The sequence below is a fragment of the Zeus faber genome (assembly GCF_960531495.2).
Source record: "Zeus faber genome assembly, chromosome: 15".
Lineage (NCBI taxonomy): Eukaryota > Metazoa > Chordata > Actinopteri > Zeiformes > Zeidae > Zeus > Zeus faber.
The window spans coordinates 29,616,853-29,761,031 of record NC_137194.1 but is presented as its reverse complement, the minus strand read 5'-3'; the positions used below and the strand labels follow the sequence as shown (position 1 = coordinate 29,761,031).

Genomic DNA, 144,179 nt, shown 5'->3' with positions numbered 1-144,179 from the left:
CTGTCTTCTTAGTCGCCATAAAGCACAGAAAAGCCTCTACGATTAGAAGGGAGGGGAACGAACAAAAACGCCTTTGCGGGCTAATTACACCATTCTCTCTAGTCTATTCGATTTTTGCAAACTTTTCAACCTCTATTGAGATTAATTCCCTCTTTTCCCTCCTATGAATCCAAGTAAGATGTTTAAAAGAGAGCATGACAAACCTATCATTTGTGTAGCAGAAAGAAAATAAAAAAGATGGGTTAGGATGGGATGCCGACAACATCTTGCATTTGACAAAAGTCATTAGACATGCTGTTTTGCATGTTCCTGATCATAGATGCAGATGAAAGGGCCTGAGTTTCGCATCATAAAATATGCCAGAGAATATGAGAGAGATTGTTTTTTTTCCAGTACAGCAGCGAGTAGTTTGCTCACTTGGACATTTGCAATTTTCCACATGTGAGACTTTAACAGTCCCTTCATAAAGTATTTGCAAAATGCGAGAATAGATAAAAAATATGCACAGTTCTCTTATATAAAACCAAATTTGCTAAAGAATATAGTGACATCCAAGGTTAACATTAACATCATTATTATCTCTTACATATGTGAATTATTTGCTTAGTTTTTAAGCCCAGCTCAAATAAAAAAAATCTTGACTGACGCCACATTGGTAGTACTGTTGGACCAAAACTATTTGAATGCGTCCTGGATCCTCAAACTCTGCTTTTCGCGTGTGGAATCCGACTCTCCGTAGCAAGGAATGGACTTCCAGTTTGTTTGTATTGTTTGTCCTATTCTGTGTGAAGCAGGCTTTACACAAAAAATTCACTCTGTTTATCTACCTCTTGGACAGAAGTATGTGACCCATGGCTCAGGAGCCGCACGCGACTCTTTAACATCTCCCAGACTATGATTTTTTTGATTATCTTTATTTTATTTTGTTTTAATATTTTATAATTATGAAAAGGTGTATGCCAAATACAGAAAATGTTGATATATAAATTATTTTCATCAGTCAAAAAGTGCATTTGCCTACTCAGTCATGTCAAGTTCTGTTTGCGCCTGGAGCTGACAATTATTGTTGGCTCAGTCAGTATGACAGAACAGCGCCCTCTAGTGACCAACGGCTGTGTGTGTGTTTTTTTTTTCTTCATTAGCTAGTAGGCTAGCTCACTAGCTAGCTAGAAGTAGCAACAAACAGCAAGAAGTAGGCCTTAACTAAGCTAGATTACACAAATTACTTAAAAAAAGAAAAAAGAAAAAGAAGAATTCAACGATACTGTACTTGGACAGAATCATTACATTCATAGCCAACATTGCCGGCTTGCCACTATGTTTGATCTGCAGAGAAGTTTTTGACATTGTGCCTAATAATGCAATGTATGCCTATTAAGTTTTGTTCATAATGAATAAAAAAAAACCCAAACACAAATATATAATTTACAAACTGTTGCAATTATTATTTTTGGAAATATCCTGGCAGAGGTAACCTCTATATTGTCAGTTTTCCTTTGCACTTTATATTGATTAAATAGCCTTTCAATTCATAAACATTGACCTGCAGCCAGATACCTTTCTGTAAAATTGGAAGTGAAAACAACCATAGCTTGCTTATCCGTAAGTGGTAGATATAGATAGCCGGCTAATTACCCACGTGAAAAAACTTGAATATTTTTTGCAGCTCCGGGCAATCCTGAAAAAAAAAAAAAGGAATTCTCAAAAATGTCTCTTCCGGTACTAAAGATTTCCGACACCTGTCAAAGATGAAGAAGGGTGTTATACAAGCCTCTGATAGAGCCCCTGGAATGCAATATTTTTCCATGAATGATAAACCCTGCAAACTGAAATGAGAAATTTTGAGGTGGACTCTGACAGCTGTGTATGTCTTGCCTTTGACTGAAGCATATCTTGACAGTCCAGCTGCACCCCTGCTGCTGCCCATACTCAAGTATATAAGACTGTGCAAATAAAATAGAATCTTTGGTGTGGCACGGTCGTCAATTACACACAAGAAATAAGAAATATTGATTCTACGATAATGTTCTGTAACACTATTTTCTGATTTCTGATACACTTTGTAGAAATTCACGGGAGTCGGGATACACTGTTCAGTGTTTTTAAGACTAAGCAGAGATCCCCAAGATCAAAGAAGAATTTATTCTATTTATTGACCAAGAAAATATAATCAATTTAGGATGGTTGCAAAACAAGTGCAGCGTAACTTAAACGGGGGTTATCATAAAGACAACTGGACACACCAAATGGACCTGACCAAATCAAACAGGAGGGAACATATATAGGTACATGGCCAAACCAAGACACAAGTATATCATAGAAATATCAGAAACAAAAATTATTTTACTATAAATATTATTAGACAAGGGACTAAAGAACACACATGCACACGTTTGAATAAGTGCAAAATAAATACAAAACTTTGATCTACAGAATTCGATTATTGTTCAAATAAGTACAAAATAAACTATGTCCCTACGAGGTTGAACTAAATTGACTCCTTCACAGCTCTTAAGCCCTGCAGCTGTGGAGTCCTCTAGAAGGCATAACAAAGTTAAATCCCAGCAATAAAATAATGATGTTATATTAAACAAAACCTTTGTGTCATTATTATGTGTTTTAACTTTGTATGTGCATTATGAATGTAGTGTGTAAAAAGATCAATTTTAATAAACAGGGAAAATATAAGGTCGGTTAAAACCAACTGCGTAGGCGCTGGAGCTTCCATCTCACACACACATATATAAATATATATATATATATATATATATATATATATATATATATATATATATATATATTTATTTATTTATATATATATTTATTTATATTTCATAAGTATGCCTTCTTTCTTTGTGTGTGCTCAGGTGCAGTCAATTATGCATGGAACATTCATACATTAAGACCTAACTTAGGAGTGCATAGCCTAGATCTCTCTAGTGAATTAATCCATTCAAAATACAGAGCACTCAAGGATTTTAGACCGTGTTATGAGTAAGGCTTCTTCTTTGTCATACATAACTTTCAGCTTGACTTTGTGCTATACTCTGCAGTACTTCTGCTAATCTGAGGATCTCCCTGTTTTTCCTGAATATATTATCCAATTCAAACCTAACACACAGTGGGCTAAAAAGGTAATTAATAGAATTGAAGGCACTTATCTTGTGTCAATCCAAAATTTTTTGTATTGATTAATATTTTTACATTTTTCAGAAGAGAGAATGCCGGTACTCCTCGCTTAACAACCGAGGTTTGTTCCTACGACCAGGTTGTTTTTGCAAATTGGTCGATAAGCGAGGACCTGTGTTATCTCACGGTAGGCGGGCGTGGCGATTGCGAACGCTAGTGTAGTGAATACTGACAGACTGCTTGAATGAGACTGTGACTGAGAACGGTGAAGCACGATGAGATGCTTGATGCTGAGACGCTGCGGTATTGTACGCAGTGTACAATACAGACTGGTCAGAGAGCTGGTCGTAAGTCCGGTCCGAGCCACCTGTTTAACGGTCATTAAACAGGTGGGTCATTAAGTGAGGAGTACCCGTAGTGTTTCACAAAAAGCACTAGGAGGGTGAGAACGGGGCGGGGAGCATGCATTTTCAAATGTGTCCCACCACAGCAAAAGCCGCCATCTCGCGCATTTCTAAAGTCGCCAGGAGCAGCCAAATAAGTTGAAAAAATTTGAAAAGATTTTTCCAGATCTGTGTTCCTTTGTGGTTGTTTTTTTTATATCTCTCAACGTATTTTCAAGACCGAGTTTGATTTATAAATAGTAGAAAAATGTTAAACTGGAGAACGACAGCGCTGCTGAATCTGATATTACTCCGGACTTGGAGAACATTTCAAACAGTGGATTTGAAACTTAATGTGACGATGAAACTGAATATTTTAAGGATCCACCTTTTGAGACCGACGATACGTCCGTTGTTGTTACAACAGAAGAAGTCGATGATGTGATGAAGTCCGTTGAGGTTGGTGACAGATTTTCAGATTTCAGATTTTCTGAGACTCATAATATTGATAGACTTTACATTTTGTTGTGTTGTCCGTACTTTTAAACAAAAAAATATAAAACACTTTTATAAAACATGTATATTCTTACTGTTAAATAAAAGCTTTTTAAAAAAAAAAATAGTTGTGTGTTGTTGATGCTGTTGAACACTGTTCATGATTGGCCCATTCAGCAGTATGTTAATAAGCCATGAGGCTTTGCTTGTCCGCCAACCCCATTGCATTCTTGGAGCTGGCTGAATGAACCTGGTGTGGGTAAAACTTTGGAGGTGATTATCTCAGAAACACGGTTTGCCACACCCTTGTTATTAACAAGTCATAGCTTTAAAAATATTTGCTTTAATAGCGCAAGTGACACCTTGTTTGGAAGCTCTAATTCTCCTCTTTCAAATGATGCGAAAAAAACCATCTCCAAAGCCGCCAAATGACCCCAAAGTATGCAGTGGGTCACAAATATCTATTGTTGTCACATCAGAAAGGTGACATTTCGCCAGGAGATCCAGCGGTGGTGCCACTTTGCCAATACAATGACAAATGCGCTTTATTGAGTATAAACAACATTTAATGGGGTTTGCATCACAGCCCCTGTCTTTTCTATTGGAAAAGGGACTGGTGTTGCTACCCAAAATGAAGCCGAACGGACAAAAACTGAAGAGATTTGCAAAACAGCAGAAGGTAAAGAGAAAATTTGACTGGAATGAACAAGGGAAGAAGAGGCTGAGAAAAGGCCCCAATCTCAAATTCTTTCTTTCACTGCCAATCTTTTACTCGTCTCTCTCGGGAAATATAGGGAACAGGCCTCAGAACTGTATGTTAACTCTTCGTCCTTTGTGGCCGCATCAGAGGCCCATTCTGAAGTGTTTGCCCTCTTGTCCATTCTCTTTCAGTTTCTAATTGGGTCTAATCGCCAAAGTGCTCTCAATGTTAAGAGTTAAAGTTTGCTTATTTGCGTTCACCTGATCAACAAAGCTTCATTCCCATCTCAAATATACTTAACCTTTAAATTCAATGTGTTTATTTGGATAAGACATGCAGCTACTGATGCAGCGCAGTGGTTTGTTTAGCTAAAAGCAGTGTGGGGTTTCATCTTCTGCATTGATATTCATTATTCATAGTAGTTAGTACTTAGTTCAATTATTTAAAAACGTTTTTTTTTAATGATCCACAATGGATTTTGAAAGATCGCATTTACGTTTGTGATCATTCCACTATAATTTTTAAAACTGGACTTCTTATATTTCATTCTGATCCAGCTATGTTGATTCGGCATGGGCCGGCATTCTGTGGTTTTTATTGTATTATTTGCGCTGTTGCCAGTTTCACCTTGGGTTTCCTTAGTTCCATAGTAGTCATATAAGAGTCGTCAATATTGGCACCCGGCAACATATTGCATAGAAAATCAGTTCTTTTGGTTTTTTTTTATTTAAAAAATGATAATAATAAACAAAAAAAAAATATATAGATCTATGATGTGAAATTGGCTGAAGGTGGCTTTTAATGATTACGTCAATCCATTTTTATGATAAAAGCAGATAAAAGCAAGCAGATAAGGTCATGTATTAAAGGTCACTGGCAGAGACATTGAGAAATTTGAAATGCATCTTAGATGATTAAAGACATCGTTATTGGACCCCATCTCTTTCATTGCCTTTATTAAAATGTTGGTTCCCATCATTTAGAATTGTTCATAGCACACCCTAGATGAACACTTAACTATGGAGAAACTCACTGCTCTGCTGCAGCTTCTCCTTTTTGAGAAAAGGAATTATTTAACTAGGTGTTAGGCTAGTTGCTTCCCACTGCTGCCTTACATACTTGCTGCCTGTCGCAAGCTCGACCACCATAAGGGAACTTATAGTGGTCAAGTGCATTGACTATGTTGCAAAGTACCTTTTACCTTTGGACAGATACAGTACAAGCATACCAGCACATGAAAAGCCATGGGTTAATTAGGTTTCCTTGACCGAGTCTGGCAGCCATTGGCTGTGGTAAACTGTGACATAGCAATTCCACTGACTTGTATACAACAACAACTGGGGTATTTCTTCATTGTAGGTTTGTCTTAAATCACTCAGTTTGTACATGATGTCTTGAAGTAGGCAAAGGGGAGCAAAGCAACAACTTGTATTTTGCATCTTTTTGTTAGTTTTACTTTGTATAATCTTTGGGGCGGTATGACCAAAAATCGGAATTCATCTTTGTAACTAAACTGGGTATATCTGCGTGTCTGTATGTATGAGGATGAGTCATCAATTAAGACCACAAAACTGAAGCTTTGTATGGTAAAGTCTTAATTCCATGTCAACACAATCCATAATGATATGATATTATTAATATTGATCAGTTGGATAGCCCTAGGATATACAAGTAAGTGAAGAGGTTGGAGTCAGAAACTTCGGACCTGTTTATCTGTTTATCTGCTTGTTTATTTGATTTTTGTTGCGTTGCAACATGTGTTGCTGGTAATCTAATATCCCTTAAGTCAGAGGTGACACTCCAAGAGCCCCAAGGCCCCTTCAACAACGAAAAACAAAAGAGAGTAAAAGAAACCTCATAAAAAAGTCATGGAGAATTGTTGACTGGAGTAGCAGCACGGTTGACTGTGGCACGGTGGCGCAGTGCATTGCACTGCTGCCTCACAGCAAGAAGGTCCTGGGTTTGATTCCCGCCTGGGGCGCTGTTGGCACCGTGCTCCGGCGGGTTATCTCCCAAATAGGAGCCTTTCTGTGTGGAGTTTGCATGTTCTCCCCGTGCTCACATGGGGTTTCCTCCACCTCACGTCAGTAAGGACCCCCACCAAAAACAGCAATGGACAATTATCACCTGGTCCACGTAAGCTGCCCACTGCTCCTGGCTGTGCCCCCGGAGGAAGGACAAGCCTGGATGGGTCAAAAGCAGAGAATCCATTTCACCGGCCACCATCAAAAGCGTGTGTGTGTTGTAGTGTGGTGTGTTGCGTGACTAATAAAGACTGTTTCTAGAGTAGGGCTCTGCACTGACTCTTATCAACCGTCAGAGAACACTCATGTGTTCATTGTTATTAGTTAAAGTTCACAAGGAAAGGAAATACTACCCTACCGCAAACTTTTTGCTGATAAGCAACTCAATCCATCCATCCTCTTTACATAAAAACATCAAGCAGATCAATGTTAATGCATTGTAATACACTTTATTTAAAGGAAATCACTTGCTCCCAAAAACCTTTTGCCCTAAAAGTGATCAAATAATGTAATTGTGGGAGCAGACCAACATCATTGAACGCACTTGGTGCTACAGCAATTGTAATGTGGTTAATAGGTCTGACATAGAATGAAACAGACACACACACACACACACACACACCTAGTTCTAATAGTGCAATTTAATTTCTGTGTATCAGAATGCATTGTATCTTGACACACTGCAGATGGATGAATTAGAATCACACTGTTTTCTCTTTTGGGAAGATATTTTATTAATCACTTACCCCACAGTCATATCCTGCATAAACTGCCAAGTAAAATGACCAAGATGATGTGGATTCACAAAGACATTCACTGTGGTCTTTGTTAGACCACAGCTGCCCGAGTATGACATCACCCTCTCCCAGCTGTAGGTGTGGCAACAAACAGCTGTTAACCCTCCGACTCCATCCAACTCTGCCTTTGCAAAGTTGGCTTGGGGGGGTGACGGGGAGGGGGGTATGGAACCCTTCAGGCACCTGTCCTTAGTCTTCCCCTGGTGTGGTGCAATGGAGGACATGAAAATTCTAAACACAGTTTATCATTAATCCAGAATCTATTCTAGCAAACAATGTTCAGCAGTTCAATATGCAGTGTCATAAGTGTCAGGAAGTGTATGTGTGTGTATATGTATGCATATATGTATATTTATATGTGTGTGCACATGTATATATATATAAATACAGTATTTGTGATTTTTGAAACTGTTCCCTGTAACGGGTGTGGTTAGGACCCTATTGCAGCACAAAGACAGGCAGGGATATTTGGTAATGTCTTATTTGTAGAGCAGACGGAAGACAGGCAGGGGGCAGGCAGGATACATCGTTGGGGACAGGCAGGTTCGACAACGAGGAGTGCAGACAGAAGACAGGCGGAGGGGCAGGCTGGATACGTGGTCAGAGCGAGGCAGAGTCGGTAGCGGGGAATCTGGTGCAAGCATCGAAGACAATCTGGCAATGGGTGACTGGTGAGAGAGGCATGTATAGTGGTTAGTTTACAGATCTGGAACAGCTGTGTGCGCAGGTGAATGGAGTTGGATTAATGAGACAGGTAAGGAGAGGGAGGGGAAGGCAGATGAAGGCGGAGATCATGACATTCCCTAGAAATTTGGTCAAAAACGTTTTGACCTCTTTGGCACTCTGTTAGTTGGCTCATGTTACTTTGAAATCCTTCATATCAAAATGCTAATTGTTTAAGAAGTGCCACTGCAGGTGTATTTGTAATTTGAGATTTGGTGACTTGTTTTTAACCTGTGCTGTCAGCAGGCTGGGCATACAACACAGGGTATTTGTATGCCATTGCATCCAAGACAGTTCAAATTCTCAACTGTCCTTTGGATGATCTGTGGGATGACAAGAGCACAAAATTTATGTCATACATAACCGCCAGCAATCCCCCTCTTTGGAGAATGATCTTACCGTGTTTTGATTAGCTAAACTAATCACTAATCAATCATTATTCTTCTTCAAGAGGGAGAGAATGAAGTGTAAGTGAGTGAAACAAATAAACACAGAAACAAACACAAACTTGAAAAAACATGAGCGTAGAAAAATAGTCACACGTCAACATGTATTTCACAAAACATAATTAAGTCAAACAAAATGAGAACAGCAATTATTATTGGCCTCTTCCTGTGATAGTTATATCAAAACAGAAGAAGAAAGGAGAAGGACCTACTGTAATCAGGTGGATGTTCATGGGAGCGTGTGAGCAGATGCTGACAGTGTGTGTGCGTGTGTGTGTGTTTGTGTGTGTGTGTGTGTGTGTGTGTGTGTGTGTGTGTGTGTGATGATGATTCCACAGGATTGGTCCCAAATAGTTCTTGTGTATGAGGTCAGAAATATACCATAGTGCCTCCAAGCAGGCACCCACAAGCCCTGAAGCCACACAGACACCCCACGGCTGCAAGGACACTCAGAAGAAACCCGAACCCGCAGCGAGGCTGGGAATCCGTAGAGTAACATGCGCGCATGTCCCCGAGGTGCGGGAAACAGTCCTAGGAAGCACAAAATGACCCTGTACCCCTGAACCACTCTTATACAACTCACAACCATACACAGGCACAAGACACACCCACAAGTGTGGAACCCGGGCCACAGGCCTCAAAATGTGGATGTTACAGGAACTAGGGGTGGGCGGATCCATACCAAAAGTATTGATACTACGTCTCATTTTGAAGATCAATTCTAACGTCAATAGAATCAATACTAAAAAAGGGATCAGTTTCTCTCTCCAAAATAAGTACAATTATAATGTTTGTTGTTTATTCTACATATATATTTCTTCACTTGTGTTTGCTTGGTGCCTGTCACTGCTTGCGTGGTAAATGGAAGATCCTTCTCGCACAGCATCTTAGTTGGAGTGTCGCGTAGTGATGTGTCGGTCGCGAACGAGTCGGCTCTATGAGCCGGCTGCCATGAACGATGGGAACTGCTTCCCGTCTGAGAGCCAATTTCTTTTTTCTGTCTTTGTTTTTGGTAAATTATTACATGTCAATTATAGGATTATCGTATAAGGTAAAATATGGCATAATTTGGCTGAAGTATAAAAGCCAGAAGTGCTCCTAAAAGAAGAGCCGTTTGGGAGCCGACAGAGACAGCTCTTACTGCTGAGCCGAGCCAAATGATCTGATTCACTATAAAGAGCCGGAATTCCCGTCACTTGTGCTGCGTCACACATGGCAACTTAAGTTTTTGGTTATAGAGAACCACCACCAACCCCCCTCTTTGGAGAACTATTTATTAAGTTTGGGTCTATAAAAAACCTCGGTGTGCTGGGGTGCACTCAAAGCAGGTGTGTGTGTGTGTGTGTGTGTGGGTGAGTGTGTGAGTGTGTGTGTGTGTGTGTGTGTGAGTGTGAGTGTGTGTGTGTGTGATGGGACCGCCTGAACGTATGTATGTGTGTGTGTGTGTGTGTGTGTGTGTGTGTGTGTGTGTGTGTGTGTGTGTGTGTGTGTGTGTGTGTGTGTGTGTGTGTGTGTGTGTGTGAGAGTGTGTGTGTGTGTAAGATGTCCACCAGTGAGTGTACATGAGCTTCTTGCCACCCTCATGGCCCTGACTCCCCCTGACACCTTGCCGGACGGCCTAGTTGCCCACTATAACACAGTAGTCAGAGAGCCAGAGAGTCCAGGTTACTGGACTCTCTGGCTGAGTCACCAGTCACCGGTTGGGGCAGCTCTACAAGCGAACTGACCTCACTGTCTTCCGTCTGGCCTGAAGCCCATGTGCTGTCCTACAAGGAGGAACTCTCCAGGACCAAGATCAATTACTACTCCATCCTTATTGGCCCCCTTGCTTTTCCTACTCACTGTAGACGCCCCTGACCTCTGCACCAAGTTCCTGGACTTTTTCCAGGCTAAAGTGGACACCATTCACCAACAACTCCTGGTGCCTGCCCCCTCTCCTCCCAACGTGTCCCAGACACTGGGCAGTGTGCCCTCAGCTGCCCCCCTCCACCCCCAATGCTCTCTCTCTTCCTTCTCCCTAGTGGATGCTTCACTAGTCTCAAGGTTGATGACCAAAGCCAAAGCCTCCACCTGCTCCAGGGACCCTATGCCAATGACGTTGATGAAAGCCTGCCTTCCTACCCTCTGCCCCTCCATCACCGACATAATCAACCCCTCCCTAGCATCTGGTACAGTTCCCCCGAGTCTCAAAATCGCCTCCATCACTCCCATCCTAAAGAAGCCTGGTCTGGACCCTGATGATATTAACAACTACCGGCCGATCTCCAACCTTCCATTCCTCAAGGTCCTGGAAAGAGCAGTGGCCGCCCAGCTCCATCAACTTCTGTCCAATCATGAGCTCTATGAACCCCTGCAGTCAGCCTACAGAGCACACCACAGTTCAGAGACCGCCCTAATCAAGATCCCCAACCACCTCCTCCTCGCTGCAGACTCTGGTAACATCAGTATCCTCATCCTCCTGGACCTCTCCACTGCTTTTGACACGGTTTCCCACACAATCCTCCTCAAACGCCTATCCGACCTCCTTGGCATCACCAGTACAGCTCTCTCATGGTTTCAATCATATCTATCAAACAGAACTCAATTTGTCAACATCAACGGCTCCTCCTCCCCCCATGCCCCAGTCAACCATGGCGTCCCTCAAGTCTCTGTGTTCGGTCCAACACTCTTCATCATCTACCTGCTTCCCCTCGGCTGGATCATTTGTCACCATGGTCTCAACTTCCACTGCTACGCTGATGATACACAGCTTTATCTCAGCACCTCACCATCCACTCTGCTCCCCCCACAGTCTCTGGTCAACTGCCTCCATGGCATAAAAACCTGGATGACAACAAACCTACTCCAACTCAACAGCAAAAAGTCAGAGCTCATGGTTTTGGCCCTAAAGCCACTGCTGCGGAAGGCCGGCGATCTCCTACTCCTCGTCGACAGCTGTTCAATCAAAACATCTCCCGAGGTCCGCAACCTGGCTGTTATCCTGGACTCGACCCTCTCCTTTCAGTCACACATCAGATCCATCACCAAGTCTGCCTTCTATCACCTCAAAAACATCTCCCGTCTCCGTCCCTTACTCTCAGACTCCGTGGCAGAAACCCTCATCCAAGCTTTCATCACCTCCTGGTTGGACTACTGCAATGGGTTCCTATCTGGGGTTTTCAACAAAGCCCTGGATGTGCAAGGAGTATGGAGTATGTGCAAAACTCAGCTGCCAGGGTTCTCACTCACACCAAACCCTGGCAGCACATCACCCCCCACCCTCATCCACCTCCACTGGCTCTCGGTCAAGTTCCACATCTCTAAAAAACTCCTCCTCCTCACATACAAATCCCTTCACGCACTCGGCCCCCAATACCTGTCCGACCTCCTCCACCAGCACACTCCATCCTGGAACTTGCGGTCCTCTGACATGGGTCTGCTGTCCATCCCCCATACCAGATTACGAACTTTCAGGGACAGAGCTTTCAGCGTGGTAGCCCCCACCCTCTGGAACTCTCTCCCTCCCGTAGTCCGTAACGCCCCAAGCCTGGTCACTGTCAAAAAAACCCTCAAGACCCACTTTTTCACCATGGCCTTTCCATGGTTCCATTAGTTAGTTAGTTTAGCTATTCCTTTGTTTTTGTTTTGTTCCTCTCTCCCTTAATCTGTCTCCATCCGACCCCTTTGCCCCTCTCCTGTAAAGCGACCTTGGGTTTTTTGAATGGCGCTATACAAATTTAAGTTATTATTATTATTACATTAATTATCCCCATTGGTACTGGTGTAGAAGGTTGGTATGATGTCGTGGTGCCTCCAAGTAACGGAAAGGGCCCCGAAGCCCCCTGAACTCCATAGCCTTATAGACACCCTATGGCTGCAGGAAAGTCTCGGGCACCCTGCCCTGCGGCCACAGCAGACCCCGCACCCCAGGGGTGCCGACATACAACCAACCCTTAGGCGCAGAAACAACACGCAGCCGCATGCACAGAACCCGGGTGCCAAGTGCGGACTGTGGGCCCGGATCACGGCCCCACGCCAACAGACCGACACCCCACCCGAACCGCCCGCCCCACTGCAGACGACCAGATGCCCCACAAGGCGTGAGAACTGAGTGCCCATAACTATAGCAGAGTGTGCTCAGTGTGTGGCACCAGGATGTGTGGCAGGCGGGCCCAACTGGCAGGGGGGCCCACCAGACCACCCCCCGGCCAGCCACACCCCCACACCAACCCGCCAGCGACCGGCCACCCCGGAAAACCTCAGTGCTCAATGTGTGCTGTTGGCAATTGCAGTTAAATTTGCGGGGTTGGGGGTGCGAGTCCTTCAGGCAAGTCGAACCGGAATCACTCGCACCCTCCTGCCCCGCAGACCCTGGTCTGGTGGAGTGTTGTTCGGAGTAGGATTGGTGTGCGAGTGTATCTGTTCAAAGCTAATATGAATGGGATTTAAATTTCGGGACCTGGTGGCAGCCAACCTACAGCGATCAACCACGGGCACAGAGCAGTCCGCCACGCGCCTCGGACAGCTCCGCGCCCCCATCAGGTCCCTGATCAGCCCCCAGCCGCCGAGCACCATAGAACAGAGGGTGGCAGACGGCACCTTTTGCAGGTATAACAGGCACGCATGCGCTTGATGGGGTTTTTCTGGAGACTGTGCTCTCCATTCAATGATTTGAAGCCTACCGTGTTGTTCTTTTCTCCTAAGGTAGTTCTGACATAGCCTGGATGTACAGAATGTTTTTACCTCATTATCTTGCTGTAGGATGCACCCCTGACCAACTAGGCATAGACCAGAGGATATTGCATGGCACTGCAAAATGCTGTGATAACCCTTTTGGTTAAGAGTGCCGGTCACTGCATGCAAGTCGCTGACACAGGATCTAGCAAAAGAGCCCCAGACCATCACGCTTCTTCCTGCTTGTTTGACAGTTGGTGTCAGACACTGAGGCACGATCCTTTTGCCTACTCAACGGCATACAAAAACCTGTGTGGTAAATCAGAGATTTCATTTTGATTCATCGGTCCATAAGACCTTCTTCCAGTCTTCAATTGTCAACTGCTGTTGCTTCATGGCCCAGGCAAGCCTCTTTTTCTTTTTCTTCTCTTTTGCAATCTTATCCATGGCTTTCTTACTGCTACTCAACCTGTCAAACCCGCAGCTCAAAGTCTTCTCTTCACAGTTGAAACTGTGACTTGCTTACTTTGACCAGTGTTAAGCTGTGCTTGAAGCTGTTGTCCAGTGAGCCACCTGCCATGCAAGCTGTTGACTCTCAGAAAGTTGTCTCCTAATTCTGTTGCGGCTTTGGGTCTGCCAGGCCTCTTCCTGTCAGAGTTTCCTCTATTTTCCAAGTGTCTTTTTGATGGTGTAGGAAACTGTATTCACTGACACCTTGGCTTTCTTTGCAATTTCTCTGAACGAAAACTTTTAAGGATCATAATGGTCTGTCTGTCTTATTTCGTTGTTAGTTGCCTTTTGCTTGCCATTATGATCACAATATGCTACTTCCTGAAGTGCAATATTGTCCAAATAATGCTTCACACAATCTGTTCCAACACTGCTTTTATACAGACAGAGGGTTTGTAAGTAATCAACAAAAGTTGGGACACATGTAGGGATTGTTTCCATCAACTTTCAAGGCTTCATTTACTTCAATTGCTGCAGAACAGCCTGAAGTTGTTAACTCTGTTACTTGTTCCCTGGAAAAAAACTTTGTAATGTGAAAGGCATTGTTCTAAAAATAACTAAATCCAAAAGCTGGTTCACTTGACTGTGGTCGCATTTCATGGCGGCCAATTGTTTGCCCATGGGAGGCAATCCAGTTGAGGTGTTTTTGTCAAAATAATTGTATGGTTTAATTTGAGGAAATACGGTATGTGTCTATCAATTTACATGGTCACTGCCATACGTTTTATATATTGCCAAAAACTATTGGCAATATCCTAAAACAATGTTGATTAATTTAATGAAATATGAGCTACTTTTATCACTGACATTACTCCATCATTTTAATTTATTATGTGTAAAAAGACTATGAACTATCAACTGAATTGTGGAGTTAGACCGCTAAACTGTTTTTGTGGTCCTGATTTTTTGGGCGGCCTAAATCAGGGACACGTGACATAACGGGTTCCTACCTGGCATTGCCCCTCCCCTAACACTATATATGAGTACAGCGCATTCGTCAGTTCTCTAGCGCAACAAGTTATTACAGCCTACACTAGTTTGCTTTCTAGCAATGGTGCCTACTTCCCTCAAACGCATCTTCCCTGGATGCCAGAATATACATAACAGCTTGTTCTCCATATTTCAATTTCTGTTCCATTCTGAGCATGTGGCTCCCTGACCTCTGTTCGCTCCTGGACAGCACTGGACACTGTTCCAGAACGGTGCTCTAGCCGGGCGCACAAGGTCCTGCTGTCCGGGAGCAAACAGAGCTGGGGGAGCGACTACGCTACCTGCAACAATTATCCTATTTTCTCATGTTCTATTTTTAACCTCAGAACAAAATAAAAACAAAGAAAAACAGCCCCAGTTTTCTGATTTTGGATTTGGATATGTATGTATGGGATTAGAGATATTTGAAACTTCAGAGAGGCTGCTCCCCTCTCATGATTGGGCGTAGATTCAGCGTCTTCAGGGGACACGCCCCCAGTGTCGTGACGAGGGTGTGGCAAACTGTGTTTCTGAGATAATCACCCTCAGAGTTTCTCCAACACTTGGATCCATTCAGCCAGCTCCCAGAATGCAAATGTGTGGAGGACCAACAAAGCCACATGGCTTCTTGCCACATGGCCACTTGACACCCTGCTGGATGTGGCAATCTCTGCATTGTTCTTTTGTTTATAGGGAATGTTGGACAGCGTCATCGACACACATCTTTAAAAAAAAAAAAAGCTTTTAATAAACAGTAAAAATATACATTTTTTATAAAAGAGGAATTTTTTTAGGAGTTTAAAAGTGCGGACAACACAACAAAATGTATAGGCTGTCAATAATATTATTCTCTGAAATCAACCCCGGTGTGTCATTTTATATATAAATGTGCGTATGCCAAATAGCCAAAATTGCCTAGGAATGTTAATAGTTGACCAACCCTTAAAGTCATTAAATTTCTGCTGTAGCCTTTCAACCCCTTTCATGTAACTCTCTCCATGATGAATAGCTAAAGTTTACATTACTTCTTTAGACCATGTACTAACCTGTTGAGTGAAGTCAAAACTTAATGCATCTTGATTTGGTAGCTCGCAGGTTAAACACAACCACCTAAAGAGGGGTTGAGGCACTCACAGGTGTTCTTTGAGTCCTTCATTATGGAGTTATAGACCCCCCTCTCGGAGTGCCCAAGCTGAAATGTTGCTCCTGCTTCTTCAACTTGGCACATTAATATTATTTATTGTTGCTTTACAGGGACTTATTCCTTGTTTAAATTTATCTGGGCTACTTCTCATCACTCCTGGCAAGGTTTGAGCTTACTTATTGAGCTTTCACATACAGTATAGGAGTGATGAGCTCAAATTCCCCAAAAGGCTGAAGGCACATGGCTTTTAACACCTATGGGTACAGTACATATAAATGGGTTTGTTCATGGATGTGTATGCAAAGAGCAGCAAACCAAGTATCATGATGAGCTCAACTAGGCCAATTCACCTGTGTGTGGTCAAACTAATGCTGGCTGCTTGCTGAGCTTTGCATGATAGCTATGTGCCATGTTGCTTTATCTGGTATGCAGTTGTGTGGCAGTGTGTGCTGAAGTAAGCAATTACTGAAGATATTACTGAAGATGACAATGTGTGCAGGTGATATTACTGACGCAACTACGTGAAGCATACACACACCCACACCTGGTGGCTTTATGTGTGTGGTCAGCTACAAAGCCTAGGCTTTACTGACACAATGATGTGTGACCTGGCCATAGCCATAGTATGTACACCGTGGTGCACTAGTATGTGCACCGTGTAGTGTATGCAGCTATGCTTATACTAAGTAGACGGGGTCTGTACCGGAACACCCTCCACCATCCACCTAAAACAATTATTAGCAAGTAGCATATGTGTGGGCAACCACTTTGACAGTTTGAAATCCTTAGCATTCAAAACTGTCTTTCAGATACATTAATTGAAGGCAGTAGAGATCAGAATCCAAACATTTGGTTAGTTAAACATGACAAATGTCTTTTAAATAAGATGTATACAACATTTGTAACCAGTTGAGACAAGTCCCAAATACTTCAGGTTAGCTGATCATGTCAAATGTCTGTTAGATCCAATGTATGCAAGATTCAGGCAGTCCGGACCAGCGCCAAAAGACTAAGTTAGATGAGCATGCCATTTATCTTATGGATAAGATGAATACAATTTTCTTTAATAGTAGAGACCTGCATGCAAAGACCCCTAGGTAATGTAAGCACTGACAGCGTGGTTGTAGTGGCAGCTATTGTACAGAGGGAAGAGTGATGTGCAGGTAGGGCACTTCATTAACTTTCCACTGTGGCACAGCTATGACAATAATGCCAGTTAATAGTGAATGTAACAAACCCTAATGTATTTTTTTTTTCTAACTCCTTGAATTTGCAAAGCCAGACTGCTTTGGCATCATGTTGGCTTTGCCTGAAATATGGAGTGTGTTTTGCACTGAAAGCAGATGGCAAGGTTGGATTTGTCCCCCATTAATGACCTCTCGATGGAGCCGTATGTCCAGTATGGAGAAAAGGCTGGACTTTTATATCAGTTGTAAGTGTTGGTTCTCAACATTTATAACTTTCCTTTAACTTAATTCTATATTTTTATAACCTTGTATAAAATGTAGGAACAAACCTTTGAGATTATTTTATTAATAATAAATGATAATAATGAGTACGCTCAGTAGTATTCATAGTGCATCTGTGCCACAGAGCCAAACTGTTAGGCTCACTGACTAAGGTTCACTAAGCAGGGGTTTATTAGAACAAACAGACCAGGGTCATGAAAGCCAGGATATCCGTCAGCGAAGGCAAACAAGTCAGGCAAGGAGCAGGCAGAGAATCAAAATCTGTAAGACAGGCTCAAGATCAAAAACCGGGGCATCAACAAGGTATTAGCAAGATCACTGGATGGCACACTGGAACGCTCAGCCTAAGCAAAGAGACAATCTGGCACAGAACCGATGAACTAGACCAGTATAAATACAGAGTGCCTGATGAGCAAATGAGCTGCAGGTGATGAGAAGAGTGTGGAACCTCGGTGGTGTAACAAAGGGGAGAGGCTGGATCTGAAACAACAGGAGAGTTACTGACAAGGCTAGACTAACTTAAATGAGTAGACCAAAGAAATGCTGATCTCAGTGAGGGTTCATGACACAAACTTACATAACATATTGCCTGGTTGTACGACTGATCAATTTCCTCTTAAAATTCATTCTTAAAGCCTCCTTTGCACCAAATGCGTAATCATGCATACAATAATCGGATTATACTATATAGTGTTTTCAAAAACAAACACAATTCACTTATATTAAGACAGATTTATTGATAGTGAATATGGTGATCCAAGGTTAACATAATTAAAGTCATGATTTTATATGTACGTTGTTATAAGAATTTTTTATGTCTATGTTTTGCTGTACTTTTTACATTAACTTTTGTACAAGGTATGTGTACTTTGTTTTTCTTATCAAGGCTCAATAGAGTTCATGTCCTAAAAAGACATGAACTAGTCACTTTCTGTGCCATAATGTGAAGAAGAGAAAGGCAACATGTCTCGACCATCAGATAAGGGAACTTCAACAGATGATCTGTCTCAACGAAATTGCCCCATCAGCGAAACTGTCTCACCAGCAGGACCCATGCGGAGCCGTCGCTACGTCTGCTGACCGACATCTCAACGACTAGTCAGCTTCGCCACTCCTAGAAAACTGTATAAAAATCTCAGATCTCCAGTGAGAATTGAGCACTTCCTCTGTTGCACTCTGTTGTGTTGTTACACTGAAACTGCTCCTCTTGTACAAGATTAAATACTTTATTAACTTAAAGTATTTGTCTCTGATTTCCTCTGTAACGATTAGTCCGCCCCCGAACAAAGTTTATAACAATTTAACTTAACATACGTGACTTATTTAGTTTGTTTTAAGCCCATTTCCAATATAATAAAAAGAAAAACCTCTGTGACTTCCGATACAGTAGTATTGTCAGACCCAAACTTTGCATGAGTTAAACAATTTGAACGCATCAGGCTTCGATTGGACGTGGAAATTCCACACCGCAACGCGTCAGGCATTAATAGACTTCTGGTTTAGTCTAGTCGTTTGTCGAATTCTGTGTGAGTCAGGCTTTACACCCTGGAGGACCACAGACCAGTTATTGTTTCACAGCCATGTGTTGGGGTATTCTTGACACTGCAGACAACCATTCTTGGCTTCTTGAATCACTGCAACAACAAAATGTATTTAAACATGTTCTATGGCCATACTTAGTTGGTGTTTGAACCTTTTATGAGAACAACGCAAATTAAACTAGTAGCTGTTCGTAACAAGTTACCTCAATCACCACTTCTTACACTTCATCATCAGCTGTTCATTGGATGGCAGGGGGGGGTTAAAGACATTTAAGGCCCCTGGAAAAAAAAAAATAGAAATGGGTGAGAAGAAAGTCACCAACAGGTTAAATGATTCCAACTTAATTTGGTAAGATATACTGTACGTATGAAGAGGGTTGAAAACAGATAACCTCAGAAATAAGTGAAAAATAAGGTAGAAAAACAGACACCCTCCTATTATTTTTTTTTTCATTTACTTTCATTGATTTAATCATTTATGTAATTTCATTGCATTTTAAGTCACTGCACTATTTCACATCCAGGCTGCTAGATGGCGCATTATGCTTGGGTGTGGTGTAGAATAGTATTCCCGGCACGCACAGAGGAAGAATAAATGCAGTTGCTGTGAAATTAACACCAGCTCAACATGTGTCTCTTCTATTCTTCATCACAACACAGCGCATGCAGAACTGAGGACCTACTGCCCCCTGACCAGCAAGTTAGAGAGGCAACAAATTAGGGGGCTCGTCCAGGATTAGCGCCTCCTGGTGGACTGGTGCTAATCATCCTCTCGCAGAACTGCGAGATTCTGATTTCTTGTTTCCTGAGCCGATAAACTAAGCAACAGACTTCAGGTATCCAGAGATGACAGAACTGCAGTGGGAACCAGCTCTGCCAACACAGACCTTCTCTACAAGCTTGCAGTATTATGGGAAGACGAGGTGGAAGAGGATTTGCCAGGCGTGGAATCGACGGATGTGGAACTCTTTGACTTCATTATAGACTTTTTGAGAAGTAAACAACTGAGGAGCCTTGAGGACCAAGTGATGGCTCGCCTGCTTGTCTTTCATGACCTCATTGATGAACTGCATTCGCCTCAGTCAGCTGATGGACACGGTCAAGCATCTGATGAAGAGGACACTGATTTGGTGTCAGACTGAACTAGCAGTAGTAGCACCAGTGATGAGTAAGACGGCACCAACACCAGTGGTTGCTGATCAGGTAACTGCTTTGTTAAAATTGACAGACGTTGCAGTATTGCTGATACATAGAGAATATAAGATTCATGGTGGTCAAATTTCTGATTGAGATTTGACTTTCAACAATTTGTGTAAACAAAGGCTGAGTTCATTAGAACAGTGCTCAAGAAGAAAAAAAAAAAAACAGTGCTCGAGATAATTAAGTCTGGTACCTTTAAAGACATGCTCATTAACAAAGATAGCCTGACTGTAGCTGAGCTGTAGCATTTTCTCAGGGCCCACCCAGAGATAAAAGCAGAACTGGAATGTGTACTGTTTGCTTCCTGTGCTAAACAAAGCAGAGGATTCCAGTACGCCAGAAAAGTAGTGAAGAGAGTGTTTCTCCATTCACTTTACCAGGGAGGGAACAAGAAATGGTCTTACATCAGACGAGATATCAAACCACACATCTCCAACATTAGTGTCACTGATGACTTAATTCTAGAGATGATAACATGGTCAGTTAGTGAGGACACAGAGAAACAAAACTGTTTGGATCAGATGCACAAACAGAAAGCAGTCAGTGTCAATGCAACACAATAGGACAGTAACAGACAGAATGCTGTTCAGATGCAGGCAGAGGTCCAAGCTAATCACACTGCTGCCAGCAGTGTGTAGCATCAGGAATAGACAGCTGCACCCACTGTCACTGGGGAGCGGCCACCTAGTGAGTGAAGAGTCCCCTGTCAGAGTAAACTCATGTCCTAAAGATGAAACACCAACCAGCTACCCAGTCACATAAACAACACAGTACAGCAAAAGGGAAAAACGTAGCCAATTTGATCAGTGGTAGATGTATGCTCAGCTATCACCTAAATGGGGTCAAAATTCAGATGTTACTGGATATCGGAGCGCAGGTTAGTATGGTGGGGAAGTCTTGGGTTGAACAAGCTTACCAATTGCCAAAATCCAACCCCTTGAAAGCCTACTGTTTGACCTCCCACTCTAAATCACGGCCGCTACTGGGACAGCTATACCATTTCATGGCTGGATTGAAGTTCTTTTGTCTGCCTCACGGCCGGGGAGCCGTATGGCCCATCCGGTTTGCCTCTTTCTTTGTCTTGGGCCACAGACTGTTCGCGACCGCCACAGTTTTCTCTATCTGGGGTTGAACCAGCGCTCCTCCCAAGTGGTACTCCAAGTGACACCGTACCTCCTCCACCCAACCGCACACTTCTTCGGATTGGCCTTGAGCCCTGCCTGCCTCAGGACTCGAGCACTGCCCCCACCTGCTGCATGTGCCGCCACCAGCTGTCACTGTGGACGATGACATTGTCCAAGTAGGCGGCAACGTATACCGCGTGCAGATGCAGGACCCAGTCTATGGCTCAGGCTCCGAACAACCCGAACAGAAGCGTAACAAACTGGTACAACCCCTGCAGAGTGGAGAGAAACGATTTTTCTTTGGACTCAGGTAACTAGGGAATCTGCCAGTAGCCCTTGGTTAAATCCAGTTTTTTGAGCCGTGCCTAACCGGTTAAGCAGCTTGTCAGGCAACAGGTACGTGTTGAATTTTGTTCTCCTTTAGGTAGTCTACACAGAACTGGACCGACCCATCGGGCTAACCCACCAGCACGATGACCAGTCACTTGTATACTCTTCTATCACCCCTATATCCAGCATGGCCTCTAATTCCTCCAGCACGACTTTTTGTTTATGCTCGGGAAGGCGATACGGCTGGGAGCATACTTTGCCACTGGGGTCATCCCCACGGTGTGATGTATGAGCGGCGTGTGGCCTGGCAGGGGGGAAAAGACATTAGAGAAGTGCTGCTGTACCAGGGCCAAGTCCGTGCTCTGGCCCGGCAAGAGATGGTTACTGGACAGGACCTGAGTGGGATCGGTAGCTTTTAGAACCTCCAGCCCCAACTCATCCCCCTCGATTAATGTGGTGGCCAGAGACACGGATACCCTCGCCCTCCACTCCTTTAGGCGGTTAAGGTGGTAAACCTGCATCCAGCGAGGAAGCTGGAAGTGGGGGTTGCTTCCCACATGCAGCTTCCTCACTAGATGCTAACACTTTGTCTCCCGGTGAAAATTGTCTGAGTCAGGCCCCTCTTTCATATAAACGGCACTGACGATCCTGGGCCTGGAGCTAATTGTCCTGGCATAACTGCCCCAAGGCGTGTAGCTTTGCTCGCAGGTCTATAACATACTGATTCTCATTGGCCCTAGGCCCTTCCTCCCAGTTTTCCTTAATAAGATCTAGCACCCCCTGGGCCTCTTGCCGAAGAGGAGTTCAAAAGGAGAAAATCCTGTGGAGGTCTGAGGAACCTCCTGCCCCGCAAATAACAGTCCAACAGAGTCCAACCATTTATCCTAATTATGGCTATCATCATGCACAAACTAATGAACCATGTTCTTAAGTGTCTTATTGAACCGCTCCACCAGGCCGTCAGTCAGGGGATGTACACGCTGGTCCGAATTGAGCGGACGCTCAAGAGCTGGTAAAGTTCCCAAAAGGAATGTGACATAAAGGACGGCCAGGATTTCCTTCGGAATCCCGACCCAGGAGATGACCTAAAACAGTGCCTGCAACACACTCACTGTCCGACCTCCATCATAGGGCAGTCCCGCTGAATGTGGTCAGGTCACCCGCAGTGCCAGCACTGCTGCCCAGGTGATTGTGCAGCTGTCTGTGGGCCCGTTGTGGTGCCAGCCTGGGAGTAAACAGGGGACAGAGAGGGAACAATACATGAAAGGGAGACAGCGTCCCATGGCGCCACAGGACCCAGCTGGCAGCCATCTCCCTTCAGCCAGGCCGGTGGGAGCACGACCATGCGTGGTCCTCTGCCAGCGTGATTGCCACCTCCAGGTTAGCAGGGCGGTGGCCGCAGACCCAGTGGGCAGTCCTGGTCGGAAGGTTGAGGAGGAACTGCTCCAACCCCTCCAGGTCAATTATCTGGTCCAGGGACCGGTCGCGGTCGCAGCGGTTCCACCAAGCTGCCTTGGCCGTCATCTCAAAGGCAGCACCGAAAGCCTCAGCATTGTCGTCTCCCGTCATGTTCTGTAGGCTGCTACTTGGAAAGGATGCTGTCGGACGTTCCACACCCTGGTTCCACCGCTGTCCCCGCAGCAGTTCTGCCATTGTTCGGTGCAGTGCCCAGTCCCGCGCCCAGTCCCGCGCCATCTCCTGGAACTGGTGGGCCTGTGCTGCCTGCATGGTGGCGAGGGCAGCGGGCTGACTTCCATGTTGCATTCCTCCATCGTCCCAGGTGCCACTTGTGGCAGGCTCTGTCCACAGACACAGGTTCAGGGAGTGAGACGGAGACTTCCTGGCAGTGAGGTGCTGATACAGCAGAGTTTTTATCATAACAAAAGGGCTTGCTGGCCAAATGGGAACATAAAACATAAATCAGACTGATCATCAGAGTCAGTGTCTGTTCCACGATCTGGTCCAAAGGCTCTTGGCCCCTGCACCAAGCGCTCCTCACTGCATGCTAAACATCACATAAGAAAGCTCTCCCACCCGACTCGGAACAATCAGAGAAAATTGGGCTGATCAATCTGAGTCGGTACAGCTGCGCCCGCACGGGAAGAAGTCTGTGTAACCCCCAGACCACGGCTTAACCACGCCCCCCATTTTCCACAGGTGAGCATAGGATGTGAAGTCTGCAATGTGACAAGGAAGCTAAGCAGTCCAGGGCAACAATGTTCCCTGGGTGGCTTGTCCTCCCTGAACAGTTAAAACCTGTGGTGTTGAAGAGCTTGCATGACAACGTGGGGCATGCAGGTGCTGACAAGATCATCCACCTTGCCTATGAAGGCCTGTGAGGTTTTATTGGCCCTACATGCAGCAAGACATCGAGGACTACGTGACAAAGAAATGTGTTTGTATCAAACAAAAACAATCTAATGTCCCACACGGAGCTTCGATGGGATACATCACAACCAGTGCACCATTTGAGTTGGTCTGTATTGACTATTTACATCTTGAGCCAAGCAAAAGGGAGGATATGAGTATATCCTCGTCCTCGGCGACCACCTCAAGTGCTTTGCTCAGGCGTATCCAATGAGGAACAAATCAGGGAGGACAGCAGCTGAAAAGATATTTCAGGATTTTATCCCTTGTTTTGGGTACTCGGAGAAGCTTCATCATGATCGAGGACATGAGTTAGAGAATAGCCTGTTACAAAGACTACAACAACTGTCAGAAATTGCTCATTCTCGAACTACTCCTTATCATCCACAGTGCAACCCAGTGGGAAGATTAAATCACACACTACTTCAAATGCTGCGCACCCTACAAGAGGAAAAAAAGAGTGAATGGAAAGATCATCTGTCTCATATCATGCACACTTACAACTGCACAAGGCAGGGAACAACTGAATACTCTCCGTTCTTCCTCTTGTACTGCAGAGATCCACGGTTACAGATCAACCTGCTCTTTAGCTCGAGAGAGACTGAGGCACACAACCATCAGACCTTCGCAAAGAAGTTGGTAGATAGGATGGGAGCAGCTTATCAAATTGCTGCTGACAACAGCCAGAAGTCCTCAGCTAAAGGCAAGAAACAGTACAATAGGTGTTACCCTTCAGCCAGGTGACAAATATTTTTGTTGTTGTGAAAAATATCTCAGGTAAACTGCGTGCCTATTGGGCTAAAGTAGTACATCGAGTGGTGGAAAGATTGGGAGATGGTCCAGTCTACTTAACTCCCTGTGGAAGAAAAAAAGACAAGACAGAAAAGACAGAGACCACCTGAAAAATACATCAACAGACCAGTAACAGATAGCTCTGATGAGGAAGAAGAGTACACCTCTCATCACGAAATCCAGAGCAGAACCCTATGCTATAGACTTGTAAGGTCTCAGCAACAAGGCCTATCATGCCACAGCAGAACCTCAAAATCAGCCTAAGCTTCGTGCAACAGCCAGAGAATTCTGTCTTCCTGTCAGATAAGAAGCTGAGTAAACTCAGGAAAGGGAGGAGGCTCCGGATAGGCCAGAGTTAGTCGAGAAAAGGCTTGATCGCGTGGGAGGGATGGATGACGGAAACATAGGTGAAAGAGAAGACGTGAGAAGATCACAGGGGAGAGGGAGACCAACAGAAAGATACACTCTGGGTCAACACCCTCTTACACTTTTTTTCATTTTTTTGTTTCTGTGTTTTCATTTATTTTCATTGATTTCATAAACTTATGTAATTTCATGGTATTTTAAGTCATTACACTGCTATTTCACACCCAGGCCTCTAGATGGCACATTATGCTTGGGTGGAATAGAATAGTATTCTCGGCATGCACAGAGGAAGAATAAATCCTCCTGCCATGAAGTTAACACCTGCTCAATGTGTGTCTCTTCAATTCTTTATCACAGCACAGCGCAGGCAGGACTGAGGACCTACTACCCCCTGACCGCCAAGTTAGGGAGGCAACACGTACAAATGAAGAATTTTTACAGTTGGCAAATTTGGGGGGGAAAGGGCTTTTGTCAAGCCATAATGCAGAGAGCTGATGCCATCCGTGTTTCTCCATTCTGTTTGTATGTGAACAGAGGCCACAGATATATCTGCCCGTATGCAGATGGATAGGTTGATATTGAGAAGAGAGCTGGAAAAAGAAAGGCAGACATGGGGGGTGTGGGGGGCACAGCTGCCATTGAACTCTCATCATCTCCGTCGGCGATGGGAAGAAAAATATTGGCTGTGGCCATGACCCCCCCAACACACACACATGCACGTGCATGCGCATGCGCACGTGCACGCACACACACACACACACACACACACACTTCCCCTTCTCTTTCATAACACAACTCTTCTCTCCTTGGCATCACATCACAAGCTCTTTCCATCACCCCCCCCCCCACACACACACACACACACATCTGCCTTGGACTAGTGTGCTTATCAGTGTGGACAGTGGGACATGGAGAGGGGCCAGTCGCACGAGTGGGGTAGGGGTTGTTCTTGAGGGGGTGGGGAGGGATGGGGCCCAAGAATCTCAGCTGTTCTGCCCGTCAAGACCCTGGGAAAGTGCCCCCCCTCCCTTGTGCCTTGATATCCCCAGTGCACCCTGCCTCTGCTTCCTCTCTTTCACCCACGTCTGCACGTAACACAAATGCTCACATAGTGGATATTGGACATTTTTTTTGGGGGGGGGGCTTGGACAGGACAATAGGCTTGGATGAGGAGTGTGGGGGCTTAAAGAGCGATTTATGAAGCCGATCACGAGAGCTCATCATTCGAGATTCTAACTCACTGACTGATATTATTTTGAACGGACAACCGACGGGCCACGGCTTTCACAATCAGTATTCAAGGACTTGCTTTGACTTATTTTGTTCCAAACATGAGCTTAGATCTGAAAGGATATTGGGGACAAAATGAAACCTGAAGATGAAATGCGCTGGCTTTGGGGAGAAATTCCATCTCCATGCGGTACCTTTCTGAAACGCAGAGTCCCGTCACCTAGAAATGCGGAGCGTGGTCCCCGGTCAAGGTTACCCAATATAGATACGAGGGAAAGCTAATTATCATAGCCGCTCTTCATGTGCTGCAGCACCCTCATGTCAATCTGTCCCCGTTTTTGAAATTGAGTATCCAAACCCTTGTAATCCCACGTCGCCTGAAATGGCTCACAGTGTGGCATCGGATGGGACTGATTATCAGCCGGGCTTTGTGATCCTTCAAATTAAATTTACCTCCCAGGTCTGGAGTCCCCCATCCCAGTTGGAGACAGCGACAGAACCCCCGACGAAACACCCCTGTGAATGAGGGTGGGGTCGCCCCGTCTCTGATCAACGACTTTTGTAATCCTGAGCTACACCGCACACAAAATCCCACTGTAATTGCCTCCCTTTCCCAAAGGCAGGCCGGTTAGAGCTGAGATATTCCCCTGTTCTGAAAAGCTCACAAGGACAATAAAAAAAGAGGGGAGGGGGTTGGGGGTTGAGGGGAGGGGGATTTAGTTCCTATGCGGAGCTTCACAGAAACTGAATACATTTAGTCCAGGTGCTTTAAAAAACTGGAACAAGGCTTTGCCGGTGATGATGCTGATGCCGCCACTTTCAAACAAAGCATAGTGAACAGAGCCACGTGACAATTGACTTTACACTATTAAACTTTACAGGAGGGGGGTTGGCTTGGGAATGGGGGTGGGATGGGGGGGGGGGGGGGGGGTGTTGTTCAAGGGCTGCAAAAATGTTGGAATATGGATAAGCCTCACCTTCAGTGATGTGAGGTGTAGAGATGATCACTTCATTGATGTCGCCGTAGCAGTATTATTATTATCTATTATCGTTCTGTGCTTTTTATATTAAAGGATAGGTTGATTGGTTCCCATCATTTGTAAGTGTTTGTAGCACCACCTCACTGATCGCTTTACTATTCCGAATTGCACTGCTCTGGGGGTCAAGGGTTGCAAGGGTCTTCGTCTCTGTATATCAATTAGGAAATTAAATTATGATAATAATGAACAATAATAATAATAATAATAATAATAATAATAATAATTATTATTATAATGAACATTGTTATTGTTATTTTTGTTGTTGTTATTATTATTATTATTATTATTATTATTATTATACTAGGGTGCATGCGGTCCTCAACATAAGGCTGTGAAGGTTGTGATCAATTACAAAACTGATTCCACCTATCCAGACAGCCTCTTAATAAGTTGATCGTTGTCAAGTGTTCCCAACACATCTCTCCTCTCTCCTGTGAAACATACAACAACAAAAACAACAAGCCGGAAAACCAAGATGGACGCCTACTCTGTTGTGCTCGCTCTTTCGGGATACAGACAACTACAGTGCAAATATGGGACCAAGGAATGGAGTGCTCCTTTGGGGATCCAAGAACATGTTCACGTCCAAATTGACTCAATAAAAACAAAAAAATAGTTTACATTCGTTACAGCCGTTACTACAGCTTTCACTTATTCTTTATGCACAAAGCAGCCATCTTGGATTTTGAGGTCGGGATTTGGGAGGGGCTTCCAGCTTTCCGAGTCAGAAATCCAAATTCAGGGGGTGTTCCAGTTGAAATGCCCGATTGGGAACTCAGAGATTCCAACATCCCAGTGCAAATGGAGGGCAGCATAAGTTCTGGCAGGGCAGAATTGTATATAATATGATGGTGTGACAGAACTAGAACGATGGACTCTCCATGGGACCACCTTCTTCAGAGGTCAATTTAGCGGAAGCAATTTTTCTGTTGGTCAACACCAATTTGCAGCAAATTTGCTACCAGATGCCTCAATGGGCATCAATGAAGCCGGTGTCTCTGATACTCGGAAAGGCCCACAGGGAAGAAGTATAACAGAAATAAAGACACAAGGAAAATAAAATGAAAAGGCTTTGTCAAAACAATCCACAGTGAGACAGAGAATGAGTATCAACATTCCCAGAGTTTCCTCCACATTATTAATGCCTTTCTTTCTTCAGCTGGCACGGCACAAAAAAATGAATAAAACAATCAAAAAATGTTCGACTGAGCCGTAGTCAAGAGAGAACATGAGCAGGAATAATGAAGAAGCCATCGACCAAATTGAATTAGAGAGAGATAGAGGCTTACAAGGTACCGGGGGAAATGTCAGAAGATAGTCTCTCTGTTTGTGCATGTATGCATTGAAACTTGATTCCCGATACCCGTCAACCCAGAAACAAAAGAGATTTTCACTACTCATTCTCCCCCAGAAGGCTTGTTTTATTCGCATCATGTTTTGTTTTGAGGCTCGGAGGGAAAAAAGAAAAACCTGTTTGGAATTTTGGACCTATGCTGCTTGACACAATGCACTTATATGAGCATGGTTCTTAAATGCCATGGTATCCAGTCGTGTTCTTCTACCAGAAGCAAAAGGGGTATTCACAGAATCTGGGAATCTGGCGATGGCCTCAGGTAGGTCAGGTTTATAACAAGCCAACAAAGGGATAACAAGCCCAACAAAGCCCAACACTCCTTGTTTGGTAAACCTGTAGAAGAATGGATGTACAGTAAGATAAATATATTTTTCATATACACAGAGCTAATAGTAGAATTTTTCGTAAGTAATTAATTATTTGTGTTTATTTCACACCTTTAAAAATATTTTCAGCACAAAATGCTAGAAATTATATTTGTTCCAAAAAATCTATTATTTACTCACTTATTTCAAATATATCTGAATAATAGAAGCCTAAGTGATGGGTGGTTGTTATATTTTGTAATATATTTGTAAATATATATACATCTTTTACATCTATCTTTAATATCATCTTTTTTTGAGATACTGGAAGTTTTATGAGTACAGTACGTAACATACCTTTCTGAGGTGTAAAATAAAAAGAAAAAAGAAAAATGAATCTCCTTCAGCTTTATTTCTATGTAGTTAGATACGGTTAGGGCCTTCAATGGTTCTCCCAACCCTCCCCCACTCGGGCAGTTCATAAATAAAATCCCTATTAGGGGCTAATATCAGGGTCGTGACAGAGAGTGCAAAGGGCTCGGTAGGACATTATCACAACAGAATTGTAAATATGGAATACAGAGAGGGGTCACGGTAGGATGGGAGGAAGAAAGGCTTGGGGGAGGAAAATGTGCAGGCAGAGGGGTGGGGAGGTTGTGGAATAGATTTTCCATTTGAGTGTGGCACAATGCATTTTTCGAGTCGCCGTGGTGGCAGGTATGTGTCATTAGTAACACTTTAGGGCTGTAATGAAGCTTTTTATTAAGCCGCGGAGCGCTCGTCTCATGAATACATCAAGTGGTCATCTCCAGCTGTGGCCGCTAACGGCCCGTGACGCAGGGCCAAGAAGCGGGGACCGAAAGCAATAAGGAAGGAAGGGAATGGGAAGAGAAAATCTATTGTGGTAGAGCAGCTGAAGAGACTGAAGGCTGCATGCATGTCATCCGGTAAATATATATATATATATATATATATATATATATATATATATATATATATATATATATATATATATATATATATATTTAGTCCTGAGATTTAAAATAATATTATGTGGTATTGTATATATGTTTCACAAAATTGTATCTATTAATAAGAAGTAAGAATATATAACCGTTGACATTGTGACAGACAATTTGTAAAAACATGGGCAGATGTAGTGAAATGGTGCAAATGTGTTGTCCTATGTACTAACATTAACTAACTAACCCGAAAAGTGGTGTTATGTGGGGTGTGATGGCAGAGCACGATAAGTTGAGTGTGTGAACTGATAAAACAAAACAGGGTCAGAGCACACCTGGCAGATGGCATTCTCTTTTCAGCCGCACTGCTCTGCGCCCTGCTGCACTACCAAGAAACACCATACTCCACTACTGGCAGCTCCCCAGCCCTTTTGATGATGGCACAACCTTACATCACAGACCCAGGGACTGAGGAGGACTTGGGCTCTACGGTTGTGGACCTTGGTTTCCCTGATAAGCTGCTGCAGGCTCCAGGGCAGCAGAACCTCTGGCTCAACCAGAAGCCCTTTGTTATAGTCTTTGACTGACCTCAAACACGATTTCATAGACTTTTGATTTTCTAAATTAGTGTTCAGAGAATTGTCTGTCACATGGCAGAATAATCCACACAGCTATGCTGGTATCTGGCAGTCTACCTAGATTACCTAGTAAGGTTGCAAATTCAAGTGCATGCACAACAGTGTTGTTTCTGTGGATTTCTATGGGGGGAGAAAATGTTGTGTATGAGCCACACCAGGTATGGCTGTAGTCACGACAGTAGGCACGGCAGTTCACGACAGACTGCCGAAAAGGAGCTTGCTGTAAAACGTCGGCGGAGTGCTGCGATGACGGCGCACAATAAAGTTGAGTGTGTGAACTGAAGTTCTGGTCAATTGTCAAATAACAATTGTCTTTATTAGGACAGTGTTTTAGTATGTTAGGAATGAGGCCTGGGATGCACCTTGTTCGCATTCAAATTAGTGGAGGCAGAGGTGGGGATGAGTGAGCAATACATGATGCCTGCCATGCCATTGTTCCAACGGCCCTTTATTCCAATACCCCAATAGTCCGAATGTCCCATTGCACCCGGGAAATGTCCCATTGCACCCAGGAAGGTCCGATGACGTCATTCTGCATAATAAGTATTTTGGAATAATGGGGTTTCAGAAGAATGGGCAGTCCCCCACCACATACAACAGGGAGTATTTGTATGATATTGCATCTAGGACAGAGTTAGTCTGCAAGTGAAGGTCAAGTTCTAAACCTGCAATGGCAACCTGCAATTCAAGAATTAATAAAGAGTTGTCTTTATTAATTCTTGAATCATCAAGAACTGCTGCAATAACTCTGTCCTGTGGATGACCTGTAGGATGACAAGAGCACAGTTTTTGTTATACAGAACCACCACCAATCCCCCTCTTTGGAGAACTGTTTTACCATGTTTGGGTCTATAAACAACTAATAGCTACTCCAAGAGGAGGAAATCACCATGGGGGAGACAATTAAACATAGAACAAACAACATTTACATGGAAAAACATAAACATCAGACAACAACATATATTGAAAAAACAGATTTATTCAGGTCCAGGAAAACTGGTACAGCAATTGGCATGTGGCCTCTTCCTGACATAGTTATGGCAGTAAATGAGGGAGGAAAGGAGAGGAATGCAACCAGGAGGGTGCTGGAGTTTGTTCAAAGTAGGTGTTGATGGTGTGTGCGTGTTAGCGATATGTCGTGGCACCTCCAAGCAGTGGAAAGGGCCTGAAGCCACCCGCGAGCTCCACAGCAGCATAGACACCCCACAGCTGCAGGAAAGCCCAGAGCACCCTGCCCTGCAGCCACAGAAGACCCCCGGGTCCCCAGAGAAGCCGGAAGCCTGTGGAGCAACCATCACGCCCTGCCGTGAGGAGCATAACCCAGTCCCAGGGAGCACCAGGAGACCCCACAACCCCGGACACATATAACCCACCCCAAAGTGCAGGCACAAGACGCAGCTTTAGGCGCAAACCCGGAGCCAGGCCCCGTGCCGACAGACCAACACCCCACCCGAACCGCCTGCCCTGCAGGTGATAGGCAAAGCGCAACCAGATCAACACAGGGGCGCAGCAGGCCGGGGAGCGGCCACGCGGACGCCACCCCGGACCCGACCGCGTCATAGCACGCCTACCTCCCGTACCTGGATGCACTCTGGGTTTTCTCTATAATGTTTTTGAAAGACTGAAAAATGTCCTTTCCCCGCATGTGTTCTTTCATGGACAGTATTGTTAACAGCTCCTCTTTTGCAGTCATATCTGTAAACACCATCCGAATAAAAATGCACAATTGTGCTGTATCACTTATGTCCGTAGACTCTTCTAATTGCAATGAGAAACACTCATAGTCCACGATGTCCTTCCAAAGGTGCTGTGTCAAATCATCGCCCATTACTTCACAGCGCCGTGTAACTGTACTTCTTGATAGCTGAACAGCTTTGATTGAAGATAATATTTCTGGGTACAACAAATCCTGGTGTTCAATATGGGCATAGACAGTACATGCATTTTAAATCAATCTGAAAGAACAATTCAGTAATATTCCCATAAACTGACACATTGTCGGGAAAATGGAAAATCGGATTGTTTTCCCAATAAGCAAAGTACTTGAAAAGTTCTGTCTCAGTTCCATTCAGGTTTATAAATACGTATATATCCATATAATTGTCAGTTTCATTATGCTTAAAATGTTCAAACTCAACAACTCAAGCAACTGCAATTCTAGTTTGTCTATTATAACTCAAACTAGAATTGCAGTTGCTTCTGAATCCACAGGCAGGTTGTGTTTGTGCACTACTAAGTAACTGAGCCAGAACGCCTCGGCGCAAAGGTCTAAAGCAGTGGTTCCCAACCACTGGTACGTGGCCTCACACCAGTCCATGGAACATGGGTTGCCAGGTTGTGTTGGAGTACCTATAGTCCAGTAATCCCATAGTCATTACGCTGTTGGTTGGCGTTAAACTTCCTTTTTTGTAGACAATTATGTCATTGTGTATTTGTGTTTATTGTATTTGATTTGTGGTTGAAATAACCCAATATCCAAAAACCAATCAGAAGAAATCAATTATTATTATTTTACAAGTTAACTAATCTTCTAAACTGAACATAAATGCGCTGGGCAAACTGACAGGGGAGTATACAGGGGCATATTTATTCTACGATGTTTAAAGACCAACTATCAGATTTTTTTTAATGAATTTCCATGGATGGCTTATGGAGAAAATTTTAGGCAGAAAGGCCTTTTTTTCAGGCAGAAAGGGCAAAAATCCAGCACAAATGTATGTGTTTTAAGTTTGCTGGTAAAACAGGCCATTTTCAGGGGGGGTCGTCATGTCTCTGCCACAGGGCAGTAGCAGGGTGGTAGTCAGTTGGCAGGTCAGTCAGTTCGTTTCACAGCTATTTAGGATGGTGAAGACTGTGTTTAGGATTTATTAAAAGTAAAAAGCATTTACACAAATACCAAAAAATTGAATCCACTTCTTACAAAATAAGGTCCCATACCAACGGGGACCGCCGTAAAGCTAAAGAGAACAACAGAGAGATAGGTAGGAAACGAAGGAAAACAAATACATCTAAATCTAAAATGAAAGAAAAAACACACCCTGTCTTTTTCTAAGCTCTTGTGAGATCTGAGATCTCCTTGGCTCTCGCTCAGCAGAAACGCACTCTCCCCGAATAACCGAGGCTCTGTGTTCCCGGTGGTAAAGAGCTATATAAATTAATAAATCTAAAATAAAAACACACTCTGAGCGTCTCTCTCATCTCTTCTTCTTGCCAAGTTGCCATTCACTGTAGCGCTACTTTTGTCCCGTCTCCCCCCTGTGACATCCCGTTCAAGTTGCCGGTTTGTGATTTTGAGGTGGGAGTGGCTAATTGCATTACAAAGGTCCAGCTGAAATTAGAAAAAGTTAATAATAATAATTAAAAAAAAATCTTAAATCGAATCGCTACATCATTTCCTCACACATTAATTCACTGGGTATGCCAACCTGCAAGTTGTAAGCCCTTTAAGGTTGTAATTGTGGTAAATATTAATTTCTGAGACTTGCCATAGCACTGCAACACATCTACAGTGTGTCTGGTTTCAGCCTCGACACATCGCCCAGTTGTCACTTATGGATTTAAACAAAAACATCACACACACGCACGCACGCACGCACGCACGCGCACACACACACACACACACACACACACACACACACACACACACTAAAAGAATAATTCTCATTGGATTGTTGTGATCCGTGTTATTTATATTCACATGACAGCCACAGGTCTGCAGGCCAATTGGACACGCTGCTGGGAGTATTGATATACAGCCACATTTCAGTTTGTGCTGCCATTAAATCACACGCTGCAAGGGGCCTGCTCACGGCATCATGCATTTTCATACACCCCCCCCCCCCCTCCCACACACACACACACACACACACACACACACACACACACACACACACACACACACACACACACACACTTTTCCTTTAGAATTTAAACTGATGATTGCTTTTTATATATTTGGAAGTGTTTATGGCCATTTATGTCTATGGCCATTTATATTTATGGTGTTTATGGTTTATGGGTATGTCCGAAAGCGTAGTATGCTGAAAAGCCTTCTTTTCACTGACATAAAAGGATGATCATATGAACATGTAGTACACCATTTTGGACACAGTGCTTGACAGTATGGTTTAGTCCAATTAATCTGATCAGAGTTATGGCGGCTTATTTGGAAGCTATCTTTTAATTAACAAAATCTGAATTTTAGTTGGTAATTCCCCATTCATACAGATCTGCAACGACTCATTTAAATGTGATCTAAATTCGTAAAGCAATACCTTTCGGAGTCACTTATCTCCTGAGCTGGTGTGTACACTGTCTTGTGACTTTTCACTTTTATTCCCCAAAGAACCATTTTAGACTAAAGCTAGCTGAATTTACCTAGACTAAGAAATGTCTTGGCTAAAGTCATTGAGTCCATAGTCAGTGATCAATTAAAGATGTTTTCAAACAGCAATATTTTAAGCACTTTTCAGTCAGATTTCGGTAAAAAGCATAGCAGCACAGTTGCTACTAACAAAACTCTCAATTAAATCATCAATGCACTTCATTGTAAGAAATCGTATGCTCCAGCTTATTTAAACTTATTGAAAGCTTTTGACACATTTCATCACATCATCATATTCAACTGTTTGACAAGTTAACTGTTAAAGCTGGGCTTCCTCAAGGTTCCATTCTTGGGCCTTTGTTGTTTACAATATACACAAATTATGTCTGAATTTGCACATTGCATGGTAAAGCAATAGAAATGCATTTTGTAAATATCTGGTTTTTATTTAGATTAAGTTATATTTTAAGCTTCCCGTTTACAAATAAGGACGTTTTCAAATAAGGGAGTTTTTCTTTAGAGACTGGTCTTGCAAGTCCTGGCATGTACAAAAATAACTTGTTCAGGCTACTGTCTTGCGAATTTTAAACTATGATGACTTTGTACATTCATTTAGTGAAGGCAGCCTTAAAGTCCTTAGATTCTATTTATCACTCTGCCTTATGGTTCATAACAAATGCAAGTCATTTTACTCACCCCTGTGAATGATATGAAAATACTCGGTGGCGTCCAATTAAATTTTTCATTTCAAGTCATTGGACCATTATTTACACAAAGCTATTACTTGTCTGCTCCCCTCATACTTTTCAGAATTTATTCAGTCAAAAACACAAAATACAGTTTACACTCAAATTCATAGATTACCAGTTTTGGCAAGGCAGTTTTCCGTTATAATGCTCGTGGAATTAATTACTGTATGACCTAAAACTGTAAAATCAGGTTGTGCTATGAACAGTTATAAACATTGGGATACCAAATTCAGTTAGGTCCGAGTTGTCATAATAGCGAATCTATCTTTTAGACCTTTTTGGTAAAACAAATACTACACCTCATAATAACTTTCCACCATGGTACAGTTGATAACATTACTATATTTGCCAAAGCCGGTTTCATACCAATGACCTGCACAGATGTATTTTTTTCCCCACATGGAAGGCATATATATGACAAAATTACCCTTTTTTTCCCCCAATATTGCCAGGGCCCGCTGAAAATCCAGCACTGTATGAATCTCAGAATGGCCCTGTAGTTATTTATACATTTATTATAAACTATTTTTCTGATCATAAATATTAAGCTGCAATTTAATCTTGTAGTTTTTTTTGTCCATTTTTCCCCCAGGAGTCCGTTTTTGTGTTGACAGCTGGGACTCGACAGCTTGCCACACAATTGAAGTGAGCTTGTAAGTTTGTATGGACGGGCGTTTAGGCTCAAACGTATTGACTTGACTCTATTTCCTTTCTCCGTCTTGTCAATGCGGCTGATGGAGGGCCTTGTGTCAGAGGAGCGAGGGTAGTAAGACCCCCCCAACCACCCCCCCATCCCACACAGCCCCCACAGCTTAAATTTTCAAAGTGATAACTGGAGTGTAGAGATTAGAGCGAGCGGGGGTTGCCGGGGATCTAGGGGGCTTGGGGTGGTGGTGGACCCAGGCGGGTAGGTGGGGAGGGTGCATTAAACCAGAGGCATTGGTCCAGTGGCACAGTAATTGTATGTTTGTGGGGTGTTAGGGGGTGGGGGGGGTTTATACAGGATATAAGGGAAAACCCTGAAATGAAAGTGGAGAGGGGAGTGAGGTGGTAGCAGACTCTATGTGTGTCTACGGATAAAAAAAAATGTCGGGCTCAGTCTCCTTCTGTTGTTTCCGGGCCGGTGCCGGGGTGCAGGTGAATTAAAGATGTAATTTGCTGGGCCATAGGGTGCAGTTGGAAGGTAGTGGTAGTGGTGGTGGTGGTGGTGGTGTTGAGTGGGGGGAGTGGAGAAAATTCTTCCATATCCATTCTTCTCTCCAACAATCAGTGTGTTTCGCGAGGGCTTAAGCGTACTCCTTACATCCTGGGGTTATTACCCAATCACGCCAATCTGTCTCCTGTAAGCTGATTGTGGGGTACGAGGTGAGTGGGGGGGGGGGACGACACAATCCCTCCAGTGTGGCGATCACACGGCTGGGAGCGGTGCAGGTACATAATGTATCCCGGGAATAATTACAGGATTTAGGCGAGATGTTCAGCTTTGTGGAATAGTGCTTTCATTGTGACATTCCCAACCGTTTGACACAGCAGTACTCTATTAAAACACAATAACTTCCCCCACAGGTCCTACAGGATGGCAGTTGGTGTGAAACTCCTCTTTAATCACCATTTGATCGCCAATCCTAGTGCCTTCCCTCCCGGGCACCCAAAGCAGGTTAATAGCGTCAGTGCCGACCCTGGAAACAATCATTTAACGATCCAGAGTTTCAGAAAAGTAAAAAATTACACTCTTGGTCAAATGCATTCCAGGGGCCTTATCTCCAAGTTGTTAAAGTGCCAATAGCCTCTCAGATCTCTTCTGAACTTTGAGAAAGAAGGTGCATCAGAGTATCAGAATGTCATTGCAAACAAAACCGGTATGTTATTGTTGGTAACTAATTGAAGGAAATTGTGGGGGTATTTCGAGAGGTTGGGATAAAATAATAAAAGTAATTGTACGTAACTGTCAAGCTGCCTATATAGCTGCGTGGTCACATGTTTGTTATTAATATTATCAATTACGTTCAGTTATTCCGGTTTTTCACACATTAGTCAAGTCAAGTCCAGTCACACTAGAGCGCATTTCATACCAGGGCAACACAATGCGCTTTACAAAGAAATACAAAAAAGAAAGAGAGAACGTAGTTGTCAGCCGGTCATTACCAAAGAATGCCCCTGAAACAACAGCAACAACAAAAGCAACACCAAAGACAACAAAAACAACAATAAAAGCGACTCCAACCACAGTGGCAGCAACAGCAACAGAAAACAACAACAACAGCCACAGAAAAAACAACAACCGCAGCAGCAACATCAACACCAGCAGCAACAACAACAGTAGCAACGTACACGCAAAAATGTCACCTTACCGAGGTGGTAGCTCTCACCGGAACCGGAAAGGTCACTCAGGTTAGAGATGGTTAAGTTTAGGTATAAGGTTACGTTAAGTTGAGGTATAAGGTTAGCAGCAGCAACGACAACACACCCTCCGAAAACACACCATTCTTATGATCCTCTCACTGTAATATCACAACAGAAACAACAACAGCAACAGAAATAGCAGCTGAAGCCACAAAACAACAACAGCAGCAGCAACATCAACTCCAGCAGCAGCAACAAAAAATAACAGCAAAAAAGACAACAGCAACGCACACGCAAACACATCAGCGGAACCAGAAGTGGTAGTTCTCACCGGAACCGGAGAAGTCACTGAGATCCAGGAGCAGAAGAACAGATCGTATTTTTGCATCAGTGTTTATGTGTAGATTGTTCAGAACTTTAATAAGTGCTGTTTCTGTGCTATGGTGAGGTCGAAAGCCAGATTGATAGGTGTCTAAAAGGCTGTTTGAGGTTAGATAGTTGTTAAACTGAAAGTAAACTGTTTTTTCAAGTATTTTGCTGAGGAACGGCAGGTTGGAAATGGGCCTGTAGTTGGCAATAACTGTTGCATCGAGATTTCTCTTCTTCAGGAGTGGTTTAATGACAGCTGTTTTAAATGCTGCAGGGAAAATACCTGATTGAAGAGAGCCATTTAAAAATGTTAAATACCTCATGTGCTAGGCAGTTAAAAACTGTTTAAAAAAGGTGCTAGGGAGGGAGTCAAGGCAGCAGGTGGGGACCTGAGCTGACCAACAATATTGTCCAGTCTTTTTATGTCTAAGGGGACTAAATGAGACATGGCAGCAGTTATATTACTGGGGAACTGAAGGGTAGGTTAATTTCTGGGGCCAGTGTGTACATCTATAAAATTATGAAAAGTAGGTCTTGTCACTTCGGAAACTCATTGATGTATGTTGACCTGTTCGGTGTGTTGTCGACCGTCAACAATCTGTTCGATCCACTCGGTTTCGCTGCACCTGTCAGCATTCAAGGTTATGCCATCCTGATAGAGCTTACTGCTGCCAGCAGCGAATGGGACACCCCTCTACCGGAGGAGAGACAGGAAGAGTGGCTGAGGCGGAGGGACTCGCTCCAAGATCTTCAGGGACTGAAGATGCCTAGGATGTTTACATCACTGCCAATCTCTCAAACTCAGAGGAGAGAGATGTGTATCTTCTGCAACCCATCCACCAAGGCAATTGGTGCCATCACATACTTCAAAGTGACTAACATGGAAGGTCAGACCAAGTTGGGATCTATCCTAGGCAAGGCGAGACTGGCCCCAAAACCTGATATCACTATCTTGAGACTCGAGCACAGTGCAGTCGTTCTAGCAGTCGAAAAGCAGAAGTCATCTTACAGGAGCTGAACTCTAAACTAGACAGTGTCAGATTCTTCTCCGATAGCAAGATTGTGCTAGGTTACATATGGGACAATGGGACAAGACGGTTTTGCGTCTTTGTTCACAACGTAGTCTAGCGCATCAGAGGGTCCACACAGGCGAGTCAGTGGCATTACATTCCCACGGATCTAAATCCTGCTGATTAGGCAACAAGAGCCATCCCAGGCAATCAGCTAGCCCTCTCCTCTTGGCTAAACGGACCTGCCTTCCTCACTGAGGCTCAGGGGGGTTGACCACCTGAGGCAGGCTTCGACCTCATCAACCCTGGAACTGATGTGGAGCTACGCCCCAAAGTTACTGTCTGTGTTACGCACCTTTCCATGGGGCTTGGCAGTGTGCGGAATTTCTCCAGCTGGAGTTCTCTCTCAAGCATCTGGGTGCAACCCATGCTGCGGTTGGCATGCCGGCAACAAACCCCTTTCCAAACAGCAACTCAACCAAGTGAAAGTGAGAATCATTCGAGGGGTGCAGAGTGAAGTCTACAAGGAGGAGATCAGCTTCATCCAAAACGGTAGGCCTGTCCCCATCCGAAGTCCGCTTAGCAAGCTCTGCCCTTTCATCGACCAACACAGCCTCCATAGAGTCGGAGGTCGTCTGGCAAAAGCAAAGGTTGCTCCAGAGGTGGCCCACACCAGTACTGGTTCCCGGAAAACACCACATCACCACGTTGATAATCAGACACTTCCACAAGCAAGTTCAGCACCAGGGCTGACATCTTACTGAGAATGGTGGAAACAGGAATACATCGGCGACCTGCAGGGACACCGCAAATGGAGAAGCACCGAATATGCAGGAAGGGGAAATTGTCCTACTGTGAGCCAACCAGGCCAAGAGGAACAACTGGTCCCTTGGACTCATCACGAGAGTTTTTACCAGCAACAACGGGAAGGTGAGGAAGAGTGAGGTAAAGATAAGCAAGGATAGGCCCGTCACAGAGGTTGTCCTTCTTCTGCCCAGCGACTCCAGGGCAGAGGACTGTAAAGCAGGACTCCCTAAGGTTCTGTTGGTTTGATATCTTGCAGATGCAAAACGGGGAGTGTTTCGCTCCCAGGCGGGGAGTGTCCCCCCACCCCAGTCTGTGCTGTGTCATCATAGCATTGTGATGGTAGTATGACATCAGGACACAGGCATACAAGATAGCCAGACAGAAACACACACAGTCAAACTGATCACGTCACATTAACGCATCTTTCCATCAGCCTCGTCATTGCCCATAAGAAAGCACAATCCGTGAGTTCATTCACGTAATTAATGTATGCACACAGTGTAGGAGCTATGACAACGTATTAAAGAGTTATTTTCATCTGCATAGAGACTGATCGTTTATCCGCATATTTCGACTTTTCCAGTTTTACACCGCTTCTATTTACGATACCAAAAGTGAGCTCCTGTCTTTGGGTACTTTCTGGGAGTGTTTAGCTTGCTGCATAGCCACATACGTATGCACGTGGTGAGGGCAAAAGATGCGTCCTACAAGCAAAATAAAGGATGGAATATTTGAAAATGTACAGTAGTTTGGCAAAACGTCAGTGCGCAAATTGTGATCGGTTAAGAAAGCAATGGGTGGGAGAACAGGGAGAACATTTCTCTGTTTATTATTAAAAGACGAGTCCAATATATTAGGCAGCAAGTGAACAGTCAGTTCTTAAAGTTGATTTGTTGGAAGCAGGAAAAATGGGCAAGCGTAAGGATCTGAGCGACTTTGACAGGGGCCAATTGTAATTGGGTCAGAGCATCGCCAGGTCTTATGGGGTGTTCCCGGTATTCAGTGGTTAGTACCTACCAAAAGTGGTCCAAGGAAGGAAAACTGGTGAACCCGCCACCGGGTCGTGGGCGCCCATGGGCTCATTGATGTGTGAGGGGAACGAGGTAAGTTTCATGTAGGGGGATTTAAATTTAAATTTAAATAAAATTTAAATTTAAAAAATTAAAAATTTAAATTTAAATATATTTAATACAACACAGACAATTAATTCTATTATATAATTATAGAACCCAGAATCACGATTGTGGCGGCGCCCCTTGCTGCCGCCTACAGGAGCACCTTGTGTTGATAATGCAGAATTTAGTATTTTTAGAGCTTATAGAGCTAATTGTGCATAATCATCGGGTGTCATGACATTTCACTGCATACTGTATATGTATGATTGTATGTATATGTGTGTAACAAATAACCTCTTGATTCTTGAATCTTGAATCTTGAAGTAGCCCATCTGGTCCAATCCCACAGACTGTACCGTAGCACAAATTGATGAAAAAGTTCATGCTGGCTATGATAGAAAAGTGTGAGAACACACAGTGCATCGCAGCTTACTGCGTAGGGGGCTGCATAGCTGCAGACCGGTCAGAGTGCCCATGCTGACCCCGGTCCACTGCTGAAAGCGCCTACAATGGGCACGTGAGCATCAGAACTTGACCATGGATCAATGGGAGCAGCTGTTCTGTTCTGATGAATCATGTTTCTTCTACATCATGTGGATGGCTGGGGTTAGGGTCCGATCCAATCAAACATCTGTGGGATGTGCTAGAACAACCAGCCAGATCCATGGGGGCCTCACCTTGCAACTTAAAGGACTTAAAGGATCTGCTGCTAACATCTGGGTGCCAGATACCGCAGGACATCTTCAGAGGTCTTGTGGAGTCCATGCCTCGACGGGTTAGAGCTGTTTTGACAGCACAAGAGGGAGCTTAGTGGTTTTTAGTGGTAGTTTTAACGTTGTAGCTGATCGGTGTATATTCATATACTGTATTAATAAGAACACGAAAAAGAAGAAGAGAAATATTACTAACGGATATCGTTATTTTTTTGGAATGAGCAAAGCTTTCAACATCCAAAGCCACTACTAACACAAATCCCTGCAGAGACAATCCTGCTCCCTCATCCTACATCCTTCTGGCCACCAATATGTTAAATTTGTGTGAACGTTTTGCACTACTCGCTTAACAAATAGTGTTAAGTTAGTTTTGCTGATCATATTGCCCAATAAAACCTTATGTGTCCTTTGTCAAGGCTTAATCCTTTTCCACCGTGGATTTTTGAGGGTTTTTTTCTTAGTTACGGAGATATCATGTGGAGATTGGTGTCAATCTCACATCAGATATAAATGAATCACAACGGAATTTCTAAAAAAGTCCCTCCCTTAGGCAGTTTAAATGGGCTTTTCCAAATAATAAAGTATTTTTTTACATTGTTGTTTTCTGTATGTTTTTTGGCTCAAATGAGTCCCTTTTTATGGAAGCAATTCAACAACGTCCCACTTGTCATCTTGTCTCTGTTTTTTTTTTATGTGAAAGATTATCTTTATGATTTTCTGCTCAGTGCGCCCGTAATTAAAAGCATCTTACATGCTTTCATACCAAAACGGAGTTGTTAATCTCGAGTAACTCGTCTCCTAGAGCTTTATTTCATGCTCTAATGGAGATGCTTGGGCCCGGTGTATGAAACTGTCCCCAAAATAGTTCCTTATGGTCAGGTCTCGGGCACGGGCCCCCGAGGCGCTGACAGCTCCTAACACTGGCCCCCTCTGTGAGGTCACACACTGAACGTCTCTGTTGACATGCCCGTCCTCATTAACACTGTCTCATTCATTCTGCTCAGCTCGGGGGAAGGGGGGGCGCTGTATCTTCAATCACTTGAGCTGTCAAGATGCACTTGACACCAAAGCCTTAAGGGGAAATGTAGATTACAAAAAAGGGGTGGGGGGCAGGATTAGATCATAATTTGGTTTTATGTACTAACGCGACAGCAAAGGAATTTAAGATTCAAAAATTGACTGGCGGGGGCAGAAAAAAAAAATGTTTACGTGAGAACAAAGTATGTGGGATTTTGACAATTGATTGTTGCTGCTGATAAAACAAAAGGGAAGCCTGTCCCATTTTATCCTTTTTCATTACAGTTATATTAAATGTGAGAATGAATATATGAACGCACAGTTTTGGCAGTGACTGTGATCCGGAGATGCAGGCCGGCTGGCAGAGAATCACGGTTTTGGGAGCACGATGCTTCAATTTACAGTCTGTAAATAGTATAAATAGTAAAGTCAATAGTAGATAATAATAATAATAAAAAATGTATAGTCTGGTGGTGTTGGTCCAGTCGTCGACATTTAATCAGTAGACAGTAAACGCCAGTGTTACAGTTGACACAGCGAGTAAATGCCAATACAAGTTTCCCACTATTCTAATACTTCATACAGGTAATAATAAATTATGCCATGGTAATTATACATACATGCTGAATGAAAAGCGTAAACAGAAAAAAAAGAAGAAAAAAATAATACGCACAAGGTAAGAAATCTTGTGCCACATCCCATGACAGAGACAAGGGACAGAGACGAGGGAGGGGGAGGTTTTCTGGAAGGTTCGGCTTGAGGTTCTGCTGAGATACCGTGCTGCAGGACGTCTGGAAATGAGGCGTTGGAGCCCCCGATGACTCCCTTACCCAAAGGAATATAAATAAGAAAAAGATGATGAAGATGTGTGCAAAGTGAAATATTAGGTTCCTTTTATTTACATTATCATTGTCATTATTGTTATTATCATATCATCCGATATCATGTGGAAGAAATTTAGTAACATGGTTATCAACCTCTTGAAAACGACCCCTGAACCCCAAACTGTTTACATTTCATTTAATACCTGTAATGACAAGGGGTAAAGGGGGGTCGCTGGAATGTTGTCTAATATCTAGAACAGTGATAAAATGTATGGAATCAAACATGCGATAGTGCGAAAGAGACATACTTTAGTTCAGTACTTCATGTACTTTGGAATGATAACATTCGGAATGATACATTTAGTTCAAGAAAAAATAAAAAGTACCCCCGTTCGGCCCCGAACAACCTCAACCGTGGTAAGCTTTTCAAACGAGGGCAATGGCAAATGGTGGGAGTGGGATGGGTGGGATTGTAGATGTATAATTTTCCCTGACAGAAGGGCGTCCGTGGATCAAATCAAATCTCCCAAAGAATACACCATGTGCCTGTGATTAAATGCCTCGGAAAAGAGGGAGGATTGAGAATTATGCCCCCCCCGCCCCATCACCACCACCATAACGGTGAAGAGATTTTACAATGAGTCCGGGGGGCTGGGGAACTTGGATTCAACCTCTCCTCTCTCCGAATTACACATCTCAGCCTCCTCTGCCCCTACAACTCGGAACGATTACAGAGGTTATTACGCTACCTTGCCTGGCAGTGAGACTCCATCCATTTCAAAATCCGTCGCCAAACCGCCCACCTCCCCAGCCCCTCCACAGTAAAGACAACCCAAAAATAGAAGGTAAACAGCCAGTGGAGAGGAATCATAATAAGAAACTCCACAGTTAATAAAACATAAAACAAAAACAAATAAACAGAACATTAAGACAAAAAGTCATAACACTTAAATACGGAGATGTGGAATGATGTGGTCGAACCGAGTTGACCGCTGAGCATGGCTAATGAAAAGAGGGGATGTTAAGGTCCTTCAGGCAGGCCACACCCTCAAAGGAAAGAAGACACCAAATGACTGAAGTGGGACCATTTGGGTCCTCCCGGCCTCCTCAATAAAGGTTGTTCCACGTGATAGAGGAACATCGGCCGTGGTTCGGAGAAAGGAGGTGCGCAGGAGTGGTTCCATGGAATGCCTGTTTTTTTGTCAGCGTTTCCTTTGATCACTTCGGCGTGCCAGTTTCGTGACAGTCTCGTCCGTCCAAACGGTGCCGCCGTCTCTCCTGAGGTGCTTTGGGCCATGGGTTATGAAAAGGGCTAGGGGAGAGGGTGGCAGGGGGGAAGGGTGAAGTGGGGGGGGGGGTATTAGTGGTTGAATCACTAATACGCCTGCCCCGTCTCCACCTGTAGGAGTCCCAGCACGGCCGAGTGGTCCCCGAGCTTCATCCTGCGCTGGGTGGACAGGCTGACATTCTTGGCCAGGTAATCCACGGCAGCTGAGGAATGCACATAGATACAGGGCCATGAGCATCTATATGACTATAAAATAAAAAATGTAAAAACCAAATCCTAAGTATTAAGTTGACTGCATCAACAACAAAACAATTACATAGTACAATCAATGTCAATCAACCAATGTTTATTTGTATAGCACGTTTCATGGACAGAGCAACTCAATGTAATTTTACATCAACACGACATTAAAACTGTATGAAAATGGCAGCACACACACACGCACAGGTGCTCTACTCAAATGCAAGACAAAACAGAAAGGTGTTCATTTTACTTTTGGAAGCATTCAAACTGGTTTCACTCCTCAGGTCATCCAGCAGTCTACTCCAGCTCTGGGATACGTAGTGGCTAAATGCTTTCTCACATTTAGGTTTGGTCTTGGGGATGACCTGGCTGTGGCTGTCAGATGATCTGACTGATCTAGATGGTTTTATTTAGACAATAGTACAGTGATGAGGAGGATCAAAAGTCAGCTCTGTACTTAATCGAAAGCCAGTGAAATTATCTAAGGACAGGAGTGATGTGATCAATTTTCCTAGTTCTTGTCATACCTCTTGCAGTGGCATTTCTGATAAACTGAAGGAGACCGAAGTTTTTTTGAGGAAGACCAGAGAAGAGAGTGTTAGAGTAATCAAGGTGGCTAGTTTTTCTGCATATGATGATGTGGCAGGAATCCTCAGATTTCTTTCAGATTCAGATTTATTTCAGATTTATTTATATGTTTTAAATGATAAAAAACTGATCTGGTGAGTAGAAATTTGCTGTCTCTGAGCTTTGTTTCCCAGAACCAATATCTCCGTCTTGTTACTGTTGAGTTGCAAGGTTGTGTGACACAGGGGTGGTGAAGAAGAGATCTTTATCGTAAGCATGTGTGCGCTTTCATGCCCTCGGGGGGATGAAGGAGGGTCATTGTGCGTATCAACGTGGCAAGGTCGGGCTATTCATCTGCCTCTTACCCCCCCCCCCCGGGCGCTGCCTAAACTACTTATACACAGACACACAAACCCACACATTGGACTAAGATTGTGATAGGATGAGAGTTAGAAGTTACAGGGGTAATGATTACAGACAATTTGAGTGGGAGCGGACGCGGAGGGTCAACAAGGTCAACAAGGCTACGACTTAACCACAGAGCCACCAAATTTCAGGGTCGTAGGGGTGGTTCCACTTTGCTCTTCAATAAGTATTTTTCCAGGAAGTAAGATTTGCTGTCGAAAGGAAGCCCAACGAGAGCTCTTGGATGCCTGAACGCCAAATTTTAAAATTCTCATGTAATTGCCCTTCCATGGTCTGGCGTATGTCAGAAGAAGCCTCAGCCGCCTATGGGACAAATTAACTGATGGTACGGCTGATAAGGGGGAAAACAGGTGTTTCAGCACTCAGGTTTGGCCTTTGGGATTCTCATTCGAGAAGACCTCCACCTTCAAGGAGTGAGATTGTGACAGTAAGCGTTAAATCACTCTCTGGGACTTGGGTTTAAACCTCCGGAATTACAGACAACTCAGCTGTCTTTTATGACAGATTTACAAAATGTCTCTTTCAAAGTAGCACTGTGGATGAACTCAATGATAGATTTGCCATTTTACTACTGAGGCCTGACAGACCTGAAGACATAAGCCCAAAAGACATAAGGTTAAATCTTCTTTTTGAAACTCATAATATAGTCAGACAGTCATTCTGTATTGAGATCTTGCTGATGGCATCTTATGTCAGCTGTCAGGTCTTATGAGATGTACACCACAGCAGCAGTATTGCAACATTTTGAACGAAGGCCAAACCGGCCATTGCCAGACAAACTGCATGAAGTGTTCAGAGACTACAGAGTTTGGCCCACGGTTTCCATATTTTATGACTTGCAACAGCATTTTCGCAGCCCAAAAACAACCATCATCCCTATTCACACCGCCAATGTACAAGAAAGCATCGTGTCTGTTAGGCAGACCCACGTGAGCATTGCAGCCTATCACGTCGGTCAATTTGGGCGATGGAGCGAGCGACAGTCAAACAAAAGGACGATAGCGCATCGCTCAGCCTACGTGACACACACACACAATCGCGCTGACAGTCACAGCTCTAAATGTGGATATTAAACCGGCTGCCATAAAGCACTTGCCTTATTTCTTCCATTTTTAAACTTATGGGGTTTTTTAAATCTGTGTCTGGGCTGTCGCCGCCTTTGATGCCCCTCCCAGTTCAGGTGCTTCATAACCTCGCTCTTGTAGTCTCGTCTTGGGGAAAAGAGGAGGGGGGCGGCAGGCAACATGAAGTGACACTAGATACATGTGTGTGTGTGTGTGTGTGTGTGTGTGTGTGTGCCAGACTCCTGTCTGAGGAGCGGTTGGGGTGGGGGGGGTGGGGGGGTAAGTAATTGGCATGTGTAAGCGTTAGTGTGCACAGAAAGGAAGCTGTCATTTGGTGCTGAGAAACGGTAGGAAGAGGCGCACCTGTGGGAGGGCTGGCTTGTCTGCCAAGGTGCCAGTCACCCCAATGGCTGCTGATGAGCGTGTGTGTGTGTGTGTGTGTGTGTGTGTGTGTGTGTGTTTGTGTGTGTGTGGGTTACACACGCAGGGGTTTAGTGAGGACCTCTCAGAAAAGCTGTTTTTTTTCTGTCAACTAGGTTTACACCTTTAATCCCAGTTGAGCAGACACACTAAAAGTCCTCCACTGCTGTGATAGACGCCCATCTGATAACACACATACACACACACACACATGCATAAACACACCCTAATGGGGGGAAGCACACACTCACATACACTCCAAACACATTTTGCACACAGCTTTGCCACAGTGACGGTATGTGCTTTAATCTGTCAGGTGTTTCCTGAATTACAGCGAGAGTGGAGTCAAGTGTCTCAAATGATACGGTATAAGCCCGTTTCCTCTGGAGTCGGGGGGGGCTCGGCCAATCCTAAACCCTCACAGACACTCAAACACACTCACACACACTCACACGCACACACACACACACACACACACACACACACACACACAGAAGCTTCTCATTATTTATTGATTTATTTTGCAATTCTACACCTGAGCACTTCTGCTTTACTGTTTGCGTTGATTACTTCTGTTAGCATCTGTTAGCATATTAAAGGCCTGGTGACAATACACCATAAACATGTTACATGAAACCCATCTTATGGCTTTATATATATATATATATATATATATATATAGGGTATACATACATATATATATATATATATATATATATATATATATATATGTATACCCTATATCTTATGTGTGTATTAAATTGTATTATATTTTAGTGCCTCCGTCTCTCTGCAACAAATACGATACGCTTATTCGAAAGACAATTTCCTCTTTCTCAAAAATAAGAGGGGAAAATAAGTGGGAAGCAAATGAACTGCTACACGCAGATGTTTGTTCCATCAAACCCACAAATCAGTGAAAGAATTAGTAAAACGTATACTACTATTATCTATAAGTCTGGAACAAAACTCAGCTATAAATACTCACTCTGGCCGTACTGGCTGTACTGGTATCCAGCCACTGGGTCCACACTGTAGCCCGTGGTGCTGTAGGTGGGCGGGCAGTAGGACTGGGATGAGGGAAGGCTGTCCACCGTCTTGATGGAGGCCTCGGCTGAGCGCTGGCTGCAGCTGGCCGAGATGCCGCTGGAGGGCGAGCCGTCCAGCCCACCGCCGCCGCCATGGAGCGGCGAGATGGAGAAGTCATGCTGCGGCTGGGAGGGAACACTGCCTCCAGGGTTGCTGAGGATGCTCATCACCTGGAGAGATGCAGCAAGGAGAAGAGAAGTGACCTTAAATATAGCTCTTTGTGGGGAACCAAAGGGTCACACATGTAAAACACATGTCATATGCAATTTGCTCCAAAAGCATCTTTTCATATCCATTTCACATGTTATGTCAATGATTTCCCCCTTTCACACAAGGGTCAAATTGGCAAGAAAAGAAAGGAGCATAGCATCTTTTGCATTCTAAGTAGATGAATAAGAGGAGATGTGGCATAAAGCCTCAAATATCATGCAGTACTAGTCTGTTGTATTTGAAATGAGGAAAAATTATGTAAGGAACATTAGTTCCTAATTTGTAGAGCCAAATTTTGATTTTCTGAGAAAGAAAGGAAGAATTCCAAAGATCAAGATCAGGGGACGGGGGTCTTTTGAATCAAAGACTCCTTAGACTCCTTATACCCTTGTTGCTTTGGCTTCCAAAGACATGCAGGTTAGTCTAGTTGGAGACTCTAAATAGCCCTTCGGTTGGAATGGTGTGTGGCTGAAAATGTGTGACCTCCGACCTCCACGCACTTTCCCCTTCCGCCACCCCCCAGTAAGGAAGGAGCCTAGTTTTGAACATGCGGTTTATGTTGTATGTTCCACTGCCCTGTGGCTCCCTTACTACCTCTACTGCTAAACAAGAGGGCACCCACCTTGTAAGATATCCCAGGTACAGATCAGGCAACTTTAGCGGTGTACACACATAAAATGTTGCGTAGAAAAACTATGGGAAAATAATAATTTACATAGCACGGTTTCCAATGTGAGGTGGTGTGCTGGAGTGTTGAACCCAAGAGCAGTGCCTTGGGTAAGTAAAAGTAATACATCAATGATTGTCATGCCTTTTTGACCAATTTGACTGGGTCAACAATTGCTTAAAAGCTATTGTTACTTCACAGTGGGAATTTTATGTTACCTGGCTCAGATCAGGGGTAGTCAACTTCATTCGCGATAGACAACACGGTTTTATTTCCTTCATTTTTGCACTTCATTGCACAAAAATCCATTCAGTCAAGAATGGATTTTGTTTCAATTTTCTTGGTATACATATACAAACATATCTTGTAGTCGAAAACTACACACAATATACTGCACTCACTTCCGTTACTTAACGTTCTTTCATTTGAGATTTGAAAGTGGATGTTTTTATTTTAGGTCTTTAAAGCACCTCAACTACCCTCACAATAGGGGTGCGCAGATCGCAGGAGATGTGAAAGTGCAACACATAGGCAAGGAGGTGAGTGGGGTGCCCCCAGGAGGGCTGACATGTCTATTCAGGGTAGCCAGGGAGGTGGCCTGTTACCCTGGTGCGGGGCCATTGTGCGTCTGAAAAGCAGAAATTATTCAAATCTTCATACTTTGCATAAACTCATTGACATCAATTACGGGGGCTCAGATCAAGGGCGCAAATATTTGGGGGTGGAGGAGTTAAGTAATGGCATAGCAAAAGGGGGCAAGGCGGAGGGAGTGGGGAGTGGTGGTATCAGCATTTAAGGAAGGGGTTCAAGTACCAGATATTGTTACTATATCCAAAATACATTTTCAAACCCGCTTTTGACACGTTCCAACCAAGTTTGTTGAGTTTTTGAGACATGACAACACAATCGAAAACACTACCACCTTACAGCCTTAAAAGGGAACTCGACCGCCAAGCCGATCCCCTTCTAGATCTGTTTAAACTTTTCCTACTAGCCATTGCCATTGTCATTCTCTCTCTCTTGCTCTCTAGCACTCTCTCTTGTCACTTACATTATTATTTTTTCCTTTCCAGAGCTCCGTCTCTACGCAAAGCATTGCAGTGTCCTGCGAGCAGAGATAAAATGAGATAGGAGCTAGTTGAAAGGACACTGCTTTGAGGCATTCCCTCTCTCTCTCTCTCTCTTACCAGATAGATTCCAATATAAATAGTAATATGAAAAGTAATTAATTCTCAACTTCTAAGAACTGTCTTGCCTTACGGCCATGTAGCCAGGGAAGTTTATAAAGTGTAAACGGATACAATGTGCATCCTTTCAGATAAATAAATAGCACCATTCAGACAAAGGGTGTGCCTTTCACACAGTGTTAATTCCCTGAACTGTTCCAATTAAGCGCTGTTTTGTTAGCACTGGTGTCAGTGGGAAAACCAGATCTATTGTTTGGCCTCCGTTGTAAGAAGAGTAGCTCCTAGTAATTCTGTGACTGGAGCTGTACAGCAACCCAAAGCAATGATGCAAGACTCCAACGAATCAATATCTTTGAACAAGTAGGCTACAATGAAAGGAAACCTCTGCATTTGATGCATCCTATACCTAAGTTGCTGCGATGCCGCACCTGGGGACCAACTCCAGCTGTTTACATATATATACACTGGCAGTAGTATTAACCCTAACATACATGTCTCTGACGGTGGGAGGAAACTAGAGCATAACCACACACACACAGGAAGAAAGTGCAAACTCCAGACAGAAAGGACCTCGGATGGCCGGGAGCCCTGCCCCAAGTTCAAATTTCAATCGTCTGCACAGATGAAGGTATGAACTGTCTCGCCATGGTAGATCGACCGATGGATTAAACAATGTGTATTTTGGCAAGGAAACCTTTTATTTTTTCTTTAGCTTTTTCTCTTGACAGTGTAGGAGTGTTGGAGCGTACATATTACCCTGGCATAAATTATTTTCCATATTGATATTAAATATTAGTTGTTTTTTTTGCTTGGTTGGTAAATAAAAAGGCAGAACACTTTCTAAACTCTAAGTTCATAATGTTCACGATGACAGCATATGTATACCTCTAAATCAAAACCAGTTCTGACAGGAGATTCACCTGCTAGCCACCGGGCTGCTAGCCACTAGCCTGCTAGCCACCAGCCTGCTAGTAATGAATCTGCTAGCATTAGGCTCGCTAGTTGCCAGCATGTTTCCCGGCCTGAAAATTCCCTTCAGGCCCCCCATACTGCTCGCCCCCTGCCTACACTTCCGTCAGTTAGATGCAGGTTTGTGAGCCTGGACTCCCATCCTAGCCTTTGCCTAGTCCCCTGTCCTAAGCCTGGCCCGATGCTCACCTGTCCTTTTCCTGCCCCTGAAAGTCCCCAGCAGTTCCCTTTCTGGGATTTGCGCCTTGTCATTTTTCCCGGGGGCCCTCAGAAAAGATCTTCCAGGGAAAAAGGTTGTCTCAACTCTGGCCTCAAGGATCCCCGAGGTTGCCGGCTTTCTCCGCTGCCCAGCGTTCCCAAGTCCCTGCTGCTCAGCGTCCCAGAGTCTATGCTGGCGGGCACGACTGGGACCAGCAGCAGCTCGTGGCCACTGTGCAGTCACTCTCAACGGAGGTGGCCACACATACTACACTCATGTGACAGCTGGCGTCCTCCGCTCTCCGGTGTTTCCACCAACAAGCGGAAGAGGCGGCTTCAACATCGACTGCCACCAACCCTGTCCGAGAACTTCACCTCTCGCCTGCCATTTTCCCCGAGCCTGCCACTCCGGCCTCCTGGCTGAAGGTCAGCCCGTTCCTGTTCCTGAGCCATCGGCCTCCCCTGCTGAGGCTCAGTCTGTTCCTGTTCTGTCGGCCGACCTTGCCGAGGCTCAGCCTGTTCCTGCTCCAGAGCCATCGGACACTTCTGCCGAGGCTCAGCCCATTCCTAGTCCCGAGTTGTCGGCCACCCCTGCCGAGGCACATTCCCTTCCTGTTCCAGAGCCATCAGCCGCCTCTGCCGAGGCTCAGCCCGTTCCAGAGCCGTCAACAGCCACTGCCAAGGCTCAGTTTGTTCCTGGTCTCAAGCTGTGAATGTCCAATCTGTGCCTGTCTGTTTGTCCGCTGCACCAACAGCATCATGGCTGTCACCGGCCCCTGCACTACAGCTACAGGAGGGTGTTTTGCTCCCTGAAGCCCGCCGCCAGACCCTCTCCACCCACCTGCACGTTTTGAGGGTTTTTGTTTCTATGGCGTGTTCTGCCTCGTGGGACCTCTGGGAGCTGTCCCTTGGGGACCTCTCTCTCAGTACCTAGCCTTCTACGTCTCTCTCTCTCTTTCTTTCTTGCTTTCTCTCTTCCCAGTTCTCCCAGTCTTGGTCTGTCTCTTTCTCCCTCTTTTTCTCAGGCTCCTTGTATCTGCCACTCTGGTCCTGCCACTGCACGTGACCCGATTCAGCAATAAAGCCAACTGTTTTCACCTTCCTCGTCACTCCACCTGTATATAACCTGTTCCCCTGTTCTCTTAGTCCTTGTCAGATCGTCATGGCGTCCACTGCGTGAATATTATTACGTCATCAGACGTAGTAGTATTGGCTGTCATCAACTGCTGTAGGAGCTGACATTAACTGATGTGACTTTCAAGTTGTATCCTATTGTAGGTCACCTATGGGGTATAGCTAAAGCTGAAACAGGGGAGGGTTCGGAATATAAACAGATACATCACCCAGCTAGCAGCTGGGCAAATCTTCTCGGCAACTAGCATGACGAGTATTTTCAGAATCCTGTTTAGTTGCGATGCCTTGCAGGCTAAAAATCTGACCCATTAGAAGGAGGGCTAGTCTGGCTGTAAGGCGCTAATGTGCCGGGAGACAGTATGAACACATTAACAACTTGCGGTTTATTATTTCAAAATTGCGCTGTAAGGTGCAGTAAGGCGCTATTGTGCCGGGAGACAGTATGAACACATTAACAACTTGCGCTTTATTATTTCAAAATTGCGTAAAGCACGTAACAATGGATGTTGAACTCAGAAATTTAAGATGAAATGTAAATACATATTTGCAAACCCAAATATGATAATTATGATAATTATGAAAGAAAATGCCTATGCCACAGTGTGCACTTAATTGTTCTTTCTTTACCAAGCGATAAAGAACCCCTCCTATTGTTTAGGTGCTAATATCTATCACAATATCTCACAAAAATCTCTCACAAAATCCATGCACATACTGAAGAGGAGTGGATAAGTCTCCCCAGTCCATACACCGATTGGACGCTTCTAAAGCCCCCTTTTCCAGCCTGCTGGGATCCATGAGAAGGCCGTGGGCATCCAGACATGCCAGGGTTATCTAAAGGCCGCCACAATGCCATCTCCCACACCGGTGCTCTTTACTCCCCCATCTCGCCAGCTGGCATGCGTATAGAAAAGCCTCTCCGTGCTCCTCTGTGCGTTTGAAGTTGTAATTCACTACGCAACACGACAGAATATATGATGTTAGCGCAGCAGCACCCTTATACATCTTATCTGGGATCCATTTGAGATATATACTGTTTTTGTTGATGGATACAGTCAATCTTTCGGAGGATTTCTTTATTTTTATTTAAAACAATTCAACGAGTTATCATTGTACACAGGAAGTCGTTTCACATAGAAGAAATTGAAGCCTGCCAGCCGCGCCATTGGTGTCATATTTGATCTATCACTGTCTTCGTTGAAATTGAAGACCCGAGGTATTAATCGCAAAGCGTGTCAATGTTGAATGGAGAATATCTGATGCAATCAGAGGTAATTATGAGATTGGTTAATGCCATTCTTCCCAAAGCAGATGTGGGTTTTGTCAGAGACCGTAATCCTGAAATCCCAGCTCCCCCAACGCTGGCAAAGAAAAAAAAAATCAATTCAATGTCATGAAGAAGATATTTAAATAATTTAAAGCAGCAGACGAATAGAATATATTCATACTCTGACATAGAGGCGAAACAAAATGGGATGTTGTTTAATCTTGGACATTGTGTACAAAGTCACAAGATAGACAACAACATCCCTGGTTTGTGCAAAAAAAAACCCTCAGTAACAGTGAATAATATCAAGTCTGACCTTTAACTGACCAACCAGTAAAATGATTCAACTTTGAAGCTCATTCAAACACTAAATAGAAAATTATTTGGCAGATAAAAGCCATTAAAATGATATCCCACTTTTTATTCATCTTACCCAGATTCGGACAAGAAGATCAATGCCAATTTCCTCCCTGTGTATCCAGAACCGAGATAGCGACTGAGATAGCATGCTAACACTGTTAGCTCAATGCAAGGCCGCAGAGGGAAACAACTAGCCTAGCTCCTATAAAATTAGGGAAATACACCTTCAAGCATCTCAAAAGCTAGTAAAAAAAAGCTATCAAAAGAAAAAGAGTAAGCGATAAGCGACACGGGAGTAGGGAGGTAAAGCGTGTGGGGGGAGTGAGGAGGAGGACGAGGGGAGGGCCTTGACTAAAAATCGTAATTGATTCAAATTAGACATTTGATTGTCAATGACAGATGCTGGGCACCCCACAAGGCGGGCCTCAGATGACGGTGATTAGCGTGTGACCAAACAAGCTGTTGCCTCTCACCGCATCATTAGACAAGGGGAAACTCCAGCCAAAATGGCTCTGCAGCCAACCCACACCGTTCAGGGCGGAAGCAGCACCAAAAAGGCTTAGGAGCCAGATTTGGGTCGTCTAGTAAATAAAATCATTGCTGGTTTGATCCCCGGCCACTCCTGGTAGCATGCGGAAGCGTCCTTGAGCTCAGACACTTAACCCCTAACTGCTCCGGATGAGCCTTGCGTGGCCGATTCCATCGGTTTACTAATAGGCTGTGGGTCACTTTGGTAAAATGCATCTACTAAATGACCTAATACGCAGATTTTTCGAGAACTACATCTTTGACACTGAAAATAAAAAATAAAAAATTGCCGCGCAAGGGAGGTCTGAGCTCGGCGAAGCGGTGGGCCTTCTCCCAGAAAAATGGCCACACCCACACGCAGTACACCCCACCCCTACAAATTTTTTTTTCCAAATGCACCATGCCAAGGAGGGGTTAATAATATTTTCCACAGGGCTGATATCAGAGAGTGGGAGCATCCGGCAATCGGCTTATTTTAACTGGGTAATATGTTGGATGTTGGAAGGTGGCACAGGGAGTAGATTAAGGCAACACGGAGTCTGCAGCCCCGCCTCCACCTTCGAAACTACCCAAGAGCCTCCCCTTGCCCCCCCCCCCCCCCCCACACACACACACACACAAATTTTTCAACGGTATCCTTCGATTTTCAAAAGGTGGAAGAAAGGATCAGAAGCTTGCTGAGGAAGAGGGTGGGTGAGAGAGAGAGAGAGAGAGAGAGAGAGAGCGAGAGTGAGAGAGTGAGAGAGAAATAGAGAGAGGGAGGGGGGTTTTGGGGCCACCAGTAATATATGTTGGGTCAAATAATTCTTGACAGCACTAATATTGCCACCACCTAACTATAATGACATGTAAATAAACAGAGAAATGGCTCTCAGTGGGAGGCCGATAGGGGAGGGCGCTTTGGGTCAAACCAGCTGGGGACCTGAGGAAAAAGGAGAGACAGGCGTTGCACGATGGAAGGGGCCCGCAGCTGGATTAGATATGAGATTAGATATTGTGAATCAAAAACTTTGGCAGTAAGGGTTATGAAACAGTACTATATATATATATATATATATATATATATATATATATAGTACTGTTTTGTTTTTCTCATTATATCCATTGGCTATAGATACTGTTCCTCGTGCAGTTGACCTTGACAGCAGTGTTTTTGTCATAAGCCTTTTGAGACAAGCAGCTGCACATGGTCTTTTTTTCCCACATCGTTGTCAAATCCTTAAGACATCAACATCAAGGAATAATAAGTTAAATTCAATTAAATTGTATTTTTTCCCCCTGATATTACTGATGATATTACTTTTTATTTTTCTGGTCTTTTTTAATCATTTATTTATTTATTTATTTATTTATTTATTTGCTTGTTTATTTATTTATTTTTTATTTATTGTCATCTTAGGTCATATCTGTTGTTGTTTAGTGTATACTGACAGATTTGTATTTAATTTTTTTTATTGGGTATAGTTAATTGTTAGGTGTACTGTATATTTTACAAATTCAACTGTTAAGTTTAATGTGTATTTTACAAATGTAACTGTTCGGTTTACTGTATATTTTACAAATGTAACTGTTGGGTTTACTGTATATCTTACAAATGTAGCTGTTACATTTACTGTATATTTTACAAATGTAACTGTTGGGTTTACTGTATATCTTACAAATGTAGCTGTTACATTTACTGTATATTTTACAAATGTAAATGTTAGGTTTACTGTATATTTTACAAACATTCCATATATTGCCTTTTTCCTTTTTTTATATTTGTATTGTATTGCCTTAATATTAGTTTGTCTCATTGTCTTGATGTGAGCTGCTGGGACATTGCAATTTATCTATTTTAACAGTGGATATTGGAATATTTTATTGGAATGCTTTATTGGAATATAACGTTTTGACGAGACATACTGTAAATCCAGTTCCTTCACCTGCCATTTTGGTATCTGGAACCAAGTGGAAGCATGCGAATGTCCCCAGCACGTGTCCTCTCACCTCCAGCATCAATGACAAACCTGCCAACCTTGGAAAAATATTTTGAGTACCAAAATAGTATAACAGGAAGTCTCCATTGTGTTTGAGTTACTGCAGCTAAATGACTCCATCAGTTATCCTAGCCGTTTCCTAACGAGGTCATCACATCATATGCAAGATACTACGACTAACTATATATACAAATGTATCTCATTAGGATATACCGCTTGAAATGCATCATCACTTAAAGTTACTGAACATGTTTACCAACTAGCGATGCACCAATTGCAATTTTCTTGGCTTATTCCGATTTTGGCCGATTTGGATTTTCATTCAATTGTGTGCTCATAATAAACCATTGACTGTTAAATAACTTTTACATAGTCGTCCGATCTTTTTGAGTTTATATCCGTGATCGGAGAAATCAAATTTTCTTATAATTTGGTCTCATTAGGTATATCTGCTGTATGTCAATGACAAATACACTGTATGATCTGATCGAGCTCACGTGATTGGACAGCTGCACATACAGACTACCCCTGCAATTTTCAGTTACAACATAATGAATTTTCTGATTTTGACACTGTGTGTTTATTATTGTTCATTATGGAACAATAATAGAACAGGAAACTGTCTTTGAGTTCCAATAAAATACAACATCGAATGGTCACTGAGTTCCAATAAAACAGAATATGGACTGTCACCAAGTTTCAGTATAATGCAACCTGTAACTCTCACTGAGACAACAAAATTTATGTCCAATTCAAACTTGAAATGACAGTGTCTTTCACTTTTAAGTGTAAATATGCCTTTCTATTAAATTTATATGGTACTTGCCATTCCAAAATAAATTGCAATCATTGCAAATAAAATGTATAATAATAAATGGCCGACTCTTCTCACTCTTGTACACGGGAAGTCTTTCTTCACTCACTGTGCATTAAACCAACTGAAACATATTTAATGACTGCTTTTATTTAATGATTTGTCAAGAACCGAGTCTCAAGAGAGTCGAACCTTTCATCACGAGCAGTGCGCTGCTTTGAAACCGAGATATGCAGTCTGCACAAGTTTAGAATATTGTCAGGTGATGGAAAATTTGTCCAATCTTCTTTGTTTACCTTGAAGTACCTCCAAACAGCTGATCTTTTGCTCTATTTTTTTATATATCCTTATCAGTCCCACAATGGGGAAATTTGCAATTTCTCTGCATTTACCCATCCTAGTAGCTGATGTTTCTAGGAGCAGTGGGCTGCCATATAGAGATGTCTGGGGAGCAGTTAGGGGGTTAAGTGTCCTGCTCATGGACACATCAGCATGCTGCCAGAAGGAGCTGGGGATTGAACTGGCAACCTGCTCCCAAACATCAACTGCACAACTACATAAGAGTAGTAAGAGTTCAGTAAATAACAGTAAGAGTTCTTGAGCAGTGTATCGGTCGTGTAACTTTGACCGGCACTGACTTGGAAAATATATCTGATCGGCTGGTCACCGGTTATGGCCGATCGATCGCTGCATCTCACGTTTTACATGCTAACATTACAGTTACATTTTTGTGCTTAATTATTACTATCCCACGTCCCATTTTACATATATGTATCATCATATGTATATGTATGTGACAAATAACTTCTTGAATCTTGTTGCCTCGGTGGATTTTATTATCCACCGAGGCAACAAGATTCAAGAAGTTATTTGCACATACTGTGCTAGGCGCGCTGTGTATCAGCAGATGTTGAGTGAGTGCGAGACGGGGGAAGAGTTACAGAACCACAAGCACAAAGTTGTAGCATCTGGTCCAATCCGAGGGATGTAGTTTAAATACCCAATAAATGTATGGTTTTGTATTGATTGGTTTTTTTTGCGTCGTTTCAGATGCCATTTCATACCTGCGTATTTTGACCAAAAATTGCATGGTTGGTACACAAAATGAGTGTAGGTTGGCAAGTCTGCCCTGACATCCAGGTAGGACCGGTGGGCCCTTGTTTTGACCTTCTGGAGATTTGGCACAAACGCACAGTGTCGTGGACAAGAGGAGATTGTGACACGGACGGGTCTCAGAAATGGAGCCTACAACTTCAAAATAATGCAAAATAAATAAAGAAAAATATAACAATAACAATTCCTGTTTTTTCTGATGTTGATTAGTATTAAGTTGTTGTATTGGCATAATGCACTAACAACATATGATATCCACTAATACGACATGCACTAACATACGGGGAAAGAAAATTATAATATTAATAACACAACTTTTAATTCTGATTCCCTACAGCATGTTGTGCTTGTATCTGGTTGTATTAAGAGACAGGTGCTCAGGCACTTTTATTCAAGTTTGCTCCAATGATCGATGTATGTTTTGATTATTTCTCGCCTCTCATGTAAGTTGCTTTGGACAAAGCGTCTGATCAATGAATAAATGTAAATGTACTAAGACGCTGCTTTTGTGCTACTTTATAAACTTCACCAAAAGCAACTAAATGCCTAACTTAATGTATCATGTGAGTGATATTTCTCTTACAATATATTTCTGTGGAACAGCTGACGTCATCATTGTGACTTGTCAGTGGTAGCAACTTGCTACCCACCTCAGCAACTTTTATACGCAGTTTAAAGGTCACCGGTCATTGATCCAAGGTAGGATCGTTGCAGCATTTTCTAGGGGTACAGAGTATTAAGAGGACTTAGAATTTTTTCTGGATTGATTAGGATTAGGAGGTTGTGACAGCGCACATCCAATTCAACATTGCTAGGTTTCAATATGCTGCAGTGCATAACAGAACTCTGGGAATAAATGTAGTAATCTAACAGACTTTGTGGCGGGACTTTATTTTACCCATGGGAAAGCTTACTCCTGAGACATACGCAAATCTCTAATGAATATGCCACAAATGTGCAAGGTCTTTAGAAACACAGGTCCTGGAAGATGCCCTGGACTTTCCTAGTGAGCGGGAAGGCGAGCTCTCCCTCCGATAGTGTGCAGTGGTCTCCTTTAGACCAGCTCACTTAAATCCTCATCTTTTGGGATTTTCACTTAGAGTCATATTGGCTGCCTCTGCGAGATAAATGCAAATCGCATTCCCTTACATTTGGCTATTTATTACTGAATACAACAGCTCTCCCGTCAACCCCTGGGGGAGGGGGAGGCATCCCTCACCCATGCCCGGACGGGCCGTGCATTTAAATAGCACTCTTTAAAGATTGGCCCCACCCTCCCTTTCATCTGGTAGGATATGGCTTCCTCTCGGGAGGTAGGAGTGGGGGAGTGGGGGGGGGGGGGGTGATGGGGGCTAAGAGACTGGAGGAGAGAGATGGAGAGAGAGGTAAAATTTGAGAAGAAAATTTGGTGGAGGGGAATGGTGAATGCCATCCCAACTGCTTATAGGGTTAGTTGGGAACACTCGTAAATTCATCACACAGCAGGCCAGCGGTCAGTTTTGTCACATGCACATTAATTGTGTACGAAAATAATCATAATAAGAATATTTTCCTTCCTTACTTCCCTTGGTACGATGTGAAATTGGCCAATCCCCAATGTCTGCCACCACGAGTCCATGTAGGCAAGTTTCCTTTGACTTTTTTTTTTCTATTCCTGATGAAAGCTGTCACAATTATTACTTAAATGCCTGATCACAATTACTTGACCAGACCGTGATCATTTAGCAAAATCGTCGGGGCATATTAACTGTCTACCCCAATGTTTATGTTTATGTTGTTCATTGTCAATGAAAGGTCGGTCCTCTAGTCTTCTGCCATAAGATTAGGTATGATATGTATTATTACACCATCATAAACACATACTGCGATAGTAGCATACAATGAAAGACCATGAAACAGTCAATTAACATTATTTGCATGACAATTAATCGCTGAAAATCAACTAAAATGTCATGTTGCATTTTTAACATTTCGAATGCACTCAAACTTCAAAACAACAAAAAAAAATTAAACCACAGTGCTGTAGCTCAGGTGGTGGTGGAGGTGGTGGGGGTTGAGAGAGTACACAAGAGATAAATATGAGACATAATTTTTATTTTTAATTTATTTTGTATATTCAAAAAACATTCCACCAGTAAATGTGATTTACATTCCTCAGATTTTCTTGGCAGGGTTCTACTGCGGCTCTTTTTCTCATTTTTTTTCTACATTTCTTTATTTATCTCGGTGTAAAGCCGCTTCAACCCCCCCCCCCCCCCCCCCCATCCCCCCACCCCCCCCCCCACCCGGTGCCAAATTGAAACAGCATCTGTATTTTGGGTGATTTCTAATTAACAAGTATTTCAACCCTCCCCCCCCCCCCAACCCTAACACCCTTTTTTTCCTCCTCCTCCTCTCTCTCTCTCTCTAAGTATGGCAGGGGTGTAAATATATGCACTCATCCTTTTTGATTTGTTGACATGGGAATGCGCCAGCTGACAGAGTGTGTGTGTGTGTGTGTGTGTGTGTGTGTGTGTGTTTGTGTGCGTGTGTGTGTGTGTGTGTGTGTGTGTGTGTGTGTGTGTGTGTGTGTGTGTTGGGGGACCCTGAGTTTTATGAGGACTCTAGACTAATATCAGGCGCAACGTTGACTTTCAGGTGATGAGTAGCGGATCAAAAGTACATTTAGGCTGGGGGGGGTATGGTATCTACTTTTCCAATTGTCCAATGTTACTGATTGTGACTTGCAGATTGGCATACCCAGTGAATAAATGTGTGGAGAAATTATGTAGCAATTCGATTTAAGAATTATTTCAGGTTATTTTTTTTTCTTAGAATTACAGCTGGACAAATTTTTGTAATGTCGTTAGCAAGGGCCTCATAAAAATAGTACATTGCCCTCGAACTTGAACGTGGCTTGACAGGGTGGAGAGAGGGCAGAGCTGGCGCTACTGACTATTGGGTCCTCCAATACCCAATACGCGGAAACCTCAGAATCAGCAAATCCAAAACGTCTCCCATATCATGTCAACAGCTTGGAATGGGAATAACTCAGACCCGTTTTAAGGATGTCTCATCGCCGGGAAAGTCCCGTGCTGCTTTAAAAGAGAATATACTGTAATATCGTGGGAAGGGGAATGAACCGTGACCCATGCATGGATACTCGTTCTCTCCCCCTCTCTCTCTCTTTTTTACTCCCTTCCACTTCCCTGTCCCCCACCCCACCGAAGCAACAACCCACCCCCCCACCTTATCGCCATCCGACAGTTGTCAGGAATCACTAGCGGAGGCTTGAGCAGAGCTACGAAGGCAGGCAGGCAGGCAGGCAGGCAACTGGGAAGGCCTGGGGATATGGATCAAAGGCAGGGAGCTGGGGAGCACTACAGCAGCTCTGCCCCCCCCCCCCCCCCCTTTTCCCGTCTCTGCCCGCCACCCAACCCCATCCCCCACCCCCACTCACTGAGACCCACACTATTCTCTCTCTCCCTCGCTCTCTCTGTCTCATTCACTCCCTCCGACAGCTCAAATTGCTCGCCCAGAGAGCTGCTGTATTTCCAAAATGCAGGAAATGTTCTCTCTCTCTCCCTCCCTCTCCTTCTCTGTATCTATTGCTCTCTCGGTCTCTTATTTCTCTGTCTCTCTCTCTTTCTCTCTGTCTTTCATTCGTTAAATGCTTTCCTCTAGTGCCGTGTGTGGTGAGTTAAAACGTCCCCGGCGTGAAATAATTGCGTTTCCTATGATTATTATTTACTTTTTAATTTTTCTTCCGTTGTTTTTTCGTGTTGTTGGGTTTTCCCGCGGCGTTTCCATCGGCCACCGGGTCGGCAGAAAAAACAGTTCCCTGTTCTTACAGAAAAGGATTAGCGGTCCGACATCTCCGCCTGTCTGACTGATGATATTCCGGAAGGAAGGCAGGAAGAAGAAGAAGAAAAAAAGATTTGTTCTCAAAATAGCAAAATAGATTTGTCAAAAAAAAAATTGTGTGGTTTAAATAAAACCAGCTTTATTTTAGAAGGCTTTTGGATGAGATGGGATGGGTAACAGGCGCTAGCGTGTGAATGTGTGTGCGTGCGTGTGTGTGTGTGTTTGTGTGTGTGTGTGTGAGTGCGGGGGAGTTGTACAAGCAGTAGCTGTGAAGAAAGACTGACTATTGACACTGGCACATTCCATGGTTGGCATATATTGTCACCCCCCCCAAGAGAATGGGCCACACACCCGCTGCCCCGCTCGAACATCGGGGGGCTTAATTCTCTGCTGTTCTATTGGGCAACAGCAGGGCACAGATGGGGCTTGTATAAATGGCATTCCCCAACGCGACACACGGGTCTCTAAATTGAATTACCGCCCGCGGAGCTTCAACCTTGCAATTTATTTTGATAGCGAAATTTAGTCCCTACGGTGTGAATGTTTATTTTATTCAAAACATTTTTTTGGGGAGGGTCAACGTCAAACCTCCCAAACTCTCATCAAAATGACTTTAGTGGCGCGTTTCATACACGTACGCAGCAATCGCTTGGACAAGGGACCAGCCTGCTTCCTGGTTTGAAAATAAATTAGCTTTTTTTGTGTTGCATATTTGGATTTCTGACATAATAAACCAGTGTGTTTCCACTATGTGGGGGAAAACATACAGTATAGAAACCGAAGCAGTTCTCTGTTTCGACTCCAAGCTTAAGCTGCAAACGCGCTGCGGTTTGGTAGCAGCATCCAGTAGAACGTGGCCCTGGATATCATACAATGACATTCCCACAGAATTGATGTAAAAGAAACACCAATATAACTCCATTCCTGGTAATGGTATGTAGGTTATGTTATTCAACTGGCCTGTCAAGTAATATCTGCATTAGAATGTTAGCATACGTACTGTTTAGGAGGAATTCACCGTGAGTTGAGACACACAGAGGCAGATAAAAGTCCAATAAACCTAAGCCCAGTCAATAGCAAACATGTCCTAATTCTCAAAGAAAACAAGCCTTTGGAATCGAAGCGTTGACCCTGAGGAGGGTGTAAGTGGTAATGCTTTGGTTTTGCTTGAGACAATTTCCTTTTTTTTCATTTATTTTTAATCTCTATTTATTTTTTTATTAAATAAAACATATAAATATTTATTAGTTATTTGACTAACATTGTCAACCACAATGACGCAAACAAACAATGCACGAAAATGGCCCTCTCTCTCTCTGGCAACCGCCGCTTCTGTCCCCAAGCGCTGCTGGTGGATTTAGCCAAGGCTCCGTTACACAACAACATGCATCACGTACATACGCACGCACGGGCACACAAAAAGACGAGCCGAAAACACACATCATGCGCACCCATGGACTTGATTTTTCTGAGATCTAATCCCGAGCTGCAGAAGAAGTCTTAGTTCTTTGTGACCGGCGGTATCTACAACATGCGGTGCCGTACAACATCAGCCTGCAAACTGCCAATGTGTGTATGTGAGGGTGTGTGTGATTTTGTTTTCAGTCTGTCCCCTTATGAAAAATCTCTTGTCAAATATATATGTATACAGACTACAGTGTATATGTATATAGACATAGATATAAATGTATGTATATGAACTTATATTGTATATGTGTACAGGTATACTGTATATGTATGTATACTTGTATACATGTTTATATACAGTATATGTATGTATGTATGTATATATATATGTATGTATTTATGTATGTATGTATGCAGTGCTTAATTTGTAAATCAGGAGGTGCGGTAACACAGAGAGGATGCCGATCCGGCGGGGTAATGAGAGAAAAAGATTAATGGAACCTGTGCACACATGAACCGGATTCAATTAGGAAACGTAAATAAAGAATAATAATCTAAATCAAAAACACGCTATTTATTTGTTTTGTTTGGAGGAATGGGGAACGCGGACATGCAGCGGAGACAATATGTGTCGATGGGGGGTTAGGGCCTATTTAAGGCAGAGCTTAAGCCAACACCCCTTGTGTGGAGGTCCGGATCCAATCAAATAGGTGCCATCCCAATCTGGGAGATCCCGGGAACATGATCCGCCACAAATTAAGCCGTGTATGTATGTATATATGAATATACACCGACACACAACATTTAAACCACCACTAATAACCACTAATATTGTGTAGGTCAGGGGGATCTACACAATATTAGTGGTTATTGGTGCCATCAAGGCATGGGCTCCACAAGACCTCTGAAGGTGTCTTGTGGTATCTGGCACCAAGACATTAGCAGCAGATCCTTTAAGTCCTGTAAGGTGTGAGGTGGGGCCCCCATGGATAACTCAGTATAAAACGTAATGTGTCCATGAAAGATGAAAAATAACATAAATAAGGTCCGTGCATGAAATATAATTACTTTGCAGTTATTCACGTTGTATAATATAAATGCCATTTTTTGGGGTATTTCGTAATTTCATTGTTCGACTTGTGCAATGAAATTCAGCGTGCCACAGCATCAACTTCCAATTTTTATAATGAAATCTACCCAGGGAGTCGAGAGCCAGAAACAGAGATAGCGCGCCTTCAAAGAAAAAAATGTGTGTTTTGGAGAGCTAAACTAAATCAATATACTGAATAAGGAACATAATTCAATTCAATTTATGCCACTTTCGCTCAACTGATTGTGAATACATTTCCTATGGGCACAAACACTGGAATTATTATGTGTATTATGTGTGATTCATGTATGTAGTGATTCAAATATATATTATAACAACTTTTTCATTTGATTAAGGCCACTTAATCTCTAATTTAATCTACTTCATCTGTTACTGTTATCTTTTACTACTACTATTCTGCAAAATCCTCCCCGCAACTACTTGAGAGCGTACCATCTCTAATAAAATTTGCATCCAAAACCATGTCCAAAACTGCTGACAACTATATTATTTGTTTTTAATTTATTGATTATAATGAGATATTAAATGGTTTAAGCTTCACTTCACTACTAGGCTACAGCATCTTCAACTTCTATTACTTTACCTACCTCTTTAAATACTCAATTCTGGATTCAGCTTCTTCAAATACTGCTTCATCGTCTTCAGTTACAGCCAAAGTACTTCAACTTCTGCTTCAGCTACTTGAAGTACTGCTTCAACTTCTTCAATAACATCAAAAACTGCTTAAAATACTTTTTGAGTACCTCAACACCTTCTAGTGCTACTACTTCTACAACATTTCGTACTACTTAAGGTACTTAACTCCTTCTACTATTATATTTTGTACTTATTCAAGTACTTCAAGCTGAAGCAAGCACACTGAAATTGTGTTAAAAAATAATTAGCACTTACTACTTCACAGTATTTCCTCCATAATTCTATGCAGCTGTGGGGCTTTGGGCAATAATTCTAGTTTGGGCCTACAGCATATCTGTTGCTGTCCTGGTCCAATTTGTGTTTCAAGTTGAGCTTCCAGTGTTACAAATGTTTTTACATCTCACTATGGTATAGTCTTTACTGCCAAAACATTTGGACCACATATCTTTATTTTTAGATAATAAGAAGCCTGAATTTCCGTTTTTATTTTAATGACTAATTTTCTCTTGCATTGGTAGTACTTTGCTTGCTGTGGGTGCACACTACTGTAAATGAATGCAGAGGAAACACTGTTATGTGTAGTCGCAAAGGAATTAGAAGGACTACACAGTAGTGTACACTGATCAGCCACAACATTAAACCCACTGACAGGTGAAGTGAATAACATTGATCATCTTGTTACAATGACACCTGTCAAGGGGTGGGATATATTAGGCAGCAAGTGAACAGTCATTTCTTGAAGTTGATGTGTTGGAAGCAGGAAGTGTAAGGAAGGCAAGTGTATGGCTCTGAGCGACTTTGACAAGGGCCACATTGTGATGGCTAGACGACTGGTCAGAGTATCTCCAAAACGAGGTCTTGTGGGATATTCCCAGTATGCAGTGGTTAGTACCTACCAAAAGTGGTCCAAGGAAGGACAACCGGTGAACCAGCAACAGGGTCATGGGCGCCGTGGGCTCATTGATGCATGTGTGGAGCGAAGTCTAGCTCGTCTGGCTCGATCCAAAAGATTAGCTGCTGTAGCACAAATTGCTGAAAAAGTTCATGCTGGCTATGATAGAAAGGTGTCAGAACACACAATGCATCACAGATTGCTGTGTATGGGGCTGCATAGCTGCAGACCGGTCAGAGTGCCCAGGCTGACCTGTCCACTGCTGAAAGCACCTACAATGGGCAGGAGAGCGTCAGAACTGGACCATTGAGCAATGGAAGAAGGTGGCCTGGTCTGATGAATCACATTTTTTTCTACATCGTGTGGATGGCTGGAGATAGGGTCCGATCCGATCGAGCATCTGTGGGATGTGCTGAAACAACAAGTCTGATCCATGGGGGCCCCACCTTGCAACTTACAGAACCTAAAGGATCTGCTGCTAATGTATTGGTGCCAGATACCACAAGACTCCTTCAGAGGTCTTGTGGACCCCATGCCTCGACGGGTCAAAGCTATTTTGGCGGCACAAAGGGGACCTACACAATATTAATGGTTATCAATGGTGGTTTTAATGTTGTGGCTGTAGCCTATGGTCTCTTTCATGAGTTTGAAAGACATTTGTGATCTTTGTTGTGTTAATGTCATTACAGCTGAGATGGAAGGTCCACTGCTGGTGCTGTGCTGCCGCAGCTTCATTGGATGCCAGGAATGCATTGCAGTCCTACTGGCCAAAAGTGAAGACTGCCCAAAGTGCAGGACACCAATTAGCCAGGACACGACTGTTGCTGTGGCTGGCCTGTCCGAGGTTATAGAGACTGTGAGAGGCCTAGATTTTTATTGTTTTTGGTTTTGTTTTTTTCAATAAAATTTTCATTTAATATGGTTTAATGAAACCCCGAACCTGACTCTGATCTGTTTATTAACTTTATTCAAAGTCAAATAGGTTCAATCAGGAGGGTTTGGCTTACTTTACCCTCCTTTATTACAAAAATGTAACACAATGACAAACCATAGAGAAACTCCACAAACCACATTACAAAGAAATTAAAGCTTTGCCAAATAATTTCACAGCACGACATTATTGCACTAATAGTTGCTAGGTCTTTGGGGTGGGCACATGCATTTGGGGGCAAATACTGTGGTGCATAAAATTATTGCACAACTTAATTTTGCTTTTCATGTGCGGCAGATACATGCCGTGTATCTGTGTAGCCTACACTGAATCAGTTATGTAATTATGAATCAGTGTTATTTAACAAGGAAGCAGCAATAATAAGGATAATTAGTACTAATTAATACATGACAAATGAGTCTGAAATAAGTGTGGTGAAGTGGTCGATGAAAAAATATGATTTATGTCCACTTGAATACCTTGATAAGTTATGTGCAGATAATGTAAATCCCTTGGGCTAATTGAAAGAATTAATTTTTTCTCTGACTGAAGCACCAACACGTGCGTTATTCGATGTGAAAGGGTTTGATTGGCTGGCCTGAAATCAATGTTACCAATAATGCCAACGGTAAAAAAGTCTAATTTCTTAAAAGTTAATGTTAAAGTTTATTTGAAATTCATGTAGCCTAGTTAAGAGAGAGAACGGTAAATAAACTTGAAGGATTCTTACTTCTTGGTTCAATTTTCATTTTACAAGTTGGTGCGCTGAATTGCATTGCACCAGTAGGACAATGAAATTAGGAAAAGACCCCCAAAAAGTGGCATTTTATGCAATGTGAACAAATGCAAATTAATAATTCTTCATGCACGGACTAAATAAGAATTTATTTATATTTTTTAAATTTACAATAGTGGCAAAATAAGAATTCAAATCAGAATCTCTAAATATGACTTATCTCTCAACTCAACATTTATTAAACAGAGATTTAAGGAGTGAATTTTTATCTATTATAAAATATATGAAGCACGATTCTGATTTTATTATGAGCCGCAAAATACACTGAGGACTGATGCCAGTGGTGTAAGGCAGAAGGATGTCCGCTCTGTGGACAGAGTGATTAAAGGCAGACAGTAAAAAGAAAAGCCTAAATTAAACAAATTCAAGAGTGAGGGAGCACAGCCACACACACTGAGCAAAAATCCAAAAAGCTCCCAGTGCAACAAATATGGTTGCATGCCTCACCCTAGGCATGGGTGCCCTGCCAATGATACAAAGTGCCGTTCCTGTGGAAAAAAAAGGTCACTACCAGCGTATGTGCTTCGCTGGTAAAGCTGTGCATGGTATTGCACAGGAGTAAGAGGAGGAAAGCTTCTTTTTCAGCTCTGTGATATTGGATGCTGATTCATGGACTGCTAAAATAGACATAATGGACAAAAACATCACTTTCAAACTTGACACCAAAGCGTTGTCACTGTTGTGTCACAGACTGTTTTTAGCAGAATTTATTCTAATGCACAGCTGCCTGTTCTACAGAAAGCGGAGAAGCTTTTGAGTGGTCCAGGATGGATTCCACTGGATGTGTTGGGGCTCGCCAGACTGCGGCTGAGGATAGGAGCCAAGCAGACCATGGAAAAGGTCTGTATGGTCAAAAAGATGAGCTTGCCCTTGCTTGGGTTGCCAGCCATTGTAGCCCTTGGCTTACTCGTCCGTATCGACAGCACAGACATAGAGACCATCAAGACAAGATACCCCAACCTATGCAGCTGCCTAGGTGAGGTACAACAACTGTACGCCATCAAGCTTAAACCAGAGGCTGTGTCATTTTCCTGGAAAACCCCCAGGGGAATTTCACTACCGTTGATGGGGAAAGTCAAAGAAGAGCTCCAGTGTGTGGAAAGCCTGGACGTCATCAGCCATGTGGTGGGGCCAACTGACTGTGCCGGCATGGTAGTCATACCTAAGAAAGATGGTGAAAAGGTGCGTTTGTGTGTGGACCTCACCGGCTTGAACACGTATGTGTGCTGTGAAAATTACATTGTGCCGTCAGTAGAACAGAGCCTCTGAATGCTTGCTGGAGCGAAAATGTTCAGAAAACTACATGCCAACAGGCAACAGATTTCCACTCACAGAGGAATCAGCCAGGTACACTATATTCATCACACCCTTCGGATGTTTCAATTTAAACCGTCTTTCATTTGGCATTGCCTCAGCACCCGAACACTTCCAGTGCTGAGGCTCGCTGAGGTCACAGAAGGGCTAGAAGGCGTGGTATGCCAAATCAATGATCTACTGGTGTGGGGACGGGACCAGGGACATCATGACGCGCGATTCCATGCCATGCTACAAAGACTGGAAAAAGCAGGCATCACCCTAAATCTGGATAAGTGTGAGCTCTCCAAGAGCGAGGTGGTCTTCTTGGGTCACATCATCACAACTGCAGACTCCTGCCCCAAGGAAGACAGAGGCCATCATGGAGATGAAGGAGCTCACAAATGTTGGCGAGTTGATGAGTTTTCTTGGGGTTGGTCAACCAGTTGGGAAAGTTCATTCCCCAGCGAGTGGAAACAGACAGGCCACTCTGTCTCTGACCTCCTCTCGGAGAAAAACTGCTGGGTCTGGGACGTGGACCATGGGACCATGGAACACTGAATAATGCACTGTCTTCTCCTGCTGTGTTATGCCACTGAGAATCCAGTGCTTAAGGATGAGGCTGATGCTCCATTGTGCACGTGCCAAGGAAGTGACTTTGGACAGCAGACACTGTCGCACTCACCTGTTTATGCACCTATGTTGAGATTGCACCATTATCTCACACCAGGTCCACCGACGTCATTGTTCATTTTTAGTCATTTGCCAGCCATGGCATTCCGGAGGGGCTGATTTTGGATAATATACCATAGTTTTCTGGACAAGCCTTCACTTTCTTTGTGACTTTGTTTGTTCAGACACATCACTAGAAGCCCGGGGTTTCTGCAGAGTAGCGGGGAAGTGGAACATGCAGTCCAGACCTTGAAAAACCTCCTGAAAAAGGCAGGAGACCCCTACCTGGCTCTACTCGCCTATAGAGCCACACCTCTCCAGAGTGGTTACAGCCTGGCTCAGTTTCTCATGGGCTGGCATCTTCGCACCATGGTGCCAACTCTTCCCTCTCAGCTGGACCCTGCACTGCCTGACAGCATTGCATTTACTTGGAAGGAAAAGGAGAAGGGGAGTTCAGATGCTGAAAACAGGCATCACTGTTCCAAAGCTCTCAGTGCCTTGCTTCCAGGAGAACGGGCATGAGTAACTGACACAAAGTCATTACTTGGTGGATCCCAGCCTTCTCAGGAGGAGAGGCATAGTTAAAAAAAAAGTAAAAACCAATGTAACTGATAGAAAGAAAAGGCTACGGGGTTGTTACGGGTACTGTCTATGAGCCTATGTTAATGTGTATGGGGTGTAGTTTTGAGCACTTATGTATAACTCTGAGAATGTAAGATAAAGTAATTGTTTAAGTATCTTAGATTGAATAATCACTAAAGTGCCTATGTTAACACTGTATTTCCTTACAGGTTCTAATCAGGGATGGGCCGATCGATTGAATGAAATGACTATCCGTTACGGATATTGTGTTTTGTCCACCAGGTTGTATGGTTGTGTGAAAAACTAATTCTGTCCGTATATGAATCATATATGTACAAATATGATTATATTATTATAATAATATTATTATTCTATTATTATTATAATAGAATATCCTCTGTGAGGCGAGGTGGATTAGAATGAGGAAGAGGTGAAGACGAAGAGAAACAGGAGGAAGCAAACGAGGAGGAAGAGGTTAAGATGGAGAGATGAAGCAAATGAGCAAGATGGGAATAGGAGTTAATATTATTACGTCATTATATTCTGTAACGTCTTCTTTGTCATTTATTCAACTTAGCCCCCCCCCCCCACCACCACCACCACATTTTCATTAAAGCGAGCGTAGCCACTATTGTACATTGATATTTTCTCACGCTGTTGTATTTTCTTTCTTTTTTTTTTCTAATTCAACTTCGGTATGAAACCAGGTGTGTCTGTAATAGAAGCAAGGCATGGGGAGAGCTAAGCACCAAAGCTCTGATGCCCTGGTTATAATAATAATAATAATAATAATGATAATAATAATAATAATAATGATAATAATAATAATAATAATAATAATAATAATAATAATAATAATAATAATGATTAAATAAACTGTATTTATATCGCACTTTTCTAAACAAGGTTACAAAGTGCTTCACATAAAATATATATATATATATATATATATATATATATATATATATATATATATATATATATAATAACAGCATAGATAAAAACAATAAAACATCACAACGATTATAAAACATCGGGGGATAAAACACAATTTAAAAAAAAACCCATAAAATTGCAGAGGTCAAATGATCAAACCCAGTATGCTATATTTCAAAATTATTTTATATAATTTGGAGCGAGGCCATTTAAAGCTTTAAAAGTGATCAATAAATGTTTTAAATCAATGCGGAATAAAGCTGGTAGCCAGTGTAAGTTGACTAGGACAGGGGTAATGTGTGCATATTTCTTGGTGCATATTAAAATTTGGGCAGCAGCGTTCTGCACTAGTGGGAGTTGGTGAAGGGAACTCTGACTGATACCATGAAGTGCATTACAGTAGTCCAGGTGGAAGAAAATAAAAGCATGAATAACTTGTGCAAATCAGTGGGAGATCTGATTTTGAAATTTTCTTCTGAAAGTTATTAGATTAGAGAGCTATATATAGCTGTGTGTCATCCGCATGGCTCTGGATGATCTGTGTTTCCAGATGGTGCAGGAGGACAGCGTGATCAATTGTGTCGAACGTGGTGCTCAAATCTAAAAGCACAAGGACAGAGCAGTCACCTCTATCTGCTGTTAACAGTAGGTTGTTAGATCCTCACTAGGGCTGTCTCTGTGCAATGGCGAGCTCTAAGACCTGACTGTGCTAGCATCTGATCACGGCATCTTTTAAGATTTTACGACGGGAAATGGAGGTTAGATGAGGGCCACTGATTTGGCTTTCCCATGGAATGGCAAGTCATCCAAACATTGCTAGCCACCAGTGGTGAAGAAGAAGAGAGTGACTAAGGAAGTGTCCCCGTTCCACAGTTTTTTTTTTGTTTTTTTTAATGGAGCACATTGTTTTCATTTTTTTTATTTGGAGGCACAGGGACGCACAGCAGAGCGCTTACGGACTCCCAATGTGCGGCATCGCACGGCTTCCGGGAACGCGTTCCTCATGAATGAATGTATATGTTGCACAGAAAATCTGTTACCTCGATGCCCATTCACGCTTAAAAAACAAAAAAAACACGCCTGATTAAAAAAAACACGCCTGATAAAAAGGGCAGTACATACATCAAATGGCAAAGGGGCAGGTGCTCAGGCACCCTCCACCCCCCAATCTGCATGTGCCTGTTCTGCTGTGTGGAGCAGCTGCTGCTCACTCGCTCCAACTCTCGCTACCCCCTGCCCCATTAAACAATTGCATGTGGAAGAGAGGTAAAACAAAAAATGAAAATGAACAGCACCGGTTTCCCTTCCCTTATGCTCCAATATGACAGCAACGAATCTCTATTTTCCACTTGAATGGTAAAAATAAAGAAGTAAAAGATACGTCTCATACAATGTATGAGAGAGCAGTTTCCCCAATCAGATTTGAGGGGTGGGGGGCAAAAAACTCCAAACTCCAAACTCCAACTCTAAACTATGTGTGAACGAGGGAATAATTGCAGACAATTGTGACGCAAAATTTAATCCCCCCACAGAACTCCACTTTAAACACAATTTCAATCTTATTTTCGGCATGTTAGTCGGATTCTGTCGTGTTTGGTGAGTAATTGTGTATAATTTTCATCCATCGCCCAGCGATTTGCATTGATATCAGCCAATCCTCTTTTCTGTATAGGTGTCGAGGGAACCCCATCGACCAGGACAAAAAAAAGCACCTTCAGAAATGGCTATCGTTCAAGAGACCAAGGAAGGAAAACATTGTGAACTTCTTTCCCAATCCCGGTCCCCCATCCTGACACACACTGTACATTTGCCTTCAGCACATGGAAGGCAAAGGGAAACCAACAATGGTTTCTCCATTGCGTGAAGTGAATGGGCAAGATAAGGATGAGACATTACATTCCATCATTAAGCGGATTATTTTTGTCTGAAATGATTTACATATTGTCAGGAGTAGTCAAACCACCTGTATATGTCAGTCACAGCCAGAATTTTTTTCTTAATCGGTCATTGCAAGTGTGATCGAGGTATTGTCTAAAGAGACGGGTCTTTAGTCTGCGACGAAAGCCATTCAGCTGTTCTCACTGAAGGGGAGAGCTCGTTCCACCATTGTGGCACCAGTGAAGAGAGGACAGCGCAGGGGAGAGGACAGCTCTGAGACAGTACTACAGTACATGGAAAAAAAAACAACCGAACCCTTCATTTGGCAATTTGACAGATACTGGAAGGTTCTACATAATACTCTCGAGCTTTGGTGATCAACAAGGCTAATCGAGTATCAACCTTCTTCCTGGTACCCTTCCCACCCTTCCCTGTCCTAGACCTCTCTTCCTACTTTTAGTTTTTTTTCTTTTGTGGCAACAAAAGGAACTGGGAAATATTTTAACAGTAACAGATTGCTTATTTGAAAATGTAACTAAATAAATGATTGCTTGAATTGCAAAACTAAAATTAATTGCAAAACTTAGGTTACTCGTTACAAGAAAAAATAATCTGAGTACTCTAATGCATTACTTTGTAATGCGTTACCCCCCCCCACCGTAGACCTTGTCCTGGCCATCCTAGTACCTTGCCTACTCCATGCCCTACTCTCTACTATGGCCCCCTATTGTGCCCCTCTATACAATAGTTCACATTTCCTAACAGTTATTTCAGACTTGTATGACATTGTATTCTATGAAGGCGGAGGATGGATGTCCCTGAGACTCTCGTCCAGGTTTTGGGAAAAAGCCATTGCTTAGTGGCTTGTTTGACTTGTTTGTTACTTGATAGTTTATGCGTTGAAAGACAGAGGAGTTTACCTTTTTGTCTTTTTGTTCCCTCTGCCCCTGAACGTGTGCACACCACATGACTTGATTCCAAACCTAATGTTGCTTTCTTAAGACACAATGACAAAGGGGGTAAGGCTATCAGCTACAATTCATTAGACCCGTGTGCATTGAAAGAAACATCTGTTAATTGCAACAAAAAAAAAAGACTCCAAGAGAGACTTTGAATGTGAATTTTGGTGATCACACTCATTAGTCAAGTGCGATTAGGTCTTTTCTTCACTCTGATGTTTTGGCATTAGCCGCCTTACCCCTGTAGAGCGCAGTGGATTTTTCCTCTAACGAGCATCTTTGTAGTTAAAAGTCAAAGCTGAAATCCATTTGGAAGCACAGTGTCAAACATTGAAGTTAATTAGAGAGACTCAGGGTTGCGGGATGAAATAAATTGTAAAATGTTATCGCCCACTAATGCCCCGTTAGCAAAGGGATATTGGTATCTAAGTGCAGCCTGGTACTGCCTCATTTTTTTTGTGAAAGAGCCAGCTAATTAGAGGGAAGACACAGGGTCTGATCTTGTAGCATGCTTTCAGGAAGTGAAGACAAGACAGATACTGTGACCGAAATCGTATACGCTAGTATGCCCTTTTTAGTGTGCCTACAACCATACTATGTGTCATATAATATGTGAAAAGTTGCAGAATGACATACTACAGCTGGTGGAATACTGTTGTATGCAAACATTGTACACTACACTGGCAAGTGTATTCCACAATGTTGGATCCCACAATGTGATGTCAAGATGCCAATAAAGGTTTCTGTACAGTCATCATTGCATGTACCATACTTCGCAAATAGGTGTATGTAGCATGCAGTAAATTATTTTGGACGCACTGATATTCTTGAGAACCAAAGATGGCATCTGCCAATGGAGCGTGCTCAAACACACACAAGACTGCAGCTTCCCGCACATGCACACACATTCACAGAGGAACTGCTGATGCCGATAGACCTGTTCACAGTGCCTACACATTCTAGATCTGAGATTTGATATTGAATAATTTAAGATCACAAAAACACAACACAATATCTGCTTATGAGTTCAAAAACTGCCCCACATGGCAACAAATTATGATTCTTCAATTACTGGAACAAAAACTGTGGATTTCAGGGCAAATATTAAATACACCGAACTAATAGTGAGTTATAGTACAGTTGATTCAGGACTGCAAAATGTCACACTATGACAAAATTCCGCAGAAGAACCAAGACATTGATTTCATCACCCAGACCTTGCACTTTTTTCAACATGCAAAACATATACACGCCCATATGTATTAGGATTTTTTTTTATTCCTTATTTTTCAATAACAAAACACACTAAGTCACAGACCTGCGGGGAGAGGCCGTTGCTGACGGGGTTCACGTGGTTCCCTGGCGCGCTGGAGCCCATGAAGCTGTCCGAATAGCCAGAGAAACCATGGCGCCCGGTCGATAGGCCGTATGCAGAGCCAGTGTCCACTCCGGAAAGTCCACCCTGGTGCATGGAGGACGGAGGCAGGGGCTGGGGGCGGTGGACCGTTCCGCTACCGTCTGGGCAAAACAATTTTTTTGAACTCACAAGCACGCACGGAAACACACATGCCGGAATTTACTCAAATTGTCATTATATTGACCTAAACCATCAATTTCTCAAAATGGTGATGAATGACAATGTATGTAATGACGTTCAATTACGATATTACGTCACATTGCACTAGGCTAGACATTGCACATCTTGGTGCATAACTGCTTATCAGTGTTTTACATGTTTTAAATGAGAAGCTGAGTGTGAAAAAACAACAATGTTTAGTTGAATTACGTTTTCACGGTTATTTTACTACACATCATTATCAAATCCCTCCCACTGCATATACTAAACAAGAATGGATGGACGGATGAAAGTAAGTACCTTAAAGTACTTAAAGTGGTACCTTGTGTGGTTGTGGGGTAGCTGGACTCTTGCAGTTGATAAGTCGGAAGTGACGGCATTCCTGTTGGTGGGAATCCGCCCGGCAACAGGTGATTGAATGCTGCAAGCTGATTGGCTCCCGCTTGCTTGCGCCACCTGGCTCTTCGATTGCTAAACCACACCTTCAAGAAAAGAACATGTTAAAAAAAATACATGTGACTAGAAGGTGAGTTCCCAATAGTAAAGCGTTTAGCCAGGTTGTGCTATGAACAATTATAAATGACGGCAACCAATATCTAAAAATGTTAACCTACAGTAAGTTCAAGTTCAAGAGATTATTTGTCACATACATATACATACGGTCATACATATATGCAGGGAAATGTCATGACACCTGGTGATTACGCACAATAAGCTCTATAAGCTGTAAAAATACTAAAACATACCAAAATGTGCGTAATCGACACAAGCATCAAAGGCATCGATAAAGCATTGCATTCTCTTATTGCCCACTGAATAAAGCAGATTGAACGTTACCTAACAGAGACATAAACTGAAATAAACTGTAGCAAAACGTCAACTGCCTTAGATTTGAAACAAACTTTTTTTAAATGTGGATTGATCAGATCAAAAATAGAATTGGATTGAAAGCAATCTTCTCAGTAAATATAAATTCCTTCAGAACAAATCCATATCATATCGTTGTTAATATTAACTGTCTTCACCACAAATGAAAAAGAAGTAGGAAGCTATGGGCATAATTAGCAGTGAGCAAATTCTATTGTTGGTATTACACTAAATAGCTTACTAATCTCTGTCTGGGATAATGGTGGTCATGGTTCATGGTCTGTTAATGGACTGTGCACACAGTTTATTTAATGTGAGTGGATTGTGAGTATGTTTGTGTGCAGCTAATCATCTGTCGCCCTCAGAATGGGGAGCGGGGGTGAAGCCATTGAGAAAGAGGGGAGCAAGTGAAAGGAGGGCACAATAGTTCCCCGGATGAGTGAGCCTAAAAGAGTACAGAGAGGGGAGTCCCACAGACACACAACCAAAACGGCTTTCACGCCCCTTGCTGCTTCCACATGCTGACTAAACTGGTCAAAGCAAGATGCATCACAAATGTGAGCTAATTATACACATACACACGAACACAGATAAAACCCACACAGAACTAACCATACGGCATCTCTGTCAAAGGCTAGTATTTTCAACACTTGAAAAAAACATTTTGAGGAATTTCTATTCGGGGAAAGTAGCAGTAGGATGAGGATTTGTTCTACAGAAACATCTGTTGACTGAGACAGAAGAACAACGTCCATCTGCTAATTTACTGCATTTTAACAAAGGTCAATTTCACACAAGGCCAGAATGCAGGAAAAACCAGCCCTACACCAGTTTCCTTATCAAGAGACCCGTCTCTCAAGGAATTTCAAGCCCCTTCTTCCAATACCCAATCTTCTTTGATTGGAACAAACCCCCCATGCCCACTTATAGTATATAGTTTCTTAACAGGATAAACCCCTTTGAGATACATCATGTTGTTTTCAAAAATCCCAATACAAGACAATACAACAAATATACACACCTAACGTTAATCAATTCCTTTTGCATATACCCCCTCAGGATCTCATTGCATTACATGCCTTTTAGCTATGGATTGCTATATTATGTCAGCGTAATACATAATAGGCAATATCAACATTAAATGTAAAACAACAATGCGACAAAGCACAAATACCTTTTCAAGTGGAGATCCATCATTGCATGCAAGTTCAAAAGGATGTAAATCTAATTTAAGACTATGACCGGTGACGAAGAGCATGACACAGGATTTTATTTTATTTAGCAGTGATGTGTTCAACTAGCCAATCTTGGATGTTATTCAAATCTGACAGGAGTTTGTTTGAATTTGTGGTAACTGTGGCTTGGATGCATAATAGATAATAATGTCATTGGCATATACAGTATATATACATTGCAGTTCGAGCAGATTAACGGAAGGTCACTAATAGATTGTAGAAAAATGGGGGTCCCAGAGTTCACCCTTGGGGTTCTCCTCTTTGACAAATATTCTTCGTGAAAAAGAATGAGCTGGTGAGCTGGTGATCCAATGATCCATTGTTGATTCTGTAAGTTTTAGGATTGGAAATCTGGGCATAGCGGACTAAGGAGAAATGGCGATTGAAGTCTTCAGTGAAGGTTCTTGCAATATTGAATTTCCAACCTGTATTTGATTTATTGAGTTAATGTTGAGATTGAGATTCTGCGTGTCTGTTATTAATTACTGTATACTCCTAAACTGTTGAGGGTTTTTAAAGTCAGAATGTCTTGAAAGTAATCATATCTATTTATCTGGTTTTGGTTTCACTTATGTTTCTTAAGTGTCTATGTACTGTATCTCGCAATGACAATGTCACCTTGTTGCCAAAAGTTTCCCGAAGCTTTTTTTTACATTGGTCTATAAGCTCAGATTTATAATAAAGGTAAAAGTGTTCCTTTAATTTTAACACTTTTCAAAACTGGCACGTTTATCTAAGATTATCAATTGAAGGTAAAACTGATCAGTTAATAGTAATAATCTAATGTAGATGTTTTGTGCTGTACTGTAGAAGTATGATGTATGTATTTGCATCTCTATTTAGCTTCGGTCCTGAGTTGTGGGTTTAAACAATATGCAAAAATGTTGTATTTTAACACACTAGATGAGAATAAACAAGCAAAATGTGCATGTGTGTTTCTATGGGAGCTCACACACACACGCACGTGCACACACACACACACACACACACACACACACACACACACACACACACACACACACACACACACACACAACCACCCTCCGAGTCCATCGAAGTGGGCCAGATTAGGCAGATTGTGAAATGAGAAATGGGAGTGTATCGCCAAAGGCTAAAATGACCCCTTTTTCAACACAGCGGGGCACTAATTTCCAAGGTCTTAATTAAACAGAACTGAAAAAGAGAGGCAGGGAGAACCATTATGAGGTGTGTGTGTGTGTGTGTGTGTTTGTGTGTGTGTGTGTGTGTGTGTGTGTGTGTGTGTGTGTGTGTGTGTGTGTGTGTGTGTGTGTGTGTGTGTAAGTGCGTGCGAGCGTGCGTGTGTGTGTGTGAGACGATTTCAATGAGTAGTGTGTAGTAGTGTTTCTGAATGAGAGAGCTACATGCTTACAACTGTTTGCAGTCGAGTGTCAAAAAACCTCTATCTATTTCCACCAATTTAATTTTCATTCCTTTCAAACACACATCCACACGCACGTGCACACGCACGCACGCACACACACACACACACACACACACACACACACACACACACACACACACACACGCACACACCGCTAAAAATCATTTCTAACTGCGGGGTTGCAATATCGGGTGGGAAGCTCGCTACATGTACTGACACGACTAGAGTAAATTGATTATTTTTCAGTATCGTAGCAAGTATTGAGCAACTTTTCACATAATTGAATTGAATGCATAAAAACCCAAACGGATGGTTAAAGTGGCACCTTGATGAAGCTGCTTTTCTTTGTGGCTTGCTGCGTGCCTTAGCGATTTTAAACCATGAGTATTTCTAGCTTGGATAGTTACAATTTCTAAAGTAGCATCCCTAGTGCTGATCGTGTGATTGTAATCAAGTACATTTCAGTATTCTACGAACTAACATTTATGAATGAGGGATCCAAGCTGCTTTGCGAATTTTAGGACATCCGGTCTGAGGGCGTCTGGGCAATGAAAATTGTAGTTCCATCCCCACACATCACACCATCTCACATGGACTTGTGTTCACTCCACTGTTACAGAGCGAGAAGCAGATCAATTTGAGTGTTGGCTGGAATGTTTAATATAGAGGATGTTTTTTTTTGTTTTTGAATGCGGCCGTAAAAAGTACGAAATACTTTGAAACACTTTTGGGTACAATTCTTTGCAAGGTACAGTACTTCGATTTCGAATATGAGATTTAAAATACTCTTTCCATCTCTGCACACACACACACACACACACACACACACACACACACACACACACACACACACACACACACACACACACACACACACACACACACACACACCGCAGCAGCATAGATGGAACTATGCATTGCCTCAAGCTCACCACCCACTTGCTTTTCTCAAGGAATCTTGGGCCTCCTTTTTTTTTTTTTTTCATTTTGTGCAAATGAAAACATGCCTTTCAAGTGCAGGCTATCGTTCTCAGTCCTATTTTTGTAGAGGAGACTCAAATAATTAGAGCCCCAAGGTGCTAATAGAAGAATTGAGGGAAGAAGTGAAGTCTTCACTTTTTCAATTTACGGACTTCTCAGCACCTCTCTCTCTCTCTCTCTCTCTCTCTCTCTCTCTCTCTCTCTCTCTCTCTCTCAATCTCCTCTCTCCTGCCGCTCTTGACACTCTCTCTTTTCTCTGTCTTGCACAAACACATCCGGGTGCGCCCGTGAGACACCACGCCATGGGTGCGTTTGCATCTAAACGCAAATCCCACTCCCACACACTGTGTGTGCGTGTGTGTGTATGTGTGTCTGTGTGTGTGTGTGTGTGTGTGTGTGTGTGTGTGTGTGTGTGTGTCGCAGCAGAAAACTGTGGAATTGAAAGTGTAGGCGGCTCAATGCTCCTCTCCGAATTCACACTGCAATGTCACCTTAGAGCCCAGCTAGGGATTATAGCTTTCTCTCTCTCTCTTTCTCTGTTTGTCTTTCCCCCTCTTCCCCGCTCAACAGCTTTCTCCCAACTATGGAGTATTTGTAGATGTGCATGTCTTTATTATTACACATTGTGATTAATGACAGTTGGACTTAACCCAATATTGTGATGTTATGCTCTATATGCTGGATATATGCTCTATACACATGTATATACATATACATAACTTTTCTTGCCCCGACTGTGTGTGTGTGTGTGTGTGTGTGTGTGTGTGTGTGTGTGTGTGTGTGTGTGTGTGTGTGTGTGTGTGCGTGTGTGTGTATGAAAGAGAGAGAGAGAGAGAGAGAGAGAGAGAGAGAGAGAGAGAGAGAGAGAGAGAGAGAAAGCGAGAGAGAGAGAGAGAGAGAGAGAGAGAGAGAGAGAGAGAGAGAGTGCCTGTGTGTGTGTGTGCCTGTCTGCAGTAAAATCCATTTGTGAGTGTGCTTGAGTATGCATGTAGGTACTAGGTTAAGGTACTCCTCACTTAACAACCTACCTGTTTAACAACTGTTCGGACTTAAGACCAGCTCTGCGACCAGTCTGTATTGTACACTGCTACAATTCGCGGCGTCTTAGCGTCAAGCATCTCATTGCGCATCACCGTTCTCAGTCTCATTCCCGCAGTCGGTCAGTATTCACTATACTAGTGTTTGCAATGGCCACGCCCCCTTACCTTGAAATAACATGGGTCCTCGACCAATTCGCTTAACGACCTGGTCGTAGGAACGGAACTCGGCCGTTAAGTGAGGAGTTCATGTGTGTGTTTATAAACATGGTCATGTACACATGTTTGGAGTCCTCCTGGATTCAATAACTGTGTTTGCATGTCAGTGTGTGTGTGTGTGTGTGTGTGTGTGTGTGTGTGTGTATGTGTGTGTCTGTGTGTGTGTGTGTGTGTGTGTGTGTGTGTGCATGCATGTGTTTGCACATGTTAGACATACATGTGTGAACTATGTTTAGAGTGCACAGTAAATGGATAACTATTTTTTTGTGTGTGTGTATCACTTGACGAGCGGTTAAACCTGGCTAACCTGATTGAATTTCACAGTGCAAGAAGTCTGACAGAACATAGACTGACTGAGAGGCATGAAAAGACCTGACATCAATGTCCCTCCTTTTCCTTGTCAATTATATTATCCTATCTAAGTGTTATCTTAACTTCAGATGAATATCTCTGAGGAGGTGTTCGACCCTCCCACTCTAAAGTGGGCCACAAAAAACAATTGAGTCAGTCCCTTGAAGATTGCAATTCATTTTTTGAGATTGTTGTGACTTTCCCAAAACTTTATTTTTTATTGCAATTAAAATGTGGGACTTGGCATAAAAATTCAAGGAAAAAACATGTTTTTTTTACTACAACCAATGAAGAAATGTTCTATGATAATTTGCTTTCTACATATCACAGAAACGACTGGAAATATTTTAGCACTCTTTCTTTTTATTATTATTATTATTATTATTATTATTATTATTATGATTATTATTATTATTATTGTTATTATTGTTATTATTATTGTTATTTTCTATTTATCTTTTTATTAATTACTTTTATTTTCTAAACATAAAGATCCATGAGCTCTGTTAAAAAAAAAAAATGGGTTCCAATAATAGGTCTATACAATAAACATTAAACAGCAGCAGTGTTCACACTACAATGTGTTCACACTGCTGGTGATATCATCGTAGTGGCGACAGGTTTACAATTTAAGTAGTCTGTTGATTTGGCCATTCAGTGCAGAAAAGTCTCCTCAATTGTTTTTGCAAGCTCTCACATATATTGCAGAGAACTTGCATAAATTATTGGGATCGCAAAATTGCAAGAAGGATTGCTAAAACTGATTATTTACTGTATTCTTGTATACATCCTACTTTTAACCAGATACAAGTTCATTACATCCAATACTTGATGTTCCAATTTCTAGGTGAAATTCAATCAATGCAGCCAACGAAATTAACTGACTGTGATGCTATTGTCGTGCCCAGTTAACAGAATGGACTTAGGTTTGTTGGATGCAATCCATACTTATCCATTCTAGAGAACGATTTTGTTTGAGTTAAGCTTATCCCAAAATGCATTTAATCGATCCTGCAACTATATTTAATTTAAATAAATCCATTCTAGGGATCAATAAGACATAACCTCTTCATATTAGGTATCTACGGCAGTCTTCAACATGTGTTTATGACCAAATATGATCTCAAATCATTCAATTTACACCTGGAAATACAAGTGAAACTGATATTTGTATCAGACCAATGTGGATACAATACAATAGCATCCAAAGACGCATTGTGCTGCTGGTAGGTTTAACGAAAGGAAGAGAGTCAAGGAAGTAGTTTTGGATTGTGGGCTTCTTGTCTTGATTAAGTCTAGCTCCATTCTCTACACTATGATTCTCTCATCCCATTCTCATCCACATGATATCTATATCCACTCCCATCCTCTCCTCTCTCCTCTGCCCCTTTAGACATCTGGACCTTGCGTTATGTTACAGCTACCAGACCAAGCATCAAGGGCACCAGGTTCAGAAAAGAAGAGCAGGATACAACCACTTTCAGTATCCTCAATTCAAAGTCTATACTATGAAAAACTGAACTGGAAAAGAACTGTGGGTTGCTCACACCATGGCATGCAAACTCAAAACACTGTTCCATTTTGATTGGTTCTTTGTTTTTAACTTGTCTATTTGCTCAAAGGGTTTGGTTTCACAGTGAATATACTGGTGGTCTAGAGGATAGGTTGGCTATTTCTCAACCCAGACCTTATGTTCGTCCCCATCATTGATAATGTTCATATCACAGCCTCGCTGAACACTTTACAAGTGAGATACTTTGCTGCAGCTTCTAAATGCAGTCCAATGGGTCAAATACACTGCAGATGCATTAAAACCATATAATAATAATAACAATAATAATAATAATAATAATAATAATAATAATAAATACAATATTAAAAAAAATAATAATGATAACTAAAATATACTCCAGATGCATTATAATCATATCATGATTTTTGTTTGAAATGTGGAGCTAGTTCTGTCAGACAACTCAACAGTGCCACACGCTTCCACTCCCTTATGGCACCTGCCTTATTAAGCAGCCAATACCTCCTGCCCTACCTGCTTTGCTTCCTGCTTTGCTTCCTGCTTTGCGTCCTGCTTTGCTGGGCTCCCTCCCCCTCCCCTGCATCCACCTGTTGGGCTCAACTCTTCTATTCAATGGGGGGATTCAAGCTCATCACACCTATATTTCTAGCTCACTAAGCATGCTTATGTTTGCTATACACCTCGCCGGTAGTAATGAGCAGTAGAGCCCAGACTCCCAAGCTTAAACAATGCTTAATAAATAAAGATACTTTTGAAATTAAATCTAAGAGTTGTCTGTCAGAAATGTTAAATATCATAAGTATAAATGTAAAGTAGGGGATGGTAGCTCAGGAGGCAGAGCTGGTCATCTAGTAATCTAAAGGTTGCTGGTTCAATCCCAGGATCCGCATGCTATAGTGTCCTTGAGCAAGACACTTAACCCCTAATTGCTCCTGGTGGCTGAGTCTGTCGGTGTTTGAATAATTGTGAGTCACTTTAAAAGCGTCTGCTTAATGTAAAGTCTTGCAAGAATATGCTATTTCCAGTTTCACAAATTTGATCGATAAGCCTTTTTATAAAGCTAATTTTATTAAAGCTTCAAGTCATTAGCTAAAACACTTTACACTCTGAACTATAAGTGATGATAGCCATTTGATATTACTTCACCAAATGTTAATCAAACAAATTAACAACAGCTTTAAAGTGATTTCTAATCCTGTATCAAAATGTATACATAGCAAAATTAGCTGGATACGAATAGCTGAGACTAAACCTCGATTTATACTTGCCCCAGGTGCAAGGGTGCAAGGGAGCACATGACGCAAATGAAGTTACCAGGCAATTAGTTGGCCATGGCGCGTGGGGACTACCCCCGAGATTTTGTGACTTGGCTTGAGGGGTGCGAGGGGCCTGTAAATGCATGGAGTGATGGGAGATCAGAGTTTTGCTGTTTTATTTGTGATATGTCCGACAACATTGATCCACAGCACAAGTCAGATGTCAAATTCAAAGTCTACTAATTACTTTTTGACGCAGAGACAAAATACTGTACACACACAGCTCACCCAGGTTTGGGGATTTTATTATAAATGAACAGGGTTGTTGTAAAGTTTGGTTTACAAATAAAAGATAATGTTTTTTATTAGTATGTGCAGTTCCTTTTAAGAGTCTTGGAATAAGGGACAATATTTACACATTGTGACATTCTTGAACAGAACGGAACAGTTCAGTGAGTTCCTCCGTAATAAAATGCTGAGCAGCACATATCTTCAACTCCCCTCTCCTGTCTTTGCATGGAACAGGCCAACAGACCGGCTTCTTTTCTCCTTTTCGGCGGTTGTATCGGTTCAACCACTATGAACAGCAATTCCTCCTCGGCACAAGCTCCGATTCCGTGCATGTAGCCATGTTTGCATGCTGTCTAGTGCTTTTCTTCGTCTACAACTTACTGCTTCACATGGTACTTCTTTCTACTGCCACCCGTGGTATCTGAGAATACTACAATGGATTATATGTCAGCTATATATGTTATACATGCCGCGCCCAACCCGCACAAAGGTATAACCAGGGCTTAAGTGCCCTATCAATTGCTTCACCTCCAAAGCTGACCCCAAGTCGCCACTGCCAGCCTTGGTCTCTCTTTCGCCCTCTCTCTCTCTCTCTCTCTCTCTCTCTCTCTCTCTCTCGCTCTCTCTCGCTCTCTCTCTCTCTCTCTCTCTCGCTCTCTCTCTCTCTGTCTTTCAGGCCCTTAGATTTTCGTTTTGCTTGTATTTTTACTAGGCTTTGATTGATCAACGTTGCTGTTGGTTGTAGAGCTCCCAGGAGAGATCCGAGCCGTCTTTCTAATACGCTGTGAATTTTTACAAGGAGCGGTGCACTTGAAAGTGGTGGGAAGAACACATCCTTGCCAAGATGCTAAAGAGTGAGAAATCCATCAGGAATGCAACACCAGCTCATTCAATCCACCTTCCCCCCCCCGGCAACCCCCATGCAGTGCACCTAACAGCTGTTGTCATAACTCCAGAGTATTTGTTTTTCTTCTCCAGCTCCACCATACTTGGAGACAGCAGAAATGTCACAAACCAAAACTGCCATGTGAAAAAAAATTAGAGCATTCTCTGGCAAGACCTGAACAGCTGGCAGACTTAGGAAAGCATTCAGTCTATGTGTGAATAGAAATGGGACTTAGTGGTTGACTATGCTGGTGTGTTTGAAGAAAAAGACGGTGTTGAATTAGCGAAGATGTGTGCGAATTTGGGAATGGTGAAGTGTTCCAACAACTGCTTTGAGGAAAAACGCAGTAAGGGGAGTTTTGGAAGAAAACCTCTGTGGTATGATGAATGTAATTGTTCTCAACTCTCTTAACAACAAAGAAACCAAGATACACTTGTTAAATTCATCACATTACCATAATAATAGTTTTTCCTTGGTTAACAAACCAATTTATTGTCTGTAAAGGTTAGAACCTCTAACATTTGCATTTACATTTAAGGACACGATACTAGTATCCGATAAAGTAGTTATCTAGTAGTTCTCAGCTGCGCAATTCAGAAACCACCCACATGTGAGTATAAAACTGTTTAGGGAGCTTTTTGTTTCAAAGGGTAAAGACCTCCAACTTCACCCTGATGGCAGAGACTCAAAGTGATCATTTAAAGGATGTGTCAGAAGATCCACTATGCACTCTCTTTCCCCCTACACTATGTGTGCTCCTCTTAAAGCTCCTTGAAGGCTGTTTGCTGTTTTCCAATGATTTTAACTACTACATAATGTCACCAACATCAAGCTGAAAAGTGGTATAAAAATCTGAGCATATCCGACTCTCACTGACCAGAAGACGTACCACATTTAGTTGGCCTGCGTTAGCCACAGAGTTCATTTTTTGCTGATGTAGTGTGTGGTGTCTACCTGCACACGGGCCTCTGTGAGTTTGGTCCTTTGGGCCAGCTCCTCCCGAGTGTAGATGTCTGGGTAGTGCGTCCTCTCAAAGGCTTTTTCCAGTTCCTCCAGCTGCTCAGCCGTGAAGGTGGTGCGACTCCTGCGCTGCTTCCTCTTCAGAGGCAGATCTGGCTCTGACTCCACATCAGAACCTTCATCCATCCGGCTACCTGGAGAGAGATTTAGCAAATAGTCACTTGTTGGATCTTGCAAGGGTGAAAACGATCTTTGCCTTTTGCCTATTGATTCCAATATCTTTTGGGTCATTCGTCTAATTCTATATTGGACATCATCCACTGGAATACCAGGTATGAGCATGTTCACATAAAAGGGGTGTCTTGAGTCTTGAACAGACAACCACTCCAAAAGGATGAGGAGCAAGCAATACACATATAACTTATATATCATATATAAATAACTTGGGAGTCCAACTTGAGGCTTTTGCTTTCCTGAGCACTCTGATCTTGTAAGACCTAGTCAGTTCATTCCTAGAATGTTGATTCCTCTCTTTGTATGATGTTATTTTATACAAAGATTGGGGAGGTTATCAGTGCTATAAGTTGTCATGGTGTTCCACCCCAATTAAGCCACCATCAAGTCCCTGGAAACTCTTCATTATTATCATTGATTATTTTGGGGGGGTCGAGGGGTGGATGGAAACGAAACATTTTAAATAAATATTTTTGTGAATGATTTTCCCATTAAATCTCCCATACCAGTGATATAATGTAGTTATTATAAAACTGATTTCAGTGAGTGTGTGAATGTGTGTGTGCGTGCACACTTAGTAAGGCGTCAAGAAGTTGTCTCCTGTAGCTTTTGTGGCATAGTGATGTGAGTGATAGTGATAGCTAAGCTAGCTAACTACTTCAATAAAGTGGCTGAACATGGAGTGATGGCTTCTCAAAAAGTCTGCCAGCTCAAGATGTGGACCAACAAGAGATGTGTGAAGGTGGGCCACCTTCAAGTACACATCAACTGAAAAACGTTGACAGATGGCGGCGGTTCCGACAGATTCCTTGGCCTCCAACAAGCGTCGGAAATATCAGTCTGAGTTCCTGCCTTACGGATTCACGTGCCTCGCCAAAAATGAAGTGGAATATCCACAATGTGTTCTGTGATCTAAAGTGCTTGCACACAAAATGTTGAAACCAGTGAAGTTGAGGAGACATTTACAAACCAAACATTTGCAAACCACCAATCCCACATTGACAAACTATTCGAGAACTGCGGAGCCAGAAGACGACTGTGAAGGAGCACTTTACAATCCCTGCCAGAGTCCTGCTAGCTTCATATGAAGTGGCATACCTAGATGCTTGATCAAAAAAGTCCCATACTATTGCAGAGAGCCTGATCCGCTCAGCAGGCATTGCAATGGTTCGAGCTATGCATGGTGACAAAATAGCTTGCACGCTTGAGACTATTCCAGTGTCTAATGACACAATGGCAAGGCACATTGGTGACATGGAAAACGACATAAAAGTCCAGCTAATTGACTGAGGGAAGAAAAGTGGAAGATTTTCCCTGAAAATTGACGAATCAACAGATCAGTGAGCGCAGTTACTTGTTTTTACCAGATACAGCTATGAGGGGAAATGTTTAAGGATATGTTGTTTTGCTCCACACTCAAGGGAACTTGCACTGGACGTGACATTTTTACGGATGGAGCTGGCGCCATGCAGGGAACAAGAGAGGGTCTAAAAGCTAAAGTTTTTGAAGTGGCAATGCGTGTCAAATTCACGCATTGCATTATCCACAGAGGCCCTTGCTCACAAGAAACTCGAGCCACAACTCCACAACATTAGTTACATTGGTTAACTTCATCAAATCTCACCCAATGAATACCAGACTGTTCACCACACACAAATCTCTACTATTTCACACAGAGGTCAGATGGCTCTCACAGGGGAAAGTGTTAACCAGACTATTTGAACTGCTACTACTGTATGAAGAAGTCTGTATCTTCCTATCAGATTGTGGTTCCCCCCTCACTGACCACCTGAAGGACTCCAAGTGGGTTGCCAGCCTTGCATATCTGGCAGGCATATTTGATAAACTGACTGTTTAAACATGGCCCAAACACCAATGTCCTCACGCTTTCTGACAAGGTTACAGCATTTACTAGGAAGCTGGAGCAGTGGGCCGCACGAGTCCAGGAAGGCAGTGTTGAAATGTTCCCTGATCTCGAGGACTTCATGGACAATTCTGAAATAAGCATCCAAACGATGAAAAGAGTTATTGCTACCTCACCTAGGAAGCCTGCTTGACCATTTCAATTGGTACTTCCCAAAAGACAACACGCCAGAGAGAAACGACTGGATACACCAGCCTTTCACCACCTCCACTGTCCAACACTTGTCATCGGAACTTGATGGTGCGTTCTTGGATCTCTCCTCTGACAGCATATTAAAGATCGCTTTTGCATCATGCACACTGGAGGAATTCAGGATGTCAGTGGCTGCAGAATACCCAGTACTATTAAAGGCTGCAATAGATTAATAATTTGGATCTGCAGTACATACTGTATCTATGTTAGACGACCTTTTCCATTTTTCAAGAAAAAATACAGATCACGACTCATCAGAGTTGAGGGTGACTTTAATAATATGAGAATGTATTGGCCCTAGTTGTAGCCTATTGCCATTATTCAGCTTGTAAAGCAGTCGTGTCGTGAGTTTTAGCCTTTGGATAAAATGTAAAACTGTAGTTAAAGCCAAATAGATTTAGACTAGTTGCTTTGTATATTTTTAGTCAGTAATCCAAGGTTTGTGTAGGTTTGGTCGCTGTCTTGTCTGTGTCTGGTAGCTCTCAAGTGTGTGTTTGGTAGTTGTCATGCGTGATAGTAACCCCTGGGACAAACAGGGAGCAGCGAAGCGGGTTTTTGCAGCAGAGGGTCGTTCAATCTTCTACTGCTATTAAGTACTGCTATTATTATTATTCCTGTATGCAGAGAAAATAAGCTAAATACGCGAGCTCCGTGCAGTGCACGCCTGTGTAAACAGCGGTGCCAACAGGGCAGGGCGGCGAAGTGAAGCGAGTCACTGCAGTGTGTTTCAAGAGTGAGTCAACCTACCTTACATACCCTACCAACCTAGCAACCTACATTTTTTGGGGGGTTGCAACTCAACAAGGGTAAGAACCACTGCTCTACTCTACCTCACTCTACTTCACTTCCATTCTACCTCTACTCTCCTCTACCTCCCTCTACTCTACATAACTCTGTTCTACCTCTTCTCTACCTCCCTCTACTCTACCTCACTATACATCACTTCCATTCTGCCTCTACCATCCTCTACCTCCCTCTGCTCTACTTTGTATTGAATATTTCTTTGTTTTGAATGTTTAATTTGAGGACATGAAGGTGTAGTACAATATAAATTAGCCCATAATTTTACGTTTAACAGTTTGCTAAGCGTCAATGTGCGGCATTGATTAGTGAGACTATGTGGATTTTCTCAGAGGCGTGAACACTCTCCTAGGCGTGAAGTCCTTTGTGGGCGCAAATGTTTTCGCTGTGTGGTTATTTATGGTTAACGGTCTTTCTAAATATATAAAAATATGCTGGTTTTTTTCTTTGTAAATGAAATCCCACATCAGTACCCCTCAGATTTTGCAAGCCCTGCGGGACATGGAGCTGACAGATGGATGGGAATAGGAATATTGAGTGATTGTGGGATGGGGGGCGGGGGGTGCTGGGTGTAATCTCTCCGGACCACCTTGGTGATCTGTGTGACGCCATTCTTCCACAGGGCCCCGGGGCGATGCAGACCAAAAAAATATAAAATGGCAGGGTGTAAATATTCCCAATATATTTATTGTGTTGCTGATTTCAATAAATCCCCCCACGCGTTTTGTATTCACCCTGTGCGTGTGTGTATGTGTTTTGTAATAGCTGTGACAGATTAACAGATGCGCACAGCTATCCATTTCAACCCCCCCCCCAGATACCGCTTGCTAGGATTGGCGACTGAGGTGAGGGCCAACATAGATTTGCCATGCTTTTGTTTTGCAGTGGAAAAATGGTGATCGGACGTGTGACGCGGTGTGTACAGTGCTGACGTACTGTAGTCCACTCTGTACACACATCGATTCCTCTCCACATCGTGCCACAGAAGAACCGATATTTTGCTTCACAAGCCCTTCGGAACAAGTCTAATAACTTTAAACTGATTTAATATCCCCAATAAGAGCCATATGCGGAACAAGAAGAGCCGTTCACTAAACAAAGTGGTTCTTTGTTTGATCAGTGATTGTTCTACATGACACACAAGGCACACAGCCTTTGAAATTAAAAAAAGCCTTTATAGCCATGATTTTTCTGTGAAGGCAACATTCTCCATTACCGAACCAGTAATATTTGAACAGTATCTATTCTTTTTCCCTCTTTACCCCTCTCTCCCCTCGCCTTAAGACCCACCCCCCTGACATACACACAGACACACAGACACAAACACACACACACACACACACACACACACACACACACACACACACACACACACACACACACACACACACACACACACACACACACACACACACACAGAAGAGTGCTAGTGGCCAGAGTGACAAATAATCCAAACACCACTTATCCAATCCCCCTTGGGCCACGTCTGTCTGCCTGCTGTCTTCCTTGTCTGGCATCCACTCGATCCATCTGAGAATGTCCTCACCAAAATTAACACTATGTACAGTCAATATTCTACTGTGTTTGGCTTGGACTCTGTCTCGTGTTGTGGCTTCTGTCCATCGCTTGTGGCTTCTGTGGCTTCATCACCTGCTCTCGTTCTCTCGATCTCTGCACGTTCAGCCACGACCATTATTTATTTGCTGCTGATTTGGAGGGGTTGGTGGGGGTGGTGCAAAGCGGAAGAGCTGATCCTATGCTCCAAATCGCTTCCCTTGTTGGCAGCCATACCATTACCTACACCTCCAACCCCTCCTCCCTAATCCTCAATCTAGCCTATAGCTTCCTCCTCTCCTCTCCTACCTCGGTGCTTTAAGCCAGTTTGGGATGATTGTGGCTGGATCGACACCCTGTGCCTCATAGATATGCAAGTGGGGAGGAGAGAGGAGTGGTCAGGGGGGGAGAGGGTGAGAGGAGGAGAGGCTGGGTCTGGAGAGAAGGGGTGGGGAGGGAGGAGGGGAGGCCGGGGAAGGAGAGGAGAGCAAGGGGAGAGCAGAGGTTGAGACAGAATGAGACGCAAACAGAGGGGAGAAATTGAGGGCCACACTGGAGATTGATATAGTTTTTCCACCAAAATGAGCACGTATATTCAGGTTTTTTATACTTCGGATTATATTTTGGATTCTAAATCAGATATGGAAAGATCAAATGATACACGGATATCCTGTCTAATTACGCGCAACCTCCAGAACTTCAACGCGCGTCATAGCATTGCACCTGAAAAGGGCAATGCTATGACGTAGCGTGTCTACCCGGGTGTCATGTTTCCATCACTGCCAACCAGAGCTGGAACTGAAAAAATACCTGTGACTAGGGTGTCTACAGGGCTGCGGAGTCGGGGGGGCTTCGGGGCCCCTTCCGCTGCTTGGAGGCGCCACGACATTATTCCGACCTTCTACACCAGTACCAATGGGGATAAGTCATGTACACTCACCGGTGGACATCATACACACACACACACACACACACACACACACACACACACACACACACACACACACACACACACACACACACACACACACACACACACACACACACACACACACACCACCACACCAGCTTGGAGTGCACCCCAGCACCCTCCTGGTTGCATTCCTCTCCTTTCCTCCCTCATTTACTGCCATAATTATGACAGGAAGAGGCCACATGACCAGTTGTAGTTCAAGTTTTCCTGGACCTCATTCACTGTTTTTCAATACATGTTGTCATCCAATGTTTATGTTTTTGTGTAAATGTTGTTTGCTTCTATGTTTATTTGTCTCACCGTGGTGATTCTCCCCCTCTTGGAGTAGTGACCAGTTGTTTATAGACCCAAACATGATGAATAGTATTACAAAGAGGGGGGTTGGTGGTGGTTCTCCATTACCAAAAACTGTGCTCTTGTCATTCTATAGGTCATCCACAGGACAGAGTTATTGCAGCAGTTCTTGATGATTTAAGAATTAATAAAAGTTGCATTGCAGGTTGAGAACTTGAACTCCACTTGCAGACTAACTCTGTTCTGGATGCAATGGCATACAAATACTATGTGTTGTCTGCCCAGCATGCTGACAGCACAGGTAAAAAAAGAAAAAAGAAAAAAAAATACCTGTGACTACTGCAGAGTTATTTGTCCTGGGAATGAATGCTGATTGTAGCCTTTCCCACTCAAGACAAAAGCCAGATGTTTGCGGGTGTTGGTTGTTCTTTTGTGCAATGGAAAACGGTTATAAGAGTGGGTCTCAGCAAACGGGGGAGAGACATGAGTGCAGAGAGATGACCTGAGATCCCCACCTCACCTAGATCTATTCTAGTGTGTGTGTGTTATAAAACACACACACACACACACATAAACAATCCACATAGCCATGATTTAGCTTGCTATTCTGGACAATGTTGCACAGCCGTAAAATTCCTTCACCAACCTCCTTCTTCCATGTTTCCTGGTCCGCCTTCAGGACCTCTGGATGAGATGGTAACCTCCCCACAAGTGAGATTCATCTGACGTTAAAGGTAGGACGAGGGCTACAGTTGTAGGGATGCCAACGCGAGAGCAAACCAACCCCTGGTCTAAGGGTAATATTACAACCATTCATTGAGTTCACAAGCATATCACCCAAAGCCAGAAGTAGGGCCTTGGTGACACCGACCAGTTGACATGGAAAAAGGCGGAAATAATTATTTTTCTTATTTTTGTTGTATTCTTTTACCGTTATTTGGCAAATAGCGTACTTTCTTACTCTCAAGTGAGTCATCTTCAGAACTACTTCAACTTACATGCTCATATCTTTTTCGGGATTGAATGGTACAATGGTTCTACTTGGGTATGATTTTACAGTGTTCTCACCCACCTCCAACCACTTGTAACAGTACAACAGTAAGTGACAGCTGCAAGGTGAGGAACCGGCGTGGGATCGTTCTGCTCTTCTTTCTTTTTTTTTTTTTGAGAAATATCAGCTCTTGTCTACTCTTGCTCAACTCCACAGGACCCCCCCCCCCCCCCGCCCCACACACACACACCTGGCCCTGAGGGGACAGCTGCGTTAAGTTAAGAGGGCTGGTGTGGGGCGCCAAACGCTCCGCTTTCCTCATCCAAAAACACTTGAAAGCTGGTATGTGTAAAGCCTCAATGACAGCCAATTATGTCGGAAGTGACACTTTTGACAGGTTAGTTACATTAGTTTACACTTTTGTGCGTGTGTGTCTGATTTCACACTATAAGGGTGAAAAAGTTTGTGACGCAACAACAAAATGAACAAAAATAGCTGAAGAGAGAGCAAGACAGAAAACAAAAACAACAACACAAAAGAGAAAATGCCCATCAAACTAGTTTCAGAGGAAAAAAAATTGAGTTTAATTAAACAAGGAATTATGGGATTAGCGGAGGCTCTCATTACAGGCCGCGGCAGAGCGACCCCCAACACAACCACCTAACCTCCAAACCTCTTTAAAAAGAGACTCCTGCTTGAGAAATTCTCACAGGATTACATGGGGCCGAGGGACACGGTGCTGCATTAATTAAATCAATTCCTCCCCATCACATTAGTCATCGCAGAGACGTTGTCTTAGCAAATTATCATCATGATAATAATAATAATAATAATAATAATAATAATAATAATAATAATAATAATAATAATGATAAGAATAATAATAATAATAATAATAATAATGATAAGAATACGCACAACCAATCGCCATTTCCCGTCTGATGCAAACATATCTTGTCGGCAAGGCAAAGTGGGGCACATTTTGGGGGTTGCGGGCACAAGGGATTGGTGTGGTGTGTACGGTGTGTGATTGCAGCAAAGCCATTTGCCGCAAACACACCGCGGCAGCAATTGGAGCTCTCTCTCTCTCTCTCTCTCTCTCTCTATCTCTCTCTCTCTCGCTCTCTCTCTCTCTCTCTCTCTCTCTCTGGAAAAGGAGTTTCCTGAAGGGGGGAGCTGCTGCTGCAGTGCCTTTCATTCCAGTGAAGGTCCTGAAATGTATTTCCTTCCTCCCTTCAACATGCTAGTAGATACGGAAGGGTTGAGGGTCTCTCTCTCTCTCTCTCTCTCTCTCTCTCTCTCTCTCTCTTTCTCTCTCTAAAAAAAAAATATATATATATATATATATATATATATATATATATATATATATATATATATATATATATATATATTAGTAGCATGGTTCCTTGATTAAAAGAGAATAAGTAAAAAATGTTGAATTAAAAAATGAACCGTACATTTCCAAAAAAGGAATTATCAAGGCCACATATTACAAGAACTTGGTAGCACCAGCAATATTAAATAACAGCATCACTGTGGAATGATACCTTATGCCATTGGCATCAGCTAGTACCAAAGATTTATTTAGCAACGTCGCTGAAGGGCAGTGATGATTTCTTCAGAAAGTAAATTGAAACATTGGCCATTTTGCCATCCAAGTCCGGCAATATGGCAGACAGATATAGTCTCCACTCGATATTATGTCCAAGTAAAGGTTCCTTAATTCTATGCTTGCTAATCTTAAAACATAAACCTTTCACTGTTTTCAGTATCGGAATGGGCCTTAACAGCACCCCCCCCCCCCAATCAAACCATAAACGTAACATGAGACCTTCTGTACTTTCTGCAGATTCTGAGTGGATCTGCGTCCGTGGAGATCCCCTAAATAACTGACGCCGCTGAGTTGACTAGTACCCAGGCCATGGATGCCACTCAGTGTTTGACGGTATCGCGTCTGGTCAGCGGTTTCTCACGCCGCCTTTGCTACGGCGGGGGACAATGCGGATCCCTGGGTCGGAGCGAAATTTGGCTTGACAGCCGTCCGGATTGGGGGGGGAGGTCAGCGCCCCCTCGCACTATTTCTCGCCGATTACGGAGGAAAAGTACGATTATGGTAATGAGACAGATGCCGGAGCTGATAGAGAGAGAGCCTCAACCTGGACGTCATCTTTCTCTCCCCCAGATCCACGCGATTTGGTGTGATGTGTCTTCTCCGGGCCAACAGGGCTGGGGTGAAGCTGTGCGCATACAGTGCAATGTGTCGTGTGCATTTGTGTGTGCGTGTGTCTGTGTATGCGTGTGTTTGTGAACTTCATACCTTTGGTGCATCATTTACTATGACCCTACACTTACCCTACAAGACTCTATAATTTACTGTGCACACCAAACATAGTGCACACATGTATGTCTACACAAACACACACACACAAACATACAAACACACACACACACACACATACACACACACACACACACACACACACACACACACACACACACACGCACAACATACGATAGAGACAAAGCAACAGAGACACCCCCCACCCCCCCACCCCCCCGCCCCCCGTCCCCCCCACACACACACATCTCTCTCTCTCTTTCTGTCCTTCTGTTAAGTTCAATAAAAAAAAAATAGAATAAAAAAAAAGATGCACACAAAGCCTATATTGAGAGGCACTCTTTGGCCAATCCTTCTAGAGGCCTCGACTGAACGCAATGTTTCCCATTGGCATTGACCTGTTAGCGATAGCAAAAACAATTTCTGGGGGGGTGTGAGCCACAACACCGTACAGCCACAACACATAATTTTATTGGGGTGAGGTAAAAGAAAAAAATATATTATATGTATATATATATATATATATATATAAATGTCTATTTTACCGCAAATATCACTTCGTCAGGTCAAATGTGTGGTACCCAGTACCGGGAAGACGATAAGCCTTATTGCTTTCACAAAGCCATACAGTATGTGTGTGGAGTGGAGGAGGGCTGGGATGGAGGGGCAAAGGGGTGAAGGGGTTTTATGAGTTTGAGTTTGTTTGCTATCACTTTAGAACAGGCCTCAAACAGGATCCCCGCCCACCCCAACCCACCCAATCCTTCAAACCCCCTAGAGCATCGAGAACCCAATGGCACCCAAAAAGGGAAGGGAGGTCCGGGGTCCGCTTGTGAATACATCCCTCCACCCCCTTTCTTGTCTCCTTGTCGCTGATGAGAGCCCCCCTTGTCGCCGCCAGAAAATAAACAAAACTACAGGTATCAAATAATCTGTGTGTGTTGGGGGGGTTCTGGACGTGTAACGAAACAGACAAAAACAGAGACAAAAGAGCAACAGAGCTCCAGAGAGAGAAAGAGAGAGAGCGGCATAACTCATTACGGGAGTCATTTTGAAAAGCATATTAGTTCCAGTATTATAATCAAGCTCCGCTCTCAGACTACGGCTGGCCACGGGCATTGACCAAAAACACACACAAAAAGAAATAATACAAACTCGAAAAATGGCGGAATCATGTTGAAAGAAGAAGGTTGGATTGGGTTTGGGTTTACTTGGTTGATATTGTTCAATCGGCCCCCGTTACGATGTTGTATCTCTGACAAGCATCTATTTCTTCTGCTCTCTGGCTGAGCCCCAGCGCCGGATTTAGCGCTCCTCAAGGCTGGGACTTCTGGAAACTTCCAGAGAGACACCAGACCAGAGAGATGCAGTTTATGGAAAAAACAAAACCTCAAGGTGTTTTGAGGGGGTCAGCTAAACTTCAGTGCGATCAATCACACAATGAAGGATGAAATAAAGTGATCTCCCGGTTCATTTCTTCATATGCCGCATTGACGTAAATTACAGCAGACACCCAATGTACTGCAGTGAATTGGTGTTTTGTTATGGCCGATTTTTTTATTTCCCTTGCAAATGATTTCCAGATGAACTTACAACAATGGCTTTGCACTCAGTGGGTAAACATCAACTGGGTTTTCAGCAGCAATTGGTGAGGGAGATCATTTCCTTTATTTACCTGCCAACAATTCCAAATGTTCTTCTTTTGAGAAACGTGGGCTGTTTACAGCATCGCACACTGTTCAGGTGCATTCATCATTCATGGGGGATTTCTTTTTGCAAAATACATTGATTGTTAACTATATAACTATTTACTCTTTGTTAACTTCTCATCATTAATGTATTTTTCAAACCTGTAATGACAAAAAAAGGGCCCTAATTTCACGGTTGGAAATCTTGACTAATTGAGGTTAAAGCCAAAGTTAGAAAATTATGAAAGCGCACAATGGGAAATGGAGCAAAATATGCCAATTGGCACCGGAAACCCAATCCATCAACAAAGGGCCCCAAATCCAAGTCCTAGCAGGCCCACTATCGGGACAAACTCCGTTGGAGCCTGAACTAGCGGCACGTTAGGAAGCCCGTGCAACTCCGAAAACACGCTCCCATTCACGGAGTTCTATATTGTTCCGAGGCATTGTTCCATGGCGGCTTGAAGACAATGGCATTTGGGCACAACAAGCAGAAGCAAGAGAAAACGTGCAGTCAGCACTAAAAGTAACATGTGCAGAGTCGGCAGTTTTAACACGGAAAGGTATTGCCGTTGCCAACGATAGTGTTGCGACGTTCAACAGCAGCTACTGTAGCCAGTTAGCAATAGGAGCTACCAATAGGATTGGCATATAGGTTGGTTTGTTGAAGGGGCAGAAATACGCCACGGTCGCAAAAATAGTGTTTTATTTGGATTTAGCTGTGAACTGCAGAAGGACACTGAAAAAAAAGCAGTTTCCTCATTAAGTGCAGCATAAGAAATAACAGCAGTGAACTTCAACCGGCCACTGAGATGTTTGCCTTATCGAAGCATTATGTCTTAAATGCAAAGTCTTTTATCTTCTTTCTTCCTCCGGCAAGTTTCTTTATTTACTGATAAAAAAATAGCGATGTGAAGAAAAACTTGCTGACTGTCAATATAAACATTGATATAGATTATGGCTGAGGGCAAATAGAATAATAAGAAGCATATTTGAGATATACAGTACAAACCAAAGCCCTTAGTGGACAGCCCGGGGCTTAGAAAAAGGCAATTGCGAAAAGTTTTAAAGAGCAATAGAATAATCTTATTTTGAGAAAGCAGATTAACAGTCATCGGAGTGGGAAATCTCGCACGGGCAAACAAAATGGAGTGATTTGGGCTTGTTGAGTCTCTTTAGAGATTATGGTTAAAAGGTGCTTTGAAATGCGCTCTATACGTTTGCGGGGAGCGAATGAAGGGAGGTGGGGGGGGTCGGGGCTGGGGGATAGCTTGAGCACTTGATCCGTAGCCTTGTCACTCCAGTGAGGTTGAAGGCAGCCTCTTAAATACCAGTGTGGAGAAGAAGAAGAAGGAAAATGCACTTCTCCTGGTCGACTCATGACTCGAGGGGAAAGGACATTTTGCTGTGTGTTGGAACGGTGCTCCGATATCAGAGTCAGAACCGGAATCGGAATGGGCTTTTCCGCTGTGCACGTACATGTACGAGGAATTTGTCAGGGTGATTATTGGCGAGTTACTACAGGAAACTAGCATTTAAAAAAAAAATTAACAGTCTGAAAAAGAATAACAATATTCATAAATAATAATAATAATAATAATAATAATAATAATAATAATAATAATAATAATAATAATAATAATAATGATGATGATAAAAAAAAAAATAATAATAACAATGATAAATTATGATACAATGAAATATAATAAAAAGTTCAGTAAAATTTTAATTACAATTGCCAAATATACACAAAATAGCCAAGGAAATCATTGAATATAAAAAAGATGCAGAATATACAAATGCGAAATGTCAAATTTATTATATATAACATTCAACCCAAATAAATTGAAGGTCTAATCTAAGGTAAATTGTGATCATTCTCTGCTCTGGTTGGGACAGAATGACGGAAATCTTGGTTTCTTTTAGTGTGTCGATGGCGTGTAGTGTGTTGGTTGTGAGGGTGTGAGCGGAGCCTGAAGGGAAAGCTCCAAAAGATGCATAAAATTGACCCATTAATTAGAACTGTAAAGACAGCGGGCACTCTTTGAAGTTTCAGCCGACCCCTGAACCTCCGAACCCCTTGACCCCTGAACCCCCGAACCCTGAAACCTGTCCAACTCCCCATCCCTGACCAAACCGTGGGCACAGTTGGCTGACCCTGATCGCTCCCTCTCCAGTGTCTCCATTGTGCAACACGCAACGCGATCGGGGCGCTGATTGCACCCCGATTGCTCCCTCATAGGACACACACACTGTTTTAGATCTGGGGCTATTCAGAATGTCAAAAGCTTTTTGGGACATAATATTTTAAAAGACATTGATACTCCCTGCTACTTATGCCTTTGTGACCCCAAGGAAAAGAGATGAAGTGTAGGAATTAAGTGAGTACCTTTTTCCACTTTTTCTTTTTTTAATGGACAGTTGGAATCAATCTTGTTGCAGCCCGCTGAGGTCAAGACACTGTAAGCCAGTTACACTGTGACCTGTATATCCGACTGCAGTGAACTTCACACATTGTCATTTTGTGCCGCACACCACTCGATCATATCACTGAAACACCTCCGAGGCCGAGCAACACAATTTTCTGAACACAGTGGAGTCCAGCCAGCAGTGCTGTTGCAAGTTCACCGGCCTTGTCCATTGCCTTTCTTGTGAAGTAAGGTACCCGTACTCCATTAAACTGCAGGTGGTTTTAAATTAGGCAGCTTTACAGTCAAATAAAGCCTTCGGATATGAGAGGCCTACTAACAGCCCTGTCTGATGAACAGAGGCATTGTTGCTCAGGTCAAGACGACAGACCAGATCATTTTTTTGTGATTCATATGAATTTTATGTGAGAGTCTATGTGAGTTCTACATTGATTGAATCCATAAATTCACTGCATTGGGTCACTGAAGCCACTAATATTATGTAGCTCCCCCTCGTGCCTCCAAAACAGCTTTGACCCGTCGAGGCATGGACTCCACAAGACCTCTAAAGGTGTCCTGTGATATCTGGCACCGAGACGTTAGCAGCAGATCCTTTAAGTCCTGGAAGTTGTGAGGTGTGGCCCCCATGGATCTGGCTTGTTGTTCCAGCACATCCCACAGATGCTCGATCGGCTCAGACCCTAACCCCACCCATCCACATGATGTAGTAGAAAACGTTCATCAGACCAGGCCACCTTCTTCTATTGCCCCATGGTCCAGTACTTGGTCACGCGCCCATTGTAGGCACTTTCAGCGGTGGACTGGGGTCAGCATGGGCACTCTGACCGGTCTGCAGCTATGCAGCCCCATACGCAGTAAGCTGCGATGCACTGTGTGTTGTGATACCTTTCTATCATAGAAAGTATTAACTTTTTCGGCACTTTGTGCTACAGTAGCTCTTCTGTGGGATCGGACCAGACGGGATGGACGTCGCACCCCACGCTCCCATGACCCTGTCGCCGGTTCACCAGTTGTTCTTCCTTGGACCAATTCTGGAAGGTACTAACCACTGCATACCGGGAACACCCCAAAATAACTGTTGTTTTGGAGATGCTCTGACCCAGTTGTTTAACCATCACAATTCGGCCCTTGTCAAAGTTGCTCAGATCCTTACACTTAGCCATTTCTTCTGCTTCCAACACTTCAGAAGGTGTCACTGGAACGAGATGAGCAATATTATTCACTTCACCTGTAAGTGGTTTTGACGTTGTGTCTGATCAGTGTATGTTTATACAGTACAGTATATAGTACATAGATTTTTTTTTCAGTCACATCAATGTATTTTCCTGTACAGACGTAACATGTCACTCAAATGCTAAGCTCCTTTTCTCCATATGTTATAACATTTTTTTTTTATTATTATTATTAGTAGTAGTAGTACAAGTATTAGAATTAGTATTATTATCAGTAGTTGTAGTATTAATAATAATAATAATAATAATAATTATTATTATTATTATTATTATTATTATTATTATTATTATTATTATTATTATTATTATTATTTTATTATTGTTATTATTATTGTTATTGTTATTATTTAATATTATTAATAATTCTTATTATTATTATGATCTCCAATTATGTCATCAAGTAATGGCTTTGACAAGCCTAATTTTGTTCTAGCTTCAATCTATGAATGCAAATAGAAGAACTTGAAAAAAGAAGAAATTTTAAAAAGCGGACATGTGCAAAGACATGCTGATATTGGCATGGGCAGCGTATCCAACGGTGCAATTAGCATGCCAAAAGCAACACAAACATGCATTGACGCTTGCCAAAGCTGAGAAGCAATTAAGGAATCTTGAAACAATGTAATCTCACAGCAGTGGACTGAACACCTAATTGTCTCTGCAGACCTCCAGGGGGGTTTTGAGGCCAGAGAGGTTCATGATTCTCCTTCCGCGTCGCTTTTTTGGTGTGTGAAGCCTCATGTTCTCCACTTACCAGTCCATGTGTAATTCCATCCTTAATCTGCCCCCTGCCCCATAGATCAATGTAACAACTCCATCATCATCATCATCCTGGCTTCTGTTTTTGTCACATTGGCCATTGGGTCAAGTGACACAGCTTGTCCTAGATAAACACCCAGGGGCCTGTAGTCACCCATGTGGCTAAGTGTGCTGCTAATGTGACACCTGAGACATCACTGAGACACACACAGAGGCCCCACTGCTTTACTGTACTGTATGTAGTATACTGTACTGCATTCTGTATCTCTGTACTGGGTTACTGCATACTGTGCTGTATTGCTGTTCTGTGTTACTGTACTGCTGTGCCGTACTGTTGTATACAGTACTGTATATCTCCACACTCACTAACCTCACTTTATTCAAGTTCAAGTTCAAGAGATTATTTGTCACATACATACAAATACGGTCGTACATATATGCAGTGAAATGTCACATGCCACTTTACAGCACATACAGTATCTGTGTATACGTAATAGTCTATTCCTTTTATTTCTATTTTGTATTCCCACGTAGTATATAACCTTTTTTATTCTTATTTTATTCTATTTACTAACTGAATTACGCTTTAGGAATCAGTTAGTTTAGTTAGGTTAATTAGTTAGTTAATTAGTTAGCTATTGTGCCAGTTAGTACTGATTGTACAAAATCTCCGGGTGCGTTGCAATGTCATTTCACTACATACTGTATATGTTTGCTTGTATGTATATGTATGTGACAAATAAACAGCATGAATCTTGAATCTTGATCCTGCCATTGCCTGGTTGCTTCTTCGCAAATTGTGGAGGCTGCAGGGTCACCTCCCCTGGGGTAATGAGAGTAATAACGAGTCTGGACAATGTTCATCCCATAAGTTCATCATGGTAGCGTAATGCCAATCGATCATGGTCGCCAACTGCCCTTATTTCGCACCACGTACATCTGGCTCAAGCGCAAGTGTGTGTCCCCCCATTGGGGAAGCAACGGATCTGTTGGCACTTTAATCCTAATCTAAAGATGACTTCCGAACCTGCAACACGCACATTAACACATTAACACGCCTGTCTATAGATTCAATATTTGTCCCAGTTATCTCCATGCCATGCCATAACAACCAAGAAGCATGAAGGAACTGTCACAACCAGAGTCATTGAAGACATAAAATTGCAATTATTCAATGTAGAACTTTCTTCAACTTGGTTGACTGTTGGTAGACTGAGACTTCCCAGACTTCCCAAACCCACAGTTTTGCCCTGACTATTATCATGTACAGTATATCCAACCCTATAATAAGCTAGGTTGTGATTCAACAAACCTTTAACATTTAAGTATTTAGTTCTGGTATGACACGTAGGAAAGGGAAGGAGTACCAGTACAGTCCAAAAAGGACACCCTCAAACCCTGAAAGAAATTTTTGAGGTTGGAGCTGAAAGCCACTTTGGCAACCGTGAAGAGAGTGGGAGATGCAAAAAGTAAACTTTTCCCTCGCAACCCTCCCTCTACTCTCTTGTTCATGATTAGCATACTTTCCCTGACAGCACGGAGACACCTGCAGCCCCGCAGTGGGCGTGCAATACACAGGGCTTTAACTTACACTCCAAAAGACCGGTAAACCCACCGCCCCTCCCACATCCAACCCCCCTCCCACCGCAGATGTACATTAATGCAAAGCAGAGGTATTAGAGATACCATTCGGCTTGCCGATGCAAGGCAGAGAGACCTTTCCCTTTTGGGGGCATTGGGGGGTTTCGCCCTTGTCTAGCTTTGGCCCATTCAGAGGTATTCATGCGTCTGCCTTTGGGTTACAATGGCCAGTGAGTTTCTAAACTGTCAGCCTGGTTGCCCGAAGCCTTTGGATCGCATTGTGTGCCTCCGCTTAATAAACTTTTTGGAGGAGTTCATCAACTCCTTGAATAGCAAATGCAGTCGCCCCAAAAAAGGGCAGGGCTCTGTGGTTTCTTTGACTATAATTTTCTCTTTTTGCTTCTTGTTCGCAAGTTCTTTTCCATCAATAGATTATGTTAGAGGGAAAGATGTAGGGTTCATTTTGGTCCATACCTATATCCTCTAAATAGGAAGAAATGCTCTTCAACAAAAGTCAGATGAAGTTGACTTTTGATGTCATTGTGAGCAAAGAGAGAGGAAAATCTTCAGCTGAAAACCTGAAACTGAGCCCTAATGGCTACTGGTTAATATGGAAAACTGATTGTTTTTCAATCCAGACAGATCCACATCCATCCATTCACATGGACATGGACAAATGCACATTCATTTCAATAACAATAATCGAGAGGTAAGAGGGATGTGGAATGAAAGGGTAGTCCTTACAGTACATATCTACGATACCAATAAATTTACTCATACCATAATTCCATATTATTGCTGCTCACAGCTGCTATGTGATCCTTGTACTTTTGTAATACTGTAGATGTGTACGTTTTATTTCTATTTGATAAAGAAACGATCTCCTTTTTGACTTGCACTGTTCTGTCAACTCTTGCTGCTGTAACACCTGAATTGTTAAAGTGATAAAAAATATATATTCTAAACTACATTGGCAATACTTATAGCAAAATTTGATGCACAGACAAAATTATTTTGAAAGATGTATTGCTGTCTGCCAATTTAAAAATTGTGATTCACCAGAAAGAAATGTGAGTTGACAAGCAACCTCAACTCATGGCAACTTGCAAACCCAAGGTATTAAGTCCATTGTATCTCCAGAATGTCACACATTCATGTATTCGAATCACCACATTATGAAATTAAGTCCCCTTTGCATTCAAATGAGTACAAAGGAGCTTGTGAGATATACAGAATTCCCATTATGGCATGATAGCATTTTAAAAACCGTATGTGGCTCAAATTATTTTAATGTAACGGCCATTAATCCACTTTCATACCTTTCAGTGGCATGAACGCGAACTCCAAAGAATTGCCAAGCCTTTATTGGCTATAGTAATCCCTGTGTATTTAAAGTAATTCCCAAGCCAATTACATAACATAGGTTGCCTTTCGTGAATCTGATTTACAATACAAATCAATAGAGATTATTAAATGTAATTGGTCCCAGTGGCAATCTTTGTCTGAGAACCCAAAGTCTGACATTACTCAAACTCCCAGCAAAAAAATAATTCTTCAGGTTGGTGATCAGATCTTAACCAAAAGAAAGGATATTTTTCGATGCCTTGCGATGCTACCAGCCAACAATATCAGTGTCATGACATTATTTTATTATTCTACGGTAACGCTAATATTCATATCTACACAAATGCAACAAAAATGAATAGTCTAATAAAACAAATTACAATTTCAAAAATCGGTAAAAAATGAATTGTAGTTGCAGTTTGGTCAACTAGGAGTCGTGAATATTTCTTCTAAATGTCATCTTTCGAGGTCACTTCTTGGCTATACACAAAACATTAACCTAGCACTTCCTGCCTATTACCTTTCAATCCAACGTCTGTATTTAAACTACTATAATTTGATATTTTCGATTAATTTGAGGATCACATCACCAAGGTTATTTGTATCAAATCAAAGGAGAGAAACGACCTTCACCCCTCTCTGTCTCTTTGTCTCAGTTTGGAATAAGTGTGTAAGGTCACTCTATACTTGTCCTGAGTGGGCTTAAGGGTTAAGTAAAGAGTAAGGGGTTTAACCACTGTTGGCATAGCGGGCCGGTTGCAAATCCTGACACAGCCTGTCAGTTATAAAGTGGTAATGCACAAAATATCTAAGGTTGCCTGGGACAATATCTGTAGTACCTGCCTTTGTAGAATCTCCACTCTTTTACCCTATCCCTATACAGATATCATCACAAATCAAATATATCAAAAGTCTTTCCCCAATGGACGGGCCAGGGTTCTCCAGCCACATCTATTTTTGTTTGCAATATTGTCATGACGGTACCGCTCCCCGGCTTCCACCATTGTCCCGCAGCTACCGTTTGCGAACGGAGCGTTAAAGGCCCTGCCAGGGTCTCTGACTGCCCTCAACCCCGTTTTGCCCATGAGCCCTCTTTGTGAACTGTTTCGTCTTTTGTTCGCTGATCAGCCCCCCGTTGGGTTGCCAGACAAGATTCTTGGCATTTGTCGGTGAAATGAAAGCTGGGATTAGGGGTGTGCGGGCGAGGGGGGGGATACTAAACACTCCATGGCAAAAGAAAGTGACTGCTTTTCTCCCATTCACCCCCCCCCCCCCCCCCCCCACACACACACACAGTTTAGTGGGCTCCTCTTTACATATATTTGTTTTCTCAGAGACGTTGTTGAGCTCTCCGAAAAACACACACACGGAATACAAGGAAATCAACAAGTAGGTCAGCTCGGGAGGCAACAAAATAAAGTAAAACTGATTAGGCCTTGATTGTTCTTGAAAACAAAGACTAAACAGGGCAATCAGCCCCCGTATTGGGTCGAGGTAAAACCTTCAAGCATTCGGAGATTGGAGCAGATTGACGACCCGTTTTTTTTGTATGTGGAATGGCAACCTGAAGATGCTCATCTCAGTCTCTCAGACTGACTGACTAAATAAATAAATAGAACAAATATTGATAAATAAAAAGATACATGAAGAAAAAAGACATTGATAAATATATAGACAAAGAAAGAAATGAATGGATAAATAAATATGCAAATAATTAAATGAATAGTGAAATTTTAAAGAGAGATATGGGGGGGAACACTAAAGTTATGAGCAGGAGAGGATATATGCAGGGTGGGGAGGTTGTCCCCTGCAGTCAAGACATCATGTCATCTGGGCCCCCAGAGGGCCCAAATGAGATGGATTCTGTCCAAATGGTAAAAAAAAAAGAGCTTAAACTAATAAACAAAGTGCTTCTGATAAGCACCACAAGGATCAAAGACTCCCAAAGCCTATCCATTTCCTCTTTCTCAATCGTACCTTTCTCCTACTCTTCTCATCTGAGACACACAATGCCAAATCTCCTCCATGACACCCGTGGGGTGCGCCTAGGGATAGCAGGTCACCACAGCCCCTGGCTGTAATTGTGCATTAATATTTGACACAAGGTCATTATTAACAAACAGTTGTTGTCATTGTCATGTTGTCATAATTAACATACAGTATATGCACACTCCTCTCAGCGGAGTCTACTCGGTAAACAGAGCGGCCCGCTAACACGATAGCCGCATTGGGAATCAAGCTTTCCAGCCAAGTCTCTGTTATGATCATCACACAGCTATCTAGTGTGGTGTGAAGTAATCCTCAGTCTTATCCCGGCCATCTTATTGGCGAGTGACTGGGAGTAGGTAAGGAAGAGTCTCGGTCGGGTTGGTCTGTACGGGTTAGCCCGTATCCTGTGCGCCGCCATCTTGGGGAGGTCCTCATGGTCTATGACTAATCAGTAGACTGCAGTGCTATCACGTGACCTGTTCGGCCGCCATCTTGCACATGCGCGCAGAAATTTCACTGTCGCCGAGATGATAAAAAATACTGTTTTTTCCAAAGTTATTCCACAAAAATGGATCGATCTGGATCAAACTCAGACGACAGCGTGTTGGAACTGCCCCAAATACAAATATTATTCATTGCGTCTGTGGGTTTGTCGGTTCCATGAGATCCACACACCACAGAAATACATTTTTCATGAACAAAAACAATAGGGGTCTCCGCCCCCTTCGGTGGCTGGACCCCTAATAATAAAGTGTGAGCTAAAGGACATAATGTTATAATAATAATAATAATAATAACAATAACAATAACAATAATAATAATAATAATAAATATAGCTGCAGGCAGCAATATGCAGCGTCCGGAGTAGCTTCATTAAAGCTCAATGGACAAGGGTGCTTTGGCTCTCTGTTCCGTTGTGTTTTGTGGCTGCAGAAGTTCATTTGTTCTGGCCTGGTTATAGTGTAATTCTATGATCGGTGTTTGCGGCTGTGGGTGGGTTTCCTACGCCGTAACTAACAGCGGTTATCATTCTGAAGTAGGGTTGCATGATTATGGCAAAAATAATAATCACGATTATTGTAGTGTATATTGTGATCACAATTATTTATCATTATTATTAATCCATTTTGGGGAAGATGATTATTTTATGGTACTTAATAAATCAACTGAAAACTGCATAATAATATTATCATTATTGGGCTTTTATTTTGTAGAACTTACTCTGGTACGCGTGTCAGTTGTCCTCAGAAGCGTATATATTTAATATGCAGCGCTTTGTTTATTCCAATTGTCTCCTGGTAATACTTTAACTAATTTATTTTCAAACATAATACGAGTTAATAGTAATAAAATAATACCTGTTACTTTGTATGGTTAAGAGTTCGTATCTTAGATTCCTTTAGTTAAAGTCCAATTGCAACTATAGATCTGTGAACTCCATTAACTTGCGCATGCGCACAAAAATATATGTCTGTCTGTGGTACCATCTTTGTGAGGTTGCTATTTTTGATCACAAACTTCTTCCACAATACTGACCTGCCTATCTGGATGAAACTCGAACAACGGCATGTTGGAACTGCCCCGAATACAAATATGATTAATCGCGTCTGTGGGTTTGTCGGTTCCATGAGATGAGTTACATCTGCACGGGCCACCATCGGAAGTAGGGCTGCATGATTATGGCTAAAATGATGATCACGATTATTTATCACGATTACTTATCCATTTTGGGCAACAGAATTATGTTATGGCACTTAAAATAGACAAAAGACAAAAAACTGCCCTGACAGTAATAATGTATTTTTTACACTTATAAATAAATAAACTAGGCAAGTGATTTAACTGACTTAAATCATAGAGGATATAAAATGAAATCAACTGTGTGTAGTGGCCAACAGATTTTTGTTGTAATTGTAACAAACCTGATGTTCTTGGATATTGTCCTTATTGCAAGGTTTCTTTTGGGGCTGTGTTTTAATGCTGTTTCAGAAGCCCCTTTCCCACATGGAATCCGTAACATTGCTGGATAAAAAATATCCGGCAAAGGCAGTAGGTAGTCATTCAGACATTGGCCTCCTTTATGGAAAAGTTCTATATGTTCCCACATAGATTACTGTTATGGTACAGTACATAATGTTAATATGTGTCTAATATCACGCACACGAGACTAGGCAACAGAGTCGGTTTCATTTTCAGACCAGCGATTCGCTCCCCGTCTCCCCGCCCCTCCCAGACGGTCTCGGTTCCCTCGCTGACAGAGTCCCTACACACAATAAGCCAAACCCAATGTTATTAAATCAGTGTGATCATTTTCAACCTGTCCTACACTCTCTGCCTTTCGGAGAAGGAACGTTCTCTTCCTGTTCTAACCCTCCCTGTCCGCTTGTTCCCTCTCTGGCTCTAGTGCAGCCGTCGGGCAAGCGAAGCACTTGTGCTTGATGGCACAAGTGCTCACTACACCCCTAACTCTAAGAGACACGTCTAGGATCTGAGTAGCATTTTTAATGAGAGAAAGAATAAAATTCAAGAATATATAGACCTGTCTCCATAGAGACTGAACGTGATTCAGTTTCTTGTCTTTGCAGCCAAGCACCGTCAGATTGGACTCGCCATTTTTTCCAAATGTTTTTATTTTCTTCCCGAAAACAAAACATTTTTTAAATATTTGTACTTAAGTAAATATTTGTAGAAACCCAATATTTGTGCTTTATTTGGATTTGGCTCTACCCCTACTTTACGGCAATGTTACTGCTTCCATTCCCACACACTTCTATTGACAGCTGTACCGGCATTTTCCCGGAAATTATACTAGATCGAGAGTGGCGAAATTTACGTAACGACTTTAATGATATATTGACACCGGCTCCTGTTCCCACATGACGTCAATACGGAACATTGCCAGTAGATTTACGGCTTTCAGTGCAGGTGGGAAAGAGGCTTGAGTAGGGTGCTGAGTATGTCACAATGTGCTCTGAGTCATTATTATGGATGATATGTGTACTGAATTTGTAGGAGGATTCATGGTGAAATTTGTAGAAGAGAAGTCCAAATGGAGGAAAAGGCATGACAACTAGTGCAAGAAAAATGTTTCCAAAACATAAAAAAAAATGAAAACATTTCAAAACACATACACAATAAATGCATGCTCCTTGTATTATGTAATTGCTCATAGTTATTGTTACCAGTAATTATAATTCAGGAAGATTGTATACATTGATATCTCTGAAATGACTATGACAGTGATATTATTGGGTTTTCATTTTGTATAACTTACTCTGGTGCGTGTCAGTTGTCCTCAGAAGCGTATAATTTATGACATTTAATATGCTGTGCTTTGTTTAATCCAATTGACTTCTGTCAATACTTTAACTTATTTTTTCAAATGTAATAAAGATTAATAGTAATAAAATAATACCTGACACTTTGTAACTTCTTATGGTTAAGAGCTTGTAGCTTGTATTCCTTTAGTTAAAGTAAAATCGCGACTATATAGCGTTATCTTGGTGACGTTCCGATTCCAGTGCTATCACGTGATCTGTGTACTCTGTGAGATTGCGCATGTGCGCAAGGATTTCACCATTACAGCATATGCAAGGCACCATCTTGGTGAGGTTGCGATTGTTGATCACAAACTTCTTCCGCAATACTGAACCGATCTGGATCAAACTTGGATTATGCCATGTTGGAACTGCCCTGAATACACGTCTTATTCATTTTGTCTGTGGCTTTGTCGGAACCATGACATCCATAACGTCCTGAAATCAAATCTGCATTTGCCACCATCTAGGTGAGGTCCCGATTGTTGACCAATCACTATAATGCAGGCTATCCCAAGACTACTGACGTAAATTTTTCCCTGACAAAAACAATTGGGGTGGGACCCCTAACAGGAAACACAAACGCAACCTTAATAATAATAATAATAATAATAATATTATTATTAGTAGTAGTAGTAGTAGTAGTAGTATTAATAGTATTATTATTATTATTATTATTATTATTATTATTATTATTATTATTATCGTATTAATAATCATCATCATAATAATAATACATAGAAATAACAATAATCGTTACCATTATTTACTCCATATTTACGACGAATTTCCTCGTTGCAGTCCAATTCCTTGTTTGAAATACAGTAGAACCAGTGCAGTCTGCTGAGAGGCGGCGAGGTTAATCCTAGTTGAATACATTGATTCACACGAAGCGCTGTAGTGAATGTCATATCTGTAACAACATTTGGCTCTTATTCAACCCCTCCACTCTGAATAATAATAATAATAATAATAATAATAATAATAATAATAGCTTCATAGCATCACCATCTGTTGCTCGTTTGAAGTGGTCTCTCTCTTAATCCTCAGACATTTTCCCCTTTTTCTTGCCTTTGGTTCCAACAGGGTTGAATTAAAATGCTCCCATAAAGAATAAAAGTAGAGTTGTTTTAGTTCCTGTTTTACTACTGTGCTACAACTTCATATTAACGAGGCCTGTATAGTGCCATGCACTGCATTTAAATCTATTGACACAGTTATAGTCTTTATGTCTTTAGTCTTTATATATATAGTCTTTATGTGAGACGTGTTAGATATGAGGATATGTTGGATTATACTGACGTCTCAACATGTACTATAAGGAATCATCAGATCCCTTCTATAACCCACAATGGCTGCTTAATTGGTTATACGCAATCCCCATTTTTTTAAGTTGTTTGAGTAGCCTATTGACAGATGTGACACGCCAGAAAGCTTGGCTTGTTAAAACGAGGTCAGTTTGGCTTAAAAAAAACCTTTCCTCCTCCTATCAAGCAGACCAAAAAAAGGTGTAGGCCTATCCGATAATATTCATGGTGCATACGATAAATTGCAGATATATCTGTCGTTTTGACATAGCGAATAGAAAGTCACAATCAAATAAAATTATAGGTTTTAATAAAGAATTCAATTTTCAAAAAGGCCTCCTGTTAAGATGCGTTGTTGGAAAATCTAAACCATGGTCCCTTATTAATCTGAAATTAGTATAATATTTAGTATTTATTTATATAAATTAATTTTGCTTGCTTGTCGGTATTGCCTGTTTGCTTTGCTTTTGTTACTATTTGATTGCTGTCGAGTTAGCACTTTGAATTACATGTGTGTGAAAGGTGCTATATAAATATAGGTTATTATTATTATTATTATTATTATTATTATTATTATTATTATTATTATTATTATTATTATTATAAGATGTTTTCCCCCTCCAACCCTCGGTTCTACGATTTTCCCATAGATACAACTTTTCTCTTAAACACATACATATACATACGGTCATACATATATGCAGTGAAACGTCATGACGCCCGGTGATTACGCACGAACTTCAACTTGAATAGATTTAGACTGAAATAGATACACATTTTCTCTGAAATAGCGATTTCTCTCTTCAAAGGATACGAATTTCACTTATAAAGATATGAATTTTCTCGTAAATTGATACGATTTTTCCTTAAATTTATACTAATTTTCTCCTAAATATATACGAATTCCCCTTAAATAGATACGAATTTTCTCATGAGAAGACTATAATTTCCCTTGTGTATACGAATCTTTTTTTAAATATAAATGATTTTTCTCTAATTTCCCTTAAATTGATACCCCTTAAATAAATTCGCCGTTAAGATTGAAACGACTCTCCCCGCGATTTATTTTCGCTTGAAAAATTATATGAATAAATATATACAAACACAATCCAAACAACTGGAAAATGGCCCCCCAGCCCCCTTAAACCTCACGACTTTGCGCCCCCCCTCCATCCACCCTCAGGGCGCTGCAGCCGTTTAGAGATGAAAGTGAAGAGAGAAATAAAAAAGGCTCAATTTAATCTGCTTTAACCCCCCCCCCCCCCCACACACACACACACACACACACACACACACACACACCCCTTCAACTACAACGTATGTGCTCGGAAACGGTTGAGAGTGAGGGGCTGATGGGGGATAAATACATTTCTTTACCATGCCTGGGGGGCTATTAACACCCCTATCCATTCAACAGACACCGGTTTCATTACCAGCTGTAATAAGTCTTAACGTTATTAAACCAACAGCCCCGGATGATAAAATGAAACAAGTGCATGGACTGATCTCTAAAGAATTTCAAAAGGGAAACGTTTGATGGCCTGGGGGTGGTGGGTGTAAACTGTCTCCTAGTAGTTTGGTTAGTGGTCACAATTTCACATGAGAGCCATTTGTGAAATCTAAAGAACTGGGCCTAAAATAAAAACTCTTACAATAAAGCAGCATCCCGTCTTTGGTCGAATATCTACGCGGCCCTCGCGACAAAATGTATAGAATTTAGAAGATAAATTTCAAATATCAATATATTAAAATATGAATTCGTTGACAGTTATAATTGTCTATAATTTTACGAGAGGTTGCATCATTCTTAATGGGTCTCTGTTAACACAAGACACTTTCCTTCCAAAATGTTATTCAGAAACAAGCCTGAATATTTACATTTAATTAGAACAATTAAAATACAGAATTCGTATGTCAATACATTTTTAAGAGTTTTTTTCTACCTCCGATTAGCGCCCATGCGCTCTATTATAATCGCGGTTCACCGCACTGTCACAACGCGACATTGTTCGTTAATAAGCGAAAAAAAACAACTACATTCACTGCAAAGACCCACATCGACATATGAAGCCTTTGTCCGGAAGCTGAAACGAAATGAATCCAAATGAGTCCAAATGCAGTCGCTTTGTCGATTCCTTGGATCAATTCTGGTGAGGATTCAAATAAAAGCCATAAAAATCATAACGTATTGATGTAAAACTGACGACAATTGACCCTGCGCGTCTTGTCTTAAATCAGTGCTTCTCCACTCACAAGTACCCACGCTTTCCAACATGTAAAAGCAAACAAATAAACAATTTGGCAGTTTTCATCGTGACGGTAATTTATATCGATTGTTTGTCACTTCATGTTTCAAGGGACCGTTTAACCAATCAAGAGTTTGTTTTCTCCATCCGTCTGCGCGTCCTGTGCGATAGGCCCCTACCGGGCCTCACCATGAATAATGAAGCAGCTCTCGTCCCTTGTGAGAATGCGGTTTAAATATGACAAATAAATGACAAAACGAGTGGCCCTTTGTCACCAAAAACAATTCTAACGAAATATAAAAATAAAAATACCCCCCCCCCCCCAAGTAATTTAAATTTCTCGGACTACAATTAAATCAACAGCAATTGTGGACATCCCTACCTTTGTCACCGAGAATACCGTCGATACTATGTTTGGCTTTTTTCTCTCCGTCTTCGTCTTTTTTATCGCACTCCTCTTCGTCGTCCTTCTTCCCAAATCGGGCTCGAAGGACGCGGCTTATTGAGCTCACTAAAAAAAAAAGACAAAAGGGACGCGTTTTAGGTAAAAAAAAATTATGTATGTATGTATTTATATATATATATATATATATATATATTAAACCATAACCCCATTGTCGCCTCTCTAATTGTTGCTTCTCCACCGATTCTCCGATTAAAAAAAATGTATTTATTTATTTATTTATTTATTTATTTATTTATTTATTTATTTATTTATTCATTCATTCATTTTTACAACTTTTTAATTTGCAACTATTTTCTATTGCTATTTCTCGCTATTGACGATTCAGGATTCTACGGAAATTAGCCAATTTAGAATTAAAACAACAACAACAAACAAAAAAAGAAAGCGGTGGCTTACCAGATGAAGCCTCACCTGAAGGGACCGTGCCTCTGTCACAAACCCCGTCCTTCAGCAACTTATCCCGGATCTCCCAGCTAAACATGCCGGGGTTCTCCCGCTTGTACTCCTCGATTCGCTTTTCCACGTCGGGCGTCGCCACCTGCTGCTGTGTCCAAACAGATCCCAAGAGATAAACGATTGAAAAAAAGTCATTTGTTCGTTGTTGAGTAAAAAATATATATTTTAATGATTAAAAAAACCATAAAAATTAGGCGGCGAATAGTCATCAGGTTCAAGATATTTGCAAGCCACCATCGCTATCCCTCCCTTTCCCCAGCTTTAAAATAATTCATTTAAACAAGTTGCTGTCAGTTAAAATATTTCTGGAGGCTATCCCATACTTATGGGGCTGAGAACTGAAAGCTTTCTTACCTAGCTCTCAAGATTGAAGAGGTTTATTCGTCACATACATATACATACTTTCATACATATATGCAGTGAAATGTCAAAGGAGTTCTGTACAGTAAGAAAGCTTTTCAATAATAATAATAATAATAATAATAATAATAATAATAATAATAATAATAATAATAATTGACAGTTCAAAATCCTCACCCTGGGTTTGCTTCCCCCGATCGCTCCTGGCCGAATCGAACCGGTTTCCTGGTACCGACAGAGAATTTTGGAGACGCAGCCGTGGGAAACGCGGAGCTGCCTGGAGATGACACAGGGTCGGATGCCGTGGTGGGCCATCTCCACTATCTTGTGGCGGATGTGGTTCGGCAGCGGCCTCCCATTGATGAACACTCCGCCGAGTTGGTTCACTCGGCCCTGACCCAGGGGCGTCGAAACTGTGCGAAGGAAACACACGCAGCATTGGGTGACTGAGACGCCGCTGAAGCGCCGTCCTTACCGAGCGAATTCCGGCCACACAACGCGTTATTATTATTATTATTATTATTATTATTATTATTATTATTATTATTATTATTATTATTATTATTATTATTATTATCATTATAGTCATTCGAAACGTTTTTATTACAGAGTTTCAACGTCAGCGGTTATTCAGTCAGATGGACACGGCCTTGAAGGAACAATTTTCTTGGGGTTCTTTTAAGGGGTTCAGTATTTTCGCACTTTTTTAGCAGGCCTAAGGCAAGTGCTAGCTACATTATTATATACGTATATTATAAATTATATGTATTGTTGTTATTATTGTAGATTTTTCTATGTTGTTATTTTAATCGTTTCCATTGTAAAGGCGTTTATGTTAAATATATAAACAGTTCTTAAATACGTAAACATTTCAGCAGCAACAAATTGCCTCCAACTGTAAACGAAACTGAAACTACAGGAAAGGGATCGAATTTGTGGGGCTCCGTCCAAATTAAAAAGAAAATCTCAAAAATGGCTTTTCCAGTAGGCCTACTAAATGTTAACCCAGCCCGGTCTCAACGAAACGTTTTCCCTTGCCGTATCATAGTTCTACGTCGTGTCAATTCATATAAAAACGAATTTAAGGAGCAAATAAAAGAAGGGTGCGGAGGGGATGTGTCATTAAACCGGATGATACTCGAGGGTCTGAGTGGTCCGGTCCGTTGTTATTATTCTGAGATGCTGTCAAAACAAATATTGATACGATAACCAAAGAATCTTCGTAAGACCGTGCATTTTATTGTACAATCCAGCAGCAGGACACTCGAGGGTAATTAAAAAAAATCCCTGTTTGCTCTTGAGTGTTTTATTAAGGCCACTTGAGCATGAAGTTTCCCGGCGAGACACCCACCGGGACTAGAATAAAAGCAAATGCGATATGAGATTATAGTCGCACCGCGGCATCGTTATCGTCTTCTCAATGTTTTATTGTAATTTTTATATTTGCTTTGATTTATATGATTATCGCGACGCTTCTTTAAAAAGCGTGTAATATGACCGACATAAACTTGAAAAAAAGCTTAGATTTGCACAAGTCAACCGAAAATCGAGTATAGGTATAGGTATAAGTATAGGTTTACACACATGTAAAAACAATTACTTTCCTCGAAAATAATATGAAGTACTGTCTTTGACAAATAGTTCCCCCCAACCACCCCACCAAAAAAGGCACAACCGGTAAAGCGTAAAAATCCTACCTTCCAGTGGGAAGCCGGTGCGGGGATAGTTCTGTCCAGGCGCCGGTCGCATCATCCGTGGAACCGTTCCTGGCAAAGAGCACATTCTACTGTTAAAACCCCCACCAGAAACAGCTGCTATAGACAGTCCGACGTAAAAAAAAGGAGAGAAAAAAGTAAAATATTCATCCAAGCAAAACCAACCTATAAAAAATAAATAAAGAAGAAAACTTCCAAAGGCCTACAACGGTAAATTATAACAGCGTGCTCGGTCGGACTTATGAGCGCTCAATCAGACAAATGCGAACGAGGTGCGGTGCGTGTCGGATGTATAAGTTGAAGTTGGGGTGGGGGTGGAGGGGTGTCCCAACAACACTTTCGGCTGGGCGAGTGTTTACTTAATTATTTGCCCCCCCCCCCCTAAAAAAATGGGTCCCGATAAGTATATAAATAGTGTTTTTTTTGGGTGGGTGGGTGTGTGTGTGTGTGGGGGGGGTCCGGGTTTGGACCCTGCAAAGGAGTGTAGTGGGGGGTCATGCGCACTGATAGGCTCGGAGAGGTTTGGTTTATTCATGAGCCCCCCCCGCTCCCCGCCCATCTTCGCCTCTCACCGCCCCCCAACCAATAGACTCAGCCTCGCCACGCCGCACCCGCGTCCCGCATACGCGCAAAGTGAGTTCGCGTTTCAATCGCGCACCGCAGGGACGCAGCTATGTCGTCATATACGACCAAAATCAATTAGTCAGTCATTAGTTAAAATCATAAAAGATTGTACTTGATCAATCTTTATTCTCCTTGACTGTACTTTATAACATTTCCTTTATTAATGAATTTACTAAATGGGAAATAAAACGAGAAAACAGAGACAAAACATAGACAAAAGAAGTTATAGACAGAATAAAGTTTTATTGTACAGAAAAATATTTAGACTGTTCATTTGGGCTCGCCAGAAGCCAACGATGTGCAGTCTGATACATTTTCTCTGTTTGGAAAGAGCTTAGAGGAAAATAAAGTTGTCATTTATTTTTCTTTTTTGTTGCATTTGGTTGCACGGCATTTTCAAGCGTGTTACTTTTTACTATTCTACACGGTTTCCATATCGAGCGATCGATCTGATCCACATTCGACCTATAAATCTTCGGTTTCACTAGAGTCTCGCCTCAATCGAAATAGTAAGTTGTAGTATATTTGACCACTTGTCGTTGTTTTACCCAAAAGGGGGTAATGTAGTTAAAACAGAACTTCAGAACCAAAAATCACTGATCAATCAATGAGGCAAACTATAATGACGTCATCAAAATAACAACGGGTGACGTCACTCTTAAGTCAGTCGTAGAACGCAAACCGCAGTGGGTTTTCTTTTCCCCAAGACATTCAGGTTATTGGTTACTGTAAATCAAATAATGAAAAGGTGATATCTACATATGTCTTTACGGTTTTACTCGTGGCGTCATTCATAGTAGGCTATTATTAATATTATTATTATTATTATTATTATTATTATTATTATTATTATCTTTTTTTTTAATCACAACATATCAACCATCAACCGAGCTGATGTAGGTGTGTGCAAAACACATCATTATTTTAATGTTCACATTCACCACTAGAGGACAACAAACGTCTAAAGTTAAGAGTTTTGCATTTGCACTTGTGAAAATGTAAAGTGTGTTAACTCTAAGTAATCCGTATAATGATTTTGTCAAAAATGTTGATGCAAATTGATGTGGCTCATATTTATTTAGCTGGCGCTTTATACAAGACACAGGCATTGTTTTGTGTTGGGTATGTGCTTCAGCGTATGGATTTTCCATTGTTGGTGGCGTGGATGGCAAGAGAAAGAAGTTAAAGTCACCCGCGGTGAATTTGATAAATAAATTAAGACTGCCATTATGGGTGAACATTGACAAAAAACAACAGCACCGTGGGAGGAAAAATTTGCCCGAGACCTTAAGTGACAAATAAAAAAACCCAAATAAATTGAGACAAAGTCATATACAGTACTTCGAGAAAATAAATTGACTGTCGGGGCAAAAACCCCAATGTTGAAAAAAAAAAACACATTGCTGTTTTGTATGGAATTCTGGGACTTGTAGTGTAATCCAGCCATCAAAGACAATCTTATGGATCAACTTTAAATAGTCTTAATGTATTTATACAAATTGCTTTTGTTCACCTAAGCCATTCCACTTACTGAGGGACACTCTTCTCACTCAATTTAGTCTCTCTAGCCAGACCTCCATCTCCACACTTTGTTTTAGCACTGTGCTAGCGTTGCAGAAATGTCCGGCTTAACCCACTGTCATTCTGCTAGAGGGGGGGAAAAAAGTCTGTCTTGTTTGTATTTTGTAAACCAATCACAATTCTCTTGGGCGCTCCTTAGCCCAGGATGTAGGGAGGGTGCACTTGCAAAATAGTATTGGATGGAAACTTGTTTTGGTGGAACCTTTACAAAAAACAGTACACATAAAACAGTAAAAGACGTACACAGATCAGTTACAACATTAAAACCATTGACATTTGAAGTGAATTATATTGCTCATCCCATTCCAATGGCACCTGTCAAGGGGAGGGATATATTAGGTAGCAAGTGAACAGTCATTTCTTTAAGCTGATGTGTTGGAAGCATGAAAAATGGCCAAGTGTAAGGATCTGAGCGACTTTGACAAGGGCCAAATTGTAATGGCTAGACGATTGGGTCAGAGCATCTCCAAAATGGCAGGTCTTGTGGGGTGTTCCCGGTATGCATTAGTTAGTACCAACCAAAAGTGGTCCAAGGAAGGACAACTGGTGAACCAATGGCGGGGTCATAGGCATCCAAGGCTCATTAATGCACATGGGAAGCGAAGTCTATCCCGTCTGGTCCGATCCCATTTAAGAGCTACTGTAGCACAAATTACTGAAGAAGTTATGCTGGCTATGACAGAAAGATGTCAGAACACATAGTGTATCACAGCTTGCTGATTATGGGGCTGCATAGTGTCCATTCTGACCCCTGTCCAGCGCCAAATTTGCCTACAATGGGCATGTGAGTATCAGACATGGACCATTGAGCAATGGAAGCAGGTGGCCTGGTCTGATGAATCATGTTTTCTTCTTCATCATGCGGATGGTCAGGGTCAGGGTCCGATCCGATGAAGCATCTGTGGGATGAACAACAAGCAAGCCCGATCCATGGGGGACAACCTTGCAACTTACAGGACTTTAAGGATCTGCTGCTAATGTCTTTTTGCCAGATACCACAGGACACCTTCTTGTAGAGTCCATTCCTTGACAGTTCAGAGCTGTTTTGGGGGGGGGGGGCAAGGGGGAGCTACACAATATTTCTGGTTATTAGAGGTGGTTTTAATGTTGTGGCTGATCGCTGTATGTTATCTATGTGATACGACTTTGACTAGACAAACATGGCTTGATTACCGGTGTCCTAGTCTCGCATATCCAGACCTATCCCCATTGTTGTTGTTGTTGTTGTTGTTTCATGTAGCGACGGGGACTTTGAAAACGGTAACACACAGAAAACAGAAGGGGAGGAGAATGCCCACTGAAATAGTTGCCCGATGACAGGCATTTATACCAACAACCTACATCTGGTGATTCAGACTACACCAAATTTTAACTAAATATTCACACATGCACACCTGTAGGGGCAATTTAGAGTCTGGTCGTCCCAGGCTGCGTCATCTTTGAAGGTGGGAGTCAAATTGGAGCACCTGGAGGAAACGCAACCCCAACTCCCTGCAGATAGATACCTGGGGCCACATTCAAACCAAGGTCAAGGGAGCTGCGAGGCTAAAATATGGAATATCAAACAAAATACAGGTTACATATAATTTTAAGCCTTTTTAATTGGGTACATTTGATCAAACCTGACCATTGAGAAGACATTTTATGCTGATACTGAAATTTATAATACATATAAAAATACATACATACACATGTATCCATAAACCCCTCTTTGGTTTAAGAACATGTATGAAGTAAAAAGTTTGCCAAAATCTTTCTTTCTCCCTTTATTCTGGACTGTGATTTGACTGGAATAACCCTTCTTAAAGAGTTGGTAGCAACCAGTGGGTAACTGGATATGAAGTGCCCTTTCACGACACATAAATTATGTCGCTAGTAATATGTTTGACCAATTTGCATTTGGCAATTATATCAAATCAAGTTTTTTCAAGGAACTGCGTTGAACTAAAAACAGTATTTCTGTAAACAAAGAGAAGTGGGTATCAGAAGAAAAGAGCATAATAAGGAAAGAGAGGAATAGCAGGTGGGCTTTTAGCTCTCCTTGGAGACGATTTAAGGGAGTTGCGTAACATAATCAGCATTGCGACCAGAGATGCGACTCCAGCTGGAATTGGTTAGAGACACTAAATCAGCCCAGCCCATAGTGACAAACTGCCGGCATTTATCAACACCAGCAAAAGGAAGGAATGTCTATGATGTGTAAACTGTCATGTCCTCACTCTAAATCCCTTTCCACCTGTGCACACTCTCTCCCTGGCCTTTTCATTGGTGGCTGGATGGATAGATGACAGATAAATAAATAACAGTTTTGAATCTAGCATACATCGATATGATGTGATGATGTCTCGATATGATAGACGACAGGGCAGATCCACAGGCAGACATAGAGTCTGAGAGACAGGCAGACAGACACCAGACTTTCTTTTTGTTTTTGGTGTTTTTGTTTATTGTTGTTGTTGTTGTTTTTGCAAAACAAAGCGAAAGGAATGTCACAATGTGATGCCCCAGTTTTTGGGGGAAACCCATCCACACAAGAACACAAAAACAATTTAAAACGCTCACATAGATTCTGTCTGTTCTGATTTTCTGGGACTTCTGTCGATAGGGTGAGCAGCTTCAGATATCTGGGAGTCCACATCACAGAGGACTTAACATGGACTGTTCAAACAGACACTCTGGTGAGAAAGGCGAGGCAGCGTCTCTACCACCTCAGGCAGCTGAGGAAATTCCGGGTCTCGGTGAGGATCCTCAAGTCCTTCTACTCTGGAGCAGTGGAGAGCATCCTGACAGGCAACATCACTGCCTGGTTTGGGAACTGTACTGCCCAGGACAGGCGGGCCCTGCAGAGGGTGGTGCGTTCAGCTGAACGTACCACTGGAACTACCCTCTCCCCCTTGCAGGAGTTATACACCAGGAGGTGTAGTAGCAGAGCCCGTAGGATCATGAAGGATCCTCATCACCCCAACAACAGACTGTTCCAGCTGCTGCGGTCAGGCAAGCGCCTCCGCAGTCACACAGCGAGAACAGAGAGACTGAGACGGAGTTTTTTCCCGCACGCCATCAGAACTGTCAACGCTGACCTCACCAAGGGTCCTAACCGAGCCATGCACTAGGCTCCACTACCTACTGTACTGTATGTAGCATGCTGTACCGCATACTGTATCACTGTTCAGGGTTGTTCGTGATGCCGTATTGCTGCGCCGTACTGTTGTATACTGTGCTGTATTATCCCTAACACTACCTCACACTATTCACATTCACATGCCACTTTAATTCACATGCCACTTTAAATGCACATATCTGTATATACATAGGCATATTCCTTCAACCTATTCCATTTTATTTCAATTTATTTTTTATTGTATTTTATTCTATATATTTTTTATCTTATTCTATAAGTATTCCACTTACTGTATTACGTTTTAGGAGTCAGTTAGTCGGTCTATTAGAAAGGAATTTTCTACTTTTTATTTTATTTTATTTTTTATTTTTTCCTAGGACATATTGTGTGCTATCACCGGGTGCGTTGCATTACATTTCACTGCATATATGTATGGAAGTATGTATATGTATGTGACAAATAAAAATCTTGAATCTTGAATCTTGAATAAGCACCCCAGGGCAGTATGGAGGGCCATAATATCTCATAAAAGGAGAAGAACTTTAGGAGCATGCTTATCGTACTTCTTCTTGAGCACCGCAATCGTAATATGTATTGCCAGACTTATCTCAGCCCATATAGTGTACAACACTGTATGGGCGTCATTCCTAAAGTTGGAGAGACTTTTAAACTTTTAATGGCGACACTGCGGACAACACAACGGTCATCGGCCGTTGCTCATAGGTTCCTGATGCATGAGCAAATTCGAGTTTCGAGTAAGTTGAGGTCATGACGTCAGCGTCTTCAAGAAACTCTATTTTACCTGTCGACATGAATACATGAAAACTGAGTTTTGAAAATTCTCGATCCTGGAAGCTTAGTTTTCAGTGACCTAAAACGACTCCTGCAGGGAAAATATTACATTTTCAAAAATATCTTTATACATGTTGATGCCTTAGTCTATCTTGAAGGTTCAGATGCAAAGGTCAACCGCAATTACATCCCTGTGTGTCTCATACTGAGATAGCAGGCTGTCTTAGTTTTATTTAAATTTTTGATTTAGATTTTTGCATTAATATTTATTGATCAAATGGATGTGGTGATTATTAGCTGTGAAGAGTCACATCGAGTGAGTGGGGGTTGCCAGGTGCGAACTGCGAATCCTCGCATCATAACATTACCGTGACCAAAACTCAGCTGACGGAACTGGCAACCACCAAAAGCTTCACAGAAAAACAACTGGAGTGTGGTTTAATACATTGTGGTGTGGGGATGGTATGGTTGGAGCAGCCACACCTGTCCTAGGTCTAGGTAATTGGGGCCTGGGATCAGAGTGGCTGCATACCTGTTGCTCGTTGGTTGGTCTAACGAGCAACAGGTAAAACCCCCATCCCCACACACACTCAGGAGAGGAGCCATCGTCATGACACATGTCCGTCTACTCCGGGCTTATTCCCACTAGCCCACTCTCGACAATAGACTGGTGTATCTACAACCCTGTTGTCTGTGTCTCTGTGCCGGAGCTCCCTGAAATTGCCAATTGGGTGGCGTGTGTTAGGTGAAACTGCTACATATATCATACGCAACTATGTGGATTCCAAATAACGAGTGTGGAAAAGCCAGAATTGTGGCAACTAGTGCTGCTACTACTCCTCCTACTCTATTTCTTCAACAACATTTTGATGCATTTTGTATAGAGGTGTGGTACAATTATCAGGGTTACAGGATGAAATGTATGTAATGTATGGATATGGGCATTTTTACCTTATGGATGTAATATATTTTATTAACTTTTATTGCTATAGTTTTTCTATTCCTACTTATAGGCAAGGCGAGTTTATTTCAAGGCAATTTGAGGCAATTCAAAGTGTCTTTCATCAAACATCTAAGGTATTAAGACAAGTGCAAAAGAAACACATTATAAAAGGACAGAATCCATAAAGTAAAAAAAAAAAATACATAGAATGCATAAAATTCACACTTGATGCTTTTCTTGCCAATCGGGAGGTTACAAATCCACTTTTTTCGTTGTCTGTGTAGACTTCTCCAGTGCAGTTGTAGCGCAACGGCAATAAAGAATGAATTATTCATCAAATTCCTTACAGTGGCTTGCGTAAGAACCATCTGCAGCACTCATGACATCAGGTTAAGCATAGTCACTTTGCCAAGAAATGAAGGTTACTGGCCTCCCCGTTGCCACCAACCGATCAACCTTCCCACCCGGCTAACCCGTCTCCATTGGGACAGCTTGAGATTAGATGTGAAAAAGTGAACTTGCATTGGACAGCGGATAACATTCTTTCACTGTGACCCTGGGTGTGTCAGGCTGCCTTTTTCATGCTGAGCGGTTATCTCTCTCTCGCTCTCTCTCTCTCGCTCTTCCCTGCAAGCCGCTCAGTCCCTTTCCACTTGAAGATACAACAGTACAATGCCACAGATTTGTCACATATATAGACACAGTATTATTAGAGAGCAGACCTGAATAACACGTGGAGTCTACAAAACTGCCCAGTGACCACACACTTGGGGTTCATGTCATAAAGAGAATACCACTATCATTCGCTCAGGTTCACACTTGGCTTGAATGTTGCAATGTGATTTTTTTCTCAAAGCGCTGGATGGCAACTGAGTAGAGGCGTTATTTAGCAAAACTACTTTTTTTTGTGATGGTTGTCCTTTTTTTGGACAACATTTGTACAACAGAACTGTAGAACTCTCCATTTTAAGCTATAGTAGACTGGTATTGTTGGCCAAAAAGCAACACAAGAGCATTAGCAAGATTATTGCCCAGGTGTAAAAACCGTGATTTGACAGGCAGGTGCTTAAAAAGATTATCAACAAATTCCCAGAGGATTTAGTTTCAAATAAAAAGGTGTCTGGTAAAAACACAACACAAAGTAGTTGGTTTTGTCTGTAGGGTGTACACTACATATGTTCTAGTGATGCACGTGAACGATTCATTTGTAGCCTACTAATCTTTTAAATGACTCAGGAGTTGTGAGTCACCCCAGCAAAAGAGTGTTACATTTGCAAATCTGTAACTGCAACCAGGCACACAGACTGAACTGACACTCAAATCTCGAATGAAACAAGCCAAAAGACTCGAGACGCGATTTATGCATGCACCAGGGCCAGATTATCCATCCATTGCATCTTGCGAGAGTAAGCGAGAGTAATAACTTAAATTATTGTGAGAATTCCATTCACAACTCGGAGCTGAACCGACTCTTCTGAGAACTGAATCAAACAAATAAAGATTAGACAAATCTTTTTACAGAGTCACTTGTAAAGAACTGAATCTCTAAAAAGAGCCAAACCTTTCGCCACTAATACTGTATGTTGACCATTACAGCCACCATTAGGAGTCTTGATACTAGAGGAAATTGGGATGATGATGTTTGAAAAATGAACCGCGTTCAGTTGAAGTGTAATTTAAAATTGACAGACGGATGAAACAATCCACGAAAGCCTTAGCGCTTAAAAAGCAGCAACTTTCGATTCCCTCTGTCGGCACGGAGGTTAGCCCCCTTGAAAACGAATTTAACGAGGTAAAATTTCTGTTAAACAAAGTCAAATATCGCAAATTAGACAGTGACGAGACGGGGACACACTGGTTTCCTCTCCACTGTGTCATCTGAAACGATCATAAAAATATCACCAGTTCTAATTACGCATTACCAAGATTTCACAGATTGTTTGAAAAAGGGTTTCGGTGAAAAAAGCCAACCTCTACTGGCTAGATCGGTTATTATCCATACACAGCGTTATAGCTGTAAGATAGTGTAGTCTGAGTGTTCAACTCAAAACCCACTCTCAAATGCAAAGAACACTAAAGAATCAAAATGAAAAAAAAGGGCCACAAAGTAATGGAAAAAGCACCGCGGAAAGGCTTTGACGCACATCAATTGGATCCCCCATGATGCTATCCGCCGTGGGAGTTCCTGCAAAACCCCCGCACCTCCTCCTCCAAGCATGTGATAGACCGGTCAGTTGTCTTGCGTTAATCGGTTAGATCAGGGCCATCTTTGAAAATGTCAAAGAGAAAGAGCTCCGTTGAGTGGCCCAGATGAAAGTAGCAGCCTCAAATTTTGCATGCCACTGCGACGATTGGTTTCGCTTAATCGATGTGGATGACCGACCCGAGGAAAGAGAGCGCATCTGACGGCATCAAACAGCCCTGTTTGCAAACTGTCCCCCTGCCGCACTCCCTGCCCTCCGGCCCGCATTCTGCCCGACACGAATAAAGTGCCCCGCGAACATGTATCCCAGCCTGGTTCTTACGTACATCCGTTGAGAACCCATTTTTCTCATGTTCAATAATAAGAGGTTTATATGTTCAAAATTCTCTCCAACAAAAGCTTTTCAGATGCGTTTTATAAAGAAAGAAACAGTAGCAAAATGTATATTTTCATATTTTCATATATTGAGATTGACATAATGCTGTAGTTTTTGCTTGTTGATTAAATTTTACATATATTTTTACTGGCTTTCAAGGCATTTGAGCTTTCAAGACAACAGTTTAAGTTCATGGCGAAGAGCAATGCAACAGCTAACGCAAAGCTAGCAAACAACCTTGGCTCGCTGAGAAACCATAATGGTTAGTGAGGCAAAACATTGACTTCAATCCCGACCATTCATTTGTTCAAATGTGTTGGATGGGTTGTTTTGTGATTCGGCCCGAGCAAATTACATTGCAAAATTTTCCACTATCCACTCTTTTTTGCCTCCCCTCCGAAAGCATGTAGAGTCTCGCTAAACAAGTGAAACACAAATGTTAGCTCAAATGTTAATCCAATTTCCAATGGAGAGAATGACTCCCATAGAATTCAAACTTCCATTGGTGAGACGCGGGGGCCACTTCGGCTTTTGGCCACCATAGCCAAACCCCCGGTAATCAAGATTATGAGAGGGCATTTGATACAGAAATGGTGCATAAACCCTGTGCTCAGAGATCTATTTATTTTTCTTCATTTCAATTACACGTAATAGACTGCAAAACCCTGCGCCTCCCAGAGACATGTCAAGTCAAACATAAGCCGCCGCAGGTTCTCGAATTCTAGAGTTCAAAGGTCATCCCGATACTTCCTGCAGTGGGTGAAGCAATAGTTTACGGATTTAAATTGGAATTATCGATAATGATGGATTGATAACAATATATTTAGGTATAAATGAGACCGGGAATGGAAAAAATGCTAAAATGACACTTTACATAAAAGGTAACAACAATAAGGTGCGCCTCGTGATATTGCCTGTACTGTAACACATCCACATATCCAAGCATTACGGAACCGAACAGATGTAAATCTGGAGAAATTCATAGACATGAATGTCGTAGCACACAAAAATAACATCCAAAAATACAAGTTAATGCCCCCTCCAAAGAAAGAAACGAGGCCTTGTAGAGATAGCTAATTTCGTATGGTAGGGTATTTTTTACTCTTTAGTGGCATGCTATTGGGCCATTGCTAAGCATCGCTAACTTGTTTTTTCACAGGCAATTACCGCCAGAACAGACTGTCTCACACGCCAAGAGAGCATGGGACCTTCATGAGGGCCGTGAGCCACCTCCAGGATCAATGTTGCCATTTTGTTGATCAAGCAACGCAGATCCACCATGCAAGATGCATTTCGTTTGCTAAATGCCGATCTGAAGCGCCTATTCATCGACCGATTTTTCACAGGAGTAAAAGTGGACAGCGTGATTGGTGACGCCGGTGGGGTTGAATAACATCTTCAGTCTGCAACAAGATGCATTTGGCACAATTGTTTGTATTATAAAAAAAAATTCTGATTAAAGATCAGCGCTTCCGTTAGCTTACAGGCGTGGCCAGACTTTGAGTGGATCCCACTTTGGTCTTGGGAGGGAGGGTGTTGGGGGTCTTGTGATATATCCTGTCAGATACCAAATACTAGTACTACTACTACTACTACTAACTACCAAATACAAATACTTAACCCAAACTTTATTTGTCCTAAATATGTAATAGCTTATGCAAGCCGACTGAGCGCAAGAACTAGATTTGGACAGACGGACAGATGACAACCACCAAAACAGAGGCGACAAAAGTCGCAAATACTGAATATGGATGACAGTTACCAACAAATAACATTTTCAATTAAAATTTGACTTGAACTGTTGACTATTGCCATTTTGGCTCAAGCGTGTTGAAAACATATGATTTTTCATATTTGCTATAGAGACAACTGAATAATAATTCATCTTTATCATTTATAGCTTATATATCCAGAACAATATTTTTTATCGTGTGCATAAGATCACATTTAGCACATTCTTTTTTATATATATATATATATATTTCTATATATATATTTCTGTTTTCTATTTTGTTTTACTTTTTTTGTCTATTTGTATTTATTTGAAAATTCTATTTTTCTTTTTACTTCACTTTTTAGTCTATTTTATTAATAACTATAAAATATTATTTTCATTGTTTTCAGAATGTGTTTTTTTTTCTTTGAAGAAACACCAAACCTAAAACTGATTCAGATTCTGAGTGTTAAGTCACATTGCATACCTAATCTTACTCAAACTGTCTATAAATAGCTCAGACTGCTCCAACCAGTCTGCACTGTACAGTAATGCGGCTTAGTAGCACCATTTAATGTGGCCGACATTACTCGTCCATTATCGATTTCTTTGGGTGGTTACGGAAAACAAAATAAGGAAAAAAAGCCTTAAACACTCCATTTACAGAAGCAATTGAAATCCTTGATTGCATTTCACGGAGCTTTTAAACGCTGAAACGTTGTATGGACAATCGCCATTCATCTCCCACTTAAGCGAGAAGCAACGGTGCTTGGAATCTAGTCGTAGTAGTAGTCGTAGTAATATTGGGGTTTTTTTGTGCAGCCTGCTGCAAGTATAAAGGGAAGCCAGTCCTAAAATAAGTAAAATTATATCTGCAGGCAACAATACGCAGGGTCCAGGGTAATCAGCCTTCCGTTAAAGTTCAATGGACGAGTCTGAGTTCGCTCTCTTGTGTTTTGTGAGTGAGAAGTTCATTTGTTGGGCGATGTTTGCGGCTGTGGGTGGGTGGGCTGAAATGATGATCACGATTATTTTACTAAATATTGTGATCACTGTCATCTATCACGATTATTCATCCATTTTGGGGTACAGAACATCTTTTATTACACTTTTTAAGTCAACAGAAAACTGCCTTTACAATAGTTATTTATTTTATAAACCTATAAATAAATAAACTAAAATGAAGACATCTTTGACTCAAAATAGGACGTTGTTCACATGCTATCATGTGAGCTGTGTACACCATCAACTTGTGCATGTGCACAAGGATTTCGCCGTTGCAGCATACATCTGTGCCTGGCTCCATCTTGGTGAGGTTTTGAATGTTGATCCCAAACCCCTTCCCATGTTGGAACTTACTACATACCTTATTCATTTTGTCTGTGGGTTCATCAGATCCATGACATCCATAAAGTTCTGATGTCAGTTACATCGGCATGTGCTGCCATCTTGGTGAGGTCCCGACTGTTGACCAATCACTAGACTGAAGTAAATATCATTATTTTTATTTTTATTTCATTTTATTTATATTATTCTATTCACTAACTGCATTACGTTAGTACGGAATCAGTTAGTTTCAACTAGTTAGCTAGGTAGGAATTAGGTAAGCTATTATGTTCGGTTAGTAACTATTGTGCATAATCTCCGGGTGCGTTGCAAAGACATTTCACTGCATAAACGTATGAACGTATGTATATGTGTGTGACAAATAAACCTCTTGAATCTTGAATCTTGAATCTCTATTACGTGACCTGTGCGCGCTGTCATTTGCGATTGCGCGCATGTTGCAGTGATAATAAGAAATACGTTTTTTTACTACATTATTCCACATTTACTGCCCCGAATACACATTTAATCCATCTTCTCTGTGAGTGCGACAGATCCATGACATTCATCTACTGTATTGACATCGGTTTTTCATTAACGAAAGCTGCAATACATTTTCCTTGTTATTTTTTTCATCGCTTTCATCTCTTTCCATGAAAGGAGGCTTTTGTATTGGGGAGAGAGAATCGCATTGTCAAAACTAAAGTGTCCATTTTGTGAGCGCTTCCCATAACCTTGTCATCGGAAAAATAACGAAAAAAATAACAGGATTAATGTGCGGTCGCACAGGTCTATATAAGCGTTTGCTGGTGAATAAATTCAATTAAAGATGAATCGGCCGGGTGTTAATACAATGTGTCTAAGGATGATTTTCTGGGCTGTTAAATTGAGCCCGATTTGTGTGGGGACGGAGAGGGACAAACGCCCATTTTATGAGACAAACCACAAAAGGAGAGGAAATAACATTCGACGGCATGGAAAGCATTTTAAAGTAGTAAGATTGTCTGCGTTGGTTTGAGTCCTAGAATTCCATTCAAAACCGCCACGTTTTTGTTTGAAATGCATTTCTTGAAAATGTGTCCATTTAGTATCAAATATGGGATTTTTGGACAGAGTGATCTCAAGGATATCCGCTTTAAGAAATCCCTTGAAACAGAAGTGATGCTTGAATTACATACAATTATGGCTGTACTGTGTAAAAAAGACCGTTTTGGAAATCAGCAGCTTTCACGTTTATTCAAGTTGATTTCTAACAAAGTATTCTACTGCACAATATTCCAGTTTTGTCCTTTTAAGTTAAATGCGTGGACTTCTTTTTGAGACACTGACATACAGTGCAGATGGTGCATTTATGATCAGATAGGCCGTTGTTCATATGATTAGTCATTTGGAAAGATTGGAGTTTGAAGCATACTTGAAGTTATTAGTGAAATATTGCCACCTGCTGACTGTATGATGAAATTACACACACACACACGCACACGCACACACACACACACACACACACACACACACACACACACACACACACACACACACACACACACACACACACACACACACACAAGTTCAAGTTCAAGAGATTATTTGTCACATACATATACACAAGGTTCTCGCGCAGGCAGCCGCAAGGGGAGGCGTCACAATCGCGATTCTGGGTTCTACAATTATATAATAGAATTCATTGACTGTGTTGTATTAAATATACATTTAAATCCTCCCAAATGAAACTTACCTGAACTTACGTACCTCCAGCACTGACCTCACAGAGTAGAAGTCCTGGCTATTAAAATTGCCAACCTTTGCAAACAACATATATTCAAGATTCAAGATTCAAGATTTTTATTTGTCACATACATATACATACTTCCATACATATATGCAGTGAAATGTAATGATTCAGACCATATACACATCATATCATAGCTTAAATTATATTGTTTATCATATCCTATTATATAACCTGTATATCGTTAAACCGTGACTGTACGTTGCATTTTGCTCTATTGCTTTTTTGCACACATAGGCCTACAGGGGCATAGCACAGCGCCTACATGCATTCTGCAACTGTACTTGTGTATTGTATATTAGTTAGTTGTCTGAATCATAGTTTTAAAAATGTATTAGTTGTATCATGTGGATTTCTTCATCCAATCTGTTTTCAAAACCAAATATATTTTGCACCAGTATAGGAGAAGACAATAAATGTCGTCTAACCACAACATAAATGGGGGCTCGCCGGGATCTCGAGCAGCAAAGGATGATGAGAGCTCCTCCTCCCTCAGAATGATTGACGGTTTGATATTTGATACCTAATAAATGATTATTAATGGCAACATGTGGTATTAATATGAATCCAAGGGTGCCCCTGTTTCAGACCTGCTCTGTGCAGCACAACTCGGGGACTCGGTGCAGCGCCCAGTAACTCGCGTTGGCCATTGTTTTCTTCTTGTAAACGAGAAACCTTCTCCTCGTACTCCGAGATGGTTTTTTCAAATGATCCTAAAATCTCCTCCACAGCTGCAGCCAGAGGACGGCTGATATCTGCTCTCAGGGTTTCTAACCTCCATATTTTAACACGACGATGGAAAACTGCTTAGGGGAACGTAAACAAGCTAAGCTTCAAGTTCAAGTTCATCGTACATATATGCAGTGAAATGTCATGACACCCGGTGATTACGCACAAACTCCATAAGCTCGAAAAATACTCAAATGTACATGATGTAGTGCACAATGTAGTATGCGTGTTTGTTGGTGTGTATGTGTTGGTTTATCATCATTATTGGTAGTTAACACTAACTGTTCCACTTGTTTTACTGTTATTTTTCCTCAATTCAATGCTTACCCATCATACTTCATATACTGTTGCTGAATACAGCAGTGTGACGTCGTATCCTTTGTCTGGGATATGTCATGCCCAAAAGTGTCAACTTTATTCATGAAAAAGTCTGAACGATCCCTATTTCAATAAAGGATGAGATGAATTGTTGTTTTTTTGGCCATGACATTCCAACAATAGTTTCACTCATTCATCTTTGACTTGATGAATCTTAAATGAATCGCATTTTTGTCTGTTAATCCTGTAAATTACTTTGTCTCTCAAGTTGCAACTTCCCTTCCTCCTACATCCGCTCAAATGAGAAGTGAACCAGGGGGATCTCTGCACCTCCCATGTCTGCAAATCACTCTACAAACCATCCGTAGCAGCTGATGAATCCTAGAAATAAGTCTTTTTCAGCCAGGTGGTCGGAGTGCTGACTGGGTCGAGCGACACCCCTTGGCCGCCGACATGCTCTTGATAACACTAGCTAATGGCGACATCCTGTGACGCTTCAGAAGAACTACAATCACACACGCACAATATCAAAATTCCCAACGTACAATTCCGCATGGTTCTTTTCACGGTGAATGTAAATCACTAAATGACTAATGATTAATAACAGTCAATGGGTTAGTCATATTTAGGGCACACGTTTATTGTGTAGGGAGAATACCAGCTGAGCGTGCAGGACTCAACCTGCAGGTGGGATCACTGAACGGACCACCGGACCATCGGCACCGGTCCCCCAAAGGCCACGTCCTCCCCCTGATGCCCTTCTCGCTCTCCACCAATGGCTGCACCTCCAGACACCATTCAGTGAGCTCCTAAAGTTCGCAGACGACCACCACCCTCATCTGCCTCATCTCTGAAGACGACGAGTCTGCCTTCAGATTGAAGGTTGAGCACGTGGCTTCCTGGTGCTGCCAGTACAACATGGAGCTCACTGTTTGGTTGCAACCCGGAATATCCTGTGCATAGGATTGCATAGCATATTCTGTACATTTTATAATTTTTTATAAATTTTGCCATTCTTGGTGAGCCTTTTTGGCTATTTGTGTATATTTAGCAGTTTTATTCTTTTTTTTACTTTGCCTTTTATTCAAGTTTATTATTATTTTATTTTATTTTTTCTTATATATATATATATATTTTTTTTTAATTTTAATTTTATTTTATTTTTTTCTCGCCGATGCCAGCAGGCTGCCAGATATACGGGCCCTCCACCACCCCCAGCACCCGGGGAGCCCGCTGCAGACAAGCTGGGCAGCAGAAGCAAAAGGCCAACAGCCACCCCCCACACCCTGACCCACACCCACAACAGCAAGCAGTCCCCCCAGGGGCCCGGGAGGGCACCCGTTTCACTTTCAACCGCAAACGCCACAGGATTAATTTAATTGATTTAAAAGTTTGTTTTTAAGTTTGAAATCATACTCACCGTGACCTGGAAAGTGAGTGCAGATGCGTACAGATTTCAAGTAAAGCAAAAGAAGCAAGCAAGCCATGGCCTGGCAAACTGATCTTTACAGGAATTGTGCAAATTGAACATTGGATGGGATGAAACAATTCCAGATGCCTACCGCCAGCCTTGGCAAAAATGTTGCGATGGTCTATAGATAGGTAGCTGAATATCTCTGAATATATCTGAAACAATAGGTTCCAGACATCTATGCATGGCAACCAGAGTTGCCACTAGGGGAGCCTTGGTGTTCGTTAAAGCTCATCTTAATTGTCACACACACCACATGCAGCTATACCTGACACACATGCAAATGGGGGCCATGAAATGTATTTCCCACATTGAGGCTTGTCCTTCCTCTGGGGGGCAGTCTGGGGACCAACGTCCATCGCTGGTCCGACAATGTTTCTTCTGCATGTTCTTACAATATTATATGGCGGAAACCCCATGTGAGGACAGGGAGAACATGCTAACTCCACACAGAAAGGCCCCTAATTAGGAGATACACTCCGGAGTGCGTGCAAACAGCACCCCAAGTGGGAAATGAACCCAGAACCTTCTTGCTGTGAGGCACTGCTGCCACCATAATGCTTGTGGAAAGCATGTGGAAAGCCAGAACAGTATTCTTTTATTTAGTAGTACACTTACACATAAAAATAATTTGACAAGATTAAAGAATGTTAAAAAGTAAATAAATACAATTTAACAAACAGTATTTGAAAATTGTACACAAAACTATGTGCATAAAACATGCAAAAAAGAATAGATAGATAAATATATTATAAAAATAAATGAAGGTGTAAGATATATATTGAAGTGTGCTTAAATTTCAAAATCAACCCAACAATGGGGAATGTGATGTTTGACGGCTGCTATGGACTTCGGTCGCCATTTGGGGGGGGGGGTCGCTTCCATTTAATTCAAGATTCAAGATTCAAGATTCAAGATTTTTATTTGTCACATACATATACATACTTCCATACATATATGCAGTGAAATGTAATGCAACGCACCCGGTGATAGCACACAATATGTCCTAGGAAAAAATGAAAAATAAAATCAAATTAAAAGTAGAAAATTCCTTTCTAATAGACCGACTAACTGACTCCTAAAACGTAATACAGTAAGTGGAATACTTATAGAATAAGATAAAAAATATATAGAATAAAATACAATAAAAATAAAATGAAATAAACTGGTATAGATAGAGGGAATATGCCTCTGTATATACAGATATGTGCATTTAAAGTGGCATAATTGCATAAAGAAACAGCTCAAATCTACAAAAATGTACAAAAATGGAGAAAAACAAGGGTCGGGGTTTCAACACAAGATGGTTGCATGATTTCCTGTGACAGTTTCTCGCTGAACAAGACTCCAAGTCATCCTGTAACTAAACTCAGGAATGCTAAGCGACATCCACAGTCAAAGCGAGCGATCCCCCAAATATGGCGGCTTGCTTCAGCAATGTGACGTCAGCCTCACGTTCCCTATCACCATGTGACCGTGACAAGAGATAAAGCTTGGCGCGTTAATACTTCCGGGATCCTCCAGTGGGACGCAGTAGAAGCCCGAGCAACCGACGGACGCAATGTGTAAAAAGGGCAGATAAAAAGACTGCTGTTTCAGTACGGTGCCCATTTCTCCGCGTCCGGATGTCGACATTTGACAACGAATAAATAGTCAATGATTCATTCCGCAAGACGAAACCCGAATATAAACTGTAAACCATTTATTATGAATATTCAATCTACAATTTATGTAGGTATCTGTGTTATCAGCCTGACTTATATTCTTAGCCTTCTTATTGCAGACCGTTGAAAACATGCGTAGGAATTACATTTAAGAAAAAAATCTCTGTTTCGACATCATTGTTGTTGTTTTTCAACCTCTCCCCCTTAACATTTTCTGCGTATGTGTACTTTAATTCATTCGCATCGTATTTATCAGGCAGTTACGCGGCGGCTCAGAAAGGACCCCGCCATGTTTACTTTCGATTCAATAGTTGGGAATAGGCGGAAGTATCGGGGTCGCCTCGGAATGAAACAGCTCATTATTACCAACACTTGCTAAATGATAACGTTGTGTAGAAAACTCACAATATGCAACGTGTCACCTTGGCGTTATCGTGAACAGTTTAATTTGCGTGTGACATCATCTTTATCAAATTATTCGGTAGTTCCCTTTAAGCGATCGTTTCGGCTCTTCGCTGGACCTGCCTTTAGAGTGAAATGGCTGACGAAGCCCTTTTCCAGTTTCTGCACTATGAAGTGATACAGTACATTTACAAGTTTCCCGAAAATGGAGAGGCGGTAAAATTATACTTATTGTGGCTGTAGTGGAATTGTCGTTGGACGTAATACACTCTTGTACGCTGCATTTTTCGTTCTGTCGTTCTGTGTCGTATTCTTTTAATTTCTTCTTGTTTTTATATTACTGAATGTAAAGCGTTCTATTTGTGTATATGAATGAGGCTATACAAATAAGGTGTATTATTATAATTATTATTGTTGTTGTTATGTGTTATTACTCCACTGTTTTCACAGGAGAATGGAAGAAGCATTACCAAATTGGAAAATATGGGCTTTAGGGTTGGCCAAGGACTTATAGAAAGGTAGCTGTTAGTTTTACCCTTTACTGTTGTGATTCAAATGTATTGTTCTCCTTCTGTTAAGGTTTCGATACTGCATACATGTTCAATGATGGTTTGAGGTATTATCAACTAAGAGCTTGTTTCGAATCCAAACTTGGGGCTTGGGGATTCCAATGGCACATACTGTTGGGCCACTGAATGAAATAATATGACGCCACGCACCGTAATCATATGCTGTAGCCCCTTAATTCCTTTCTCTTTTCACCCAGGTTCACAAAAGAAACACCGCGGTTTAAAGATGAGCTGGATGTCATGAAATTTGTCTGCAAGGACTTTTGGACCTGTGTCTTCAAAAAGCAAATTGACAACCTCAGAACCAATCACCAAGTAAGACTGTTAACCCTATGTCTGTCAATTGTCATACATATAATTGCGATTAACAATTACATTGTCTCTCTGTTCATTTTATGCCACAATTATATATAAGCCTATGATAGTGTAATAATATGGATCCACCTCACAGAGATGCGTCATTTATTGACATTGAACATTGAAAGATAAAAATGTGGGGAGACAGTTAATTTGCCTCAACCCAACACGCGCATCTGATTCACATTCTATTTATCGGAACATTTCTAACATCGATTTAAAATTCCCCTGACATTTGGATAGAAATGTTGGGTGTAATTGCCATTGTCTTCTTATGCAGGGTATATATGTACTGCAGGACAACAAGTTCCGGTTACTCAGTCAGCTTTCAGCGGGAAAGCAGTATTTGGAGCACGCACCAAAGGTTTGGTGACATTCTTCCAAATTTTACTTTGGTGCTTGTTTGTATCTTTTGATTGAATTTGTTTATTAAAGATTGTTATAGTTTGTTCTAAATTTGTCCACCTCTGAGTTTGTTGTCAACAAAACAACTCAAAACACTCTGGAACGGATTGTCAAAACGAATTGCCAATAGAATCTAATAATTACATTTTGGTGGCACACAGTTACTTAATATGCATTTTCTGTTTGGTATGTTTGAAATTTTCACATAATTTGCATTGTGTTGTTTTTAGGTTTCTTACTTGGCATTGCTTTTTTCTTAAAGAAGTTCTGGATTAACATTAGATATCGTATCTACTTCATGTAGCTTCATTGTCAGGAGTTTTTTTCTGAAGGTTTCAAAGAACCTTTTTTCTACTCTTAATTGTTCCTCGCCTTACCGTATGTATGTGACAAATAATCTCTTGAACTTGAACTTGGTTTAAGTCCATATATATGGCGTGAGATATGGCATTTGTCGTGAGCGAGATAAAACATACTCACAAGCAAATTATATTATTTCACACACGCAGATATTAACTGCCACTTGCACGATATATCTCGTTGGTTTTATTTTTTATTTATTGACTTGTCTGCAGTGACTTATATCATGCGAGTGGCAGTTAATATCTGCGTGTGTGAAATAATATAATTTGCTCTTGAGCATAATTTATCGCACTCACGACATGACATAAAACTGACGCCATAGATTTGTTGCCACTGACTTCGACCAAAAGTTTCTGTCGTACTTTTGCAAGGAACAGACGTTTTCTTCTCACCCCCCAATGACTTCCAGTGTCTTTTGCCAACAAAAACCATCAAAAACAAGTACATCAAAAAGAGACTCTACGGTTCAATACACTTTGTATATTTGAGCGTTCAGCGCAGCAGTTTTGCAGTAAGAAACGATGCAATTGTTCCAAATGATCGTATTTCGTAACTTTGGCCGAAATCACAGTGTGTTGCTGAGACTGTATACAAAGCTAAGCAATTTGTACTAAAGATAATTTTTTTTAAATTTCACCTTATTTTGGTCACCTATATATTTTTGAGACTCAATGGATACTAAGGGTGGGGGTCTTTATTCTCCACCAGATAAGCTTCTGGTTAAAGCGAGTGGCAGTATACGGACTTCTATTGAGGGAAAGTATAGGCAGTCAAATGTTCTACAAAACTTCCATATCACTAAATAATAATTTAGTTATTTTATCACTGTTGTTTTTTTCGGTCTTTTCCACAGTATATGGCCTTCACGTGTGGCCTGGTGAGGGGTGGCCTTTCAAACCTGGGCGTCAAGAGCATTGTCACGGCCGAGGTGTCAGTCATGCCTGCATGTAAGCAAGGATTTGACTACTTTTCTAGTTCAAATTACATCATCTATTTACCCAGAATATAATAGTGTGGCAATATAGTTGCATCACATTTTGTGCCTTTTTTTTAAATGTATTGTTTCTCATTATAAGACTGTTTGCAACACATATTGCCCTCTGGGACAATAAAGGTTCATGATCCTGTTATTCTAGTTTTATCTGAGCCGTACAAGGCTAATTTCTGGTCAGCCATACGTTTATGGCAAGCTGTTTTAAAATTTAATCCATAGGACAAACTAGTCACTTTTTAAAAGTTACTAGTGGTTATATTTTAGTTACTAGTAACTATCGCAATGTTTCTAGTAACAATTTGGACAATTTTGTCATTGAATCCTATGGGGCTCTATCAAATATTTGCCTCTCTCTAATATCGTAATGTATAATTCCGATTGTTACTAGTATCTATTTAAATCTTACTAGTCACTATTAATTGAGTACTAGTACTTATTCATTAGGGACTAGCGCTTTTTCCCTTGTGACGAGTAGCATTTACATTTTTACTATTAAACATTTTTAATTTAAATATCAACAAGCTGTTTTGACCAGTAATTTCTCGAGATGGGTAAAAAATACATTGTAACTGCTTAAACGAGAAACATTACTAGTAACAGCAAGAAATCGGCACTAGTCACTATTGAATAAGTACTAGTACTCAATTTATCGTGACTAGTACAATTGTAATATATACTAGTAATAATCACAACAGTTACTAGTTGGATGCAGATATTTAATATCTCAAACACAGAGCCCCATAGGATTCAAAGACAAAATTGTCTAAATTGTTACTAGAAACATTTGAATAGTTACTAGTAACAATTGGAGTAGTTACTGGGATCTCAATAAATAAGTACTAGCACCTAATCCACATTGACTGGTAAATCTCAAATAATTACTTGTAACTGTGAGAATTGCAGCTAGTTACTTAAAAATAGGTACTCGTAACTTTTAAAAAGTTACAAGTTCATCTTTTGGATTAAATGTTTAAACGGCTTTCCATAAACATGGAAGTAATTCCTTTTACACCAGAAAACATAACCGAAGGATCTTGGCCAGGGGTGTGACGAACATTTAATTTGATATTTGTGAGCTAGCCTGTTCAATTTTAAACCCAACGTACATGTAATAATTTTTCTATATGGTGTGGGATTTTGTCTCGTATCACAATGAAAATACGATATTAGTGAATGATGAGACACAATTCTGCTGTCGAGTTAAGCAATATCGCAAAATAGAGTGCCATTATACTGAATATCATATTGAATATCAGCAAGATGATTACAGGAGTTTGTTCGTAATTGACTCATTTATGGTCTTAACAGCGCCACCTCCAATGTGTTACTGCTTTACTCGACAATTTTATTAACCAGGCTATGGTTCAAGCGATGGTAATTTAAGACAAAAGATTTTCATTATTTTATCATATACTCAGCTACACCAACACAAATAGCTCCTTTGGAGTTCACCAATTTTTTTGATGCGTTAACGCACGTTCTGTTATGAACGTAGGATTCTTTTTTGAGTGGGATTCTTGACTCAGAATCCTTGCTGTCTGATCTGTGTGTGGGTGTGTGTGTGTGTTCTTTACAATCACGTCCAGTATGTAGATGCCTCGGGAAGGTGACATGAGGGGTGGGGGGTACAAAATACTACTGATGATTGGATATATTGTTTTGTTTGCATGCTGCATCCACACAGACATGTCTTACTGATATATCCATGACAATAAAATATACTTTCTTTCGACACAAACTCACACACACACACACACACACACACACACACACACACACACACACACACACAGTGGTGGAAAAGGTATTGGAAAGCCACATTAGTAAAAGTACAGATATCTTATTAAAAATCTATTTTGGTGAAAGTGGAAGTCACTCATCAGAATACTACTTGAGTAAAATCTGACATTTAAGGTACTTAATTTTCAAAAGTAATTATATGGTATTTATTGTACTTCAGTATTAAATGTAAATCCGATTTTATTCTGGTTTCCTATAGTTCTGTATTTTTCAGTAAGCACAAGAGGCACTCCATACTGTAAGATACAGCTTTCACTCTCACTCACAAGAAAACATTTATTGTAAACACGGCTACAGGTGTTAGTCTCCATTAGTCGTAGCTGGTGCAGGTGGAGCAGCATCACTGCTGGAGGAGGCCGTCGCTGTGGTCGTGGCTCTCCAACAAGCTGCTGTAGTCGTGGCTCTTTGGAACATGCCTGTGCTCAGTAGCAATGCAGCAAAAATGAAATTTAAAGGTGTAGTGTGTAGAATTAACGGAACAGACTTGGCAAAAAATGGAATATGATAATGATAAGTGTCTGGCAGAAGTGGAATATGATATTCATAAGTATGTTTTAATTAGTGTATAATCCCATGAAAATGAGAATCATGTTTTTGTTACTTTAGAATGAGATGTTTTTATCTATAGGGAGTGGGTACGCTTCCACAGAGGCCGCCAAGTTGCATCGCCACGTTTCTACAGAAGCCCAGAATGGACAAACCAGACACTGGCTCTAGAGAGGGCCTTTCGCGAGTTTTGCGGCCACCATCTCTTCCACGCAGGCCACCATGTTGCACTGCCACGGGGAGGGTTATTCACTTGGTTACGATCTGCGACCTCACTGCTAGATGCCACTAAATTCTACACACTGCACCTTTAACAAGAGTTGCCAGGTCTCCATGACAAACCCAGCCATGCCCCAACCTGACAGACAAAAAAACCAACCCGTTTCATCACTTAAAAAGTAGACCAATTCCGCAGGCCTGGCAACTCTGAACACGGCTCGAGTGTGTGTTTACGATTAGTTGCTGGCTCGATATGACCCTTGATTCGCTAACATGGATAGAGATAACTGGCTTTCACTAACATCATTGGTTACCAATTTTACTCAGATTTTATGTAGTAAATGTAAAAGTCAACAGAAATAGAACAACTTAAGTGGAGATACTCCCAAACTTAAGTACAGTAACAAAGTATTGCCACTTCCTTATTGTGTGTGTGTGTGTGCGTATCCCAGCTCGCTGTCCCAGTAATCTTCATTTATTCATTATTTACTCTGCAATGTTGTCTGTCTTTTCAGGTAAATTCCAGGTTATGATCCAGAAAATCTAGTGTCCGCAAATGAAGAAGCAACTTTAACCACCCCACCTCCTGCCTTCTTAAGTTTGAAAATGCTCCTCTTGCATGTGCAATGACATAAGATACAATCTTTTATACAGTTTGTTTTTTTTCTGGCTGCAAGTGGAAGGATATGGTCAGCCGACGAGCTGGGGAGATTACACTCAATGTCAACACAGAGTATTAATGATGAATTATAAAATTAAATGAAACACTCTTTCTCACTCTTTGCAATTACAGACGGTTTGATCACAAGTCTACTGAACGGCTCTTTACAGAGAAACCTCCATCCCCTCCTGTAAAAGTTAAATTGTTATAAACTTTGTTTGTGGACGGACTAATCGTTACAAAGGAAATCAGAGACATATACTTTATGTTAATAAAGTATTTAATCTTGTACAAGAGGAGCAGTTTCAGTGTAGCAACACAACAGAGTGCCACAGAGGAAGTGCTCCATTCTTACTGGAGATCTGAGTTTTTTATACAGTTTTCTAGGAGTGGTGAAACTGACGAGCCGTTGAGATGTCGGTCAGCAGACGTAGCGACGGCTCCGCATGGGTCCTGCTGGTGAGACAGTTTCGCTGATGGGGCAATTTTGTTGAGACAGATCATCTGTTGAAGGTCGAGACATTTACATTTACATTTAGTCATTTAGCAGACGCTTTTATCCAAAGCGACTTACAAGGGAGAATAACATTCAAGCTACATTGCGACAGAGATTAGTGTAACAACAACATTAGTGTAACAATAAATACTGCAAGGTAGTGCTAAGTAATTGTAGGTTAGGACAGGAGGTACTCACTGAAGAGCTGGGTCTTCAAGTGCTTCTTAAAGACAGAGAGAGAGGTCCCTGCTCTGGTCATTTTTGGCAGCTCATTCCACCAACGTGGAACTACAAATGAGAATAGCCTGGATTGCCGTGGCTGTATGGCCGGCAGAGCCAGGCGACGCTCATTTGACGAGCGCAGCATCCGGGGGGCAACATGTGCTCTTACAAGAGCATTTAAGTAGGCGGGAGCATTCCCAACAATCACTCTGTAGGCCAGCATAAGAGACTTGAACTTGATGCGGGCGGCTACAGGTAACCAGTGGAGCTCGATGAGCAGCGGAGTGA

At 42.0% G+C, this 144,179-nt stretch overlaps 2 protein-coding genes across 5 annotated transcripts; one reads left to right on the top strand and one right to left on the bottom strand.

Moving 5' to 3' along the window:
- Positions 1–43,633: 43,633 nt before the first annotated feature.
- Positions 43,634–118,416, bottom strand: LOC307240776 (paired box protein Pax-7-like). Of its 4 annotated transcripts, none has more exons than XM_080014629.1 (9): positions 118,189–118,416; positions 116,669–116,904; positions 116,072–116,219; positions 115,592–115,720; positions 88,008–88,207; positions 77,320–77,479; positions 76,740–76,939; positions 48,959–49,229; positions 43,634–45,453 (listed from the first exon to the last, which is right to left on the bottom strand). In XM_080014629.1, the coding sequence occupies exons 1-9, from the start codon at positions 118,271–118,273 to the stop codon at positions 45,338–45,340; spliced, it is 1,545 nt and encodes a 514-aa protein (XP_079870755.1). In that variant the 5' UTR covers positions 118,274–118,416; the 3' UTR covers positions 43,634–45,337. The 4 variants fall into 4 exon arrangements, with proteins under 4 accessions (XP_079870755.1, XP_079870757.1, XP_079870756.1 ...); XM_080014631.1 differs by having other exon boundaries at positions 116,087–116,219; XM_080014630.1 differs by having other exon boundaries at positions 116,072–116,216.
- An 18,759-nt stretch (positions 118,417–137,175) lies between these two features.
- On the top strand, positions 137,176–143,277 carry trappc6b (trafficking protein particle complex subunit 6B). Its single transcript, XM_080014830.1, has 6 exons — positions 137,176–137,475; positions 137,710–137,777; positions 138,026–138,143; positions 138,466–138,549; positions 139,807–139,900; positions 143,028–143,277. Exons 1-6 carry the CDS (start codon positions 137,395–137,397, stop codon positions 143,057–143,059), a joined length of 477 nt encoding a protein of 158 aa, XP_079870956.1. The 5' UTR covers positions 137,176–137,394; the 3' UTR covers positions 143,060–143,277.
- Positions 143,278–144,179: the final 902 nt, after the last annotated feature.

Excerpts from the sequence above, each read along its gene's own strand:
- trappc6b (XM_080014830.1), top strand. The coding sequence starts at position 137,395 with ATGGCTGACGAAGCCCTTTTCCAGTTTCTGCACTATGAAGTGATACAG. Across the intron at positions 137,476-137,709 it reads TTCCCGAAAATGGAGAGGCG|GAGAATGGAAGAAGCATTAC; the intron begins GTAAAATTATAC and ends CTGTTTTCACAG. Across the intron at positions 138,144-138,465 it reads ACCTCAGAACCAATCACCAA|GGTATATATGTACTGCAGGA; the intron begins GTAAGACTGTTA and ends CTTCTTATGCAG.
- LOC307240776 (XM_080014629.1), bottom strand. The coding sequence starts at position 118,273 with ATGTGCTCTTTGCCAGGAACGGTTCCACGGATGATGCGACCGGCGCCT. Across the intron at positions 116,905-118,188 it reads CACCGGCTTCCCACTGGAAG|TTTCGACGCCCCTGGGTCAG; the intron begins GTAGGATTTTTA and ends TCCTTCGCACAG. Across the intron at positions 88,208-115,591 it reads CGGTATTCTCGGTGACAAAG|GTAGCCGGATGGATGAAGGT; the intron begins GTAGGGATGTCC and ends ATCTCTCTCCAG.